This window comes from Tetrao urogallus, assembly GCF_951394365.1.
Source record: "Tetrao urogallus genome assembly, chromosome: 4".
Lineage (NCBI taxonomy): Eukaryota > Metazoa > Chordata > Aves > Galliformes > Phasianidae > Tetrao > Tetrao urogallus.
Genome location: NC_136817.1, coordinates 34,770,497 through 34,888,296, shown reverse-complemented (window position 1 = coordinate 34,888,296; position 117,800 = coordinate 34,770,497). Strand labels below are relative to the sequence as shown.

Sequence of the window (117,800 nt, the reverse complement as noted above, 5' to 3'; positions counted from 1 at the left end):
CTGAAGTAGTCCTTTATGTATTTAAAGAAAATTAGTGTTGCTGATTTCTCCCCTCGTTATTGTCATTTCAGGCCATCTTTTTAAGCTCTGAAGACAAAGTCCATGGTTTAAGCATTAATTTCTACATTAAACTTTATTCAGCAACCTTGACAAAGAGGGAGGGGTCTCATGGAGCGAGTCCTAAACTAACAGGAGTTCCTCCCAGATGTGCTTTTCCTGTCAGTTATCACTGTTTGCCTCTTCTCACTTGTGATTCCTCGGGCTCCCTCAGAAGACAGGCTAAGCAGCCAGCTCCAAACCTTTTCAACATGGGAACAGCAAGTATCTGGCTCCTGGATTTCCTGTTACAGCCTGTTGCTGCTCCCTCTCTGTCTCAATTTTCCATCCTTAGCAGTTCTTTTCATTGAGTATGAATCCTAAGGATGCTCTTCCAATCAGCCTCACAGCTCTGACAAGACAGGATCCTTCTGTTAAGAAGGAATCTCCACAGTGGCTGGTATTCATGAGTTACATGGTGTCTCCACGTTGGTATAAAACTGACAGCATAAGGAGCTGTTCTTCCCTGAGGTTGGATGGAATGTCAGTGGCAAAACAAACAGCTGCATTTTTAATCTCCCATAATTTACAAGTTAATTAGGATTACGAACATACTAAAATATGACTTCAGTTTTCTTATGTGTAAAAAGAATGATGCTATGTACACTTTAATCAGAGTTCCTTTGAGTTCTGTAGAAGTTTTTTTCTTCTTCTAATATTATAACTAATTTTGGTGGAGGTATTTTTATATTGAAATATCTCACAACCTTTTTCCTTCTTCTGCCTAGCTTGTCCTTGTGCAGATTTCAAACCTTCAATTTTTGCTTAGATGCTGCATTAAAAAATCTGTGAAGTATCGCTGTCTGCATGAAAGCTGAGGGAGTGGATTCTTGCTTTGTGGCTTTGTGGCTTTCTTCAGCTTGCTAGCTACAAGACACTAGAAAAAAGATAAGCATGACTTCGAAGTTTGATCTTTAAATGCAGTGGATGGAAATAAATGATTAACTTGTATTGCTGTACCAATCTCACTGTGCCAGTCTCTGATAATCTCACCAGGCTCAATTATGAAGATAATTATCAATGAGATTCCAAAGATCAGGGTGACAAAAATGCTTTTGCAGTGGGTTGCGTTCTTCAATCGCATTTATTGTTTTCTGGCTTGTTGTCAAGTTGCTCAGCCTAAAATGAGCTAGGACAGTAGAATTCAGCTTTACCATGCAGTGCTTCTTGTTTGGGGTCAGGATAAAAATAAGATACTTATATATTTTTATATTACAGTGTTATTAAACATGCTAGGAGAGATATGAATCTGTTCATACCTGTTTAAACTATGCACGTTACTTAGTTTCTGTGAGAAATTAATTTGGCTGTATTTGTACATGGTTTTTATTACATGAATCTTCTAAATTTCTAGGAAGGGATAGCAAAGCTAGCTGGGCATTTAAATCATTCTAGTGCATCTAGGTCCCTTGTCATAAAGCTTGACTAAGCATTTAAACCACAATACTCAATTTTATATGGCTATAGTAAATGGATAATGCTATGTCAGTAAAGCCACCCTTAGGATAATTATGGGCTAGCTATGTAGCCTAGGATGTAGGATAACTATGGGCTAACACTGTAGCCTAATACTTCAATAAATAATTTCAAAGTATGTACTGAAGTGGATGTTGTTTTGCAGCAGGCGTTGATCATAAAATCCAAAAATGCAACCTAGGATTAGTTAGCTAGGTTAGTGCAACTTGTCATAGTAGCAATGAAAATGACATGATTTTGAACAATTTCCAATCTAAACAACAGTATTCTTTTACACCAAAGTTCATGCAAACCTTTGAGTATTAGTGACTTTTGTCACTTGTCACATACAGATTGATTCAGTAGACACGTAGGGCTTATCTACTTGCTGAGGTATTTAAATGTGTGTCTTAATACTCTTCTCCTGTATTTTCCAAGTACGTAGTAGCAAGCAAATCTAGGGAAGTAGTTTATTTTTAGTTAGAATAAGAAGTTTGATGGAAGAAGGATATGAGTTATGGTGTAGTGAGCTAACATTTAGTTTTGACAGTCTGCATTTGCCTTCTGGACTTCTGCAAAATTTGAACTGGACTTTTAGTTTATTTTAGCACAGCTGTTAGCTGATTGTATATCTCTTATGGTGATTATCTGGATTAGTGACTTGAATCTAAGTCTGTAACATGGAGACTTCTCCTGAGTACATCAGGACAGCAAGGGAGCACTCTATATAGCCCTGATAATAAAGCACTTACATAGAATTGAATAATAGAACTGCTCAGGTTGGAAAAGACCGTAAAGATCGAGTCCAACCACAGCCTGACCATACTACCCTAACTCTAACAACCCTCTGCTAAATCATGTCCCTGAGCACCACATCCAAACAGGTTTTAAAAACATCCAGGATGGTGACTCAACCACCTCCCTGGGGAGCCTATTCCAGTGCTTAACAACCCTTTCTGATTTCCTGATTCCCAACCTAACCTTACCCTGGTGCAACTTGAGGCCATTTCCCCTCATCCTGTCACCAGTGAGAAGAGACCAACCCCGCTCTTGCTGTAAGCACTTTTCAGATATTGGAAGAGAGCAGTAAGGTCTCCCTCAGCCTCCTTTTCCCCAGACTAAGCAGCCAGTATATATATCCATTCATGTATCCAAAGGGAGAAGATGGCTTCAACATAGAACAGTGTTCTTTCTTTTATTCATGTCTTGTGTAAATGCGGAACTGGGACACAGACCTTAGTCCTATTCATTCTATTTCCAGCTCAGATGTTGACTTTCTGTGTGACCTTGATCAAATTAACCCCTCAACTTATCTATGAAATGACTTTTGCTTATGTTAAAAAAAAAGTAATGTCATAAAATAATATGCCAGTGACTTGATCAACTAAAAAAAAAAAGTTCAGAAGAAATGTTTGCATGTGATCTTAATCACATGTAACTTAATGGTAGGATTTAACCATTTATTTTACTCCTAGTGTATGTTAAAGATCTTCTATAATGTTAAAGAAAAACCTATGTAAAGTGCAGAGCTATTTATCAGTTGTTATAAAGTATTGAGAGTGTAGCAGTAGGCTATGGCTGAATTGATTAGCCTCATATTTCATCATATCAGGAAAGTGGATTTTATCATCTCTTGAAAGTAGAGGTTCAGAAAAGAAAATAATATAGCTTTTTGGAGAATAGTTTAATCTCTTAGAGGACGTAAAAATACACGTTGAATAAAATAAAGCATTGGAATACTGTGGAAAACCATGCAGCCAGGCATTACAAAAAATTGGAACTGCATGTACTGAAATTAAAAGTTACTGAAATAAAATTGTAACTCATGATGTTTTTCAGCTGAACTTGAAAGTCCTACGTCACAGTTCTGTAAATGCTGAGAAATGCTATTCTCCTCTGAAAGGCTGAAAAACAGAATGGCTGTTAGATGCCTTAAATCCAGAACCTAAAGCTTACTACTGCAAGAATTATTCTGTGAAAATCTCAAAAAGAGATTTCACGGCAACGATCGCTGCGTTTTAGCAATAGCTGGCACCTTTACTACAATATGTGGAAGAAGGGGCTATTTTCCATTCATCAAGAAGTCATAGTTACGCAAGATGTGAAAGTCCAAGTCTAAAATTGCTTTTCACTTCTTCAACAACATACTCTAGGCTAAAGGGATATTCTTTTCAGGAATGGGTAAGGAATGTATTCCAGTATATTCCAGTATTACCGTGTTGAAAACAGCATCGTGTCTCTGAAAGGAATTCAAACATTCAGGAGGCAACTGAACGCTGTGCAGGAACGTGATAATTCTAAGTTGGTGACTGGAGTGGAAAGATTGTAGTCCCAGAGCAAATGATTACCTGGTATATGTAGACATACATAGATAGTTGTTGAGTTGCACTCACACACTGAAGTTGGTTTGAGCAAATGGTGCTTGTGTTTTGTGCTGGACTAAATCTGGCCCTTCATAACTTTTGAATGAGACTACTGTTCGTCAGGGGTGTGCATACTTGTTGGTTTTGCCTAGAGCTAAAATAATAAATAAATAAATAAATAAACAACCCCCACCAACCCAGAACTGTTGCTGTGGAGAACCTAATAGTCAAAGAACTGGACATGCCAAGAAGCCCATTGGCCAAGATCTAAGTTTGCACACAATACAACTTTTGTTGCAAAAAATAAGTTTATCAGTTTTGCTGGAAGTTGGAAGGTTGGCTTTTTCATTTTCTCTTACATACTTCTCAGAAATTGACACCTGGGGGCAAACGATGAGGACAGATTTGTATATAACAGTTTTACTTGCTAGTTCTACTTACCAATATAAGGTTTCTGATAGCTCCTAGTAAATGTAGTTGCACTGCCCTCTAGTGGTTAGTAGTAGCAAATGAGTATTTGCTGTTGGAATCAGTCTCACATCAGTAGTGTGTGTGTTAGAAATATCCTGATATTAATAGTGAAATTCTTGTCTGAATTTCTAGAACCTAGGGAAATTATTGAAAATGCAGTATAACAAATATTTGCAGAAGCTGTATTTTTACTTGGGACAATAAGGTAGGTGTTGAAAATTTAACTTCAGTGATACTAGCTAACAAACAGTAAAATTGAATTGACATTGTCTTTTTTATTTTAAAATACATGAAATAATACAAAGAGAATAAAGAAGAAATGAAGAACTAAGCAGCAGTTTGACTTCAGAAAATAACCTGACTCTATATCCTCCATCAACTGCACAGAAAGTAGGAGAGGAGTAATATTTCTCTAAGTAATGTAATTCATTTTACTGAGTATCCATAGGACAGAAGCAAGTGAGAACCCATAACATTCAGAAGACTTTAATTCTCCTTAAAGGCAGAACATAAGATACAGAGTAACCCAGATAACCTGATACAAAAATACTGTGTACAGAAACTATGTTGAAATATTTTTAAGATAAAAGAACACAAACAGACAAACTTGGTGGCTAGTGATTTTGATTAGGATTTTTATTAAAGTATAATAGAAATGTATATTAAAACTATTTACAGTGCATTTCACACTACATTCTTCAAGAGACACATGCATGTGTCTGCCACGTGAATACACAGAAGGCTCAAATTCTAACCAGTTACATCTGTGAGGTACCTTGAGCATCAGCAGGAATAGCTGAATACAGTAAAGAACAGGTGAGGCAGGTGTTGCTGAGGATGAGTCTATAGCTAGAAAAGGTGAATTTGACCTATTCCTTCACTCCTATACAGCTCAATTGAACTCCCACTGAGGTAAACAGGAATCATGTAATTAACTTTAAATGGGAATCTGAGCGTACCTTAGGAACTAGCATGACAAGCTCACGCAGTGAAAGTTAGTGGAAAGTATTATCTAGCATTATCACATAAATATACATTTACACACAGTGGTACTTAGATATGAGTTTCTCTATGGAAACAGACTTCTCTGTGTGGAAAATAAAATTTCCTATGTAATTTTCGTATCTTGCAATGACAAAAATAAAAGATCTTGAAGTCGCAAGTTGTCATATTTAGAAAGAGTTAGCAGTTGCCAGGCCAGATTCTCTGATGTTTCTTGTTCCTATGAAAGTCCATATAGTCCAGCCCTCGCTATTTCTTATCCTCAGGGTAAACTTAGGTTTTTATTCAAGCTCCAGTGTTCGAGCTTCTCTCTCAAATTAGTGCAAGTCCATGAAGAGGCAGAGCAGAGGACTAAGAAATAAAGCTGAAACCTTGTAGAATGTAGACTGCATGTGATTTGGCATGAAGAACAACCTACAGCATTGCAGAGACAAGACTTTTAGCTAAAGCTAATGTAAAAAAAAATCACCTGAAAGGTTAGATCTCTAAAACCTTTAAACATTTCTGAATTTATTATGATTGAGGCACTTTTTCCATCAACACTCTATTTTCTCAGGCTTACCTGCAAGGGGCATCAACCAGATCATTCCGGGAGCATTCCCAAATTTTAATTGAGGGGCTAAGTCTGGCTTTTTGTACTTTTTCTCTCTGATGGATTGCACAATCAGTTACCCAGCAGTTTTGAAGCATCAGTTCACAGCACTACCAGATTAAAATGCATTGGACTGGAGTTTGAAAACTTACCTTTACATGCACCCAGCTGGCGGAAGATGATGCCTCTATCAGGCTTCAGCCCTCTCTTGTAAAGAGAGATCAGCTGGTCATTGATGGAATAGATTACTCACTTTTATCACTAGTCTGCTTGTGCTTGCATTCTGTGCACATCTGAGAATGATTTAAACTGCTACTAATTAAAAATCAATACAATTGCTAAAATCAAGATTACTTTTCTCTCCTTTCTTATTGAGATTAAAGAAAACCTACATACCTACATTCTACAGCTAATATTGGGTGTGTGGATAACTTCTTGGAAAAGTACTACCTACAGTGTAAGAGCCTCGTTTTTTATAGAAGAGCTAGGGTTAATGAGTAATTCTGTATACATTAACAAGCATGACAAGTTATTTTTTTCAGAAAGGGGACAAAACCAGAAAGAGAACTGTACTTAAAGCATTAAACTGTGCTATGAAGTGACTTCAAAAGAAAATGTCTATATCTGAGAACTAGTGTTAGATGTTTCTTTTGAGACAAGTACTAAAAACTAATGGAACAACTTTTGTACCTAGGAACTTAAATACCAAATTTCACATTGGCTTTAACAGACCTAAAACTGAATTGACAAAGTGATGCACTCAGTTTCTGCTTGCATCTTGCATCTTCCTCTTGATTTCCTTAGCTAGACAATTTAAGATAGAGCAGTAAATAGTTGAGACCTGACTAAAATTATTAGATACATGTAACTTAATAGCAACATGGCTGTGAAGTATGGAATGGCTGAGTATGAAAATGTTGAATTCTGGAAGGCAATGAATTTAAGTAAGAAACAGCCTGTTTTATTTTTTTTCTTTCTCATATTTTCATCTACCTACATTATGAAATAAAAGAAAAAATTTCTTCAAACAATACACACAGAGCTATGAAACAAAACTGGCACCCTTTGCCTTCACACGGATGTCTGATTTCTCATGAAACAACAGCAAAATATGCTTTTAAAATTCTTAAACCAGTAGTTTAATGGCTTCTTTTTTTTTTCTTGGTAGAAATATATACAGATACAGACATATTGTGACATTTAAATAGTTTAATCACTAGGAACTATATTTCTGTAGTTGAATCTTGGTAGTGGAAGAGATTTGGTATGATAAATGTGTACAAATATGTAATTACATGTACGCACATACTGTATAGCTTTGTTCATTTTAAGTGAACCTTTGAAGAATTGCAGATTGTCATGCATGTTTTTTCAAGTCCAAGGTAAGAATCCAGCATTCTTTTCCAATATTTATAAGTTAATGTCATAGTAAAGTTTTGTTGAACACACAATATAGCGGAGAAGTATACTTACTGGAATCTTAATGTAAATGACTGGTCACTACACTGTAATATCACCACAGTTGTGTTGTCTCCATGAATTGCTAGTCTCAACCATACCAACAAGAATACACCTTTATATACATACATTTTGTTCATATTTATATTAAATATGTACTTTATAGTTGACACATTTTAGTATCTCAGACATTCAAGGAAAAGAATATACGAGTGCTATGCAAATCATGAAGCAAAATTCCTATTTATCAAAAAGTACCTAAAAGCTTTGGTTTTTTTCCTTTTTTGAGCTGGAAGGTTGGGAAGGGCAGGCTGCTGTAGTTTTTGTGCAGAGCCATGATCTGCTGCACATATACATATGTGCCATGTATGCATATAAATATACATGTGTAGATACAAATTCAAAATAGCTCTAGAATCCTTAATTATTGTTGAATTCCATACTTTTTTTTTTTGTTGTTTCTGAAAACCTGGGGAAAAAAAAAAATACCTCATAGGAGAAATACTTTTATAGAAATAATACTTTCACATTCAGCTGCAATAAATTATTACTGGTAGTCATAAGAGAAATTTGAGATAGGATTTAATCAGTAACAAATGATAGATGTTGGCAGAAATGCTGCAAACTGTCAGATTCCTTAGTCTACATTAAAAAAAAAAAAAAAAGTGACTGTGAAAAACAGTTCTGTGGAACATTTTGAAACACTTTCTTCATTTTTTGTTAGCTTCTGATGTTGCTTATCTAAATGCAGAGACTGACAAAAAGAGCTCCTTTTCAGTGTCCTTCTGACTGGCTACTGCAGGTGGGATTGATAATCTCCTGGGAAGACTAAATGCATTGCAGTTTTCAACTAGAATTTTCTGGATTACTGCAATACAAACTAACTCCTGGATTTGAAAGTCTAATCCCAAATGTATTACTTTTATTAATTTTAACTACCACCTCATTACTAAAGATTTAAAAAAAAAAGAAAATCAACATTTTCTGTCTCTGTGTAACTGAAATTACTGCTCACCAGTCTAAGAATGCTGACATTAATTTTTTAATCCTGCTCAATGAAATTGTACTCTCCTTGTACTGCTTTATTTTTTTGACTGTTTTATGTGTATATTTTCGTGAATTGGCTCCCAGTGATGAGTTCAAAATCATTTGTATTAATCATCTTTGTTTGAATGAAATATCAATGCCTTCTTTTCCTAGTGCAAGATAATTGATTCTTAGTTTGCTGAATGTTGATCCTTATGTACAAACAGTAAATCCCTGTAGCATCCTGGGCTATTTTTGCTTTCGGTATTCTTTTTTCATATTCCTTTAAGACATAGTGATAGATAATTTTTAACGCTAACGAGTGCTAAAAATATTTTTAAAAATATGTTAACATAATACTTTCTTCAAAGTGGTCATAGCCATTTCATAACAACACTGGCCTATTGATGGTCATTAATAGCACCGGCCACTGATGGTTACTGGAAGCATGCCATTCCTGCATCATTCCGATTTGGATTTTCATCCCTTGCTCTTGCAGTCACATTTCTTCTCCTTTCCTGCCTGTGATTCAGTTTATTTGTTATGACAATGTTAAATTCAACTTCAAAATGAAGTTAAAATGAGCATACAGAAATATCTTGTTTAGTTTCAATTTCTCTGCTTCTTGCGGTCATTCTTCCAAGGCACACAGCCTGTCAGCTACGTTGTGATGTATTTCATCAGTCTTCAAGCAATTTCCATTATCTGTGGGTAATTATGACACCTGTACCACAAAACTCCTAAGCCCCCCATTGCCTCGTAACTCACAGGGTTTTTTTAAAATGTAACACATTGCTAAGACATTCTTATAATATGAAAAGGCTACTGGGTACAAAATTCTGGGGCTTCTCCACTTCAAAGCCCAGTTCTGTTTTCTGGAAGAGGTTGGTATAGTAGATGCTGGATCAGGCTTGCCAGCATTAGTCCCAGTTTTTCTTCTAAACCTCTGGGAAGATAACAGGCAAGACTGTGCATTTCTTTTACAGCCTAACACAGCAAGACTGAAAGAGGCAAAAAGGTGCGAAATGCAGTAGTCTTTAAGATACTGGCCACAACATAATCACTGAACAACTATATATACATCTATGAAGTAATTAGGCTCTCAGGGACACTCGAGTAAACTGCACTCATACCTTCTATGGAGTAGGTTAGTGTAAACTAACTGCAGATCTTTTTCCATCTCATTAGATGTAATAGAAGAATAATATGGTCTTGGCATATACACCGTCATGCTATATATTGAAATGTGGAAAAATAATACAGCAGTGGCAAAAACAGAATCCAAATCCATACAGTGTTTAGTAGAATGCAGTACTTCCCTATTACTACGTCTTCTATGTGAACTTAAGCTTGTGGTTTTTAAATCGGCATCTCAGTTCCGTTTGGCTTGATTGCTTTCTCCATTAATCAGATTCTTCTCTTGTTGTTCAGCTAAGGATTGCCATTTCTGCCTATTTTTTCTACAGCCATCCAGTAAAGGGTAGCAGGCCTCTGATACATGTGTTAGGGCCTGAAATAAATTGTAAAACATGTAAAACAGTTTATATGTAACAACAAAACAAGTGTTCTTAAAAAATGAATATTAAAGAGATGAAAATGACTGACATATGAGGTCTATCAATACTTGAAATTGAACTTATATTCTGATTTTAAGAAAGCTTCCTGTTGCACATCAGACGTGAATACATGGTCAATTAGACTGAACAGCAGTGTCCAGGTAATACACGATACATACATGCAAAAAAAAAAAAAGATGAATTTGCAACATAGATTTATGCACAAGTGACCTATCCAGGATTCCTAGTGAGGTAGTATGCATGGACTTTGTCTGTAAGCCAGTTCTTTATATATATGGCAGCACTGATCAAAAAGATGACCTTGGAAGGGTAATCAGCACTTATAGTAAATGTGACCCATTTGACAATGTCACAAGTGATTCAGAATTCTTCCAGAAATATTTGAATTCAAGATAACAAGCACCTGATAATTAAATTACATTTGACACTTGATGCCTCTTCAAGGACAGCTGTAACTGAAGTCTGTTTTTTCATGATGTGGCAGTGGTACTACAGCAGACTGAAATAAAACTGAATTGGAAATTAAACAGATCAATAAGCATCTTTGTATTTTTTTTTTCCTGATGGAAGTGATGTATATGTATCCTCACACAATAATGACAGAAACTTGCATTAAGGATTCTGTTGACATTTGGAATGAAGTCACTATTTAAGTCAATATTTAGAAGTGTTAAGTGGGAGTTTGATAGTTCAGACAGTGCTGGACAGCAAGATCCATGGGCAAGAGTGAGCCTACTGATTCTGGAACTACCATGACCAATTGCAAAGTACACAGAGAAAAGTCCTGGCCTCACTGCTGCTATTATATATATTTCAAAAGTCAGAATTTCACCTGGAACTTATGTCTTATTCAAATAACATGAGGTAGTGATATCTAACTCTTCTGTAACTTAGGAACAATTTTATATAGGTACTCTACTGAATTATCAGCTTGTATAAATCTTCATAATTCTTTTTTGCTTTCTAGGCAGCATCATTAGTTCTGATAGGCCTAACTGAATTATTCTTAATTTACACCTCTTTAGGAAGAGTGGGGCTGTCAAATATTGAGTATTCATGTTTTATTTATCTGAGCACATCTAAGTAGCATTAAAACTGCTAAATGTAACACTTTTTTCAATTAAAAATTGGAAGTAAAATACAATTATTTTTTTTTCTTTCAGATTTCTGAACTTAAAGATATTCAGATCACTCGGTTTAACTCTACTGGCTATCTCTCTAAAACAAGCCACACACCATCAGTTCACTGGGAATAGAACTATTCTGAATAACATGGTAAGTCACATACATGTAGTGCTTCACTGGGCACTCATCTCTGCATTGTCTGTTAAGTTCCTACTGGCTGGATCAGTGCTAAGGAATAGTGAAAAAGCTGTAGTTACAACGCTGCTTATTATTTGCTGTTTAGCATTAGAGCACTTAAGAGTGAAATGTGTGCTTGTTCTTCTTCAAAGTAACATAGTTTATATGTTTTACCATTGAAGAAAAGGACTTCGTGTAAGGGCCTGGTATCCCCTACCTGTACTAGACTTAGGTACATTGCATTAGGGCACACCATAGCCCCTTCCTTGTAATTATTAGTCACTAGTTTTGTTACTTTCTCATAGGCTTCCCGTTCTTTTCAATCCTCTCTGCCCATGTACATCAGTCTTGCTCACTTTTCTTTCAGGTTAGGACATGTGCTGGCATATTCTGAGTCTATATAAAAGTCCCAGACACTACTAGCTTGCTATGTGCCATTACAGGTCAAGTCAGATTGAGACAGAGTGAAAAATAGCAGTGATACTCTGAGAGATGTAAGAGGCAACATATTCTGAACAGAAAGATGCTGCTTATAGCCCCTCCTACAGGGACAGCATCTTCTTTCTTCCCTGGATAAAGAGAAGGGAGAAGACTCAAAAAAAAATGTAGGTGCACTTGGCTGCTAGCCAGGAATTGGTTTGTCTTCACTGAGCATAACTAAGCTGCAGTTACAAAACAGGAGCTAAATAGCTAGAAATTATTCACACACCTCATTTCCTTATGGGAACTGTAAAATGCTGTGTTCAGTTTGGACTACTGTTACATAAATGTAAGTTTTTGAAAGTTTTCTGGTCTTTTCATAAATGAGAAGGTAAAGCTGTCCCAGCAAATAAAGTACAGTTGTTCAGTCTCTGGAGCTGTGGACATTCAAACCTGTTTAGATTTTCTGTTCAGACAATTTTCTGTTTGTATACTCTATACGTTTTCCACAGCTACTCAGACTTCTTTCAGTGGCCTACCTTTTCAGCTTCTCAGCAAAGGCTGCCTTATTTTCCTGACAAAGTTTTTACAGTGCAGAGACATGCAAGTTTCAAGGGCAGCTAGTAGTTCCCTTCTTCCACTACCTTTGTTTTCTTCCAGCTGGTGGATGTGGATTCTTTTTAGAAGGATGTGAGATGGAAAAGAATAATCGATTTGTTTCTCCCATTGGAATACTAGGCTAAGAGTGAGGCTGTCTGTACTTCACCTTTTTCTCACCTTAGTTCCCATAAAATACTTCTACAGTCTCAGTGAACAGGCTTTCACCCTGGTGCTTTACCAGTTTAAAAAAGTCAGGAATTATTATATTTTGTTTCATACTTTATCTGACCAAGTATTTCTGTATGCATTTTGTGACCAGAAAGAAAAAAGTTTCAATGAATGCTCTCATGCACTGCTTTTAAGTGCCACAAGAGAGAAAAGAAAAGGAGGGGAAGTTTTAAACCCATGTAAATTTCCAATATGTAGCTTTATCACCTTTTGCATTTAGAATTCTGAATGCTATAGAACTTTCTTAAACATCACTCTTCATAATGCAATATGTGGATACCATTCTTTAAGTAGATAGCAAAGCATTATGTGTCTGTGACTTTCCCTAATGATCACAGCATCTCACTGGCAGAATCTAAAACATAACCCAGGGACCTAATACCCAGTGCACAGAACACAGCAATTACCACTGATTTTAAAAAATGGTATAACAAAATACATTGATCAGCCAAACATACAATTAATGCTAAAATAATCCTTTCTACAACTAAATGACAAACCATATAGAATATATGAAAAAAAAAATCTTTTAAAATAGGATACTAAAACCAAATTTTGTTCTAATTTTAAATTAGAAATTTAAAAATACTGAAAACTACACCGAACAGTTCTGGTTTTAGATATTTCCAGTTCTTTTCAGGCACCATACCTCATACAGCTGCAAGCAAACAGCATCAATGAATCCAACCTGCATGCTTGGAATTTTGTTTTTCTTCTCTCTGTTCATTAGATCCTGCAAATAAATAAATAAGCTCAATGTTTAAATGCATTTAAAGTTGAAACAAAAACAAAGGGGTCAGAATTAAAAGGCAGCACCTCAGAAAGCGCAGCAATCTCAACACAGCAGGGTATTGGTACATGTGTTATAATGCAGGTAATTTGTCTGCATGACTAGCAGACTTTAAAGGTTGTCTTTGGGCTTGATCGAATTAGGGGAATAGACAAGCTTACTTATTTAGCATAGGCTGCAATTATGCACCACTTTAGGAATACATTTCCTAGACAATTTAATAATACTGATTTAGAAGATATAATGCTGTCTTTTCTTCTGGCTCAAAACAGTGACAGTGTTGGTGTCTGGTAACCCCAAAAGAAAACTGACTGCTAGGAAGACAGGGAAGGAGTTGATCCAAGAATCTGATCACGGAAAGAAAAGCTGGCTTTTGAAAGGAATGTTTTAGATTCCATAAAGCTGTTTATGGAAGCCATTTTAAAAGAGATGATTCTGCATGATTCTTCTACTCACTGTTGGTTCTATGTTGAGTTCCTTCCGCTCTTTATCTCCCTGATCAAAGAACTCAGTAGCTACAAGCTCAGCAATCTGTAAGAGATTTCAGACATTGAGAGCTATAAAAGTTTGCTTGCTACCTACAATCAACACCATTTCCTGAAATTCCTGTGCCGCCTTAGGATATACCAGATTGGGATCAACATCCATAAGAATCTCCCATTTAAACTCTAGCTTTTAGATTCATTGACATATACATCTGTTCACAAAAGATACACCTGCATGTGCTGATATGTAGTCTGACAAAGCAAAGTGCCTTATCATTGGTAACAGCTAGAACGATCAAAACATAGAGAAAGGTCAGCTGATACTAGATAGTGTGCTGTATCAACTGACCAACTTGTAGTAACACAGAAATGCTGGGGAAAAAAAAAACAAACATGGAGATTCCTGATTTACTTACAGATAATTAATAACAGTCTGACATAGCTAAATGCATAGATCTTGCTGCAAAGACCTGAGAAAATCTTCAATCCACACTTAGCATTTTGAAGGACTGAGTTTGTATTTAAGAAATCTTAAAATTAAGGATATACCCGTTGCTGAACTGGCCATGGTTTGGTTATAGCTGATAAATCACAAGCAGTCATCAGCATTGCTCTATAGAAAATAAAAAAAAAAAAAAAAAGAAATCTATGAATTACTGTATTGTGAAATTTCTGTTGCCACCAAGCCAAGTAATTAGTAAATAGAATATCCAATTTCAAGCACAATCAAAGGCAGAAAAACAAGTGAAATTAAACCAAAGTTATAGAGACATCCAAGACTTGATTATGTAGACTTCCACCTTTTTGAAAAGAGCGCACAGAAATGAACAAATTTGGACCAGCTCCTTTGTTGGATTCACATAAAATGAGTCACTTAATTCTATTTGCTACTGGACAGATAGCACATTTATTTCTGGCAGTCAAAATGGCCAACAGTACCGTGGGGTACATCAGGAACAGCACTGCCAGCTGGGTGAGGGAAGGGATTGTCCCACTCTACTCTGTGCAGCCTCACCAGCAAGCACTGTGCGCAGATTTGAGTGCCACAATGTAAGAAGGACCTGAAACTATTAGAGAACATACAAAGGAGGGCCATGAAGATAGGGAAGGGTCTGGAGGGGAAGGTGTGAACAACAGCTGAGGTCACAGTTTTTGTTCAATGGAGACTGAGGGGTGGCCTCATGGCAGCCTGCAATTTCTTATGAAGGCAGCAGAGAGGTAGGCACTGATCTCTCCTCTTTGTTGACAGTGACAGGACCAGAGGGAACAGCATGGAGGTCTCTCAGGGGAGGGTCAGGTTGAGTGTTAGTAAAAGGTTCTTCACCAGAGGGCAGTGAGCATGGAACAGGCTCCCCAGGGTGGTGGGCATGGCCCCAGTCTCTCAGAGTTCAAGAAGCGTTTGTACCTCACTCTCAGACATAGGTTTTGATTTTTGGGTGGACCTGTATGGACCCAGGAGTTTGACTTGGTGATCCTCGTGGGTCCCTTCCAGCTTGGAATATTCTACAGTTCTATGATTCTGTCATTCCTTTCTGTCATTACAAGGACTGCCATTTTCATTGACAATACAAAGGTCAGTAACTGAAATTGGAAAAGGTGATTAAATGCAGTATGACTAAATGAGACAGGTTTTTAAAAACACTGAATTTAAAGTAGGGCAACTGTCCTTTCTTAGACAGTCTAGATGAATGTTTCTCTGTAGCTTTTTATAAAGTTTTTTCAGTTCTTAAATATTCTTTGGTTTTTTTGTTTTTTGTTTTTTTCTCCACTGCCAGTAAGAAATCTGCTTCAAAACAAAACGTCTGTCCTGAATCTTTACTTAGTGGTTTCAGCAATTAAATATTTAAATATAACAGCAAAATAGCATTGTATTTAGGAGTTCTATGGAATAGAAACGCTTTTGTAACTACACATACTATTTAACACAGTTTGTTGTAAAGGCTGCAAATTTAGTAATTCAATCCCTAGAAGTGACTTCTATCACCTGTACCAGTTTGTACAGGCCCCAGGCATGCAGATTGGTTGGTTTTAATGCAATTCCTGACAACGTGGCATGGGAAATTGGACATCTAATATTAATCAACTTTTTAATCATTCTGCATTTACTTACAAAAATAGCTCCTTCTGCATAGGATCTTCCCAATTAAACTGCTTTTTCCTTAGAAGTTCAAAAAATTCTCCTCTCCTCCTTTAAAACAAGTGAAAAGATTTTACAATGTGCTCACAATCCAAACATCAAGCTAGGACTACCAGTCAAACTTGTCTCTGACTCACTTTATGTATAGTGCTAGGTCTGTTGCAAGGATGGCTTGTTTTATCATTTTCAGTGTTGCCTTGTATTCTTCAATGGAAAGGCTGCTGAGAATCTGATTTCCCTTTACAAACAAACAAAAACAAACAAAACAACAGCAACAACAAAAAACAGTTAGCAGTAAATTGGGCAACACACCAATTTGCTTAAATCTCTTAGATGCTGAATCATTCTGAATTGCATACTGGTATGCACTGTCATCCTTTTGCCATGATTCTTTTTGGATTCTCCAGTTTAAAAATAAAAATTCCAATCTTCTTGAGTAATGGCATAAAGAAAGCTGTGCAGCAACGTCATCGTAGTAGACTTTTACAAAATCAAACTACAGGCAGAGCAACAGCAAAATCTTCAGTCCCTTTCACAGATAAAAATTGAATTCGCCATGACCTGTATTGGAGCATTTGTCCTTTAATTTCTTCTCTCACTTACGAACAGTAGCAGATACCAGTACTTACCTATACACCTCACACTGACTGAAATATTCTTCATTCACAAAGCTACATAAATAACAAGCTATTACATAGAAAGAAAAGATCAGCATCCCACTTTTAAACCAAAGCACTCTGAAGCTGGTGAGATGGTAACTTGACTCCGTGCTTTTCCATATTTTCCTCTCTGAGCTGAAGAGAATCACTGCAATACAAAGTACGTCAGAAGTACCACACCTGTGATACAAAGTGAACACTGGAGGTATGCTGCTTTGAAATGTTTGTGCAAGATGAATAACTGGTCTTAGAATTGGTTAATAATAGAAGAAAGTAGTTTAATTTGCATACTTATTTAGCTTAGTTTTGGCTTCACTTCGGAACATAAACGTTAGCAGTATTGGTTTGGTCTCATCAGGACTGCCTTGTGTGCGTATATGCTGGAATCTTTTTTGAAATGAAAGCAAGGACTTGGATTTGCTTGGTGGCTCATAAGAGGTCATGAAAATGGCAACAAAGCTTTTTTGTTTTCTTTGGTCAAAGAAAGCAGATACTCAGAAGGATGTTAGCAAGGCTTCCCTTATCAGGCAACACTTAGAAAGGTTTAGTGGTGCTCAGAAATGGAACTGTGATTTCAAAACTGCTGCAATTTGTTTTCCTTACCCAAAAAGGAATACAGATCACTTTAGGAATGTATAACAGTGGGAATCTATCCAAAAGCTAAAAATAAAAAGCAAAATAGAGAGAATGGTTCCCTTTCAGCATACACAAGAATGAGGCACTTACTGGACTATTCAGGATCATCAGGCATTGATCAAAATGGTGATGCTCCATGATGGAGTGGCAGTACAGTTGAGCCAGTGGATGTTCACTTCTGGGGACCAAAAAGACCCATCAGATGGAAAAATCAAATTAAACGTAATTCTCATCCAAAAATAATTTCCTTTATAATGTCCTTTTCTTCTTAACAGTTTGCCCCACCCACCAATGCTTGTTCTTAACCAGTTCCTTTCCCAGTTCCGTGCAACTCAGTGAATACATCTGAAAGTCTGCAGGGGGAGTACAGATAAAAGACAGCCCTGTTACTTTGTCAGAGCGCTGACCGCTCTAGTTTTCTGCCTTCTATTACCAGCTTCACAGAAAGAGTGAGAATGTAATACGAGGTCTGGTAAAGAGTGAGTTATTCCATGAAAAGGAAAAGCAACAAGAAAGTTTTTGGTTTTTTTTTTTCACAAACAGAATTTAAGTGACAGTTTTGTTTTGGGTTACATTTTGCGTACTTGCCTCATATATTTAATCAACTACATTGAGCTTGCAAGTAATAATGAGACCTAATCTAAAGCACAATGATATCACTGCAAAAGTTCCTGTTAACCTCAGTGAACTCTGGTGTAAGTCCCCACATGTTGATTTCCTGTTGTGCTGGTGACCAAACTACTGCAGTATCATTACCTTCCCTTCACCCAGGATGGAATCCGAAAGGGAAACAAGATGTCAGTTGTACTACAGGCAGTGGGAAATCAGCATAAAATCAAACGTGTAGAGATAAAATTTAAAGCTTACTATAGAAAAAAAATGCTGTTTGAGTAGTTTTAGACAAAATAGATAAAATTCCTCCTCTGAGGATCTCTAGTTTCCCTCTCATCCTCATTGCGTAATAATATTCTAAGCTTTTGCTACTGTATCTTTATTTTCAAGCCCATTATTTTCAAACATAAAACGATGTTCCCACATTGTTTATCTTATCTCTTTAACTAAATCAGGGTACTCTGAATTCTGTTCTGCTGCTGATCCTGAATCTATTACTATAGTTATGATTTGACCTACAAACATTCACTCAGTTGAGAAATTCTGACTTTCTGTATGGCTAAGGATCATGCACATTAATAAGTGGTTACAGCACTGGGTCCCTATGTAAAGTGAATGCACACAGAGACTTAAGTAAAAGCCATAAGAGGAGCCTCCGGGGATTTAAGAAGCACAGAAATGTCGAGAGAAAGATGGAAAGACAAACAAAAACACAGAAAGGGAGATTAGAGGATACAGGCCCTTGAGGTTTATGGGCTGGCTGCCCAGCACCTCCTCTGAGACCACTGCAAGGGGAACATACAGCAAATATGCTTGCATGCTTCTGTTAGAAAACAAGTTGTAGGACTGTGCCAATGCATGCTGAGTGAAATTCCCATTGAGTTAAATGGGATGCATACAATGCCCCTAAAGTTCATCCTGATCGAAGAGAGAAATATGTGAGAAAATTCTTAGGTTATCTTCCCAAACTAGAGCTTGCTCAGTACTTACAGACCCTGACTGTCTGGGAAGATACAAGTGCTAGAAATAAACTCAGGTTCTTATTTCTGTAGTACATAGTGTTTCTGTTAAACCACCACACTAGGACAAAGGACATCATTGCTTTCAGAACACAGAGGTTTGGTTATGCAGTTTTCATACTCTGTGCCTATCTATTTTACATGCAGGTTTGGATTTAAAAAAAAAAAAAAAAATAAAAAAGAAGAACAAAACCCTTGCATAAATATGAAATATTTTTAAACAGTTCATTTCCTGTAATTCCTACTACCAGGACAACTTTAATTTTTGAAACACCATTGCTTAAAAAAAAAGGAATCATATGCCAAGTGTCCACTTTCTTCACTTCCAAGAGATCAATTTCTAGAAAAATAACTTTTCATTTAATGTACATGAGGAATTTAAAAACAAAATTCACGTGATTGTCTTTATTGAAAAAGAATTATTAAGCTGTGATCATTTCTGCTTACAGCATGTATGAATGTTAAATTTTGCTGCCTATGACATTTTCCCAGGACATTGCTGAGAGGAGATGACGCTTCTCCAGATGTCTTCCAGGAAATTTATTTTTAAATAAATAAAGCAAAAAATAGCTGACCAGTTCTAATTGCTGCAAGGCTACAAGTTACTGTTGGATTCCCCTATTAGGGAACTAGAGAAAGATTAACATTCAATTTTGTGGCTTTTTTTTTCCCCTTTTGCTTTACACATCAGTCTTAGATTTATTCTGGACACGCATCCTAAAAGGAAAGTATTCTGCTTCAGCTTACTGCCTTTCAGTATTCTCTGCCTGGAACAAACTTTTCCTAACCTAGTATCATTTTAGCACAGCAAGAACAGCTGACCACTTCTTTCAAAGCTTCAAAAGCACTATATAGTTCTACCAGAAAAAAGTACAAGTAAATGTTCCTCAGTATCTTTTCCCCTTCTCTGGTCAGATCAGGATACTTTGCCATATCACAGTAATAACATTACACCATGTTTTAAGTCAAGCTATTTATTTAATCAAATAATGTTTACTGCTTGAACTTAATATTAAATTCACTGAAAAACACATTTTGTGCAGATCTGAAACTATTAATACATTTAAAAATATATATTGTTAGTTAAAAAATGAAAATATAGAGAAATTTTCAGAAGAGTTCAGGTGATTCATTTTGATAACTTCTGAGTGAAATATCTTTTTGGTAAAAATATTTTGTTTCAAGGTGTTAAAATACATTTAGACTTTTCTTTATGAAGCTTTTCCTGTAATTTTCGAATTGATCAAAATCAGAGTACAGGTAATCCAAAATAATGCTAAACAGTCATGAATTTGTAATCTGATTTTAAATGTATGTTTTATCCAAATCTACTTAAGAGTTCTGGAAAACCATGACTAAGTCACGTATTAAACAATCAGAGTTCACAATGATGTGGAATCATCAAGATGGTTGAAGATCTCAGCTCTGTGCTGGCCAGACTAGATGGAGAACAGCTGGATGAGCAGTGAGCAATTTGCAAAACTGCACGTTTTTGGCATGTTGTCACTTAGAAGCTGAGATCTTTTGCTGTCTCTGTGTGGGAAATGGGGGATAGGACATCTGCAAAAAGAGCAGGAAGACGCTGCCCCTGCACAGTCTACAAACAGTTCACTTCATCTGCCATTGTAGTTAGTTGGTTCTGTGAGGTTATGTGCAAGGTATTGCGTTTGGGTCAAGACAGTCCCAGATATGTGAACAGACTGGGAGAAGAACTCACTGAGAGCAGCCCAGTGCAGAAGGAGTTGAAATTCCAGTGGATGAAAAGCTGGACATGAGCCAGCAGTGCGTGCTTGCAGCTCGGAAGGCCAACGGCATCCCAGGCGGTGTTAAAAGACATGGAGCTGTTGGAGTGGGTCCAGAGGAGGGCCATGAAAATGATGAGAGGGCTTCAGCATCTCTCTTACAAAGAAAGGGAGCCAGACTTGTTCAGCTTGCAGAAAAGAAGGCTCCAGGGAGACCTCATTGTGCCCTTGAGGATAAGCAGGAGGAAGACTGACTTTTTACATGGGCAGAGAGTGATAGGACAAGGAGGAGGGTGGCTTTAAACTAAAAGAGGGGAGATACAGGTTAGATATTAGGAAGAAATTATATATGAAGAGGGTGGTGAGGCCCAAGCATAGGCTGCTCAAAAAAACTGTGTATGCCCCATCCCTGGAGATGTTTAAGGCCAAGTTGGATGGGGCCCTGAGTTGCCTGATCTGATGTTTGACAGCCTTGCCCATGACAGGGGGTTGGAACTAAGTGGGCTTTGAGCTTCCAACCGAAGGCAATCTATGATTCTTATGAGTCATGTCTTTGCTTTGGCCTCCTTAAATATCTCTGGCTTCTCCTGTGCTTAATGCTTAGCGAAGACCTTTTCTTTGCACAACATCACACTGTCAAATCAATTAAGTTGTACGTAATTTGGTTCTATGTACTTGTGTATTCATTTTTTTAATTTAAGTTCTCTCTGTATACTTCCTTACCTTTGTATGTAAGAATTGTTCACTCCCCTGTGATCCAAATCATGGCTTAGAGTTGCTATCAGCAAAGCCAGTGTTTCCAAGTCAGTCAGTTTGCTCTATATGTAAAGAGTAATACAAGAAGTGAGTTAGCTTTGCGATTTCTTTGCACAATATGTTTTATATCTGCTATCTTGTTTTTACCTATGTAGGTGATACAGCTTTATCTGTATCCAGAGAGGCCACAGACATTAAACTGTATAGTGAGAATAAGGGGTTATCTCTGAAGTTGTGGTCTTGGACAGTAATCATTCTCCATAGGTGTCAATGCAGTATTCAGAAAGAAATAGCATCCTCTATATTACTGATGAGGAAACTGGTGCAGCAGAAGACACAGTGACTTGTATGATATCATCTGATAGTGAAAAGGCAGCATCAGGACCCATAACGTCTAGTTCAGCTTCTATATAAACTCAAGGGAGTTAGGCTACATTCCCTAAATCGGTATAAAAGTACATATGTCCTTGGAATAATCAGAATGAAAAAATGACATGATCTTCACCAATCCAGTGTACTAATACATTAACAGAAGTTCAAAACCCATGGAAAACAAAATTAAGCAGTATCTGATTCATTATTATGAACTTATTCTAGAGCTTCGGCAAAAATTAGTGGACACGTTACTGTTTCTCTCTCATAGCTATTCCTCATCTTTAATATTATTTAACACAAATTGATAAAATATTTATTTAAACCTGACTAGTGACGAAGAGGGGCTGGACAAAGCTACAGCATTCTTGCAGCATATTTTTAGTGGGATAGGCATAGCAAGCACAAAATCAGGACAGGAATTTGAAAAACAGCACTGTACAGATGCTGAGGGGCTGAATTCTGTGTATGGCTGAATCCAGATTTTCTTCAAGCAGATAAAGCATCGGTGGATTCCATCTGTTTTCTAGATAATGCGGCTTGTTCTAGTCAGATCAGTTTAGAAATGACTGATTCTAAATTTCACTTAGGTGTCCTATTGCTTGTTTTTTCTCTCATATGAAATTGAGAAACTTATGTTCAATGCAGTTTCTGAATCAAGAATCTAGTATGTGAAAATGAGAGTGGTATCCAATGCAGTTAGGAAAAAAAAATATATATGTATATATATATATATATATATATATATATATATATATATGTGGAAATTGCAGTAGATATTGACAGGATTCCAAAAATAGCAAACTATCAGGATCACTTGAGATTGCTGTACTGTACACAGAGCAAGACTACCATGTTTCTTTTTACTGTAGAAGGAACGGGAATGCCTTTGCCTTTGCCTTTGCCTCTTCCAGTGCCCTTTGTCTTTTTTTAAGTGAGATAGCAGTGGCAGGGAATGCCTTGTCATTACTGGTACAGCTGTTTAGTCTACAGATAGGATTAATTTATTCTTTCAGAAGTGCTTATGGTAAAATAGGATAAATGAGCAAGTAACAGTTGTATCTAATCAAACTGAGAAACACGTTGATTCAGAATGGACAGGAACATTTTCTTTTCTTAAAAAAAAATAAAAAATAAAAAAAATAAAACAAAAAAAAAAGACCAAAAAACCCCTGCAAATTTATTTTGGAACAATCTTGAAAACAAGTTTTTCTTTCTGGGGGATCATCTGGTTATTCAGTATTTGTAATAAATAACAATTAGGCTTTTTGAATTTTTGAAATTATTGTTTTCTTTCCAAGTAGAAATTTGAAGTATTGTTTAAAAGCACTGAAATTATCATTTAAATTTTTCTTTCTAAAAATGGTCTATTGTTTGTCTACAACTGCAGACAACTCTGTATGAACTTAAAGAAATTCCTGCTGAATATTAGAAGGAAACATTTGGAAGTAGGATTGATCCCTTTCTTTTCTAGCTTTTAGACTTGCTCGTAGCATAAGCATTGTCTCAAAAAATGTATATATAATCAGGTATGTCACTTCTTTGAGATATTCCTATTGGGAGCATGTACTCCAAAGGATTTGACTGAAACTGAACACGTAACAACATGACAACAATTTCACAAACCAAGCATTTGAAGCCAGAAGTCTTCAGCAGAAAAACTTTGGTTTCATTTGTGATGCTGTTATGTTGAGCATCGTATTGACATGACAATCAGAACTATGTACCATTACAAAATTTATTCAGCCAGGTAGTTCTTAATGTAGTAACAGTAAAATGTACCTGAATTTTACCAGATTTTAAAGCAGCAAACATGCACTGTGCTGTATTAAAGGCATGTCTCCAATTGTGATAAGCAACGTTTTTCCGATAATTTTTCTTCACGCTTAAAATCCATCTGCAGAGAACCTTTAAGAAACAGCATCATATTAGTTAACATATCAGTTAACATATCAGTTAACTGTAAATATATTAAAAGTTTCTTTTTAGGAAAATGAATCCTTCTCAATTGAAAACTGTCATACAGAGCATTTTTCCTCTTACCTCAATTCAGTTCTAAAATAACATACTTGTATCTGTGAATATAGATAAGAAAATGCTTACAATCACTAGCTTCTCCTTGAGAATGTAATATTTGTGGTTTTATTTTATTTTTTATTTTATTCATATATATAATAATAATAATAAATAGATAATAGAATGAAGAATAATAAATAAATAATAGAATCACAGAATCACAGAATCACCAAGGTTAGAAAAGACCTACAAGATCATCCAGTCCAACTGTCTACTTATCACCAATAGTTCTCACTCAATCATGTCCGTCAACACAACATCTAAATATTCCTTGAATACCTTCAGAGATGGTGACTCCAACACCTCCTTGGGCAGCCCATTCCAGTGCCTGACCACTCTTTTGGAATAGTGGTATTTCCAAACATCCAGCCTGTGTTAGTATCTGCTGTGTTAGTTAGAAGCTGCTGTTAACTCAGAAACTGAATTATATTGAGCTAACTGTTAGGAAAAAAATGCTTGCTTGTAACAACGTATTTCATGGAGACGATTCATTTTTTAACTACAGAGCTTTCTTGAGAAAGGTTTTGATAACAAACATGTTTTTTCACTTATATCAGCTTGTCAAAAGACAAGAAGAATTGGACTAAGGAAAGCAAGCATGATAGAAAGTGATTACTATATTGCTGGGTTGCTTTTTTTTAGGAAGGAAGAAAGTATGTTCTGAATGTTTTACACAAATGTAATAAAAGTTGTGGGTTATACTTTTAAGAGAGCAAAAGGCTTGAATATGGTAATCACATGTGCACTACAACAGATCACTTAGTTTAAATGCATACTGCATACTGCCATCTGTTAAATGCAGACTGAGGACTTCAACCTTAGTTTGTTCAAGATGATTTTTAGAGCTCCTACTGAAAGGTGACAGTAATGAAAATCCATTATCGTTCATCCACATAAACAATTCTGCACAAGAACAGCAGTATTTTCTGTTTTTCCACTCTTAAATAAGCAGTATTTTGCTACTGCTAGTTTTCTTTAGTTCTAGAATGGAAAGACAGTGCTGTAGCTTCAAAGCTGTTAATGCTCTCTTATTTCTATTGAGATGTGTGCTTGTATCTATTGCCATGGTGCTATTTTGTTCTTGCAAATCTATGAGCTATTATATAATTACTCCATGGGCCTTAAATGCCACTCCTGTGCAACTAAAAAACAATGTTTGCTTTTTTTGCTACTGTGGAGCATAACTGACTTCTCACAGTTTCTGATAATATTAGCCTGGATATGTTTGTGTGTGTGTGTGTTAGTACTACCTATTCTCTCGTTTACTATCTCTAATTTATGCATCTGAGTACTTACACATTTAGTCTTGCTGTTTTTGAAATACTGCTATACTTTTTAAAACTCACTAGAATTTTAAGCACACTTCCAGTTCTCCAGGTTTTCTAAATGCATTTTCTAGTCCATCAACCAAGTTGTTAATTATCCAGTTGAACCAAACTAGAAAGAAACCCCAACACTTTAAATACCTTCATAATTTGCTATCTGCTTTTACATACAGATTTTCAAATGCATTTGCTGTAGGTTCCTTTCACTATTCTTCTGATTTTCCAGTTATTAATTTGTCTCTTTATGTGAAGCAGCATCTGACAGCATTCATACCTCATGTTTCATTTGGAAATTCTGCACCAAGTTGAGGTCTGTGAACATTCGAATTGTACACAGTGTTGTTTCAAAATCTGATAGCTCAAAATCACTGAAGTTGAAGTCAGTCAGGTTGAGAGATTGTGCAGATGGTACTACAGCAGCCTAGAGAAGAATAAGAGAACAAAATTGAACTAGAAAAGATAAAGCATAACATAAATGCTTTTTCAGCAGACAAGTAGTGAGATCCTACATTTTACTTTCACATTATTTTTAAATCTAATTATTACTTCCCATTTATCTTTCCTTAGCTCTTCCACTTTAACACTGCCTCATTCATTTCTTTGATTTAATGAACACTTTTCCACCAATCAAAAGAATAAGGAAAGTATTGCATGATCAGAAAATCTTACCTAAGTCACCCAAGAGAAACTATAACAAAAAGCATGTATGACATTGAGAGATTGTGAAAATGAGGCAGTGGTGGAATCCACATTCAACCACTGTGGAAGTTAGAACATGTCCACAAGCAGAACTTTCTTAGGGCTAAAAGTCTGAAAAATTAGGGTTCACCTCTCTTCGGATCATCTTTAAAAATCTTTGAATAATGCTTTTAATGTATCTTGAGTACAATCATAGAACTTTGATTTGAAATTTGAAATTATGAAGTAGATGCAAAAAACTCAGTACATTTTAAAATCTGTAACTTTTATTATATCTTTCATCATATCTCTGTATATTACAGCTGTTTTTTTCCAGTTAAAAAATTTAGAGTATAAGAATTGAATGCCCATCAAAGTATGGATGTTAAAGTTGTCAACAAAATAAGTGATAAGTCTTACGCTACACTATACATTAAAAATCACTTTCCCAGTATGAGGCTCCCATTTTTCTGGGCAATTGCAGAACAAGCTCAAAGTTAATATCCTGTTCTCCATAACTTGTTATGGAAGAAAAGGTAGCTTTTGGGAAGGTCTTTTCCACGTGTGTGCTTGTACTCTAAATTCCTTGTACTGTTCAGACAATACAAAATGGCTGATTCTATTCCTTTTCCAGGTTCCTGAGAAGGAAAGTTGGCTAGTACAGGGTCTGTTATTGATATCTTTTGTGACTTTGGGAAGATTTCAGGAGTGTTTTTTGTTTGAATCACTTCAATCTTCTGCAGATAACTATATATATCATCATGCATAAGCATGCTTAGGAAAGCTTTTCTATCTAGAATATAATTAGGAGAGTTTCTCATTGGTAAGCGGGAAGAATTACAACAGTCTTAAAATCATAGAACATCCTGAATTGGAAAGGATTCTCAAGGAACATTGAGTCCAACTCCCGGGACCATGCAGGACTACCCAAAAATCAAACCATATTTCTAAGAGCATTATCCAAATGTTCCTTGAACTCCAGGAGGGTTGGGGCCACGACTACTGCTCTAGGGAGCCTGTTCCAGTACCCAGTCATCTTCTGGTGAAGAATCTTTTCCAACCTGCCCCTCCCCTGATGCAGCTCCATGCTGTTTCTTTGGGTCCTGTTACTGTCACAAGACAGCAGAGGTCAGCACCCGTTCCTCTGCTCCATGTGAGCTGCAGCCACCATGAGGCCTGACCTCAGCCTCCTCTGCTCTGGGCTGAACAAACCAAGAGACCTCAGCTGCTTCTTGTATGTCTTGTCCTCTCTACTCTTTCCCATCTTCATTGCCCTTCTTTGGATGCTCTCTAATAGCTTCATGTCCTTATATTGTTGCTCTCAAAACTGATCCCAGTGCTCAAGATGAGGCTGCACTAGCACAGAGCAGAACAGGACAATCCCTTTCATCAACCAGCCTAGAAGTGTTGAGCATGATGCATTCCTGGCCCTTTTGGCTGCCAGAGTACACTGCTGATTCACATTCAACTTGCCATCAACTAGAATCCCCATATCCGTTTCCGTGAGTCTGCTCTTCAGCCACATATTCATCAGCCTGTACTGGGTTGACTCATCCCAGCTGTAGAATCTGACACTTGCTCTTTTGAAATTTCATGTGGTTGAAATTTCAAGCCCTCCAATTTGTCAAGATCTCTCTGCAAGGCCTCCCTGCCCTCAAAGGAGTCAATAGCTTTTCCCAATTCAGTGTTGTCCAGAAACGTACTTAATATATCTTCAAGTCCTGTGTCTGAGTCACAGATGAAAACACTGAAAAGTACTAGCCTTAAAATGGCTCCCTGTGGAAGCCTACTAGTGATGCCAGCTGCCATCCTCATATAACTCCATTTACTATAACCATTTGAAGTCCAGCTCATCAGCTAATTATTCACTCATCACGTTACGTTTTTTTTTCTACCTGTATGCTGGACATTTTGTCCAGAACATACTGTGATAAACAGTATGGAATGTTTTGCTGAAAACCAAAGTGTATGGGAACTGCTGAGTCACGGCCTGAACCTCTGATTGATCACCTGAGGCGAGCCATGAGTCAGCCAGAGGAGCACAGGTGAAGGCAATTCAACTGTGCTGCCGGAAGGGGTGGAGCCTGGCTGCACTTCTCCTAGACCTATTTAAGAGCTGGCTACTAGTAGGGAAGGATCTCATCTGGAGATCCCTCCTTCTGGTGTTTTGCGGGTGAGCCCAGTATAAGGGTAAGCCTTCCATTTATTCTCTTTTGTTATCATAATCTACTTTGCCTAACTCTTTTGTTTATTTTGTGATTGTAACATCTTCATATCCATTGATTATACACCAAAGTTACATCGGCTGGCTTTTCTTGGTCAACGAGGTGAGCAACCTTGTTATAAAAGGAGATAAAGTTTGTTAAACAGAACTTTCCCATTGTGAACCTGCGTTGGCTATGACTACTGACTGTGTTGTCTTTCAGGTGTTTTTCAATGACTTCCAGAATAATCTTCTCCATAATTTTGCCAGTAATGGGAGTGATACTGACAGATCTGTAATAACCAGGGTCATCTTTGTTGCTCTTGAAAACTGGGACAATGTTTGCCAGCTTTGAATTTACTATGACCTCTTTGGATTCCCAGGACTATTGAAAAATAATTGAGAGAGGTCTTGTGATGACAGCAGCCAACTCTAAGCACCCTGGGATGAATTCCATTGATTTACATATGCATCCAGCTGGAGCAACAAATCCCACACAAATACAAGGTTGAATGGAAAGTCCACTACAGGAAATAGAATGTCTGTAATATGTTGAACGCAATTTTAGGAAGTGTTTCTCTTGACTGTTTTTCCAATTTAGAAAGATTAGAGAATATGTGTTTTCCCTCTTAGAATATTCTAAGTCTCAGGCAGTTTTTTTTTTTCCTCAAAGTAGAGGTTCACTGGAAATAAAGGTCTGTTCTGTGAGATAGCAAGACTACAGAGATCTATGTTGGCTACTGATGGGAAAAGGATAAAGATTTACTGAACAAAACCCTCTCCATGACCAAGCATGCTCCAAAGAAGAAAAAAAGACAGGGTCCGTTCTCTGGTAATGAGGCCAAACACCACAAATTGACATGTTTACTCTAAGTAGTGTTTGGTGATTGGTTTGCACTGAGATTCATGTGCTGGCCTGAAGTCTTAAGATATCATTATTTTTAGTGCATATTTTCTTTTTTCAACTAATTATATGAAATAATTTTATGACTCTATAGTTTCATAGCATGAAAATTTTGGTATGTGTTTTATGCCTTGGGATGTAAAGTGAGGATATTTAGTTTACTTAAGGGCGTAAAACTTGCTGAAATAGTGCTGTTAGACAGTAAGATAGAGAAATCCAAATCTACTGCACTCATCCTCTCAGGCTGTTGAAGAAAGCATGTTCTGTGTGCTCTGGTACTGCCTTAAGAAGAGGTGTTTGAAAAGCACAAAAATTGTGGTAGGAGTCACACGAGCAGTTGAACGGTAGAGATGAATGCTGTTTCAGTGCTGCATTTTGTGTGGTTCTGTTTTGTTTAGCAGTATAGTTGCAACCACAGGGACTGCAACACAAGCCCTTAAAAGAAACCACTGCAGATGCATAGCATACTATTCTTGCCTGTGCCTTTTTATCAGAAAGCAACAGTGTGGTAGAACTGAGGTTCAAACTGTGCGTAACACTAACCATTCCAAAATTATCCAACCTGGTACATGATCCTCAGTCTTGTGCCTTCTTCTGTGGCACCCTTTGTCCAATCCAGTCCCGTGGTATGTGGTCCCCTTTTTTTACCTTCCTCTTCATCCCTCCACCATTTTCATCCTCTTCCTCACAGTAGAGGGGATGCAATTTGCCCAGAACATTGTGTTCCAATAGAACAGCAGAGACTAAGCACAAGATGTGCTTTGAACTATACTTGAAATCATGGCTGTAGTGACTCCTAAGGCAGTGGTTTGTAAACACAGAATTAAACATGAGTACAATGGGACACTGCACAGAAAAGTAAACATAAGAATAATTAAATGCTGAATTTCTGTCATAGGCCATAAACCTGCATCCATGCTTGGGAAGCTTGAAATATACCAAAGATATAGAATACACACAATTCATGCTCAACTGCTAGAAGAAGAGTTCACAAGATTTTGGTGTTTTTTTTTCTGCTTCCGCAATACTTAGTCATTATGAATTGACAGTATTATTGCATCAACTGCTGCTGTCAGTTAAACTCATAAGAGTGGCAGTCAGTATGTCAGTAACTTTATTTTTCTGGTGTTTGTTTGTTTCTGTAATTGCAACCCTCTGTACACTGTAATGTTAGGTTCATTGTAATTTTTACTTCTGAAAAGTGTGTGCTTCTGTGCGTGTAAGAATCACATCTGTGTAAAGGACCACCCTTCGTTGTTATATCAATGGAATATTTCAAAGTAATAGGAAAAAATTCAATTACCGCTGTTACCTGCAGCTCCCTTGTTTCCTCCTCAGCAGCAGAAGCATGGTATGAGAGAACCTAAAGAGAAAAGGAGCAGTTAGTACAAACAAAAGAGCAGTGTGATAAAACAGAGGTTTCAGCAAGCAGAGTTTTCATTGCATTACATTGCTCTTGCTGATGAAATGTAGTGTCTCTGCAGGGCCTGCGCTGCTTTTAAGTTCTGAAAGCATGTAGGGAGAGATCCGCAACAGCACAGAATCTTCTTGATATAATTAGGCCAAGAAAACGTAAATAGTTTCTATAAATGAGCAAAGAACTCTGATTTTCTCTTTGGAAAGTTTTCATGCCCCACTTTCAAAGACAAATAATTCATGAAAGAGCTATAATTATGTGCCTGACATTGTTGCCATAATAATCCTTTCAGGAGTTTATTCAGACATAAAAGAAAATTTTGCCTTAACTGAAATTTGGCAGAAAAGTCTGAAAGAAAATGTTTGTTTTAAATTAACAAAATAAGCTCATATTTTTCAGTTGTGAGAACTCAGAACATGAAAATGTTTCAGATTGTTTTAGCAACTAAAGTATAAATTATTTTATAAAGAAATCAATCTAGGTATTAACTTATAATCTTTTTCCATTATGGAACTTGGAGGTATGGACTTCATATATTGTGAAGTGTTACAGTAGGAAAAAGAATTGCTAATTTCCCACATAACCAAACAGCTTCTTTTTAAAGTAGTTACATTATTTTGACAATAATTTTACTACCTTTTTACTTAACATGATTTTATACAGGTTTGAGAGAGGTGATTTTTTTTCCTTTTTTTTAGAGCCTACAGGGTACATAATCCACAATTCAGAATCCTCCAAATACTCTATTTACATAAAGAGTGTTAGGAGATCCAAAGCCTACAAATTTTTCACGTTCAGTTTCAAGTTATCACCTCTGAGTAATTCAGCTTCTCTAACTAAAGCCCTCTTTAGCTATTAAACTTAACAGTAACCAATTCAATGGCTAAGACTTGATACGGTTTGATGGAGTTTAAGGAAATTGCTAAAAACCTACAATAATGCTGTTGTTGCTCCACAAACCAGTTTGTCTAAAGGACTGAGCCAAAATCATCGCAGAAAACCTCAGACAAGAAAAGGAAGCCCCTAATCCCCTAAACCATTTCCTCTTCCTACGCAACAGAACAAGCTATGTTGCCAATGGGTAGCCTTGTGTAAAGGAAAAGATGTGTTCAGTTCACTGCTAAATCTCATGAGTCAAGTTAAAATACAATACCAAACAAAATAGTCTGCTGGGAGACATGGAAACAAGCAGAAAAATTCCTGTGCAACTCTTCAGGCCAAATGCTCATGAAGGATTCTCATGAAGGAGAATAATTTCTGTTCATGTGAGTAGCTGCATTTATGTGTAGATCAACAAGGTTCGGAGAATATGAGTATCTGTTTTGTGCCGATTAAACATCACCTAGTTTTTGAGCTCACCTCTAATGTCACCATCTGTTTGGCCATTGCTCTTTCTACAGCTTCATACATCTGTGTATTCTGAATCCCCAAGCCACAAAAGATGACAAATGCTTCCAGAAACTGCTCATCATTTCTGTTGAAAGCCTTGATCTTGCCTGAGTTTTCTTCCATCTTATTCACAAGCTGGCAAACCCCTAAGTCGGGATAGAGAAATGTGAAGAAGGAAAAGATTGAATTGTCAAAATATCACCTATAGAATGGAAATCAAGAAAACTAAGTCTATTACCATTTAGCCTACAGTACAAATTACCAATATACATAAAAGTAACACACAGAAATGCTGTAGACTTTTTTTTTTCCCATAAAGCTTATTAGATGGGTTTCCTTGTATTAAAGCATAAATCTTAAAGCATAATATATTACTCAGTAGACCTAAAAAACACTTACTAGGATTTACAAAGCTAAAATGTAGGTGAAATTCTAGGATAGTTTTCATCCTGACTATTATTATTAATAGAATTCTAGATTGATATAATCCCTAAAGACAATTTGTCCTTTGGAGGCTAATTAAATTTTTGTAAGCATGCCAAAAGAACATTTATGAAAATCAGAACACTGGTACACAGAGTTTTTGCTTCCTTATTTGAGTCAGTACTGGAAATTTTTTAAAATAAATGAACTTAACAGATAATAACCAAGTTGAGGCTCAAAGTTCGCATATATTTGCTGACTGTATAAAGACGTGATTGAATTACAGCCTGCTTTAGAGATTACTGAAGTCATCAAAAATCTTATAGAAATCAGATCGTTAGCTTCAAAATGATTGGTAGTCACATCTGTTCATTTTCCATTTATTTCTGCTGATTAGTGCCAGACTTCTCTGTGCACTTGACATTGAGGGGTTTGAGACTTTTACCAAGCCTGCAGATTAAATTTTCAGTGCCATTTTAAGCAGGTGGGAATTTGCTTATACCTCAGTTTAGCTTTACCAAGTGCATGGCAGTTTTCGCTAAGAAAGTAGAATATGAATTAAAGCAGCTGCTTTGTAAGCATACATTGTCCAAAACAGCTGTGAGTGTGCTTATTGTCTTAAGGAGGTCCCGTATGTTTCCTTGCTCACAAGAGTGTAAGTACTAGCAGTTTTAAGGATAAAAGCTAACGTTTTCCTACTCAGTTTAAATAAGTGTCCCAGTGAAAAACTTAATTGCAAACCAAAAAATCTAAAAAAAAAAAAAGTAATTGTAGAAGTCTTATTTTGATATAAAATGTAATTGCTTACCCGTCTGTATACTTTCACATATTTTATAAAGAAAATTTTGCAGATGATTGAATTGATTAAATCTGTACTTTACCAGCAAAAAGGAAGGTAACTATTTAGTTTGATGTTTCTAAAACACTGTAACCAACTTGCAGGTTGTCTTGCTCTAGCAGACCTACTTGTAATTTAAATAGGCTATGTGAACAGAATCTGAATGCTTTACACTTTGCCACCATAAGGGCAAAGAAGATGGATTTGTTTTCTGCTTGTAGATATGGATGAAATTATAATACTATTTTACAGCAGTCCCAATATTGAATATTGTCAGCAGCGGCTCTAAGATCTTATCAGTGCTGCTGTTTTTTTGTTTGTTTGTTTTAATATAGAAGTATTTCTAACATTGCAATACTCTAAATTTACAGACTAAGAAACCTCGCTAAGGTTTTTAATTGAAAGAAACATACTGTCTGTGAGGGAGCAAATTTGTACCTGCCCTTTTACAGTAAACAGAAAAAAGGAGAAAAAGAACGTTATGCACGCATTTAAACTATGTTTTTAGAAGAACAGTGGCCTTGCACATTGAAGTTTTAATGTCTAATGGCAATATATGAACACTGACCTATTTTCAAATCATGTTCTCTTCAGGGAACTGTTATTTTAGTATCAGAGTTTTCCTCTAAAGAGATAAGAATATTACACCTGTAGTTGTGAACCATTGGGCAGGCATTGTGGTATCTGAATATTGCAAACAGTTTCTGACTTATTGGATTAGTAGATCCTTAGTTGGTAGTAAAAATATATAATTTTAGAGAATGAGGATTGACCAAAAACAAGATTATCTTTCCCTGGGAAAAAGAAGCAAACTTATAAAACTCAGGGAAAATCTCATGGAACTTACTTTCAGATCTCTGTTTAGTACTGTTTATGATTTTATAATTATTTCCATAGCAATGGTGATGTAACAAACACAACTGAGTAAGCCATAAAAGCAAATGAATTCTTAGAAGACAAAGAATTTGGATAAACATAAATGCCTTGGGGGGAAAAAAAAAAAAAAAAAAAAAACTACGGCAAGTAGTTACTCTTCAATATATTTCAGAAGATTCACTAAAGCATTCAGGCATCCATACATTAGAACTAAAGGAACTCAAAATTCTTTTATTGGGACATAGAAAACCAAAGAAAGATCCAATAAAGTTTTCACCACATACCTGAAAAGTGCACAAGTCAGGAGAATAAAAAGTTCACCTCTCTTCCAGTAAGATTTGCTTGGTTTTGCTGTGGAGAGCTTTTCCCACCCTCACCCCACACCTGCACATTCCACACCCCAAGTTCTGGTCATGGGTATGCTAATCTTAAAAAAAGAGAAGACTTAAAATAATCTTATATCATATATATATATATATATATATGCAAAAGGAACTTCTGGGTATTGTCTCTAGGAAAATTAAATCCTATTAAAGATCTGAACGTTATCTGTGCTGTCCTTAAAGGACTTTGAAGATTTCCCATAGCTCAGACCTGAAAAACCCGCCTAAAGGGGTACCCTGGCTGTAACAGTGCTTGAACTTCCACAGGAAAAAAAAAAAAAGATCTCCATATGACATGAGATGCAACTGTTTTATCAGCTGCTAACAGCATAGTGAAATGTCTCTAATAAAAGCTCAATAGTCCAATTTTTATCTTGGTCTTCTAGAGCCTGATAGAATATATACAACAAAGTAATAAAAGAACTCACTGAAGAAGCTGATAAAGAAATTTCAGGGAACTCAATTCAGAAAAGACTGGGCTTCTCTTTCTGTTTCAGGAAATTAGATCTGTCTTCATAGAAAAGAGATCTCATATTTAATATAGACATTCATTATGTAGTTCTGTCGTAACTCTCAACAACAATTACTTGAAGGTGATTAAAAATGCACTCTTGGAAAATTTTCTTGCCAAATTCTGTAACATTGAGGAAGTTAAATTCATGGCACTATCCGGAAGTCAGTATATTTTACGTTCTGTTTCATTGTGGTTCTTACTGTTACCAGCGTAGCACACTGACGTGCATTCCAATTCCCATGCTACAGGGAAGTCCTGGTAATTTCCAAAAGCATCATTACACCCTTATTTGATGTAAATCTGAAATTCACTGAAAGACTTAACAGACAATAAGCATATGCCCTGAAGTGCTGTTAGGATTAGATCCTCCAAACAATTCAGGTGTTTATCCATCTTTGAAGATCCACACCAGGGCTACCTAACTATTTTGAATCCATAAAAATGGTGAAGTATCACAACATTGTTGTAGATACTTGGTAAGTATCTTGCTTACTTGTAAGATAAGCAATTTACGGGCAGGTTTGCAATGGACTTGTTGGCTGGAAGCATCATAATTAAGAACTTTGCCCTGCATTTGTTGCTGAGATTGTACTGTGAACACAGAAATATTTCCATGAAGTATACAAAAATATTTTTTGTGAAAGTATTTTTTGTAAAGATACCTACCTATCACCTTATTCTTTTTCCCATTTTTTATTGGTGTACACAGCAAACTCTTTATATGTTGACTTACACTTTCTGCACTGTCAGTCTGTTAAACAAACAAAACAAAACAGTTAAAATTATAAAGGCCAGTGTTTAAGTACCTGAAGTGAAAATGCAGAGCTAGAGTTTGCATTATTGGCTTACACATGTTCCTTCAGAAAGCAACCGTGTCTTTGAAGAGTTTGCACATCTTTGGCTGGATGGTGTAATAAACGCTACATCTGTTACAAGCTTTGGTGAAAAATAATATAAGTAACAATGATAATCATTCAAACTTTCCAGGGACTTGCAACATCATGCTAAAAATGCGTTAATTTTATAATAGGTTCTTTCACTTCACTTTCATGACAACAATTTTGCACCAAGACAAAGTGTTTCTTTCACTCAGTGCAGCTGAAAAGAGACCAGCTGGGCTTTAGGACAACTTCCTACTCTTATCATTTAAAGAGCTGTGAAATTATCTGATCTCTTCCATTTCTAGCATCTCCCCTGTACTTGCAGTAGGGCCATACAAGTTATAAAAGAAGAGTTCACGACATTAAGCTGATTGTGTACTTTGTGACACTAAACTTTCTGTAAACCCTTTTGGTTTGTTTGAGATGACTTGATTAACCCACCAATGCAATGAAAGGTGCCTTGGTGAAGACCAAATTATGATCCAAAGAATGCCCAGTTTTCCAAGTAGGTCAACATTCTGCAGTCCTCCAAAGGCCTTTTATCATTGCTAGGTTGGGTATATTTTGCTGTCAGTTTGTTTCATGCTCCAAGGACACTTTATTTATTTATTTATTTCTGAGGTAAAAGTGTGGATGGGTAGAACAAAATGACACGGCATCTTTTTCAAATTTCTGGTGAGAAAGTGACCTAGTTTTGTTCTGTAGCTCTTAGTTCTAGAATAATGTGGCAGTTGCCGAGAAGTAAATTAGGGTCAATCTCTAATTGTATGTGGTACAAAAGATGTGCACACACCAATATTTCAGATCAAAGGGTTTGGGTGAATTATTTGTTTGTTTTTACTACTGTTGCTTTGCTATTTGGTGCTCTGCAAGAGATTGAAAGTTTCCTTTGCAAGCGAATGCACTCTATTGCCTGTAACTGGCAATAGGAAGTATGAGTATCTGAAGAAAACATTAAGGATTATGTCATGATGGATAATTTACATGACTATGGGAATTCAATATTTGGTAGCTCATTATCAAAGGATAGATGGAATAACTCAAGACTATGATTTACTGGTTTCTGTACTCTGGTCTAAAAAGATGTACATGTATAATCAGCTGTAAAAGGATAAGAGCCAGCATCTCTCCCTAGACCTCTTCAGCAGAGGCAACTGAGAAACATTAAATCAAGTTGGCATGAAAATTGGTTTAAGGCTACCCTAATAAGAACCTGCTGTTTTACGGTAAAGTTCAAATGCACTGAAACTCAAACTTGTATGGAGTGAGATAAAAACAGAGTTCACAGTGCTTAAAAAAAATACTTGACTCAGTATTAATGAAAAGGAAGGAGACTAAACAAGAACAGGCAAAAATGGCTTCCAGAGTGTTGTAGATATTTGAACTTTAACTCCACTACTCTAGCTTTGTTGGTTCAGGGGAAAACAAAGATGCATGGCTGCTGGTTTACTTACTGTCCTTGTATGTACTGAACCCGAGGCAGGCAATATCAGGGCTCTCCTGTGAAGGAACCTATACTGGTTTTCTGCCTCATGTCACTACGTTGGCAGCCAATTCATTTAGAAAGCACAAAGTCCTCTTTATAAAGTGAGGAAGTGAACTTTCCAAAGAAAGAGGCAAGTCAGCATTTTTAGTTTACTAGGTACACCTGGGATTTTCCTCATGCCATGGTTTGTCAGCTTTAAAAAGATTTTGCCTACAGTTCAGCCTTAAGGTTTCTCATCTGCGTAGAGATGCAGCCACTGTGGCTGTGTTAAAAAACATTATTTTCTTTAGGTTTCTTTCACATGCATAATGTGTAGATCAACTAGATTCCAGGGAAAATGTGTAAGAACTTAACTTCTCTGACAAATACAAAGTTTTGTTTAAGACAGTCATTCGGTATTCCCTTTAAGTATTTTAAAATGTCTTCAAAATAGTTGCTTATGTTTTAATGATCTCATGTAGTATATTCATGTGATTCTTTTTTTCCTTCCACTCCTGCAGTAAGATAACTTTGGGCCCTGTGCTATGGCGAGCACTCATTTTTTTTTTTTTTTTTTTTTTGCTCTGTCCTTCATAAAATCCCACTCCAGAACATCAGTGAAACCTTGCACAGAGAAAAAGGGAAGCAACATAGCTCCCCACCATGATGCTGCTCCTCCTATCCACTTACTGGTACAATCATAATCAACGTTGTACTTTCTGAACTCTTGGTTGTGTGATTCAGAACAAAGTGATCTATTGTAAGAAGAGTTTTTTTCAAGATTCTGCATTGAGAGGAAAACACAGAATTACAATTTTGCATCGTATTGACAACAGCTTTCAGCGCAGCCATGACTGTAATCTGAGTCTTGCCAACTGGCCTTCCCTACTGGCACTGGCAGTATGTATTCTGTAGTACATTATGGCATGAGCATATACCTGATGAAGTGTAAAGCAAAAGTTTCCAGAAAAAAAAGAAGTTGTTGCTTATCCAAAACAGCAAAGAACTCGCATGCATATCATTAATCCTTGCCAAGTAGGGAAGGGAGAGAGTAAAAGGGAAGGAACTTCTGAAAGCCTCCCAACAATCACAAGAAGCTGCAGAGGATTACTATGAAAATCTCCAACTGTTCTTCACTTAAATGCTTTCCAGAGAATGTATTGCCAGCTCTCCACATCATGATGTCTGTTTATTCACAAATGAATGCTGAGCTTTTTAAATAATGGCTGTACAGATACACTGCCCACTTTGTGAGTATTGTACTATTTCTGCACTGATGGTGAATTTTATAAAACAAAGGTTGCAAATCTCTTTGTTTGCAGCATTTTGTGACCATTAAATTAGAAGGAAAAAAAAACAAAAAACAATCAAACAAAAACAAACAGACCAAAAAAAAAAAAAAAAAAAAAAAACTAAGGGAAAAGCAAGAAAGATTTGAAAGGTGAACAGAAAAGAAAAATTCATTTCTGAATTACAAATTTAAGGTTATTTTACTTACTGTCCAGGGAAATCTTCTGTCTTTACAGACATCTGGGATGTTGAGAGGCTCCATTGTATTCTTCACATACTGAGCATACATATAATTGATTTTGTTTGTATCATAGTCCCTGAAAGATGCAATATTATTTTTATATGCTTAGTATGACATCAAATCATTTCATTATGCAAAGCAGGTAATTGTGAATATCCTTCACATATAGGGCCAAGAAACATATAACCAACAGCATAATAGTGGAACTGAGTTCCAATCCTGTACACTAATCCATCTGTCATTGCAAAATGACTGGGAGAATTAATTTATACACTGCACCATTTCTTCAATATTCCGAAATTTTATCACCAAACATCAAACTTAAGAAATAATACAGGACATGCAGATAAAGGACAAAGAATGAGCAACTGGGTTTATACTGAAATAAACAACTCTGAAAACAAGGTATTTGCAAATCTGGCACACCTGAAAAATCAATACTGTATGAGACATGCATATTCTTTAGACTGAGTGCAGTTGGTAATACTTGTGAAGTTTCTACGTCAAAGTTCATTTCAAATTTTTCTAACAGAACAATCGGTATGGGGATTCTGCTCTTGCCATAGAGATGTTTTTTTTCTAAATTGGGTCATAAAATACCTTCACAAGATCAATCATCTCCTGCTTTTGTAGACATTAAGTTTTTAATTAGAGGTGTTCAATCAGAACACATTGTCAGCATTAGAGAAGAGCATATACATCCTAGTAATGCGCATATTATCATCAAGCTCCTGTAGTTTACTCTGACATTTGACTTGACTTTAGTTATCCTTCTGGTGCAAGTGCACTTGCAAAAGATGTTCACGGTGCTAAAGGGAGAAAAATTACTCTTTCATTATTTCACCAACTTGATTATATAAGGCTGTATCTGTATAGTTCTGAATATTAGTCTGATTTGGGCTTGATTCAGGGTCCCTGATTATGTAGTAAGTCTGAAATTATATCTTGTAAAGTAACACTTCCCATCTAATCCATGTGATTGGATTTCTTCTGTTGCCTGATAATGTGACCTTAAAACAAAGCGCCACTTCTAACTCCAGTGGCTGACTCAGTCCATGACATGTAACTGTGCTGTTTCATGAACAAAATTCAGATATGCAGCTAAGGTTCTAGCATTCCCTCCTTATCAATCATGAGAAAAAAATTAGTGACGGTCCATGCAAGCAGTAAATTAAATTCTGAGTACATCAACTAGGACCCATAAAAAAGATAATAAAGAGGAAGGTGAATTCTGTGTCTTTACATAACAGTTATCCTTTGATCTTAGGGCCTTTTTGTACCTGTCATTTTATGTATTTTATGACTGTACATTGTCTAAAATCCCAACACAGTTTGAGGGTTATTTGCTTTAGCCACACACTTTGGAGTTCATTTTCAAATGCATATTATTAAAATTCATATCAGAAATGTTCACTAAAAAGAGATCAAAGGTATGGAAATTTTGATTTTCTCTCTGGACGTGACATCTGTAGTACTGTATTTTTGATAGGACTGTGTTTCATTCTTCTGACACTATTGGTATCAACTGCCTGTGATGACAGACAGGTTATGGAGGCAGTTAATTTTCAAAACTTAAATATAGAGAGATTCAGATTAAATTTTGCCAACTACGTAATCTGAATATTTGAATTCAATTATTTTTACATCTTTCTCTTCCTCCGAGCTTAAATCCCTAGTCATTTCTTGAAGATGACTGAAAGAACTTTACAATTTTTCTTTTGATTTTGTCAGTCATATTCCTTGAATTGTAGAAATGAACTTGAAAAAGTGAAGAGGCCAGGCCTTGTTCTCCTAGGCTTCTCGATGTGACAACTTGTCTATGTATGTTTCAGGATAAATCTGCTCCACAACAGATAGCAGAAATATGTGGTAGCCAGTGGGATGAAATGGTACACCGGTTCTTTATTACGAAAAATAACATTAAAAACATAATTTCTTCAACATTTTCCGGTGGTTAACAAAAGCTTAATTTCATTGCTTTACCTCTTCTGATTTTCTGCTGAATCTTCTAATTCCTCAGCTTCCATATGAAACACACTAGAAAATGAATCCTGAAAAAACAAGAGGATATTATAATTTATAGATGTGGATGTAATAACTTAGAGTAGTAGTAGAGTAATAACTAGAGTAGTATTCATGTGGAAAGCATTCATGTGCTATTATCAACATCTGCTCTGTAATAAATGTAGATATAAAACTGTTAAACTTCATTTCATATCAAGCAGCAACAGTATAGAATCCTATGACAAAAATACATAGTTTTTAATATCACTGAAGTATCTTGAATCTCTACTGATCACTCTGAGAAGAAATGCCAGTATATAAGCTGTACCATCTATCTCTGGAAGTTCCAAATTTGAACATTCATCCAAGTGAATGCACCAAGAGTGCATAATATCTGCTTTGCTTGTGGAGATGAGGACATCAGTGCCTTCTAAGCATTTCAACAAATCTGTATTGCTTTTCACGTAGTTTTTTTCCCTACAATTGAGAATCCTAATTGCAGGGAGAAATTAGATTGTCCCTGCACTAAAGATTCAAACTACAGACTGGAAAGTAAGTGCTGGAGTTTGGTTGACTTGCAGAGACAGTATGACTATGTGAATACATGCATTATGTAAATTCTTCTTCTGTACTGTTGTATTCAGGAGTGAATCTCTTAAATACACTGAGAGAGATTATTATTACAAAATAAAATCCTTCTCCTTTTCTGCAGCCTATGGGTTGTTCATATGTCCTCTAGGGAATAAGCTCTTCTGCCTTTAAATAAAAAAATCCTACTCACAGTGCAATCTTCGTCCACTATGAAAATGGTACACCTCTGCACCTGCATGAAGGATATTATAGTGGCAGCTATCTTCTTCAGAATTACTTCCAAAGACTGCTGTTCTTCAAAAATAAGGCTGGCAAGATCAAGAAGCACCTGGAAAACAGGTCTTTGTGAAAATTTGACTAGCTGTGATGAAAACAATAATTACAGTTACTACTCAGTATGATTCTTCCCCCTACTCCCTGAACCAAGGAAGTCAACACGTACATCTGTGACAAAGATTAAGCTTTGGCTCTTACACAGACTGCAAGGCAGCAGTAATTAAAAGCCAGTTTGACATGTTTGATGGAAGAAATTGATAGCATACTTAGCTGTCTGATGTTTTCAGTTGGAGAGACAGAGTAGATTTGGGCATTAACAGTTGATCAAATGAAATTTGAGAAGTCCAGACCACAAACTCTAATTTGCCCTTAGGAAACCTAATAAATTCCTACGGCTCATGTGTGCATTATAAGAACGTCAACAGTGATATTTAAATTACTTTAGACTTTCAAACACAATTATTCGTGGTAATTCAAACAAATCCTAATGAACTCATTTGGTAAAAACATCATTTAGACACAGGCTGTCATATTTCAAAGCTGTTGCTGAAGGACTTCTGCTCAGATGTCGGCAAATTATACTCCCTTTATCCCCACAGGAAGCATGGAACCAATTTGAAAAGATTATCCAAATTTGTACCAATTTACGAACACTGATATTCACTTGGAAACCCAGACCTACCAGAAAGTTATTAAAAGACCTGCTGCCTAGTTGTTTCTCCAAAACCTTTTCATACCATATTGGGTAGACATACTCCACCCGTAGAGACCATGGCATTAATAAACCATCAATTACATAGATGGCTACAGAGTAAAAAGAAAATTCTATTTCCTGTCTGATCATTATGGAAAATATTGTTAGTGACTATTTATAGTTGTAGGAGTCTAAAAGAGCAATCCGTATAATCTCTACAATTTTGTATGCATAATTTTACCTGAAATTTCTGGAGTATGGAAGCATCTGGTTGTGTAATATACACAGTGAGCCACAGGGTAACTTCAGGCAACATTTAGTATATTTACGTAATATTATGCATAGTATTCAATTAGAGAAATTAAAAATTGCCAAGGAACGGCTGCCACATGAGAAGGAAGCAGCAGAATGCACTGATTTCTAGCTAACTGTAATTTTTATATTTTTGGGACAAACCTGTTGATCATACCTGATTACGCCTGTTTTCAAGCAAAGATGTTTCATACAACTGAGCATTGTGAAGAACAATTCCACAAAATGCCAAATATGCAGCAAAATCCTGTAGAGAAATAAACATAAGCTTCTGATGAAGATAGTGTCTCTCAGCTTATTGGCTTTATTCAAAGTTCAACTGTTACATTTTTTCATCTTGAACTATTAATTGGTATTTAAAGATATTTCTGGCAATTCAGGTTTTTTTCAGCCACTCATACTTTTTTTTCCTCAAGAATCTCTTCTCCCTTTTTTAAAAGAATAGTCTTGCAAGTTTATCCTCGTGAAAGTAGGATCAGAATAAGAATCAAGTCATTTTGCAATAACACAGATATTACCTAGAAAAACAGTACAGACAATCAGCATCTGTTATTATGGGGAATTCAGTCTCTTCTGAAGTGGAACAATATTCTGTTAACATAGCAAAACCACAAATTTTTTTTCAGTTTCTGAATGCGATTAATTCTGATATCTTGCAGATACTCTGTATACATTTTGCTTTAAATGGGAAAGTTTTCAAAAGGAAACAGTAAATTCTGATTTTTTTTATTGACAGATATTGAATCATCTTCTTCAGCTTTTTTTGCTATACAAATTTAAAGTGAGTTCCAGAAATGTCTGGAAAACAACTACCGTGAGAGAACTGGGAGTCAAGTTGCCATCTCCTTTTCTGATGATCTCATATATTTATAATTTATCCGAGGCTTTTCTCTTCCTGCAATTGCTGTATTGGGAAGTGATGTAGTATTTAAAAAGTAATCACTAGACAAATTTTAATATCCAAAATACATATTGTTGGGAATGCCAGGAAAGTTAGTATCAGTTCATAAAAGATTATGTCTATTATAAGCTGTGAAGCTGTCCTACAGTGTATTTCAGTAGAGTAAGCCTGTGTTTCAGAGGCATATGAGAGGTATCTTTCTGATCAAGAAATTAAACTACATCCCATCTACTTTTCTCATGGCTTTACAAGCGAAAAAACTCTGCAATATAACAAGGAATTTTCCTGTTAGAGGTGTTTCATTTTTCATAACTTTAAAATGTCTGATCAGTGTGAAAAGCAGTAACATTTTCAACCCCTGCTCTCCTATGAAAACAGAGACGTAAATGTCCAGCTTCTGTACCTTTTCATCTTGTTCCGTGAAAGTCCCACCCGTTCCAGATTTCTTATTAATTGCTTGAGCCACACCAACAACCTAGTGTATTAAAAATGAAATAATTAGATCATTTTTGAGAAGTCTGTCATTGGACTGTGGTATTCCTAGACATACATGAAAATAAATGATTACTACATGTATTCCTTTGGTTGGCTTTTGCATTTAAACCTGTTTATTTCTAATTTATTTGTATTACAAATTTTTGAGCATGAGCCTGACTTATCAGAAAGAAAAACAGTGGCAAAATTCCTGGATGCTCTTATAAAGAATGTTTGGTTTGATCCAAGACTTGTTCTATAAAGTGAAGCAATCATCTCACACAAGGGCAGCAGTGGTTTATACTTCTGAAACTGTCATCTACTTTTATGTGTAGAACCTACCCTTCCTGCTAGCTCTGATGAAGTTTCCAAAACCTTCCCCTTCTTACTGTAGGCTTCTTACAAGATCTCTCTACTGTGATCTTTTTGCTTTCTGTTTATTTCTGGAACTGTTCAGTTAGAATTGAAAAACAGTATGCACATGTTGGGTACCTGCCAGAATCAAGTTTGTTGCTGTAAGTATTTACTTAAAGATAGGTTTTGAAAAAAATTGCTTTGAGATTGAAGTCATACAAGACCATTTCAAGTTGTTAATGACAGTAGTTTTTTCATCTTACTTTTTTAGGATAAACAATATCAGGAGAAAACTATGTTGTGTGTGTTTAAGAAGCTGTATTTATGTGTTACTCATGACATTTATAACTGCTAAACTGAAGGAGGTCATACAGTTATATTTCTGTAATGGAAAAGACAACAGTTTACTGTCTCTCACAGCAGCATTCCCAAAATACTGATGCTACAAGTAAGGTCATTGTTCTGCAGCATGAGTCACTGCCAACTGTGGGCTCAAAAATGTCTGTCTGAAATAAAGCTCAGCTGTCATGTCCATTCCATACAATGCAAGACTTCCCACAGTCAACTTCTCATTTACTTCAGTGATGACTTCTTATCTAGAGAGCATTCTCACTGTCATAACAATATACTTGCCATATTTATTTCTACAGCCAGCTTTGAATTGTAAGCAAATCCTTTAATAAATCTGTATGCTTTTACATTTACTTGCATGTGGAAAGACTAATGCTTAAGCCTTTTCTCCAACTGCTATCTTTTCTGGGTTTCTCATTTTTTTTCTTTTTCTTTTTCCAGCTTTGGTCCAGCATGAAGGAAGACAATTTTAATGAGTTAAGAGGCTCTTAAAGGTGAGTAATTTTGTCTTGTGTAAACATCTCCCTCACAATGAAAGGAAAGCTGGGCGTGCTTAAAACTAAAAGGAAACAGTAACAGGACCATATTAGTACCACAGAAAGACTACTTAGCCTCCCTTCATTAGCCTGCAGGTTTCTCATAAATTAAAAAAAGCATGTGTTCCAATGGAAATGGTCATTTTGTGTCTTTGTTAAGTCCATCCAATAAAAGCTTTTAATAGAAGGGGGAAAGAACACTGAGGAGAGTAAACCTATTAAAAGTTCATACTTGTCTTGATAATAGCAATTTCATGCAAAAGACAAACTGTATGAAGTACTTTTTTTTAGTAAAAAATATTGACAAAAAGAGTACATTTTCCAGTAACATTCTAAACTTTTAAAGAGAACCTTGTTTTATGAGCAATTTTTGCATATAAAATGACACATTATAAAATTAAACTGACTCAAATTCTGGCCTGAATTGTATTTATACCAGTACAAGTTTAAGTGGACTTCACTGAGATGTGTATTATTCAGGTTAGTTATTCAGAAAAATTTCTTCTTAGAAAAAGCGGTGAGGCATTGGAACAAGCTGCCCAGGGAGGTGGTGGAATCATGGTCCCCGGTGGTGTTCAAGAAATGTGTAGGTGTTGCACTGAGTGATGTGATATAGTGCTATGGTGGTGATGGGTTGATAGCTGGACTACATGATCATAGTGGTCTTTCCAATCTTAATGATACCATGATTGGGGTATGAGAGAGGGTAATGAGGAGAAGATGTAAAAAACCCAGGGAGATTTGTTCCTTTTACTGAAATGATTACGTAATTAGGACAAAAGTGATAGCATTTTAGGCTGTGTCAAACATAGGCCTGCATTTTAAAGAATTCTAAGCACAGTATGAAAACCAAATCTTCATTTTTCAAACTTAATATAAATAAATCTGAAACAACATAGGTCTGGTCTCTCCAGATGGGTGTTATGTTGAATATATGTTGAATAAAAGGTTGACAGTAGCTACTATGAGCTAAGCTGTACAGAAATGTTACTCAGATAAAAGTGTGATATATTTGTGGCAATAAACAAGATATATCTGTATATATGAGATAAAGATAATTCTCTGGAAAGCCTGAAGAACACTGTAAAAAAAGTGACAGCCCACTTGAACATTCACTGATGTATGTACTGTTCCAGTCTAACAAAAATATGTTTGTTTTTTTTTTTTAAATCACCTACTGTTTCATCTTTCTTCCTTAACAAGCAAACACTAAATGAACCTTCTTAAAAGCTGTAGCACTAAATCAAAGATAGTTACTTTTTGTCACTGTCTCGCTATGCCTACAGAATTATCCTGTGTATCTGTTGTTCAACCAAGGAAAAACTAGTAGGAAACAGAGGCTTAAACAGCCATAAAAGGGGATGATGACTACTAGAAAATCATTAGGAAGTGCTGTGGAAAAAAGAAAGCCAAGAATAAGGGAGAGTAAACATTAAAGTAATTACTATTTGCTTGTACTCAGATATCTGTAATCTTGTGCCCTAATCCCTAAAGTAACTAGTGATCTGTTGAGTGCTAAAAATGCTTTTTCATGAGCTTTTAGGTAGGGTGTCACACCATAGCAGTCATGGAGCTCCTAGCAAGACCCTCTATCCAGGTTTGCTGTATTTGAAGCGCAAAAGGGGTGGGCAGAAAATAATAAGCTGTACACAAAGGAGCTTACTCCTTTGTCCAGCCTTCTTTCAATAGATCAGTAAATCAATAGAAAAAAAAGTCCTCTTGGATCAGATACCAAATACTTTGTAATTTGATATTCAGATGCCATAAGGCAAACATGTATTGTGAACACAAAAGCAATTTTGATGATGGAATAGTTCTCTTCTTGTCAGTCTCAGAAAAGGAAATAAAAAACAAACACCTAACAGTTACTGGGTTGATAGCCATACCTGTTTTTCCAGATCAGAACACAGCTCTCCTAATTGTATTCTTGCTGGCAACACGAGCAATCTTCCAGTGCTGCCACTTGTTCTGTAACCTTTCTTCTTTAGCTGTAACACTTAACCCATTCAATAAACTGTGATCCACGTTAGAAGGAGAGATTTCTTTTAATTATCAGAGGGCATTACTTTTACTAACTCTTCTCTTCCAGTAGTTGTCTCCTGCCTCTAGAAGTAGCAGGCTAGCTGGAATGTTTCTTATCTGATGATAACTAATGACTTCAGTCCTGGTAACTGATCTGAATTTTATCTGAATGTGCTGCAGTTCTCTGTACATTAAGACTGCAGGCCTAATTCTGTGAAAGTTTTTCCAGCTCTACAGGGATTCAGTGCCCTTTTTAGTTTGTTCTTACTTCAGCTGATTTTAAAAAGACTGTTTTGCATCCTCAGAATAAAAAATGCATGTATTTTTTTCCTGGCACCTTAAAAAAAAGTGGGCAAAGCCAAAAAATGGTAACAGGAAGAGGAAAACTCAACTTTTATCTCTTTGTAAAGGTGGGACATATTCACATGAGAGGACAAATTAAGTGGTTTTAAGCTTTCTTTGCTCTCCTGTTCTTGTAGAACTTTGATCAGGCTTACAAAATTATCCTGTAGGGACAGACTTGTGTTTACAGGCTTTCATTTTTAATCAACAAACTTTCACATCCTCTATCATTGTTGCCAGCAGTAGCCTGCATGACTCCTAGCAGTCTAGATGCTACAAAATATCTCAGCATAAGATAAAAATCCATCCAAGAAGCAAATGACTGTTTTCCATAATCCTGCAGCAAGCCTGTTGCTAGAAACCAGAGTCAGTTTGTTTCAAGTGAAGTTGGGTATTTCTACACTGCACCACGTTAACATGGTTATATTTTATAAAGTTCATCAGGATACTTAAAAAGGCTGGTGTAAACACAATATGCCCCTGATGTATTTGGAAAAGCTTCATGGTGACAGGAGATAGAAAAAATTAAAACAACACCAACAACTGAACAATTGAACTGTGTATTCCCAGAAAAAAAAGAGTTGCCTTGCCAATTAGTAGGAAGTTCAGCCTCATGTACTTGAGGCCTAGAGTCTGAATGACAAGTCTCACTCAATACAACTGAAAGTCCCCAAATGAGAAAATGCTACAGATTTTAATAGAAATTAAATCAAAATAGGATATTATGGAAATTTCTTTGCACAACTGAAAGAAAAATAATGTAGAAATAGCAGAAACTGATGTCATTTCTGTACACATTCTACACCAGTTGTGATGACTCTCCCAGTCAGGAAACATCCACTCTACAGATATCCCAAACCAGAGAGCTGTACTGACCCTTGTATCAGTTCTGGATAACTCTACAAATTGGTTTAACCTAATGACTCCCATTCAAGGCCTTTCTACCTCATTCACATTCCTCATTCAGGTTGGGTATTAGAGAATTTCTTCTCAAAAAGAGTGATAATGCATTGGAACAGGCTGCCCAGGGAAGTAAGTGGTGGAGTCAATGTCCCTGGAAGTGTTTAAGGAAAGGGTGGATGTAGCACTTAGCCAGATAGTTCAGTGGGCAACATAAGCGCAGTTGGATTGGATGATCTTAGAAGTCTTTTCCAACCTATGGTTCTATGGCTTTTCAGAGGTAAAAAAAAATAGCAAATGATATAGCCTTGTCTGTCCCCAAGCATCATGTGGCAATTCTTTTGGCATATGATGAGATGGACAGGGTTTCCATTTAATTATTAGACAGTCATTCCACAGTACTGATTTACGGGTATCAGGACTTTGATCAAAGCCCTTGAAGTTGAAACAAAGCTTGGTCATTTTGTATTTGCAGTGTTTTATGAGCAAATGAGAACTCTTTACAAACTAGCACTACACAAGCATCTGTGATCTGATCACAGGATGTAATATAATGTTTTGTGGCATTTCTGTCAGCAAGAGTAGATTGAGCAGGAGAATGAAAAACATTAAATGTTCTACTATCACATCAATGTATTTCCATTCTTCAGTGCGTCTGTGCAGACAGACTTATACTTTACTACTTTTCTCTTGGCAAGATTAATACTAGTTGCTGGGTCCTTTTTGTGAGCACTACTGTGAGTCAAACTGTTTTCTTCTTTTCATCTATGGAATTTCTTATTAGTAGTTATTTTTAAGTAAGACGTTGGTTTCTCACAGGCCTCATGGAAATAAAGGAAATGTGAAAAACATCTACTGGAAAAATCTTCATACTTCAGCAGGCCCAGAGCATTTTATAATCAACATGAGATTTTCTTCCTGAATTAACGACTCCTTTGTTTTAAAAAAGAATACCAATACTAAACAAACAAACAAAAAAGACCCATTTGCTTCTCATTCTCAGTGTTTATTTTTGGAAGTCTTCCAGAATTATCTTTTAACTGTGGCTGCTGATGTGGGTTAAGGAAGCATTCACTAGCTTCAGTATTTCTAGAGGGGCCTTGGGAATTTATTTACTTATTTAGTTTGTTTTTACAGGGAGGAGACACTATTCTTTTTTTTTCTTCTTTTTTCTTCAAAAAGCGGATGGCAAGTTGAAGACTGTTTCACTGACTCCGACATCTGTCCAGAAGGATATCAGCAAACTGTTACAGTGAGAGGGACAAAAACCTTCTGGTAGAGACTTTAAAATCAGAAGGGAAAGAAAAAGTGTTATCCTTTCCTAGCAGAAATCTCCTGGCTTAGCTCCTTCAAATTATTGCATATAAGAGTCAGTGTAACTCTCTCCACAAAATTCATGTTGGCTGAAGCTTTCAAAATAAATACGTATCTGCTTCATTTCCATTTGCTGATGCACTTAAGAGGAGAAACCTAACAGAAGATACGGCCAATTGCCGTTTATTCAGCCTGTAAGTCATGGCATATTTCACCAACAAACACAAGTCCTATTCTGTCCTCCATTCACCATGAGGACTCAATAAGAAGTTAGCACTTTCATGCCCTCTGGCTTGCAAGGCCTTGTAATTAATTTCTAATTGCAATTACAGGAGAACACAGACTTTTTTCCATTTGAGAACAAAGAAAATGGGATGGCATGGGTGAAATTTAAAACCTTACATCAGTTTGACATGGAGCACTGCTCTCTGTATGCCCTCCACACAACATCTGATTTGCTTGTCAGCTGGCTTAGGGCCAGCAGTGGCTGCTGCAGACTGGAACAGGGGAGGCTTTTCAGTGGGCATGAGAGCAGGAGAGCAAGACTACAAGTGTTGTCCATGAGGCACTATCAACTCAAGCCAGTTTCAAGCTTTCTCCTTGAAAGTACTGAAATAATATTTTAAACCAAAGTTTATGGTAGGTAAAGAAGGGAAATTCTGGTTGATCGTCTGGGTTAGCTAGAGTAAGGTTCAACAGATCAGCTAAATTCAAGAGCTTAATCAGTTTATTTAATAATGTGACAGTCAGGGTGACATACTTCGTAAGAGGATTTGAAAAAAATGGAAGAGCAAGGAAAAAGGTGGTTTAGTATCTTCAAAATAATCTTTGCAGAATTTTTTTCTTGGAGTTTGAGGACTTTCAACTATCTGGAAACGATAAATAGTCTGCAAAAACAAAGGAAATACGGGAGAGAAAATCTCCATCTTAAATCCCGGGTGCACTCTGTGAAGAGCCTTACACTATGCAAGCATTCTAAGAACTGGTGATGTGGCTGAAGGCTATTACTTTCAGGATCAAATACCAAACAAAACAAAAAACAAACAGCAAAGAAATACAAACTATCTCCCCAGATAAGAACATGGATCTTGCCTTTTTTTCAATTCCAGTTTTATGCTTTCTTTACTGAATTCATTCTTGAATATCTCAGCATAAGAAGACATTACAAGAATTTCATAATAAGAATTCTCCCTACTGTGATAGCATCATATTCAAAGGGAGAACTTCTGTGATAATTAGCATCGATGGAAAATGCATGCAAGAGATCAACAAACAGAGACATTTTATTTTATAGTGATTTCACTTTAAGTTAGATGAACATTGTGTTTAACCCAATAGGCAGCTAAGCACCATGCAGACATTTGCTCACTCCCCCCACAGTAGAGAGAATTGGAGAAAAACTAAAACTCATGGGTTGAGATAACAACAGGTTAATAGGATGGAAAAGGAAGGGAAACTATATATAAACATAGAAAAATATAAGAAAATATATAAAACCAGTGATGCACAGTGTAATTGCTCCCCACCCGCTGAGCAATGCCCAGCCAGTCCCTGAACAGCAGCAACTCCTGCTGGCCAACTCCCCCAAGTTTAACTGTCCAGCATGACGCCGTATGGTACGAGGCATCCTTTTGGCTGGTTTGGGTCAGCTGCCCTGGTTCTTTTACCTCCCAGCTCCTTGTGACCCAAAATCTTTTCTGGCAGCGCTGTGCAAGAAGCTGAAAAGACCTTGACTTAGTGTAAGCACTGCTCTGCCACAACTAAAATATCAGTGTGTTATCAACATTACTGTCATCCTAAATCCAAAACACAGACCCATAGCAGCTACTAGGAAGGAAATTAACTCTATCTCCCCCAAACCAGGACAATAACTTAACAGAGATTTTTCTGAATTATATAAACACCACATGTTTTCAGCGCCTGGTCTTAAGCACTATGGTTCTGAATTTATTGTTAATGACCAGAGTTAACAGAATCTAAAAAATGTTTTAGACAATGATAAAAACAATTATTGTCCTGTGATGAACATAATCTAGATACAATCCAAGTTGAAGCGCACTAACTCTTAACTGCAATCTGAGAGTGTGCTGATAAAGACCAATAAATATGCAGAGAATTTCAATGCTGACAGGAACAATGAATGGCACATCTAAAATTAAATATGTATATTCTACTTCTGCCTCTTGACAATTCCATTTGTCTTATATTACTGAGCTAGATAAGAAAAAACTGAAGTCCAGGCAATCATAAGCACAAAGTCTTTTTTAAAAAGAGATAGTTTCATGCTGTAAGATAATGATTGACAGTTAAGAAAAGTTTAAAGAATTGGCATAGCAAGAAACTGTATTACAGAAAGTGATCCCAATTCTGCAACTTACCTCTTCCCTATGATTCTTTATTGGCATACAGAGAATACTCTGAGTCTTATACCCTGTGATCTGGTCAACTTCTGCATTGAATCTTGGATCCTGATACAAGAGAAAAATATGATTATTTGAATACATGCCTTTTTAAAAGGTTGAAAAAGTCTGACATCTGAATTAACTGTTATATAGGATAGCAAAGGTTCCATTACTACTTAATAATCAAAGTTGTTATTAACTGTGTGTTCAAAGGAAAAAAAAAAGTGCATCATGAGTGCCAGTGGATAAATAGTTGCCAGACAGAGCAAAAAAAAAAAAAAAAACCAAACAAAAAAAAACTGTCAGAAGAAGCCTTTCTTCAGTCTAGACCATCATTATAATTAATTTATGCATGTATCTCCAATGAAGCTTTTATCATCAAGCAGAAATTTCAGAAACATTCAGAAAGACATGTGGCCACAGGAAAGCAAAGTTTCATGAAGATGGCTGGTCTTTTTGTCTTACTCTGTTGCATCTTTTTTTTTTTTTCAGCTGAATGTTGTTATAAAGCCTTGATTTTTTTAAACCTCACTATCCATTTCTAAAGGCTGCTGTCTTTTCTCTGGCAATTTATTTCAAATTGAGCACAGTGATCCAAGTCAAGGAGAAACTTTTAAAATACAAGGATAAGTAAAGACCCACTGTAATAATGTAATTAACAAATGTTTTTTGAGTTTCTTGAAAATTAAAACAACATATGCAATCATTCTGCACTCCTTGTAGCTTCTGAAAAATACTACTTGGTAATGGTGCCCAATTCTATAACCATGCTCACAGTAACCAAGACACGATTGATCAGAAGTGCACTGTGCATTTTTATCTCTGTATATCTGACTCAATCAATTAATTTAATACATTTCCATCACCCCTAAATTCAAAGCACAAAGTAAACATATCCAAAGATTCTGGAAATAAGTGATGTTAAGATGAGGTGTAAGAGAAGTCTTGTCTCACTGCTGGATTCCCTTCCTTTTTTTTCATCTAGCCGTGTATTAAATTAGACAAATTATAGTCTAATTTTATTTGGAAGACTGCTATACAGTTCAAACCCTCATCCTGGTCTTATTTCTTCCGCTCTTGCTCTTTATGCCTCAGATACAATCAAATCCTCAGAACTGTTTTCTGTTGTAAGACTGTAGTTTTGCAGACAATTACACTCATAATTTCATTCATTTTGGTACAGAAACCTAAACATTTTCTTGTTCAAAGCTAGAAGTGCAAACAGTAATGTGCACATAAATGGTTAAGGCTGAAAATCAGACTGCTAATGACAAAGTTAAATAATTTATTTGGAAGTTATCATTCCAGTTGCATTAGTCATAGCTCCAAGTTTCTGTGTCTGTGTGTAATACATGTATTATAATTGGAAGTTTACTGTCTGCTTTCTATCTTTACTGGTGTATGTCAGTGTAGCTCCAAACACATATACTAAAATGACAATATTACATCAGCTGACAATATGGCTGTTTCTAGTTTCACAATAGTTCATGACAGGTCTTCTTGGTTTACCTCATATGCATTCTTGATGTTCAAAGGCTGGCCTGTAGCAGCTACGTGGCCCACGATGCCCTTGTTCCACTCCAGGCGAATGCAGTTATTTGAAGCTTCTTCCAGGGTGGAACCTTCAGCCACATCAAACAGCCTGCTTACAAGAAACTTCTCGTTAGAGCTATCCTCACAGACCAAGAACAAGGAATAGCGATCAGCAGCTATAAGCTCATGGATATGTAGGAAAATTTTATGGCAAAGTGCTGTGACATCCAAATGACTAGAAATGTCTTTCACAAGTTCTAAAAGCCTTGAGCACCGATCCCCTGCATTGGTCCCAGTCCTTGGAGATTGCAGAGGCATCTGTTCCTTCTTTTCAGAGCCAGAGAGGAAGCTTACTGCTCCTACCGAGTCCTTGACAAAAATTGGCCTCAAGGGTCTGTCAAATTCTGAAGCAGAGATTTTCCTTGCTGGTGTTCCAGAGTTGGTGGTCTCAGGGCAGGCAGGCTGGTGACAAGCACAGGATTCACTCTGAGACTTGGTCCCCTCCTTGCAGACAGGGATGGTATGAACTCTCTCAGCAAACCATGCATTAACCATTTCTCTGTAAAACAACAATAAAATATAGTAAACAGTGAAAGTTAAAAATCTTCAGGAACTAATATATTTGAAGAAGACACTGCAAAGAGGATAACTTTGAACATTTTCATATAGTGAACATGAGTGCACCTTTAGAGCTCCTCTCTATCAATATTCTTCTATTTTAAGCAGTGCTTAGCCTATGTTAAGTCATACTGTTTTATCCTCCATAACAAGAAAACTCTTTCTCCTTGAAGGAAATACCTGAAAAGGCAGAGGAAGACTGCTTATTATGTGGCTTTCAGAATATAGAAGATCAAAAGTTTACACTAATTTTGTGCTTGAAATTTATAATTTCAATTATTTATAAATGAAACTGAAAAATTTATACATTGATTTATAAAATGTATGAATGAATGAAGACGAAACTTCTTGTTTTAATTCTACCTTTCTATCTTGATTTATCTGTATATCATCAATAACATAGTATGCTTTTTCTTATCAGTGTAGTATGTACTCTAATATATTTCTTGTCCAAAATTTATTGGTTCCTTTTAATATGGGGCTTTTTATTTAATTCTCTCTGTAACAAGGCTTTCTCACAGCTCATGATCTGCTCACAGTAGAAGTAATTTTTTTCTGAATTACATAATGTTTGGTCCTGTGAACAGCAAATATCTTATTAAAAAGTCTGATCTCTTGGAAATCTTTCATGGTGGTCATGTTTTAAATTTGGGATATTTTTTATTTGCTCAGCAGACCACAAGAATTTCAAGAGTGAAGCTGAATGAAACCATGGAAATTAATCAGGTTAGTCAGCTGCTGATAGGTTACAGGCATCAGCATGTGTTAAATATGTGGAGCATAGCACATGACCTTTCTTTTATTAATCTATATTGTAGAATGCAACACCATAAATTAGTTGCTAATTGCTAATTCAGAGAAACGTAGCTGATTAAAACCTAAAATCCACCAATCCTATATCTATTAGCAAGGAATCCACAATAGAAAACTTATCTGTCTTAACACTGAGTAGGTTTGAAAGAATTTCTCAGATTTTACAATTGTATACAACTCATAGGGCTCAGCTGCAGGCAAACATGCTATGACAAAATAAAATGGCTTTGGAAATTGTGTGACATAGGAGCATGGGAGACAAAACTCTTTCCTGTACAAACTGTAGCTGAGTGGGAGAATTCTAGTTGTCCTGACTCAAAATGTAACAGCAGGCAGTGCCTTCCTTCTTACTTCAGCAGCAGGAATGAACCTCATTTTTTCCAGTTTGCTGTTTTCCAATGATCTCTTAGAAGAGATAAATTGGCAACACTCTTCACTTTCAGTCTCTGATGTATGTTCACATATCAAATGACTTAATTGTCAGTACATGGAGTAATGATAATTAAAAATCAGGAATCAGTGCTCTAGTTTAGAAGGCAAGTGAAAAGTGAAATGTAGCCTATGACTAAGTCAAGCCCACATAGGGATAGTGGACTTTCTGGGCAAATTCAGTTAGGTCAAAATGACTGCATGCAAACTGGTATAGAATCAGAGAATCAGAGAATGGCCTGGGTTGAAAAGGACCACAATGATCACCTAGTTTCAACCCCCTGCTATGTGCATGCTCGATAACCGGCAGACCAGGCTGCCCAGAGCCACATCCAGCCTGGCCCTGAATGCCTCCAGGGATGGGGCATCCACAGCCTCCTTGGGCAACCTGTTCCAGTGCATCACCACCCTCTGTGTGAAAAAATTGCTCCTAATATCTAACCTAAACCTCCCCTGTCTCAATTTAAAACCATTCCCCCTTGTCCTATCACTATCCACCCTCATAAACAACCGTTCCCTCTCCTGTTTATAAGCTCCTTTCAAGTACTGGAAGGCCACAGTGAGGTCTCCTGGAGCCTTCTGTTATCCAAGATAAACAAGCTCAGTTCCCTCAACCTTTCCTCATAGGAGAGGTGCTCCAGCCCTCTGATCATCTTAGTAGCCCTCCTCTGGACCCACTCCAAGAGCTCCATGTCCTTCCTGTACTGGGAGCCCCAGACCTGGATGCAGTACTCTAGATGGGGCGTCACAAGAGCCGAGTACAGGGGGACAGTCACCTCCCTCTCCCTGCTGGCCACCTCTTTTTTAATGCAGCCCGGAACACAGTTGGGCATCCAGGCTGCAAGCGCACACTGCTGGCTCATGTCCAGCTTCTCGTCCTCCAGGACCCCCAAGTCCTTCTCCGCAGGGCTGCTCTCAAGGAGATCTTACCCCAGTTTGTATAAATACCTGGAATTGCCCCAGCCTGAGTGCAACACCTTGCACTTTGTCCTGTTGAACCTTATTCAGGACCTTGTGTCCTGACAATAACCTGTCCACAAGGGCCCGCTTCTCCAGCCTGCCCAGGTCCCTCTGGATGGCTTCCCTTCCCTCCAGTGTGTCAACTGTACTGCTCAGCTTGGTGTCATCTGCAAACTTGCTGAGGGTGCACTCGATTTCATCATCTGTGTCACTGATGAAAATGCTGAAGAACACTGGTCCCAAGAAAAACCCTTGGGGACACCAGTTCTGACCAGCCTCCACCCAGACATAGAACCATTGATCATAGCCCTTTGGCTGAGACCAGCCAGCCAACTCCTAATCCATTGAACAGTCCATCTTTCAAATCCATACCTCGCCAATTTAGAGAGAAGGATGTGGTATGAGACCATGTCAGAGGCTTTGCAGAAGGCTAGGTAGATGACAACCGTACCTTAAAGGCTGAATGTCCATTGTGGTCACATAAGACATTTGTGAATTTTCTGAAGATGAGAGCATTGAGTTTCACAGAATTATAGAACTGTTTGAGTTGGAAGGTACCTTAAAAGGTCATCTAGTCCAGCTCCCAACTCTTTAGTTGTAAGGGTGTTTGTCCAAAGCCACTAAATGAAATATTGGATAGCATTAAGGCAGTGAGAGATTTGCCTCTGAGTTCCACAAGTCTAGGATTTCATTCCTTGTTTTTCCATTTTCCATAAAGCTCCTGAAAAAGTGCTTGCTATAGCAGTAATACACCTCAATCAACAGCTATTATAACTTTCCCAGCAATCTAAAGCTAATCCAATTATTGGAAACATTATGCCAATGAATACTATGAAATTCCGTTGTTATTCTGAGTGAATTTTGGTTCATTGCTTAGTTACTTAGTATTCAAGGACATAAACTATGTTTTTTTAAGTATATTAATAAAAACTACTGATCTTTTTTAATTAAAGCAGTAATCACCTCAAATATTTCTTTAAATGAAGAAACATAAGGAACATTTGATGTATTAATTAAGACTTCAATTTTAACAAGTTTACTTTATAGTACTTTACACAGCATAAATACTAAATGTAGGAGTTGTGACTATTTATTGCTGAAATACATAATATACATAAGGCAATATCACATTTGCAAAACCTATTTCAATGAGAATCAAAATAATGTAGCATTCATTCATTTTATAACATTTGAAATCTTCATTTTTAAATTGAATGAAAAAGCAGAATGAAAATCAGCAATGGCAATGACTAAAAATATCCTTAAGAAAGATAAAAACATAAATGGAAAAAATGTGTAAGTAAACCCAGTACAACTTCTAATTATAAGTACTAATAACTTTTTATCATACATACTATGTTATATTTCCAGTTGGTTGGTTTTCTGGTTTTTTTGTTGTTGTTGTTTGTTTGTTTATATGTTTTATTTTAATATTAATCTCCTCAAAAGAAGCAATTACTTCAAAATTGCTTTTGCATTCAAAATGGCTTCTTCTTACCAAAATTTAGCATATAGCACTAAGGCTTCAAGTAAGAATCTAAAAATATGAGCTGAGTACATTTAAAACACATTCAAACACAGGCAGATAAGTAGAGAATAATCAATAGTTTGAAAAGAAGTCTTGTGAGTTGAGCCAATTTCATGTTTGTGTGTGCTGACTTGATTTTTGGACACTGAGGACTGCCACTGGTGTAAAATAAGATTTATATTTGACTGTTTTAACTTAGTATGAGATGGAGAGAGCTTTCTTAAACTAGCCAGTGATTAGATATAGGAAGCTGTATGCTTTGTCTGTGTGTGTTTTATTAATGGATTGGCATGAATCCATCTATTGTACTGAGTGACAGCATTTTTTAGAGGAATCTGATTAACCACTTACTTATATATGAGAAAGTAGAGTATAAAATGCTATTATTTTGTTTAGCTCTCATTTACATTGAATCTACGCAGGTGCGCGTCTTGATATAAGGCAAAAAGCAGAGAAAGATTCAGGTATACCCTGTATGGAAAAGCAAAAACTAAAGCGGAATTTTGGTCTGTCTTGAAACTTGTCCTTTCATTTATTTTTGAGTGTTGTGTAATGATGTCCTCTGGCTTTAATAATGTAGTATGAATAATAAGTAAAACCAATTCCAAAAAAAAAAACATTCTGAATTCTAATACCTTCTTTGGCTTTTTGCTCTGTAAAATAAGCGCTCTAATGTTTCTCTGTCTTCTGGAGGTTATTGAGGGATGTGGAACATAACTGTAAAACCTTTCTAGTGAAAGTAATTGCATTTCTTTAATAAGATCTGGTTACTTGTTAGCCATCTGCAGTACTTAGAAGTGCTTTGACATTGAACAGAACTGTATGTGGAGCTTCATAATTATGAGTAACATATTCCTCTACCCCTTAATGTCTCTTAGATGACATTCCAATAGATGGCCAACACAGCATGCAGTTGTCAAAGAGCTCTGTAGGTTAACAGCAACAACAAAATCTTTGCCTATACTTTTTAAACTTCAAAACTTTTTGAACTTCATACCATTTAGGCATTTTAGTTTAGGCAACAAGAAAGCTGTTCAAATTCAGATCGAATAAGAACGGTGTTTGCTGACCTTTTACTGAACACTGTTAACAAGGAAACTATTTAGCCCTTTTACACACAGTTATGGGTGGAAGAACAGATTTTCACATCAACCAATCTATTCTAGTTCTGTGTGTGGAATCTATGAGATGAAGTATTGAGAAGTGTTGACAATCTGTCCTATTTAAAAATGCATGACAAAAAAATTTCTACAAATAACTATTTTCTCAGCAAAGAGCATAAGAGATCCAATACTAGACACATACTGAACCACAAGTGCTGTGACTGAACCGGAAATGAGTAACCAGTGTTACGTATGACCAAGATGTTATTTTGAAAGGACAACGTGAAGAAAAAACCACCCTTGACTATTCTATTCACAGGAGCAGCCTTCAGTTAGCACTGTCATTGTTAAGAGCTGATAGTAAGGATAGTGGTGAAAGTAAGCTTAGCAGTTACAGCACATTAGTCAGAAGGAGATACTGAATTTTAGTGATCTATGCAGATAGTTAAAAGCATGCAGTGTTTCCATCACAGCAAAGCTTCAATCACTACAGACTGGGGAGTTAAGGATCTGCACTCCTCCATATGTGCAGCATACATCCTTTTATGCACTACAATCCTTGAGCTTCCACTTGAGAAAGCTATGGTTTACCCTAGAATTTATAAGCAGGAATAGTTTACTATGAAAAAAATAAATCCTTTAGTCACTTAAACCAGACAAACCTGGTCTTTCCTCTACAAAATATAAATTCAAAGGACCATGATAATACCAACTGCTGAATTTGGCAGGTGACCTCATTGAACAGATGATAAATCTTGAGATACGTTTTTGAGAGAGGTAAAAAGCAAATGAAAGTACAGAGAAGATGAAATATTTGAAGAAAAAAAAAGACTGTTGCGAGATTTGTGTGATTCTTCTCCCTATCATCACTTGTATCCAACTACATGTGTAAAATCTGTATTACATTATCCCTTGAGAACTTCAGAAACTTCAGAATACTTCAGACTCTCTGGCCCTGGTGTGTTCAACTGTACAGAAAGTGGAACTGTCCTCAAAAGCAAGAGATTTTTAAGAGAAATAAACAAAACAAAAGAAAGAAAAAAAAAGAAAAATGAAAATCAGAAGTTGAGAAAACAGAGACAGCTTGGTCATGCAGAAGAGAACACAAACCTGAAAAGAACCTCAGCTGGCTTTATTTTCTGTGCCTTATCAATCAAACCATGCTGATCTAATTACTACTCTACTCACAGTCTAGGAATATTAAGTAATTTCTTCTACCCTTCTTTGCATCACTGTGCTTGTCTTCAGAATACTCAGTGTACTTCTCAAAACACCCACAACAACCAACAACAACAAAAAGAACCTGCTAAAGAAGTTCAAAGAGTAACAGCCAAATGATAATTGCCTTGCACACTTGTAACCATATTTAAGGCCATACAAACGTGACCATTAGGCAAGCATTAAGTATGTTTGGAGAAAAAGTGAAAAAACAGCACAAAAGTAATACTAAGAATCAACTATGATAGTATACTGCATCCTACCCACCTGGCACAAAAATGCATAATAATTACTGTACCACAAAAGGAATAAGTGCTGAGTGGATTTTAGTGAAATAACAAATAACAAATACATTTTCTCTGTTGCTCATAAATCTTCCAGATATACAACGTGATTTTTCAGGTGTGTTGAATGTTTTGCCAGTGTTGCATTCATAGAATCATAGAATCACCAAGGTTGGAAAAGACCTAAAAGATCATCCAGTCCAACTGTTCACCTATTCCCAATAGCTCCCACTAAACTATGTCCCTCAACACAACATCCAGCCTTTCCTTGAAAGACTCAAACCAGCAGTTACTGATAACCTGCCTATCTTCGTTTCAGCTGGGACAGATTTTCTTCACAGTGTCTGGTATGATACTGCGCTTTGGTTTTAAAAGAAAAACAATGTTGATAATACACTGATGTTTCTAGTTGTTGCTGAGCAGTGCTGCACGGAGGCCGTTTCAGTTTTATGTTTCTCCTGCCATACTACCAATGACAGGGGGCCCAAGGAGCTGGGAGGAGACAGAATCAGGAGAGCTCATACAGACTGGCCAAAAGAATATTCCATACCATATGACATCATGAGGAAGGAAAGTTTGAAAAGGGGTGGGAGTTCAGCTCTCTCACTTCCGTTGCTTGGGGGCTATCTGGATATTGGTCAGCATCTGGGTAGCAATTGCTTGTGCATCACTTGTATATGCTTGTGTACATATATATATATAGTATAGATATACTTGTCTGTCCTATAATCTTGTTCCTTTTCTCTATTTCAGTAAATGGTTTTATCTCAACCTGTGAGTCCTATCTACTTTGGTAGATTATTTTTTATTATCTCCCCCATCCCACTGGGAAAGGGCAGAGTGAGCAAACAACTGTGTGGTGCTGAGCCACCTGCCAGGTTAAACCTTAACACTGCTTCAGGAAGGAACTGAATTCAAACTTGCCTACTATACATAGATCTCTCTGAAAGTAACGCCTCCTATTTATTCCCATACAACTACAAAGAACACAATAACATTACTTCTTAGAGCAAATTCTCAGCCACAAAACACTACCTTTCAACACAGTCACCACCATTAGCTGTGCATTTTTGCCAATGATGAACAAGAGCCTGCATGCTGTGTTTTTAAAAATCTGCATGGCTGTCTGGAATGTGGCATGTCTTTCATGTCAAAGTTTCCACTGCTGAAATGCACTACCCACTATCTCACTGTGCTCACATCTACTGTTTCATCTCCTTAAACATTCAGCAAGCACTGATGAATATCTGTGGTTGCTATTTTTTTCACATAGTTCTACACCTTTGCTTCATGTGCACTTCCACATCTGATGCCACTTTGTTGGACTCGTTTTGCGCTGCCATCTGGCACATGGAACAAAATGTAACAGAACATTCAGCCTCTACTGCCACACTACCAACATCTGCCTCTGATGTCATGGGCCAACATCATAAAATAGGACATATTACTTTCAGAATGCCAGCTTTTAGTTATCTTAATTCCTGTGGTCTAATCCTGCAAATGTTGAAGTCAACAATATTTCACAGCAAGCTTGTCAATTTTCTCAGTGGCTTTCCTGAAAATAACCACAAGATGTCTTCAAATTTCTTTCCTATGTCTTGACATAATTTAGACACAGAAATCATTTAAGGGGTTAACAACTTGAAATCTATTCAACATTAAAAAATAAGTTTGAAAATTACCACAAGTCACTTGGGAATTAAACTCGCCTTCCCATTTTCTTTCCAGTGTGTCCTATTTCACCATCATGTTTGATGTGTTTTTGTCTCCTTTCTAGCTCTGGAAAGACTTAAATAAACTGTACAAGGCCTCATTAGATGGAAGCATTAGAAGTGACTGTGAAAAAAGGTGTTTTCCCATTTACTGAAAATGTAAATTGCCAAGGACAATAATTGTTTTTCCTCAAACCCTTTCCAGTTGTGGTTACTAAAGATGCCATTTCTAACAGTGGTAGGCAAACAGCTTTTGAAGACAAAGTATAACTTGAAGTTGATGTCAATTTTTTTGGCACAACTTGTTCAAATATATAGCTTTAAAATTTAATGTTAAACATGTAAGTGGTCCAACTGATTTCTGTTTGAATACAGATCTAAATGAAGAACTCTGAATCATGATTCAAGCCACACTCATGTAAGAGAAATAACCACTTTCTGGAAAAATGAAATAGTATAAATCTTGTCTGATGCTCCCGTAATTTTTAAAGTAGGAGACAGAAGTTGATTTATTACTTCAAGCATAAATATTAGAAATGGGAAACTCATTAGCAGCCAATTCTTATATATTTTCAAGTATTTTTTAAAGGACTGCAAGCTTAGTGTTTCACAAGAATAGCTATCTTATATATGGACTTCCTAATCACAGTATAAAGACAGAGAAAATCCTCAGAGGTTGAAGGTCAAATGCTAAAATGTGACCCTTAATTTCCCCTCCAAATGTTTACTTCTCATTCCAGGCTCAAAAATTTTAAAAATATCTATGGAGCCACTTATTTAGTTCTGGAAAGCAATAGCACAATACCAATGACGAAAAGTTAAGTTCACACCTGCCCAGCAAATTTCCATAAGTTTCCACCACTTCCCTTCCACTTAAAATCCCAAAATAGGGGTTTAAGTAAGACTTAAGTGGAGCACAGACTTTGGGCTGGCCCTCTGTTCTGGGGCGAGTTCACCATAATGCACAAATAAATGGGAAAATATATATATTTCACTAAGCAAATATATTTTGTGGCTATATTTTCAGTGCCAGACCTAATGTGAAATTACAACTTCACAAGGGCCATTTGAGAAGGGCTTCTTTTCTGGCACTTTGTAAATAGTTCCTTTTGTATTTAATGCCTTTTTTTTTTTTTTTTTAAGTAAATCATATAAGTCAAGAAACATTCCATATAAATTTATCTATGCTTCTTTGCCAGAGAAAGACTTGTATTCTGTGATTTTATTCATTATATTTGTTCATTTAATCATGACAAAAGCAAAATGCTTCCTCTTTTCTACTGAAAATGAAAATAAGTTGTAGCATATTAATTCAAGTCTAGAATGTGCTGTCTACACTGGCCTTGCTTTTATTTTGAATCTGGATCACATATTCCCACACAATTCATCTTTAATCTAGCATTCAAATAAGCATAAATGTAGTTTTTAATATTTAAATATGCTTCCTTTGATCTGATGATAGCATAGGTTGTGTGTCATGATTTTAATACTTGTTTGTTAGCTAGCACAATTTCTATACCATACGGATAAAAGCATTTAACTACTTTGTCTCCCAGAAAGGCAACGTATACCTCAACTCAGTGTTTCTTCCTAGTTGCCATAAATTTAGACCCCATTTTCTAAATTTATCCTATTAACAGCAGTAAGAATAGAAAAGAGTTTCATACGCCCACTCATGTTATCACAAATACTGTAAGTTATCCTGAAACAAAAGAAAGCAGAAAGATGTAAACTAAAAGTTGTTAACCACATTTTATTTCTACCTGGTCTCTAAGGCTTACCAATTGTATTTTAATTAATGTGTTGTGATTGCCTGTTCATTTATCATCTAGGGCAAAAAATAAGTAGTAAAAGCATATTCTCCTTGCAGATGCTTCATACTATCTGCTGGTTAGTTTATCTGTGTGGGATTTGAGATTGTAGCTTTAGAGGGATTAAAGTTATAAATTGCTAGTAAGTGATTTCTAACTGTTTCTCAAATGATGTTTTCCTCAGTCTACAGAATTTGCTGCTTTAGACATTGTTTCCAAAATACTCAGGCACAGACCTAACTTTACTTCCAAGAATAAATGCCAAAAATACTTAATCACATTTACGACTTCATTAATGTGGATAACATTCCTAATGCTTCCTGAATGCTTTTTGAGTCAGGAGGTTAAAATATTTTGGGATGATCTTAATACTTGCAGTTATCAAGAAAGACAAAAGGATTTGAAGAGAAGACTATTTATAATTGAGACAACTATGGAGATCCTTAAACTTACAAGAAAGCTTTCCAAGTTTTCATAGAAATGAATTTTTTTCTGCACATCTTTCTCAGAAAAGCTCTGTAAGCATGTAATAGAAGTAAGTGGGAGAAAATATTCTGATCCCTGTATTAACACCTCTGCTTCCTGTGGCTTTCAAGCCATGGTCCACAGAATCAGTGGGTCTGCAGTCCTCTTGTAAATGCTTCAGATCAAATTACTTAGAAAAGCAAGTCTGCTTTCAGCATACCTGAACAATTTGTATAGGATTCTGCGCCTCTACGGGAAAACTGTAAAGGGTCCTTCAATCAGAGAGCTTTAGAAACCATTGCCTATTTTCCATGGTCACAGTAGGTTTAAGAATGGCTCATACTTGTATGTTCTTAGAAAAAATCTACTGACATATGAAAGAATACTAATCCTAAGAAATAGGCCAAAACACATTTCAGTGCAGAAAATTTTATATAGCTCTATCTGTGATAATCTGAATTGTCATATAGTTGCTCTAAAAATTCATTTCTTTTCAATTAAAAAAATTAAGCAATTTACCAAAGTAATAGCATAATGACAGATAATCTTTATGAGATTAAGCATCAGATATCCAGCTCAAGAGGGAAGACATTTCTGAGATGCCCTCTAGACAGAGCGATTAGAAGGCAAACATACCTGCCTGCCAGGCAGCATACCACAAACTGTCCACCAACTATCAAGAAGAAAAAAACCAAAACTGTACTTACTTTTAAAGTAATAAATGTAACTGATATATTCAAATTGTGCAATCTCTGAATTCCAGCAAAGTGCAGGTTCCCAGCAGATACCACTTCTGGAAGTGCCATGCTGTTAAGGACGTTTATTTTTCCAAAAAACAACTCCAGCTTAATTCATTTGTAAGTATTTTCTAACCCTGCTTAATAAACCAAGATGTATTTATAACAAAATAACCTATTTCCAGTGAAAAGCATACTTGGTTTAATAATTTATATCCACATACCACGCATTTCGGAAGCCTGATAAAAACTGTCTGGAACAATGCCTCTAACCAAGAGAAGAATTTTTACACTGGTTGTTTTGGCAGTCCGCTGTTTGGGATCGCTAAGAGAACTGAAAGAGAATCACTCTTGTATTTGTAAGAGAAGGGACAAATATAAGTCATAAATGCAGAAGTATTCCACAGAGAGATGGAATACATATCAAGCATGACAATGCATGGATCGTTTTTCAAGGGAATGTAAAATGATAAATCTTAGGAAGATGAAAAGGGCAATGGATTCGGCCATAAAAGCCATTCAGTTTTCTGACAATAACATCTAATTATACTTAATAGCTTCCAAGTGCTACAGAGAGCTTTTAACAACAGTGTGGGGAAACACAAGGCAGTCTAAAAGTAGTTTTACTTGAAAACTTTTCTGCTTTCTAGTAAGCGAACATGTGCTATGCAATTCTAGAGCTTTGAAAGGAAAATATAGCAAAAAAGGAAGGAATAAAATAAATTGCTTAAATGTAGTAGCACCCAGGCATTTAGGAAGTCTTGAACCCTAGGTGTGCAGTAAGACACTCTCTGTCCAGCAGGTTTGCCAGCCAGAAGACTGAGTCCCTAAGTGAACCAAATTCGTGTCTGATTAAACTTCTCTGAGAATGCTGATGACATACTTCCCCTTTGCTGATCTGCACTTTGATCACACTGTAACACTTTGTGGATAATAGCTATTTATGTCATCTCTATATATCACTTATCTCCCTGGTGCAAAATAAAGTAATAAATAGGTGATTCTGTAGCTTCCTACTCGTGGGATCAGAGTTTGTTCACATACTGGAAGCAGGGATAAATGTAAAGCTATTAAGCTGTACCACATATTTGTGAGATTGGAACCTTGTGCTGCACAGGTGAAAGCTGATCATCATAGCTTTAGAACAGAATTTGTCAAAGCATGAATATACTGGCTTATGCAACTCCCATACTTAAAAAATAAAATCAGCAGCGTAAAATTACTCTTTATTTTATCTGATTCAAAGCCAATTATTGTCATTAGAAAGGTCTTGTGTAATAAATGGTTGAGCTGGTGATCTGTGTACAAATACTTGAAAAACAGATACAGAAAGTTTTGTCAGAAGCAATCATGCCTAACAATGTGAAGTGGAATGCACCTCTGTGCTCTGTGAGAGACCAAGCTAACTAACATCTAGCTCTGCTGCTTTCAGGACCTGTGAGGAATTTGCATATTATGAAGCAAAACAAAACAAAAAGACAAGTAAATTAAGATTGGAAAACAGTCAAATTAGGCTCAATGAACGTTTTTTGGCTTGACAGAATAAGCCACTTTACTGCTAAGTAACCAAAGCACTCACAGCACAGCCAGTTCCTGTTGTCGTACAGATTCAACTAACACAAAGCATAACATTAAACATCAGGGTGTTTCTTTTCAAGTTCTAACACATCACAACAATATAGAACGTTAAACCTTTTTATCAAAAGAAATCAATTCTATCAGACTGCTCAGGTGTACAGGATAGCAGTTAGCGAATAAAATCTGGACCACCATGCAGTTGGGTAACTCATAACTTGTCTCATCAAATCCAAGCTGTTTTATGAAAGAGGTATTCCTTATTAAATATTTATAGCTTGCTACTTAGACAGTAAGTAAAAGACAAAAAGCAAACCAAAACATTCCATGCAAAGCAACAGAGAAGACAGTTTTGAAACTAAAGCAATGTTTCCATCACAGTAAAACATCACTGAATTATCGCCAAGCAAGATCTCCAAGTCAACAGCTTTTCTGCAAAACCTTCTCTAAATGCAGAGGCATTGCTGTCACCAAGACATGCCTGAATGGTATTCTGCAAACTACTGCCTGTTTCAGACTCACACAAACACAAAGCTGTGCTTCAGCAGAAAAAAACCAAAAGGACTAACCAAACCTCTCCGTGGGGAAAACAAATCTGACACAGCGGTTACTATTAATTAACATTCTTATTTGTTCAATACTACTTCCAGTTTCCAAAGGAAGTGTGACATGCTGAACTAATAAAATGCTACTTCTCAAAGCTGCTAACCTCCTATTTCCTGGGCAAACAAGCTACCCTTCGGTTCCATACCATGCACTAGTGTTCAGCAGAGCAGCAAAGTTAACTGCATCCATCAGTTACAGCTATGCACAGCCTTTTGAAAAAAATTCAATACCTTAAAGACCTTTTTAAAGGCGTTTTCATTACTTTTCTGCAAAATGAACCTAAGGAAGAAGCAGCAGCAGAAAAAAGGGACTGTGTGACAGATGGTCACCAGAAAGCAGGCGACCCCTGAAGCTTTCTAGCTTGCTGTGAGTCAATTATTAATGGGGATTTCTCTTCTTACCGCCCCATCCCATGCAGAGAGGAGCGGCAGCAAAGCCTTCCTCAGAACGCATCCATCCCCGCTAAGTGACTTGCGAAAGAAGCAAATCGGCAGCGGTGAGCAGATGGTGCAAAGCTCAGGAACAGGAGAGGAGACGAGAGGAGAAGTAAGCCCGGGGAGATGGCGTGTCCGAGGCACGGAGCGCAGGACTTACTGACCCGAGCTCTCCACTGGGATGTACCGTGGGAGCTGCAGATCGCCTGTGCTCTGCATCCCCACCGCTTTGTTTATCGGAAAATATTCAAAATGGAAACCTGACTCCACTTCTAAAAATAGCTGAATTTACTGAGTTTCAACTTGAAGTCCCACTGCTGAAGTGTGACAACGGTACGTAAATACCTCCTCTTATCTCCAAAAGGCAGCATGTCAAGCCACTGGGGGAAAGCCTAGACGAGCTCTTCGGGTCTTTACATTAGCTCTTCGAAAAAGTAAAGCAAAACCCAATAAAAATAAAGAGGACAGAGCAGGGCAGGGAAGAGCAACCAGCGCGAGCGCTCAGCCGCGGGGAACTCGCCGCTCTGCCCGCCCCGGGCCGCAGCCCCGCTCCGCTCTGCCCCCTGCCGGGCTGCGCGGCGCCGCTCCCTCCCCCGCTCCGCCGGCCGCCCCGGCCCGGCCGGACTCGGCGCTGCGGGGCCGCGGAACCCGCCGCAGGAGCCTCGGATGCCCGTCCGCGGCTCTCGGCTCCCGCGCCGCTTAGCCCCGCGCTCTCCGTCGGGACGTCAGAAAAACTGAGGAGCTCGCGGGTCGAGCAGCACTTTGTTTTGGGAGGACCGAGTCGTGGCACGCCCTCCCCCCACCCGCTCCGAGAAGACGTTATTGTGAGGTTCCCGCGTATTTCTGTCCAATTCGCAGGGCAAGGAGAAGTGTATCGCCCACCGCTCTCGAGAAGTTGAGCGAACCCGTTTGGGAACAGCCCCAGCAACGCGCGACTAAAGCAGGGCTGCGGGCAGAGCCCGGCGCTGGGACAGCTCCTTGTGCCGGAGGGTACCGCCGCTCCGCACGGCCCCGTACGGCCGTAGGCGGCCGGGAAAGCGGGAGGAACCGGAGCCGGAGGCGGGCAGCGCCCGCCCGGGAACGGCGGTGGCAGCGAGACGGAGCCGCTCCTGCCTGGCTTCAGCTTGGGCTCCTTCGAGGGTGGGGGTGGGGGAACGGCTTTTTCGTTTTCTTCGGAAGCAGCGAAGGGAAACCGAACAGCGACCTTTTGCCGGCAGGGAAGGATCTGTCCCTCTCCGCCGCCTCCCAGCCTTACCTTGTGGCTTTCCTGACAAAGTAGGAGTGGGTGAAGTCGCAGTGATCGTCCAGCCACGCTTCCACCGCTTCCTGCTCAGGCGAGGGGTGGCAGCTGCGCTCCATGCTCCGCTCCGCGGCCGCTCTGCCTCCTCTCCCGGCCGCCGCCGCCGCCGCCGCTTCCCCTGTGAGCGGGGCCGGGGGCGAGGGGCTCCCCCCCCCCCTTCCTCCCTTCCTTTCCCTGCCGCCGGGGCTCCCGGCCTGCCGGAGCCGGTTCCCAGGTGCTCGCCCGGCTCGGGCGGCAGGAAGCCCGCGTTCGGCCCCGGCCCCGGCCCCGCCGCCGCACCTCAGCGCATCCCCGGCCGTGGCAGGCAGCCGGCTCCACCTCCCGCAGCGCCCCGGGGGGCTGCCGCGCCCCCGCCCCGCCCGGCTCTGCTCGGAACGGCCGCAGAGCACCGGCGGCAGCCCCCCGGCTCGGGCTGGCGATGCCCGGTGCTGGGGAGGGCGAAGGAGGCGTTTGTGTGCGCCGGGAGTGCTGCGGGACGGATGGGCCGGGCGGTCCGGGCGGGCAAGGGAAAAGCGCAAAGAGATGTGAAAGTAAGTCGTTCTCTGTGAGTCTGGCAAAGGGACCCCCCTTCAGTTTTTCTCCTTTCAAGATATGGCCTGCTTAAGCCTGCTTGAAAAAGTGGGAAAATAGAAGCCGCCTCGCAGTGTTTCACGGTTGGGTGTCAGCGTGAATACGAGTAGGAAAGCCCTGGCTTTTCGATCTTTCATCCAAAAACCCTACAGTGAGGCTTTTAAATCTGTTTGAGACCTTGAATGAACGCAGCCTAGCTCTGAAGATGCTCCAGACTCACGACTGCTTTTTTTTTTTTTTTCTCTACTATTGGAAAGCAGCATTGAAAACCTGGGTTAATGCCAAGCATCACTTTTATGTCTCATAGTTCCACTCTGTGCTAAACATGTGCTCACATAGTAATTTACCAACTGCATTCACAGAAGAGTGTACGCAAAATATATATTGTTTCCTGTGTCATCTATGTACATAAAGTGTCTCTGAAAGCAAGACATCAATAATGAATAGCAGCATGTTTCTGTGGAAAAGAATCTTTGGGGTCTTTAAAATGATTGTCTGATACAATAAACTGAGAAAGGCTGTGAGTTTGTGTGCCCCTCTTAAAGCCTCTCAGTGTACTTCAGATGGAGGTGCACTTCAGATGGAGTACACAGCCCCACACACCTCCGTAATACTCTGCAGTGCTTCGAGAGCCTTGTCTCCAGCTCCTGGCAGAAGAAGTGGAATTCTGCAGTGTGAGCAGAGGCTGCAGCAGGAACTTCACAGCAAAGCGACTGAAAACCTGTCTGTGAGCTTGGGGCAAACTGTTTTCTTCTTTGTCTTTGTGTAACATCTGTCTTCTGGCTGTAATTTGTGTAATATGAGGCACACTGAAAGGGAAGGTTTACATCAACCTTATATCCTTATAATTCAACTTGGAAAACAAATCTCAGAAGCGCACATGGTGACCAAAGTGTGAAGATAAAGTATAAACTGGTTAAGACATGCTGCAAAAGTCAAGCCACTATTCAAAGCAAAGAGGAATCTTTCAATGGGGAAATTCAGAATGCAGTAAACCACAGAAGCAGACAACATGGCAATAAAGGAGCGTGGTGTTTAGTGTAAAAACATGAAAAGTATTATCTGTTAGAAAAAAAATAAACTTGTCATGTAACTCATAGATTACGTATTTAACTGTTTCATTCAGAAAAGGGGCTTGAGGATACATTAGACATGGCAATATATTTTTTTCTGAGCTGGGCAAAGCTTTCAGAGAACAACATTATGTTAGAATGCTTAAGAAATACAAGAAAAATATAAAATATACAGTTATCAAATACAGACTTCATAAATATCAGAAAGCCTTTCCCTGAATGATCTCGTATAGGATACTGATCACACTCCTGCACATCCTGTCCCCAAAAACTATTGCAGAATTATCACAGTTGATCTAGAGGGGAAATCCAGAACTGACCAAACAGATGGAAATCTCTTTTCTATAAAGAGAGAAAAAGAGATTTTTAATGAAAGGATGAATGCAAATATATAATTTCATTCCTGGTATTTAAAATACAATAGGATTTGCTCTGTGTCTCACTGGAGAATAACAAGATAATAGTCAACAAAATTATGTCGGCTGCAATACGTACCATCTCATTTCATATAATTACAGGTAAATACGCATTTATACTGTAGCAAGATTCAGTAAACACCAGACAAGAATAAATAAGCATTGTGCTGAGCTCTGTAAACAGTAGTGTTAAAGTCTAGGCTTAATAATGATAATCGTAGAACGGGTTGGTTGAAAGGCACCTTAAAGTTCACCTAGTTCCAACAATAGTATTAAAGTCCAGGCTTGCTGAGAAGTGAGAGTACAGCACCCCTGCTCATGCCGCGAGGTACTGGGACCCTGGGCAAAGCTTCTTGGAATGTGGACAGCTGCCCAGAATGGGAGAATGTGCATTTGACTTTGTACCAAAGGAGGGGAAGTTGGGCAGGGCTGCAGTGCACTTTGCTCCAGGCTGACAGCCACTCAGACAGCCATCCTACAGATATGAATCAGTGAAGCTAATGCATCCTGTGAATTCAATGGTAAAACATCAGTTCAAATACTGCTACCCAAGCAAAGAATTGTGTAGTCTCTCCCAAAATAAATCATAAAACTGGAGATGTTGGGGGAAAATTGGTACTTTCTCCATATCCAATGGATTTCCATGAATAAAAATGAACATGCTGTTTTCATTTTTAAGGTGACAGGAGGGGGGTGAAGGCCAAGCATAACAGGGAAGTGAATGTTAAAGGTGGAAAAAGTCTTTCATAGTTTTGGCTTCTGAAGTCCTATGAAAAAGCTCCATGCATCTTAGCTCACACCCAGCTTTCCAGTTTGCTTCCAGAATTTGGATGACAGAACTGTAGCAGCTGTAATGTTGAAAAGGGTCTGTGGTAATGACAAGTATATTCGTTTCAAGTTCAAAAACTACTTGTAGCAAAGCAGGGTGCTTGAGAGCTTCATACAGAAACCAGAATGCTTGTCCTGTGGAGGACCATTCTGCAGTGGAAGTGGTTGAAAGAAAAGCTTTTAAGGTGAAATTTTTGTATATTTTGCAAATACTGTAACATAAGTAGATGAGAAAAGTATTTTGTGCGGGCTTGTTTGTTTGTTTGTTTGTTTGTTTGTTATTTGCAAGGCACTTGAACCAGAGATGCTGCTAACTCATGGTCAGATGTAAGAATATGACTATAGAACAAATGCATAATCAGAGAAATATTTATGTGATATTTATGCTCAAAGAACCCTTTATTTATTTAAACTTCCTAGCAGCTCATTTATTTCTATAACATTCCCATTCAAAAGGAAAGAAAATAAGGTTTCAAATGTCACCACAGTTGACTTATTTGTCTGACTTACTCATTAGATGAATTGGAGCAGCATTTAGCATTGCTAAGAAGTGGGAATTGGCTGTCTTTCTGTCTTTCTACCATCCCTTAAATCTGGAAAACAGTTGATCCATTTTGGCTCCTAAAACAAATTTAGGACTGTATCATATTGCCAATGAGACCATAATACGATAAGGCAGAGGAAACTATTCTGCTTCCTTATTAGCCAGCACTTTTACACACATGCAAATATGTACACAGTGGAAGAACTTTAGTATTAGTAAAGCAAGTATCCATTTCCTTGCCACTATTTAAGATGTACAAAGAGGATGAAATAGCAACCAAAATGCAGAGCTGCTCATTCATTGCATAATCTGCCTTCTCCTCTGGGATAACATTACATATGTCCTACAGGAAGCCATGTAAAATAGTAGCTTCCTCCTGTTTTGATTTGAATGTCATCGAGCATTTGCATCAGTCAGAGTACCATGCAAAATTATTATTAACCCCTGGAAGGCAGCAGTTTCTCTAAGTAGTTTGTAGTACACAGACATTTGTCTGGAAAATACTGTCTAACTTTATCTCCTGAAAAATGTAATTCCGAATTTGTGTTTTAACATATTAGCATTTAAAATCTCAGGATAAAGAAACTGTTTAAAGACCGTTGCTGAGTTTTTCTCTTTTTCTCAGCCTTCTCTGGCTTAAGATAAGTAGTGCTAGTTATTTCAGTTCTTCCTTGAATGTCATGTTTTCTAGCCCTCTGATCATTCTTTCTTAATGTGGCCCACATGGTCTCTGCCATTACTGTGGTGTCTCATTGAGTTAGGATCAAGTTATCTAGTTGAACACATATCAGTAACAAATAAAGTGGAAGAGATATTCTGTTTACCCTTGTATGGGAACTGCTGAATCATGGCCAGAACCTCTGATTGATCACTGAGGCAAGCAGTGAGTCAGCCATGGGAGCACAGGTGAAGGCAATTCACCTGTGTTGCTGGAAGGGGTGGAGCCTGGCTGCACCTCTCCTAGACCTAGATGAGTGTGAAGAGGATGAGTGTGAAGAAGAGAAAGACCTGGGGGTGTTGGTTGTTGCTTGGCTAACATGAGCTGACAGTGTGCCCAGGTGGCCAAGAGGGCCACCAGCCTCCTGGCCTGTATTAGAAATAGTCTGGCCAGCAGGAGCAGGGAGGTGATCATCCCCCTCTACTTAGCTTTGGTGAGGCTGCATCTCGAGTACTGTGTTCAGTTTTGGGCTCCTCACTACAGGGAAGATGTTGAGGTCCTGGAGCGTGTCCAGAGAAGGGCAACGAAACTGGTGAGGGGTCTGGAGCACAAGTCTTATGAGGAGCGGCTGAGGGAGCTGGGATTGTTCAGTCTGGTGAAGAGGAGGCTCAGGGGAGACCTCATTGCACTCTACAACTTCTCGAAGGGAGGTTGTGGTGAAGAGGGATTTGGCCTCTTCTCCCAGGCAATGAGCAGGACATGGGGTAATGGCTGCAAGTTGTATCAGAGGAGGTTTAGGTTGGACATAAGGAAGAACTTTTTCTCTCAGAGAGTGGTCAGGCGCTGGAATGGCTGCCCAGGGAGGTGGTGGAGTTGCCGTCCCTGGCAGTGTTCAAGAGGCAACTGGATGACGTGCTGCGTGATATGGTTTAGTGCTTGTGATGGCAATGATGATGAGGAGATGGTTGGACTAGATGATCTTATAGGTCGTTTCCAACCTTGTGATTCTATGACTCTATGACCATTTGAGAGCTGACTACCAGTGGGAAAGAATCTCTTCTGGCGATCCCTTCCTCTGGAGTTTTGTGGTGAGCCCAAGACACAGGTAAGCCTTCTATCTATTCCCTTTTTGTTATTATAATCTGCTTTGCCAAACTCTCTTGTTTGTTTCATAATTATAACATCTTTATATTCATTGGCTATACAGCCCTGCAGGCTCACACAGTCCCCTATGGGTATGTGATCTTGGCAACAGCCTGATCATGGTGACCCGCTGTATTCTCTATTCCCTTTTCTTAATGACTTGCTATGTAGGCAGGTATTCCCTGTGCAGCTGCTTCCTTTTGCCTAAGAGTACTTCCTTCTCTTTAAACTTGTGAATTTCATCTTTTGGTAACTACCCATTTCTGCATTTTATCATTATTTTGAATCCTATATCTGCTCTCCAGTGTATTCTTGGCCTTGCCAAACTAAGTGCAAATTTGCTGAAGGACATGGATCTAGGCAATGACTGGGATGGCTAAATTGTGAAGGGGATTCTCAGCATTATTTCTGGTTCATTTAACCAGAGTTTCTGTTCCTTACATGTCAGAGCCACATCTTCATTGAATGTACTGACATAGTCCTAATCAAAGTAGGGAGGCTATGTAATGGTTATACTGTGGAATAAAAGCAAGCACAACGCATTGACTGGTTAAAGTGGGGAGGCTACAACAATCTGTGGATGTGTGCTCACACAGTCAATTTCCAGTTACACTCAGCAGATGCTTCTAGGCTTCTGATGTGTTTGAAATTGAAGCTTTAATAATCCCTCTTTTTTTTTTTTTTTATGTATGCATTCAGTTCAAAGTTTAAATAGGAAGCATTAAGAAAGTAGGAAATTGTGTAAACCAGATTTGAGGCCCTTCTCAGTGTATAAGGAACAGTTTTTCTTTATTCTTTTTTTTTAATTGATGCGATACATTGTTAATTTTGAGCCAGCTTTTTAGCATCTACTGGCTAACTGGTTATTTTCAATAAGCAAGTGTTCTTTTTGGCATTTTTATTAGTATCTGTGATTTTGAATTTAAGTATTAGTTTTGTACATAGCCTTAGAAATAATTATGAAGGTAAATTATAAGGGGCTTTTTTGTTTTGTTTTGTTTTCCATATGGGAGAAGGTGACATCAGCATGAAAAAGAAAGGAAAAAAAGTGATGGACTAAATAAAGCAAAGATTAGTTGGATGTTTCTTGAATATGTATCCTTTCAATTGGGACCATGCTGCTTTAGGATTATGTGGGTTGCTTAAGTTTGTGTAAGGAGGAAAATCAAAGCAGTGGAATGCTTTAAACCAATGTCAGTGGATCCAGAGTTGAATTTTGTTTGCAGCTTCCATCTCTCTATGTTCTCAGTTGACAATTATAAAGAATTGGCCAAGTGTATGACTAAAGGCATTTTCCCCACCAGTATGAAATTCTATGCTATTTCTCTCTTTCATGTTTTCTAAACATAATGCTACTTCACTCAAGGCTTTGCAGCAGATAAACTCTGTATCTGCATAAGAGAGCAGGATAGTTATCAATCTGTTGAGGATCTGATCAACCCTGGCACAGCAGTTTGTACAGCTAGGTGTTTTCTGCTGTGAATATTTGTGTAGCATAGCATGATTAAATTGGAACATAGGGGAATAATCTCAAAGAAAGCAAGAAGTACCTCCAATGTAGTGTTAAATGTGTTAATCTGACAGTGATCTCAAGTTTTCCTCATAATAGGTCACAGAATCTCACAATTTGGCATTAATGCAAGGTTTTAGGAAGTCTGTTTTTATACAGGGTCTTGAATCCAGCACATCCCCAAGTACATTGTTAACACAGTTAATTTTCCTTGCCAATTGATATTTCTGTCATTTTGCATTGCATTTATGTCTTCAGTATCATGTACGAATCCTACTGTTTTGTGTGCTGTTTTCTTCCAGTAGATTAGAAAGTCATCTGCTGTACCATTTATACATTCACAGACCATAATTCTCTGTTAAGCTTCTCACAAAGAGTTTCTATGCTCTCCCTGTCTGCACACAATATTAGCAGAGTTTAGTTCAGCACAAGTCCTTGCTTTTCTGGTTATGTTGTCTTTGGCATATTTTTAAAGTAATGATCTCTCTGAAATCATAGGCAGGTTTAATAGCACCAGCAACTCCTACCAGCCATTTCCTATCACATCCAATAAGAGTAACTTAAGAGTAACAATAAGAGTAACCCATTGCCTACACTTTGCTTTGAGAATATGTGTCTACTTGGGTCTGCTATTAGTGTTTATTTCTTTTCAGAGTCCCTGCTCTTCAAAATATCTTTTTCTTACTTGGATATGAGAATTCAGTTCCTTGTAGTTTGATTAACAGCTTTGTCTCCTGTGTGTTAAAATATAGTCCAGACTAAGAGAATTTATTTCGACTATATTAAACTACCTGCCCTTCCCATTTTTTTATCACTCTATAACTTTTTGTCATTTGCCACTTTTTCCAGCAATACTTTTCTATTTTTACTTAGATCATTTAGTATGGTTTGGGTTCACTTAGTATGGACCACACTGATGGTATACATCATTTTGGTTTGGTTTTTGTTTTGCTTTTTTTTTTTTTTTTTTTTTACCAGATTTTTTTGTAAAATTGTCAGCCAAAGTCCTGCAGAAATCTGCAGATGTTTATCAAATGTACAATCTCATGGGAAAAGAGGAAGGGTTTCCTTCTGACAAAATCTATTTTCTCTCTGACTATGCTGACTGGCGTTAATTGTACTATCATCCTTTAATTGTACACTGATTGTTTCCTGTACCAGTCTTTCCATCAGTTTTCCTGACATTGATGTCAGACAAAATGATCTACAATTTCCTTATTAAATAATGGAACAATGCTTGCTTCTCTTCTGTCTTTGGGAACTCGCCTGGAATTTCAAGACATGTTTTTCATAGTTTAGATCATTTAAGTTTTATCTTACTGAGGTTTTAGGCTTGTTAAACAGGTACAATTTTAATTCCTAGTATTTTGGAATCTTAGTAATGAACATCTGAATTTCTGCATCAATAGATCATGTGAAGAATATTTTACTGACACAGAGCTGATCAGCCTTTCTACTTATTACTATCAATACGAAATCTTCATAGTCCAGAACGTACAGAGTAAAAAAAGGTGTTTGTATTGCTGCCTTCATGGCTTTATCCTCCCATTAAGAGGGAAAATGCAGTTAGTCAGAAATTATGAAGTATCTGGTATATCCTATGGTGCCCAGAAAATCTATATCCCAATGAAATTTCAGTACAAATAGGAATAAGTAATAAATTTGGCTAGTGCCAAAGTTTTAAAGCATGTGATGAATCTAAAATTCTTTCAATTACATTATTTATTTAGAGTAAGAGCAGACTTGATCTAGTCCAGATCCCAAAGCAATTAACTGTTTAACATTTCCTAGTGATCTATGTGGAGGAGATTTTTGAAAGATGAGGTGTTCCTTTGACCAAACTTTACTTAACTGAATAAATTAACTCTTTTTAGCCCACTGAGTAAACATACTATGAGTAGAACAGTGGTCTGATTTTGTGATGAGAACAAACTTCATTGGTATTCTGTATGCATCACTGATTCTAGAAAAATATTTATGAATAGAAGTCATTGCTACACTTTTTAAAGAACACAATTGAAGTAAAACTTCTTTGTACTGGAAGCTGTACAACAAATATATCTTTTGCTTGGGTGGGTACATCAGCAAATAGTCACTTTTTTAATGGAAGGGTGAGGGGAATAGAAATTTGGACCCAGTCAGCTATTGAGCCTACAAGTAAGCGCAGTATATATTACTGCAGAATTATGCAGTGGGCATAAAAATTGTTTTTAGGGCATTTTAGGAATGTGTAGACAAATTCTGGTAATTAAATAGCGTTAATCTGTGGTTGTGGAAGTTCAGCAAAAGTTAAACAGTAAACAAGATGAATTAAAAGATTACTTACACAGAACATCAAAATTATAACCTAAAGGTACAACCACAAAGCATTCAGTGTTCTGAACAAGTGAGGGAACGTGTAAGGGAGAAGGGTGTTTTTTTTTTTTTTTTTTTTATTTCTTGGATGGATATGGCGTAGTAGGGATCCTTATAGTTTTCTGCTTCAGCTTTCATGCCTATCCCTGAAGGCATCTGTGTAGACACTTGTTCAGCCAAAGGAATTTGAATGAATCTGTTCAAATGTACCATTGCTAAATTTAAATCACCTGCTATCTGATAAAGAGGTGTTCCCCCAGTTGCTGCTCATGCTGCCTCATCTTTTTTTTTTTTTTTTTTTTTTTTTTTTTTTTTTTTTTTTTTTAAGCTATGGCTGTCATGAGTATCTGGAACCTTCAAAACCATTTAATGCCAAGTTACTGGTTTCTGTATAGTAAGTAGAAGAAAACAATTGTAGATCAAGACAGTAACATAGATTTTCAGATTCTCCCATTGGATACCTTGGGGTCATCACCACCATCCCCTTCCTGAAGAAATGATTATTTCTCAGGAAAACAGCAAGTGATCTATGAGCAACAGGGTCCACATTGTCATGGCTACACACCTTCTCATGTGCGATGCAGTTTCTCCAATTGCTGCTTTACATTTCATCACCATCAGATTGCACACTGTTTCTGAGACAGAGGCTGTCTCTAGCCTCATGGTTCTGCAGCATTTAGAATAGCCATTCCTTCATGTGTTGCTGTAAAAACAACACAAATGACTGAATAAAATCTTTTTTTGTTGTTGTTGTTGGAACCCAAATACAATTTGCATCTATTGAAAGCTTTTCTATTAATCAGTGTCCTCCCATTACATCCATGAAGACAGACAGTTGTCACTACTCGTGTACTACAGATGACTATGACTTAGTGGAAAGATTATGTACAGAGGAAATCTTTGTCGTATCTAAAATCATGTAGAATGAGTCACTTTCTTTTAGTATGGTGTTTATCCTTCTAGACCACTGGGGAGCTGATTTTTAATCTCTTCCTTACAGCCGAGGGTTACCTGGCTGCCTCTGAGAGCCTCTATCACCTCCTATGAGCAGGGAAGAACCACATCAACAGTGTCCTTTGGGAGAAGTGGCAGACTTGACTTTGTCTCACTTCAAAAATTTCAAACAGCCTGCATTTGCTTTGGTGGCATATGCAGATGTGAGCTGTGGCATTCATCTCTGGAAGACAAGTAAGTCTCCTTTCCAATAGAGGAGGTGCCTTTGGGGCCTCCTTTAGGCCTTTGGTGTAGATTTTAGACAAGGGAATTGTATTGTGTGAGCCAGAAAAAAGCTAGGAAGATGGAGACAGTAATACAGAAATAAGCACCCAATTCTGCTGAGCTGCTTGTTTCAGGCAGGAACGTTAAGGAGGCTCTTCATGATCTGAAACCTTCTGCCAGCTGCAGGCGAGCCATAGGCTGTGCCTGACTAGCCTTCTGTCTGCCTGCGCAGTCTGGTCTCTTTTCAGAGACCTGGAGGGGGAGAAAAAAAAAAAAAAAAAAAAAAAAAAAAAAAAAAAATTAATTTTTATTTGCACTGATTTAATTTATTTTGGGTTTATTCATTTCCCAAGTAAAATGGTGATGTGGAAGCAGAAGTACCTGTGGTGTTCTCACTGCACCAGTCACCTCAAAGAGCTGAAATGCAGCACAGCCCATGACAGCCTGGGAGGAAAGGCTGCAGCCCTGCCCCATCACCTCACCGTGCAATGAACGCATTTTTCACCTTTCCACTGTGCTGTTTTTCTCCTTTCCATGGGAGGCCAGAGAACAGAGGTACAAGATGGACTGAAAGATAGAATGTGTGTGCGGTAGGTATGTGGTCTGTATCTGTCATGTTTTTCTTTCTTAATTATCTAGAAGAGTGCTTTCTGTGTGTTGACAGCTGACTTTACAGGTCTCGTAAGGAAACAGCTCTGCTGATTAGATTAATATTGACAGGAGCGAGGTCTGTATTTACGGGGAAAAAAAACTACAGTAGGCCCAAAGGAACTATATCTCTTCCTCTGGTCTTTAATTTCCTGAAGTCCCAGGATAAGTCAAAAGTTTGCCACTGCGTGTTTTTTTTTTTTGTTTTGTTTTGTTTTTCAGTATAATGGGAATTAAATGTTATTAATAAATGACCAGAACACTTCTTTTGGTCGATTTGTCTTCTATCAATCTGCTATTTAAATGTCTTTTAGAAATTAATTAATTTTTCCTCCTATCACTTCTGTCTTGGGCAAGATCTTTTTGTTAGTTTGTAGGACGTAGATCACTGCTATTCCCTTTACTTCATGTCTGACTTAAATTTTCTGATCTCAGTCTGTCTGTGAATAAAAATACCTTCCTATTTTTCTACTTAAAAGCAGTTTTGGTGAGATAAGAGAATTCAGAGTTATGTGAAAGGAGGGGGGGGGAAAAAAAAAAAACAACCCACCACAAATCAGTTTTCCTGATTATTTGGAATTTTATTGAGGTTGAAAGATGTTCATTTTATATGGACTGATTCTCTGTTTAACTGTCATCTGCAGTTTAATATTACTCTAAGGTAAAACAAATTTAATCACTGCTATAATCTTGTATCTCTATTGATTGCTACAGTTCAAGCGATTTAGAATGGAAAATGTGTGAACATTATCTATAAATATATATGCATATATAAATGTCGGCAAACAAACCAGGAATTGGAATCCTATAATGCCTATTGCTCCTTTTCAGGGGAGAAAAATAAGAAATTAAAGTTGATCTTAAACTATTCAGTAAAGTACAAAGCAAAGGCTACAATGCCCCCAAGTGCTCTTCAGCCATAAAAGCTTTGTAGACTGTAGATTTTAAAGACAGATACAATCCCACTGAGCATTGATCTGAAACATGCGTAGTACTATTTTTTTTCACTTATTAAGGCTCCTTACTTACTGTGCTCATCCCTGAAGGATTATGCTGCTTCTTATTCAAAGTGGCTTGGAGCATTAAGAAAGCTGAATGGGAAACAAATGCCCTCATTCAAAAGTAGAGTTTCTTTCCTTTTTTTTTTTTTTTTTTTGTTTTCATTACAGTGTTTCTGAAGCTTACGAACAGTAACATTAAATTATTTCTGAAATTCATGCTACAATTGAATAAAGGAGAAAATAGTTTATCAGTTTGTGACACAGAAGCGTCTGTCTTTAACTTCACAATCCTTCACATCCACCAGCACCCGACAAAGCTGATGGAAGGATAAATGTTCATGACCAGCTCAAAAAATAAGTGTGCAATTGAAGAGATGTGCTGTTAATGTCTCAGGAGACAACAGCACTTGCACAGTAGAGAGCTTCACAAAGTGCCCATGTTGGAGCTTCATCTGGAGGTCTGTACCATCTCAGACAATATTTGTACAGCAAGGGCTTTCCTGTGCAGGATTTTTGCTGTCTGGAACATTAGCATAATTCAGTTTTAAATCACTTGGTCACAAAAACAAAACAACAACAAAAAAAAAAACAACAAAAAGAACAAAAAGGAAACAACTGCATTTGTTCTGATGCTCTCAGAAGAAACTATGCTCCCACTTTAGACTGGAATCTACCTGTTCTCTTGCTTCTTTGCCTCATCTATGCTTGAGTGTAAACATTTCTTCCCCACTACTTCAAAAACAGTAACAGATATTTAACTTCTGTTCTCCTTCCCATTTTTAGCTTTTTTCATGGAAGAAATTGAAGAAGTGCACCTCTGTCTATTGCCTTTCCAACTTACAGATCAAGACTAAGAATACTGTAGTGTCTCTGGTGTTTTTATTGCATTTTGTTTGTGTTCTTATCATTGCTTGAAAATATCTTAAGCTTCAGTGCAAAAGTACAATATCTTCTCTTATTCCAGTCTCCCTCAGAAAACACTTATTCCCTAGCATTTAGAAATACAAGTTAATAGCAATAGTGAGCCATCATTGTCTGAACATGCACGCTAGTGGTTCTGTTTTATTGCTGTCGTTTTGATCTCACTTGTATACTGCTTACAGAGCTGTGCTTCTTTGTAAAGGTCCTTGGGATATGGACTGAGCCTTTGTGTTTTGTACATAGTGTTGTTTCTGTTCTCTGTCTGAATGTCTTGACCTTTAAAAAGCAACTCTGAGCCTGCCAAAATGTGTTTTATTTAATCAAGAATCTAATTCAGAGATAGCAAATCTCTTACAGGCCTGAAATTCACTCTGCGTACTGTTAATGCCAACCCAATTTTGTCCACGCAAATGCTCATTAAGCTCAAGCGAAAAGAGCTGTAAACACAGATAAAACTGCCTTCAAAGTGATGAGAAAAGCTTTTCTTAATATTTACTTTATTTCCCACTGACAAAAAGGGTAACTAGAGTTCAGGTTAATCTGTTTTTTTTTCTTCCAGAAATGAGAAAAAAAAATATAACTGATATTTTATTCCTCACTAGTGCTAATTTATCGCCAAGCTGAGCACAAACAATGGAGAGAAATAATGTAAAGAAAACCATTAAAGGTAAAAACATTTGTTTAATTAACAGCAATGTTCCGTCCAGTACAGAACATTACTGACCACTAGAAAGCTGATTGATACACTGCAAGCTTTGTTGATTTCCACTGACTACAAAGTGGAATAGGAACTTTCTACATAAACCCTGGGGTGTGACTACAGGGACGCAGCTGCATGATCAGAGCTGTCTGACCCTGGCACTGCATCAGACTTCCAACTCATTGTCTAAAGAAATCATTAAAAAATTGGTGCTGGGAGAAGCGCTTACTGTTTTATTAATGTTCATCAGATTAAAGAAGTAAAATAACTGAAGCAGTGTGAGCAGTACATAAAAGCAGAGGAAGTTTGAAGTGCACCACAGCCTCTCTGAGAAAGCCTCTCATCGATCTCCCTTGCTGTTCACCCTGTCAAACGGCTGGCATGGCATGTGCTCTGCAGACAGGCAAGCAGCAGCATTCAGACAGCTGTGCTATGTGGAGCACAGATGCTTTCACTTGCATTTGGTAGTTTCTAGCAGCAGAATTATTCACAGATGTTAGCACACAGATGATACAGAAATTCATTGAAAAGGGATATGAAATTAATACCTGGACTTTTCTTGATGTTCTTACTGTTATCAGACTCTAAGGTCCATCTTGATGGATCCAAAGGGAAATTATTTACATATGTTGAATTGAAATTCCTTCTCGAAGTTACTTTTACCAGAAATTAAGGAAAGAACTCTTTCCTACTTTTATACATAACGGCTTTGGAGTGTTTGTGGAAGGTAGTGCTCTGTCACTGGGAGGTCCGCATCCACAGAGCATGCTGCATGTCTTGCTCTTCAGAGAGCACTGTTAGTGTGAGCAAACAACATCATAGACTTCTGTGTCCAAGAAGTCTTTCAGTCTGTTCACGTTGCTGGTTCCCTTAGGACGCTACACTTTTGCCAATAATGAAAGTAGTAATGAGTTTCTTATGTTAACACAGTCTACTGGAAAGCGATTGGAAAAAGAAATCTCACTTACTGTACACTGTTAAACAGCCTCCAGATGAATGGTGGGCTTTGTTCCTGCTATCTAGAAAGTTTCCTTGAAAGAAAAATGCTTGAGGTTGCACTTTGAACTCTACTTGTGTACTCTCCTAATATCTGTGACTTAATTTGTGAATGATGCTTGGGTGTTTTGCAGCATCTGATTCTTTCACACGTTGCTGCTGCTGGCCACAGCAAATTGGGGCGTGAGGCTGGAATAGCATTCTTCAGGTCTAAGTACCATGCATTTACTGTAATTGACTATGCCTCCATATTAAGCATTTTTCCCTTTAGAGCAGTTGCACAGAACTACATGCCCAGCATTTACTAGGATTGGTAGGAAAACTACTGGGATTAATGTTAGTACAGATTTTAGACCAATGACTTTTACCATTATTCTTAAGGACCAGACCCATTCCTTTGGATGTCAGTGGAAGCTCAGAGGGTGCTAGGTGCACATTTATAGGAAAAAGATAGAAAAAAAACCCAACCAAAAACAAACAAAAAAAAACAACCCTTAACAACAAATGGACTAGTGACAGCAAGTGTTTTAATAAGATCTTTTTTTCATTTTCCTTTTCACTGTATGTTATGCAATATACGGTGAGCACTATATTTGCTGGCAAAGGAGAGAAGTCTGGGAAACCTATTCATTTTACTCCACATTTAAACAAACAGTTTCTCAAAACCATGACCAAGAAAGGAAGCAAAAGTACTTAGCAAACCTATATTAAGTGTTCTAACTCAATGTTTATATTTTGTTGCTGAAAAATATACTGACTGTATTGATAGCTTAGTAGCATTCAGCTCCTGCAGTCTGATGTGGGAGAAGGCTTAGAGAATATTTTTAACCTTGTATGGAAACTTAATTTTGTTTTCAAAATACCTGCAGCTCAGTACAGCCTGAGCCATTCTAAAGCAAAAATTGTGGTCTACAAAGGAAGTTCATATGACTCCCACAGGGTAATAGTGTCTGGGAGAAAAATGCTTGTAGTACTGTGAAATATCCAGCCCTTCCTCTAACCTTCTAGTACTTTCATAACACACTTTTAAGATAGAAGCCTTCCAAACACCAAGGGCGTTCTTATAGAAAGATGACTTCTTTCACTCAGAAAGTATTGTATTACTTCCCAGTCTGTTTTACTTCCAGATTGCAGAGTAATGCCATGAGCAACTAAGATTTGCATTTGATGAATAAAACTGATGAATAAAAATAAAAAAAACGTGATGAATAAAATAAAAAATTCAGTTACTGATCTGGAATTTTTTGAAGATAAATGCTGATATTTATGAAATTGTACTGTATTCCTATAAGTATGTATTTTCAGGTACTTTGCCAGAAGTTCTTACCACAGGAAATGTAAATCAGATTTTAAATATGTGTCTTGAGAAGCAAAAATATTTAAATTTTGTTTACTTTATATTGTCATCCCACTCATTTTGAACATTTCACATGACAGTTCCCTTGTCTCTGAGTAACCTACTTTTCCTACTTAAGGAAAAGCTGCAGCTTTCAAGTGCAATTTCCTAATTAAAAAGAAGGATAACGAAGAACTACTGCTGCATTTTAAGAATGCACCTGAAATATTTGGATATAAGGCTTGGATTTGTTTCCAGAACTTATAATCCTGACTGCCACAACAATGTTCCTCCTCCCACAAAAAGGATAAATTGTAAAAAACATTGCATAGCAGATCTTATATTTTTAATGAATGATGTTATCATTGTAGAGCTGTCTCCATATTATATTATTCTGTGATTCTGTGATTTTGCAGAGTAGGAGAAAAATATTTTCATTTTACTGTTGGTTGCCCTGAAATATATTTCATTAGTTGTAACAAAGATAAGAGAATAAACTGTGAAATACAGGTATCCTATAGAGAATGGAGCACAAGTCTTATGAGGATCAGCTGAGGGAACTGAGATTGTTTAGGTTGGAGGGAGGATCAAGAGAGACCTTAATTGCTCTCTACAACTGCCTGAAAGTAGGTTGTGGCAAAGTGAGAGTCGGCCTCTTCTCCCATGTAACTAGTGATAGGACTGGAGGGAGTGGCCTCAAGTTGCACCAGAGGAGGTTCAGGTTAGACATTAGGAAAAATTTCCTCCCTGAAAGAGTGATGATGCAGTGGCACAGGCTGCCCAGGGAGGTGGTAGAATCATGAAGGTGATCAAGAAAGGTTTAGATATTGTACGGTGGAACATGGTTCAGTGGAGAAATATTGGTGGTAGGTGGATAGTTGGACTGGATGATCTTGGAGGTCTTTTCCATTCTTGATAATTCTATGATTCTATAGGAAAGAGTGGCTTATATTGTTCCAGAGCTGGAGCACTGGTAGCTTTGGGACAGCGTTTGGCTTCACAAGGCCATTTTGAATCTTGTTCAAAATGACATTTTGTCCTCTTTGGGACATTTGCACCCGAAGTGGTATTTCTACTAAAACCATAGGGAAACACCAAATCTGGGCAATGATAAAGTATTTCACCTTGCTAGTTTTGCTTTAATAGTTGCTGCTATTTTTCTTTAGCAGCATTTTCCAAAATAAAATTTTTGATGCTTGTTTACCGTGATAGTTTAGAGAAGTGGTCTTGGCTCTGCTTCCAGCTCTGTCATGGAAATTCTTAGTACTGTCCATAACTCTGGATATGTCTCAGTGAATAACACACTGGGTGAGCCATAGCAGCCATGCGAACCTTTGCTACCCTGAAGTGGCATTCACTAAGAACTTAGTGTAGATGTAGGTCCTCTACATAATAAAATTAAAGAAATGCTTTCTGGATCAAAGAATACTTGTTCTTTAAGGACCTAATTTTCTATAGCTCTATGAGCTTGATTCAGATGTACATTGGGAAGAGAGGAGATTCAGGCCATTTTTGCTCAGGAATAACACGTATAAGGAAAGAAAACAGTAAAGGGTCTTGACAATTATTTCTTGGCAAGTTTCAGCTTTCCATGAGCAGCAAACCCACGTGCTTTTTAAAAAATGACGCAGATGTCTCTGTGTGTCCATAGCTTGGAAAGACACAGATGGACTCATGTTTTGAGAAAAAACAACAGGCAGTCAGTTTGGAGAGGAAAAACAGTCTAGGATATTTTGTGGCTGTTACTTTTTGATATAGGCATGCAAGCACAGTCAGCCCTGCTGTAACAGAGGGACAGCTGGGTCATACCACCACAGCGCTTCACCCTGAATGCCTAATTTTACATCAGCCAGTGTTCATCTTAGGGCATAAGCATGCTTTGCCAGGCACACATGGAATGAAATGAGAGAACAGTGATGAGACCTGGACCTGGTGCTCTGGTCTGTCCCGACAGCACGAGGCAGTGTTTGGGCACAGCCAGATGTGTATGAGGCGGGGGGCTCAGCTCCTGCTCGGCTGGCTTTGCTGTTTGAATTGGCTTGCTCTAAGGAAAGGAGTTTCCAGCTCACAAATTAATCTATGGCTGTGGTGTGGAGACCAGAAATAAAATACCTATGAGAGATGGATGGGAATTCTGAGCTGTGAATCAGAGAAAGACACTGAGTGTCTTAGTGACTCAAGTTCTCAGTTTCATGAACAGGGCTGACAGCAGCATAATTTCTTGCCGCGTACAAGCAGGGCTTTAGTTGTGCTTCCATCTGTTTTTTGCAATTTTGGTCTAATTGACTTTTCATAGTGGCTTCTTATAGCAGAGAGTCAAAATTCCTCCTCTCCATTTTACCTCTGTTTCAATCCAGGATTATTTTTTTCCATTCCTTGCTATTATAACTGATTATTGTTACAACTGATTATTTGTTAAAAGTAATAATTTCTTCCTTTCTTTAAATTTAAAAAAATAATTCATAATTTAGCAGCTAGCATGGGCAAAGATTTACTTTCATTAGTTCTCTTTGCTATAGCTGGAAAACAGGTATAAAATATTTGCTTTTTAAAACATTATGAGTTATTGTCCCTTAACATTTATAAACCAATTCAAATAAGTTTTGCAATCCCATGTTAAAGTACTAATGAACAGAGGAGAGAGATGTTAATTCACAATATATATTCAGAAATCCAGATGGAGAAGTGCAATGAAGAGAGGCTTGACATACTCCCCTATGAAGAAAGGTTGAGGGAACTGAGCTTGTTTAGCTTGGATAACAGAAGGCTCCAGGAGACCTCACTGTGGCCTTCCAGTACTTGAAAGGAGCTTATAAACAGGAGAGGGAACGGTTGTTTATGAGGGTGGATAGTGATAGGACAAGGGGGAATGGTTTTAAATTGAGACGGGGAGGTTTAGGTTAGATATTAGGAGCAATTTTTTCACACAGAGGGTGGTGATGCACTGGAACAGGTTGCCCAAGGAGGCTGTGGATGCCCCATCCCTGGAGGCATTCAAGGCCAGGCTGGATGTGGCTCTGGGCAGCCTGGTCTGGTGGTTGGTGACCCTGCACATAGCAGTGGGTTGAATCTTGATGATCGTTGTGGTCCTTTTCAACTCAGACCATTCTTTGATTCTCTGATTCTCTGATTCTATACCAGCTTGCATGCAGTCATTTTGACCTAATTGAATTTGCCCAGAAAGTCCACTATCCCTCTGTGGGCTTGACTTAGTCATAGGCTACATTTCACTTGCCTTCTAAACTAGAGCACTGATTCCTGATTTTTAATTATCATTACTCCATGTACTGACAGTTAAGTCATTTGGTACGTGAACATACGTCAGGGACTGAAAGTGAAGAATGTTGCCAATTTATCTCTTCTAAGAGATCATTGGAAAACAGCAAACTGGAAAAAATGAGGTTCATTCCTGCTGCTGAAGTAAGAAGGAAGGCACTGCCTGCTGTTACATTTTGAGTCAGGACAACTAGAATTCTCCCACTCAGCTACAGTTTGTACAGGAAAGAGTTTTGTCTCCTATGCTAATTTCCTGTGTTATAGGTGACACTACACAACACTCTGAGCTGATTACTGTAAATCAGTGCAGGAGAGATCAGAGAGAGAGAGAAAAGGTTTGGGTTGGTTTGGGCTATAAACCACAGGAGAACAGAGGCTGCTCTTTCCTCCATAGAGGCTTTACCTGCGACTGCGAGGAGATGCTGTTGCATATGATCCTTCAAACACTGCTTATATCTTTTATCCAACCAGACTAGAAATACTCATATATATATATAGCTAGTCTTCACGCACTACCATGAAGTACATTGAGGAAACCTCAGCTTCTTCTTACCACTGCAAGAATTAAAATGTCACAATGGAATTTGTCTTCTATTACAAGTTAAAAAAAAGCAAAATCAACCAATAATTATTTCTGGAAACATCAGAAAAAGAGTTTTCAAGTAATTTTTTCTTGTTTTCTCACGGGAGAAAAAGCACGCTCTTAGTTCAGTGCAGCCCAGATGCAGGCTATGGTATGCAGCAGTTAGTGTGCAGCAGTGGGAAGTCCTGGGGAGTGCTCACTATGTGATGCTTGGCAAGGCACAGCAGTCACTGCTTCTCTTTGTTGTGTCACTCCAGCCAATAAAATAGTTGCTGATACTTAATAATCTTAATCCATGATTAAGATTATGGGAAGTTGCTGAGAAATAATAGTGGTCAGACTTTTGCCAAAGTGATAATCTTTTAGGACAAACTGGTCACTTGGTATCTCAAATACATTTCTGTTCTTATAAAGGGAAGGTGGCAAGCTCTACTAACATTACATCAGAAAACAAAATGGATCAGATTACATTATTACTCCTTCCTTCAGTGTCTTAAAGACTCTCCATAGTATGGCATATTGTGTTCCTGCTGGAAAAGACTTGTTCTGCCTTTGCCTGTTGCGTGGTTTGCCTTGTCCTGAACATTTACTTTAGATTAAATTTTCCCTGAAAAATTGGTAGCTAATTCATAACAGAAAGTGGTGGATTGAACTGAAGCATTTAATACCAGCGAAATGGTTAATAAACCTTATTACAAGCAGTGTTGTAGATAAGGCTCTCTCCTGGCTTCTTTCATGTCCCAGATAAAGAATCATTCATGAAATTTGTGCAAACATAATTCAGTGAAAAAACAAAACAAAACCCTCGACCCACTATTAGTAAGTCTTAAACTAAGATTTACTTAGAAATATCTGTTACATAAGGAGGACTACCTGTGAAATTATGTCAAATTTAAGGAAATGTTAATCTAGAAGTGTGATCATAATGGAAACCTTTTCATCCGATGAATCTGCCTATGTCTTCTTTTCCACGGCCTCATGGTAGTCTGTGTTTGAGAAATAAGGTTTCTCTGAAACCACAAATAGCCTGAAAAGAAAGGAACTATTATTTAATTTACAATTTAACATTCATAATTGAATGCTGAAAAAGCATTTAGAGAAGCTGGTAGTAGAGAACCATGGCTAAGGAAGAGTGATAAGCTTGCACTGATGCCAGCACTAACAGGGATTCTGCTTTCAGCAGCTGAGGTGGTGTGGTTGCAATTAGCTCAGTTATGTCTGTGCTGTACCACACAGTGCACAGAGTAGATAAAACCAGGAAAACCTTGCAGTGTCTGTGTTTGAAGGCTAGGTCTCTTGGCAGAAAAGTATTTGAGACTTTATTCCAAGTGTGCCTAAGGAGAATTTTTGCACATCCTTATTTTGCATTACCAAAGAGACAAAAATCTTTGTTTTAGTGACAGTAGAGAGCTTTAAAGGATGACACTTCAAAAGTAGTTATAGTTTATATGATGTTTTAAGAGTCAGCACATTCTGTTGTGTAATACCCTGAATTGAAAATCAATAGAAATGATCTCTTAACATTTCTTCTCTGTGAGCTTATTCCTTCTCTGCCTTTAGTCTGTCCCCTAGGAGCTAATTTACAAGGCAGCCTCCTGTCGCAGATATTGCACAGTTCCCAATATAAAGGAAGCATGTCATTTGGGTCCTCAGATGCTACTGTAAGACATGTAAGAATATTAAGCATTACCTCGGGAGGTCACTGCTTAGTTTTATGGTTAGAATAGAGAGACAAGTGTGGATTTAACATTTGGGGCTTTAGAATTGCTGGGCATTTTAAAGCTGCAACTTTATCTGTGAATGTGTAGGCCTTTCAAAGATGTTTTGTTCATTGACATTATCTATGAAAGCGTATGTGCATGGTTGGAATTGGTCAAAGAAGTACAAAAAGCTACCTACAAAACTTTTCTTTGTACATTTTTAGTGAAACAGATTTTTTTACAAATTATAATAAGATGTATATAGAAAAGGATGAGCATTTTAAAATACCAACTGTAGATATAAATTGCTTCTGAATTCCAAGATTCCAAACAAACGTATTTTTGTCTCCATCAGTTTATGTATGCTGTTACAGTTATTCACTAATTTCCTCTTAGTTCTCAGAGCTGTGTTTATATTTGCTTCATTTGGCCTACTTCAGCATCCTTTTCTACCACGAATTCCCAAGTTGGATTTTTCAAGCTGGGTATTCTTTTGGGGGCACACAGCAATCAGACAGATCACATCAATCTCTTCAGGGCTAAATTTGGAAAGCATAGCATCAATTGCTGTGGTTAACTGCCTTTAGAATACATGGTAGCTAACCGATGAATTTCCCAAAGCTTTCTAAAGAACCATTTCCTACTTTAGACTGGGTCAAGTATTCTCCTATCTATTTATACCTGAGACAGAAGAAACATTCTTAATTAGAAGTCAGAAGAAAAATTATCTAGTCAGGTAATTTGAAGATCTTTAAAAATTGTATTCATAGTGTAGTGGAAGTATAATTTTATTTTCCTTCAGACGTTAAAAATATTAATAAGAAGACACAATGAATTATGAGCAGTATGAAGTGTTCAAATCAACTCAGCTGAATTTCTTTTAGCGAAGTTCCAGAGATTTAGTTCACTCTGACAGGAAAGATTTTTGGCCTGATACTGTGCTGATATTGCAGCTCATTTGTTTTACTACCAGCAAAGAAAAGCAGAAGGCTGGACCAACCATTCTTCTTTGGGACAGAAGCTGAAAAGATTAAGAAGAGCACTTGCTATTATCTTTAAAAAAAAAAAAAATAGGCTATTGGCTAGGGTCAGGATTAATGCAAAGCAAAGTACTTCATGATGAATTTGGATATATTCAATTAACTGGTTAGAGAAAAATGATATAATTCTGAAAGGATAGCTGAGATAACAAAAATAGCAAATTATTCTTATGAAAACTTTTGTAGGCAAATTCTTTTATTATAGTTGTTCAAAATGTGAAAAAGGACAAAGTAACAAGTGTAAATGTGTATATATACTTTTTTTTTCTTTGAACTAGTGCCCAGTGTCACTTGAGCTTCATTTGTTCAAGTCTGTAGGAATACAGTGATACAAACCCAGATGGTGTTTGCTGTTATTGGTGACAGATGTTATCTTATTCTTGAGATTCTGCAGTTAAGTGCAATGCATTTATAGCCGAGTTATGCAAAATACAAAGCACCCTCAGCTCCCATTACAGCAAGGGCAGCTGTAGGGTCTCCATACCTCCTAGGAGGATTAGCTGAACTCTTCAACTTAGCAGTTCTTTTTGAGATGTCCTGCTCATCAGGTCCACTGAAATCTGTGTTCAGCATCTTTGTGATCACCCTCCAGACCTTCTTTAGGACTGAGATCAAATATCTTACTATCTTTTCAGGAAATTGATCGAATGCCAAGGAGTTATATGTCCAAAATAGTCACTTGATTGATGCAATTATGTGACTGCAGTAATATGACTAAATGATAATCTTATTTAAACACACGTGTATGCATCATACAGAGGTAATGAAGAGAGATAAGGTAATCTTAGTGCTGCAGTAAAAGATGATCAGTAAAAATGAAACAATTCCAGATGGTGGGCAAGCTCCCCCTGAACCTAATGCATCTGCAGTAGCAAAATTTTGGTCAAGTGCTCTAAGCAGCCTGGATTCTAACATTGAGCATGGCTATTCTGGAGTTATCAAAGAGAATATTGTTCTCCTTTAAAGGATAATGGCATCCAGTATCTATGAACTCATTAATATGAACCCTAGGCAAGTGTGGCATGTGTGTAAGAGTGAAAGAAAGATTTGAGAGCCACCATATAAGTTGACAAAAGCAAAATACCAACAGAGTGTGTGTATAAATACAATCTTTCTACAAAATGCCCAAATAAGTATAATTTGCAACATGAGGTTCTGGTGATCAGTGTTTAACACACGTACTGTAGACTGAGATCACATTGTAAGAAAGGTCTGCTAATGCTTTCAGATCTTGTGATCTCAGTTTGAGGTGAGTGGTCTCTAATTTTCATAATTTGGTTCTGTTTTTGTTGTATTGGTGTATTAAAGAACAATAGCACATTCCAGAGATATGGAACAATACAGTGTGGTGTTTTTTGTTTGGTTGGTTGTTTTTGTTGTTGTTCTGTGCTGTTTTGTTGTTGTTGCTGTTGTTTTTAGCTAGCAATCTAATGCGCTAAATATAGGTTTGAACCAAAGTGTATGAAATGTAACCTGGGAGCAAGGGAATATTGAATTTATTCTTGATAAATTGAATGAAAAGATAGTAATAAATGAGGTAGGAAGCCCACAAAATTATCATGTGGTGGTATCTAGTACCTATTTAATTTAGTTACATAGTGGGATCTAGTAATGTATTTAGGTTAGTCAAGACTAAAGAAAATGGACAGGGGATATCAGAGACATCTGAGCAAACTCAGTAAGTGACTGATGCAATAGAAAACATTAATTTTTTAGTTAGTGTATTGCCTTCAAATGTCTGGAAGTCAACTTTCAACATACACATTATTTATATTAATCAGGAAATGAATAGGGAGCTTTTTACCTGGAGCTTAGTATGCAGAGCTTTGATGTTGTGGCAATGGGATTCTGGAGTTCTCTGTGTGTACTCCGTAGTCTTTACTAACCCAAATGAATTACTAGAGAGAAAACTTTATTAGCAACCATTAGGAGGAGTTTTTTAGGAGGCGTTTTCTCCATGGTCTAATACTTGGTATCAATTTTAAATCAGTGAGAAACCAAACTCTGTTATTTTGGGGCTAATTTTACAGTCCAAATTACAATTACAAATTACCTGAACATGAGCCGACAGTGTGCCCAGGTGGCCAAGATGGCCAACAGCCTCCTGGCCTGCACTAGAAATAGTGTGGCCAGCAGGAGCAGGGAGGTAAGCGTCCCCCTGAGCCCAGCACTGGTAAGGCTGCACCTTGAGTACTGTGTTCAGTTTTGGGTGCCTCACTACAGGAAAGACATTGAGGCCCTGGAGCGTGTCCAGAGAAGGGCAAAGAAACTGGTGAGGGGTCTGGAGCACAAGTCTTATGAGGAGCGGCTGAGGGAGCTGGGATTGTTCAGTCTGGAGAAGAGGAGGCTCAGGGGAGAACCTCATTGCGCTCTACAACTTCCCAAAGGGAGGTTGTGGTGAAGAGGGCTTTGGCCTCTTCTCCCAGGCAACAAACAGGACCCGGGGAAATGGCTGCAAGTTGTATCAGAGGAGGTAAAGGTTGGACATAAGAAGAACTTTTTCTCTCAGAGAGTGGTTAGGCACTGGAATGGCTGCCCAGGGAGGTGGTGGAGTCGCTATCCCTGGCAGTGTTCAAGAGGCATCTGGATGAGGAGCTACGAGATATGGTTTAGTGCTTATGGTAGCAATGCTAATGGGAGGGTGGTTGGACTAGATGATCTTATAGGTCGTTTCCAACCTTGTGATTCTATGATTCTATGGTTACTCATTCTTTTCTTCTGGTTATTATGGGGTACTCTGAATGGGTGTAGATACAGAATAACTCTAAGATTATTTAAGAAGACATGTATGGGGTTCATTTGGCCTTACTTTAAAAGTTTCTAGATTCCTGCTGAACCTGAGCTTTGGCTTTCTGTGAACAGAAAGAGGAGATAGTGAATTGAAAAATTAATACATTTTCATATAAAATTATACATTTGTTTTCATTTGAGTGTCCTCTACATTTTGAAAAGCAGATTTTTCTCTGTAGCCTATGAAATATTATTATTTTTAAAAAATTTAATCACCGAGGAATTCCTGCATTAGAAAAAAAGTGAATGTCTCATACCAGCTCACTCTATTTTTTTCTCTTTTCTAAACAATGCTGTATTTTTATGTAAGCAATAAGCATGCCAGACACTTGCATGAAAAATATGATGTGTACAATGCACTTCATTTATTTCTTGACATAACAGGAGAAGTTGAAGAAACACAGAGGTTTGTAGGAATTAAGTTATGACATAAAACAGACTTCTTATGTCAAGAGAAGGAGACAATTTGCAATTAAAAAGAGAGAACTGAGGACTGGCTCCATAGTTCATGCAAATCTTATGTGAATTGTATAAAAATATGAGAGCAAATCACTATGTTAGTATGACAAAGTGCAGAGCATTGTCATTCCAGGACAGAGTACAACAACAGAATGGAGCTGTCTTTCAGTAAGGAAGGACCTAGATACTAAATCTCATCATCAAAAAAATCTTGCTTCTGGAAGACCTGGATCACCTCCTGTGACCCCGTAAAGATCTAGGACAGCACTCCTTGCAGCATGGTGTTCCTTGCCTACAGTCTGGAAAAGGAGGAAATCAGTTACTTCTGACCTCAGCAAGCACTGGTAGAAGTTATAGCATGATGTTAAACAAAGCACATAGTCTGTCTGAAATTACAACATAAAATCAGAAGTGCTAGGCCAGCATGAAATAAATATTTGAGGTTCAGTCCACTTCAGGCAATTTGCCCAAAATAATAGATGATAGTTAAAGATTATACATGGTTTCCAAAATCCCATCCAAATGTATTCCCCTTGGCAGCTTGACAAAATAGTTAGTTTTTACAATTTCATGCCATTAAAATTGAAGGTTGCATAAAGTGTAACTACTCAAACACTAGGTTAATTATTACTACCCTGTGTCGGTAAAGGGCTTTTTTCCATGTCAAGAATTTGACATTTTAGCATAAGTACAATAACTTTCTTCCTTTAGCGTCTCCATCTTCCTCCACACCAACCCACACACAGTGGCATTTAAATAAGGCTCTTCACGCTAAGTCATAAATATTAATGACATGAAACTCAGGCTTGGCATTTAGCATTAATGGCTCTCTTCATCACTGTTTCAAACCTAGATTGCAGTCAACCCCTATGTAACTGGCTGACATAATTTCTTTTTTTTTTTAAACAATGTTAATGCTGATGTGAGATAATTTTCCCCACATCGCTAGCAAACTGTCTTTCTGCGCTGCATGTTTAGGGTATCAATGGGGATGACTTTTTTTGAACACTGTCCATGGTGGCTTGGCATGATTGGGCTTGTAATTACAATTTGTGCCTTTCAGCTAGTTCCTCCAATACTTCCAAACCAGCTGTGAATAGATATTTCCTTAAAAAAAACCTTGGTCTGCTTTTGAAAAAATAAATACTGGGTTTTTTTTCATACAATCAAACATTTCATGTTGGCTCAGAAAAAAAAAAAAAAAAAAAAAAGGATTAATACCATTGTTGGTAATAAAAGAAAATTTCTTTATTAATTCCTGTGGTTACGTGCATCAGTTCTGTCCTCTCAGTTTGAGCTGTACCCGTTGTTTGAAGTTGTAAATGGAATGAGGTTTTGAAGATATTTGTGGCAGCATTGAAGATTTAATTTTCTGTTTTCTTTCTGTGAGAGAGATGCATCCAGATCAGCCTTGTGAACACAGCCACGGTCCTGGGCAGCCAGCTCTATGTCTCCCTGCTTGAACAATGGGGGTGACCGAATGACCTCCAAAGGTCCCTTCCAATCTTAATCCTTCTGTGTGATTCTGTGATTCTGTGTTGTCTCTACCCCACAAGATAATGAACCTTCTGAACAATCTGTCAGATATTATCATAATTCCTTAAACAGTAAGCACGTGCTTGGCTCTTCCTGCCCTTCACTGCTTATCTGAATAAGGACCAGAATATTCTTATTAAAAAAGTTTGAAACTTGAGTTTTCTGGACTGTTACCAAGAAGCTGATATTGCAGTAAAACATTTGGTTTGAAAGAGAGCAACAATAATTAGAATTTCCCCTTTATTAGAAAATGAAAGTAGAAAGAAGAGAAGCAGAAACATGTACTGGGCTCTACGATATACATATCTTAGAATATGGTATATGTTGTTACCTTAAGGAGGAAAAAGAGGAAGCCTAAAGTACAGGATCATAGAGCTACATACAAGGAACATGAAGTCATACAGTCCAAGTGTAGCGGAAATGCTAAGTCACAGCGTGAGCCTGTGATTGAGCACCTGGTGGGAAGACAGGGCTAACCCAGGGGAGCTCAGGTGCTTGCAATGAACCTGAGTGACTGGAAGGATTGGAGTCAGGTAAGCATGTTCTTTGCTTTGTTTTTGTGCCCATGGTTGTTGCGTTTGAGCATGCTCTCACCTGCTGCAGCTCAGGACTTTGCTACTATGCTGTTATTGCTGTGCTTTCCATTGTGTTATGGCATCATAACAGGGCAAAAACAACAACCTTTTAGTCATTCATGACAGATACTTGTCAGCCTGCCTTGAAGTCTTCAGTGTGGATGCAAGAAATCTTCAAACACTTCTGCTGTTTGTGTTCCTTTCATAATATTTTTCTGAACACATAATCTGAATTGTTTTGCATGGACTGCTATTTCTGTAGTTAGATGAAGTAGCTTCCTATGTGTCTGAAAGACCATTAACAAACCTTCCTTCAGCCTCTTATGCTAAAAATGCCACTTTAAATATTTCATAATAATTCATATTTTATAGATTTTTTTATCATTTTTACTGCTATCTTTAGGACTGTCTTTGACCAGCTCATAAATTTCTTGAAGTGTGGTCCCTGACCTAGGCACAATAATCCAGATAAAGCCTTATCAGCACTTAGGAAAGCAAAGTGTTGCTTCACAAACTTGTGTGCTATCTGCATTCCAGAACATTTCTGTGTCTGCAGCAATATGTTGCTAACTCATGCCTGTTCTAATTTCTATACCCATTCCAATCTGCATTTCTCCCTCTCTGTGTTACCTATCTTCTGTGTACCTTTTTTTGCTGAGCTTAGCACTTGCACAAGCTGAAAAATATATTTCCATTTATCATTCTTATCTCCAGTTCATTGTGACCATTTTGAATCCTGTTCTTGTCCTCCAAAGTAGTTACAATGTACTAGACTACATCTGCCTCTAAGTTTAATGAGCCTGTTCTCTAATCTGCCATTTGGGTCAGTAGTAAAAATATTAAATCCCACTGGACCCAGGACAGATCTCAGTGGAAAATCCATTTGGTACATCCTTCCTCTGATATGTGAACTTTGGTAACATATTCAGCTTTGCATTCATATTTGAGATTTTTTCCCCTGGCTGGTTTATGAGGAGTGAGGTGGTTGTTTGAGACAATATTGCAGAGATAACACTAATGAATTCTAAATACTTAAGACTCATATTGTTTCTCCACCTCCCAGGATCAAGGAAAATCTAGAGGTAAGCATTCAAATCTGTTCTGATTTATTTTTTCTAAAGCTTTTTTTAAATGGGCTGGTGCCACTGTAATGTCAGTAGAGGTTATGTATCTCCTCAAGCATTATTTGTCAGGAATACAATTTTGATTAATTTAGCTTGACAAGCTGTTAACAGACCAGCCCTCTAAATTACAAATAAAAGAAGTTGCATATTTTGTATTACTTTACTTCTTCAAAATACAGAATTTAAATATCAAGAAGTGTTTTTTTTTGTCTGAGTACTCTTGATGTATGATAAGACTGCACATGTAAATGTTTGCATAACTTATGCTGTATTTGGTACACATGCATTAAATCATCTCTACTGCACAGTGATAATAAGTTCATGATATACTTCAAATTCAGATAAGCGTTCAAACTTTAAAGAATTTGAGCATTTGGTAACTGAAATTCATCCTCTACTCTGAAGATTCCAGCTGCTCAGTAAGTTCAAAATCAATGTGACAATACTTGGATGCAGGATGAAAGTTGTGTAAAGATCTTAAAGTTCTGAAAACCTACAGGTGTTTGCATTTGTAATTTTAGTTTACCCCGTGTTACTTACATCTTTGCTGTATTAGGCAGAGGTTTTTTTTGTTTGTTTGTTTGTTTTAAGTATCATTAAGCAAGGTTGTTTATCTCATGTATAGACGACTGTATATGAAACTTTAATGGACCCGTCTGAAAAAGATTGTGGAATAGACAGTGGAGTCCTGCTGTTGTTCAGGGGCTTGAAATATTTTGGAAATGCATGCTTGTAATTTATGCTTGCACTCAGAGATATGAAACACATTTATTCTTACTTTAGAACCTTCATACCACATAGATCACCCAGGAGTTTACGATTATGAATGGCTGTTTCCTCTCATTGCTGTCACCTTTAGTATTTTCTATACAACAGTAGCCAGAGTGTTAGGTGTAAAACTCAGTGCTCTGTAGTTTGAAAGAAAAACTATTACTTCACTCACTTTTTCTAAGTAGAGGTAGCAGAGAATTGTCTAGCTGAAATAAGAAGTGCAAAGAGAATTATGGTATTTGTATTCATAATATAATGGAGTAACAGTGAAACAAAATGTGACTTGTAAGGAAGTTGCCACTTTTGGATCGTAATGATAATTGTTGTCTGAAAATGTTAAATAACTGTGGAAAACAACTATGTAGAGAACAAGATGTTCATAAGGGTGCAGGACACTTCAAGATGCTAAGGCTACTTCTCAAATACCTGTCAAATGCAAATACTCAGCTATAAGTTGGTTCCCAGCACCTTTCATTGCCATATCATTTAGTTTCCTGAAACCTTAAACACTTGTTAAGTGTTAATTAGTTCACTTCATAATGCTCCCTGTAGGGGAAAATACTGCCTTCAAACTTTTTTTGCAGAAGTTGAAACTGTCTCTGGAGGATTAAGTTGCTTACCTCAATTCCAAGTAGAAACACCGATTTGAGCTACAGGTTGCCTTGTGTATGAATAACAGATTTAATCCTACAAGTTGGCAAGCACTTGCAAAGGCCAAGAAGTGAAGGAGCCTCAGTCGTTGTACAAGTATTGCTTGTTACCCTTTTACAAGTAATACTTGTTTTTTTCATCTGCAGAGAGATCTTGAAGTGGTACCAGCTGACTTGGACTGTATACCTGTTGAAATCCTGTAGAACTTGATGTACTGTCTCTACAACTGACACATTTTCTTGCTGCACACTTGGGAAAATGCTTATGCAAATGCATACATTAATAATACTGTTGACATTGTGCAGGCCTCACTAGCTGAACTGGCAGACACTGACAGTTTTTATGTCTCTATCCTTCTGATGCCCCTGCAAGGAAGAACTGCTTTAATCTAGACTTTTTCCAAAATTGTTCCTAAACAACTTAAAAACTACTCTGGAATAAACGTTTGGAATAAATAGTGAGAATTTTTGAATGAAAGAGTCAGAGTGGCATATCAGCAGATTGACCCTACTGCCTTTCACTTTTGTCATTCTTGTTTAAGTTTACCAGCACTGTACTTCATTGTTCCCTTAATACTAAATAGTTTTACAGAACAAGATATGACCTAGCTATAAAGAGCAAAGAACATGTCTTTGGCATGATTTTCATCCAGTGTTTTCTATATGTAGTTCTATCTGTGGAAGTATCCTGTTTTCTCACTTTTATGTAAGAAGCTCGAGCAAGCAATGTTAATGTTGCATATTCCCTTGGTCTGTCTTGCAAAAATCATTAGGGCCTGACTTTTCCACAGAAAGGAATGCAGAATGCTGTCTTCTTGTAAGTTTGTGATTCATGCCTCCTGTCAAGGCTACCAAACCAGTAAAAACACTGGAATGTAAAAAAAATAAGCATGATTATGTATTTCAGGAAAACAATTTTCTCAAGAATGTTTCTGGAACAGATCTTCAATGTTAGCTATTTCTAGTTCATATATCAGTGATGGAGTGCCTACTGGCACCAACTTGTGCTTTGCAATTGTCTCAAAGGACAATGCTTTAGTTTGCTTAAGGTGTCTTTTTTTGGATTCTTGTAGCAGCAAATCCTTTAGCAGCTCGTTACTTAATGGAAACTAAACAAAGCTTCTTCCAGGAAAGAAACTGTTGATCTCTGTCACCCCACAGTGAACTTCTTTTCTCAAAAACATAACACATTCTTTTGGAAAAATACCTCCAGTTTAATCAAGACACTGTGTATTCTAAAGACAAGAATGTGTCCTTGTTCATCTGCCTTCCACAGCTTGAAACTCAAAAGTTTCTGGGGAATAGAAATGGTAGAAGATAACTTCTGAGTATAGAAGTCTATGTGTATGACATATTCATTCTTTGGTCTGTCATACCTTTAAAAACAACAACTTTTACCATTGAAGAGGCCTTGTGTTGGTTCTTATAAATAGTCCTGCTTAGGGCCCTGGCAGGACTCCTTTATTATCTACTAGTATTTCTTCAGATGTTTTTCAACTTGTTATCGAAACTTAGCTTGGTTTTTATTGTCAAGACAGCTCTGTGTTCAGTTCCCTCCATACATTGACTATATTACTGTATCTGCCATAGGAGCCTTTCCACAGCTCTTCATTTCCACTAGAGATGCCACTGAAGCACTAATATTGATGGTGTAAAAAAATAGCACTGTGTGTCAGCCATTGTCAGCTTGGACTTTAGCAGCTGGTAGCTTGATCAGAGGTTTTGAAGAACAAAATGTGCTGATCTGTGAAAAAGAGAATCATATACTTTATGTACAGTTGGAAATAATTCAGAGCAACTATGGATTGGAAAGAATGATCTGTTTCAAATTATACTGCTGCTGTCACTTCCAAAGATGCAGTGAACTGCTTTAATGGATCCATGCTGGAGGAGTACATCCACTTTTGCAAAAACATCACCATTCTATCTGCAGAAAAATGCTTCTGCACAGAGTTGAATTAATGTTGAAGCATGAGCCTGGAGTCTTGAGAAAGCGAGTAAGAAAGAAAGAAAGTGAGTAAAGGAAAATGACAAGCTATTTTGCAGGTGTTATTTTGGAAACACACATTATTTCATCTTTTCAAAATATGAAATCATATCTAAAATACACTTGATATCTAGTGTTCTATCTGTTCTGACTTCCTGCTGTAAGAATACATTGTGCTCCATTGTTCTCACTGTATCATAGAGTTATCAATGGAAAAGTCTTCAATATGGAAAACTATTCCTGAAATCAGTGCTCAATGTTTAGCTGCCAAACCTAGTTAATTGCTCCTGTTTTTCCTAAGATTTAAACCATAGTTCATGAAAGTAATGTAGTTCCTAGATATACATTTAGAAAAAACAAAATTAACAATAGGTCACTTCCCTTTTCAGAGTAAATGTTATTGCATACTTTTTTTTTTATAAAACAGCTACTATGTAAGAGCAAAATATTGTTTAGTCCTTATATCAGCTTTATATTTCTGACCTTTTTTTTACTTCAGGAACTTGTGATTGATCCAATGTTATAATAAAACAGCACTCAACATTGTCTCCTACAAAGAGCGTATGGTTTGAAATAAGTGACTAAATCAAACAGTTGAATATTCAAGTTTGCTGTATTTAGTTCTGAATTTCTGCACTAGTTCTTGGATTAAGTTCAGATAACCCGAAGATAATGTTCTCCGTACATCTTGCAATGGTTTATTTTTTTTAGGAGAAACATTTTTTTAAAACATTAGTGCCATATAAGCACAAGGTTTTTCTGGTGTCTATCTAAATAATTGATGCTATTTTTGATAACGCTTCTTTCATTGCCTTAACACTGATGGGATTTGAGTTTATTTAATTTAAACAACTTTTAGATGGATACTGTTTATTTGTAACGTGTGAGATGGACAAAAATAAACTAATGCTCATCTTGATTATATGGAATAAGTTTTCATGAATATATAGAAGTCATAGTGATCATATAGGATGACAAACATTCAGCACAGAAGGACAAAGCCATAAAATATCCCCTCAAACTTGAAAGAATCTGATCTTTCCCATAATTTGTCTGCAACATTGTTCATGAAGGTTGTCTTTCTTCTTATGCCATATTGTCATCGAAAAATCCCATGAGCAAGGGGCTAGAAATAAACTATTTAAGATGAACAGTTCTACATAAAAATGTAAGCACAGCTCTTATATGTAATGTCCCCTTCTTTTCTTCCCTTGCTTTCTTATCCCTCCATTGGTTCTTTGGCCCCCCTTGCCAAGTTTCTTCACCAAAACATGTTTCTACATGTTACGCTTTTGCCAGTTGAATTATGTGTAGTGTACCATTGCAAGATCTCTTATTTCTTTCTTAAAGGACACATTTGCATCAAATAAAAAAGAAAGCTCTTTCAGTGTGCTGGAAATTCCTATTAAAAAGGATATTTACACAGAAAATACTAACTTTTGTGGCAAAGTCAAGCTTATAGCCATCTGTTAAGAGTGCAAGAACTGAGAATCCAGTTTGTATATGTAATCTGCCAGAAAGTAACTTAAAAGTAATTGATTATTACATAACTTTTAATAACAACAGTTTTAACATTGAAAATTATACTATATTGGGTGCAATTCAAAGAGATTTCCTGCCTGGTGCATTATTTCATGCTTATTCCTATGGCCTTGGGCACATACTTAAGGCACTAAAACTGTTATGTTCACAATGTCAGTTTTGGTTTAAGATGTTTGTAGCTGTTATGTACCAGGCTTGCTGGAAACCCCAGGCTCATTCCAAAACATATGATGAAAGATTATCATAATTGGGTTGTAGGCTTTTTTGCATTATGATCGACAGTTTGGGGTTATTTTTGAATACTGGGTTTGGGACTTCAAATGCGAACTAGGAACAAGTTGTGTTGCTTAATTTTGCCTTTGTTCTATAAATGAGTGTGATTCCACAAATTTCAGGTAAATAATTTCAGTACAGAGATGTTATGAAAAGAAAAAGCCAGAGATAGTCCTGACAAAATAACTGTTTGAAAGCCATTTTCCGTGGATCTTTCAGTAGTTTTCCAGATGTCTGTGATGCCTTCGTATATTTTCTGATATTTGCTTTAAATAAAAATATCAGTGATCAAACTCCATGACAAACATAAGTTAACAAAATTTGGAGCATAGGCTGCTTTCCACTACCATGAATAGATTTCAGTAACAGTAAAGTTACATTGCTGAACATTCAGAACCTCATATATGGTTCTGAAGGTCAAACAGATAGGAATGTGTGCCAAGAGGATTTAAGGAAGTGAACTTGATGAGGGATGTAGAAAATAACAGTAGATTTCATGGGTATGGTGGTCAGAAGAGAAAGGCCAAAGAGAATGAACTCCCTCTGTTAAATGAGAAGCAAGAAAATGTAACAGCAGGCATGGAGAAGGCTGAGGTACTCAAGTTTTCTGCCCCAGTCTTCACTGGCAGTTAGGCTTCCCCCACTTCTCATGGCCCCGAACCTCTAGGCAGGGGTTATGGAGCAAAATGTCTCCCCTTTGTAAACAAAGAGTCAGTTCAAGACAAACAAATGAGACTGACTGTGTACAAGTCTATCTAGCGGCATTCATTCCAGGGTCCTGAAGGAACTAGCTGATGTAGTTGTCAAGCCATTCTCCATCATATTCAGAAAGTTGTGGCTGTCAGGTTAAGTCCCCAGTGGCTGGATCATGCCTAACTGGTCTGGTAGCCTTTTTTGATGGAACAGAATCAGTAGACAAAGCAAGAGCAACTGATGTCATCTATCTGAACTTCTGCAAGACATTTTATATGATCCCACAACACATCCGTCTCCCCGAATTGAAAATATATGGATTTGAAGGGTAGGCTAGTGGATAAGAATTGGCTGGATGGTCATAGCCAGAGAGTTGTTGTCAACCACTCTAAGTTCTGGTGGTGGCCAGTCACAAGTAATGTCCCCCAGGAGTCTGGTTTGGGATTTGTGCCCTTCAATGTCTTTATCAATGAAATAGACATAGGGATTGAGTGTAACCTCAGCAAATTTGCTGATGATGCTGAACTGAGTGGTGCAGCTGGTATGATACATAGTTGACACCATTGAGGAGGACCTGAACGTGATTGAAAAGTGAGCCCGCAGGAGGGGCTGCGGAAACTCAGGTGATTACTCCATGGTCTGTCACACTTCCTGGCAACAGTCAGAATTGGAGAAGTTTAATTTAATCTCTGGAATGCCAGGTGAAAATTACTAAAAAACAGGTTACTACTATGTAATTGTGTTTATCTTTTTCAGGTTTTTGCCAGACCTTAAAACTAGGGATCACTTAGGTGCAGTGGAAGAAAAGGTAGAGAAACTACAGCAAGATGAAGGAGAATACGGTTTACTTCAGAAAGCCTGGACAATAGGTAGGAAGCAAGCTTTCTTATAGTGTTCAGTTGCTAAGGGAGGGCCAAGCATCTGGCCTCATGACTCCTTCCACTTTCTGCACGCAGCCATAGATACTAAAATCAAGACTTACAGTTTAACTTTCAGCTCACTAGTGTTTCCTTCTCATATTCTGATATAAAGAAATAAAGTAAAAGGGGGAGAGAAAAGCAGAAAAAGAGCTGGGGCTGTTAAAAGGAGAAAAATACTGTTATGTAAGCTATTTTTCTCTGAGAACTTGCTTGCTTTGAACCTTGGTCCTGAAAGTATCTTCAGGAACCCAAGAATCATAAAAACCCTAGTTGTGGTTAGTGTATGAATATTTCTATTCTCACATTCCCTGATTTTTAAAGTTCATGGTTTACGAAGGACATTGCAACATATCAAAATTCATTTCTACATAAATAATGCATTTACCCAGAGAGTGGTGAGGTGCTGGAACAGGCTGCCCAGAGAGGTTGTGGATGCCCCGTCCTTGGAGGTGTTCAAGGCCAGGTTGGATGGGGCCCTGGGCAGCCTGGTTTAGCATTAAACGTGGAGGTTGGTGGCCCTGCATGTGGCAGGGGGGTTGGAGATTCATGATCCTTGAGGTCCCTTCCAACCCTGGCCATTCTGTGATTCTGGAATGCATAGAGTGGGCTGGCTGGCTGTGACTGGTTATGTCAAGCTTTTTTAGAAAAAACAAGGGAGAAACAAAGTATCAGACCCTTTTTCTCACCTTGTTTAGCCATGTCATTTACTCACTTCAGTAATAAATACATTTAGGGTCAGTTCATGAAAATGACACTGTATAAACAGCAAAAATTTTGATTCCAGTTATTTGCAATTTTCTGTTTGCTGTAAAAGTAAGCCACCTTTAACAAACAACCAAAGCAGTAACTAATCCTCTATCCAAATTTAAATTTTATTGCAGAGTTCTGTAGTTTGTGCTAGTTATAATATTGTATTTCCTACTCAACTTCTTTACACAGGCTAGGCCAAATGTTCAGCTGGTGTAAATTAACATTGCTCTGTTGATCTTACTAGAGACAGGAAGATTTCTATCAAGCTGTGGTCAGTTCCTGTATGACTAAACATATATTATGTCATGCATTGGGGTATAACGCTGTTGAATCAAGATTCCTTTTCAAGTACTCTGCACTTTATTTGCCCTGTATGTTATAATGATTACAGAAGGTGTGAAGCAGTCGAGCCTGTGTAACTTTAGTGAAACATCTCCAGTGGGAATCTCCAGTGGGAATCATTGGGGAAAAAAAACAGTGTGGGTGACTGTCATGGACTGGTCTGATCAGTTGGGGAAATCAGCATGGAAAGCAGGTTGGAAAGGCTAGGTTGCTAAGGAGTTGGGGGACCTGTTATTTATCATTTATGATGAGAGGTAGTGAGTATTTAGTGAAAATACTGAGCAGCTGGTAAACATACATACAAAAAGCTGTTTTTCAGACAGCTGTGATTGCCACTGGATTTTGCTGAATTAAAAAATAGAAATGGGCTTATAAAACACTAAGACATAATGAGAATAGGACCTTCAGTGGGTACAAAGTCTGAGGTGGATGCAAAGTATTCCTTGAGAGGTCTCCAGCTCACTAATTGCTCTCAGTGAACCTGAACCTCTGCTAGAGGAAGCTCGTGTGATACATCTGCAATATCTTATGCTCCTCTCCCAGTTTCCTGTGACTGGATGGGATTTTGGATATGCTATTGGGCCGATTGTAGTGGAGCACTGCACAATTGTTTTCAAGCTGTTTTTATGTCATTTCTAATACATGTTGTATTTGTAGATATGTGTATATAGATGGGTGCAAATACATCATAATATGACCCAGTGGAGCAGATCTTTGGCTGATGTTAGTGTAATTGCATTGGTTTCAACAGAGCTGTGCTGGCGAGTAACAGCTGGGGAACTGGCTCATGAGAAGCCTGTCTGTTCCAGGCATTAGCCTCCAATGTGCTATTTAGTTACATGCTGGTGCAGTACTGTGAAAATTAATGCAATTATAGAAATTTAATATGGGAACAATGAAGTCATAAATGGCAAACATTATGGATTTTGCTTTGTTTTTTACTGTATACTCAACTAAAATATGCCTTACTTAGCTGTTCTGTTATTAATGCTATTGGAGCATGAAAAGTAAAATGAAACTAAAAAGATTGTGTGAAAGAGAGAGAATTATGATTTAAGCTGGAAGAAGTCATAACTAATGAAAAATACAAAATGTTTTCTCCCTTCTGTAAAACTTCTGGAGTAAGCATTTACTATAAATGTCTAGTATACACCAAACATTGTAGAATGAAATATCTGATGCCACATAACTGAATACAGGATTATACACTGGAAACTTAGTTCTATGTATCCTAAATAACAGTACATTCATTCAGGTATATTAATGCAATGCTACTCACAAAAGAGATTATGGTATGGTTTGTCCCTGTGGAAATTTGTGTTTCTTTTTGAATGTCTGATGCAAAAAAGAAAAATGTCAAATAGTGAGTATTGTTGTATTGAGGTCAATAGCTTTCCAATGTTATTTTTCATTATTTGTGCGTATTCCCTTTTAGTTTAAGTTTTTTAATATGCTACTGTCAATATATGTGATAATCCTGCAGTCAAAAAAAACAGAGATAAAATTGGGAATGCAATAATTAGTGATTAGACTTGAGGACTGTGCATAGAAATTAGGTCTAATAAATTCATTATCCTGTTTGTGTTCTATGACTGCTGACTTGGGTTCTATGGACAATTCAAATGCAGATGCTGTGCTTTAAGAGTATATAATTTCATATGTAATGTCCTTTTAAGATGATGTAATTTTCATAGTTTTGTCAGTGCAAGAGTGCAGAATTTCTTGATCATTAAGCCTGTGAAGTGGGGAAATATCCAAATTATCAAATGATTTAATGGACATTTCACATTTTTGTTCTTTATGTATATATATTCATATAAAATGACTGTGACGTTTCTGCTAGCAGCCCTTGCATGATGCACTACAAAAAGTATGAAGGAAATAAGCTTCCAATAACTAACAGGAGATAATACACACATCTTTTTTCTCCTTTCTTTGTCGGCAGTAGGACTAAATGTTTCCCTATCCAAAGCAACAAATTGCAACATGCAGGTGCGAGACTCTGGGAGAAACAATGGCTTTGCCAAGGGCAGATCTTGTCTGATCAATCTGTTGGCCTTCTATGACGGAATGATGGCATTGCTGGACAGGGGAAGGGTGACAGATGTAATCCAACTGGACTTCTGCAGAGCCTTTGACATGGCCACTCACCAAATAGTGAGAGCGATTGTCCCCCTCTACTCAGCTCTTCTGAGGCCCCATCTGGGGTACAGTGTCTAGGCCTGGGGCCCCCAGCAGAAGAAAGTCACAGGGCTCTTGGAATGGGAGGAGGAGGCCCAGAGAATGGATGATCAGAGGGCTGGAGCACCTCTCCTATGAAGAAAGATTGAAGGAACTGGGCTTGTTTAGCTTGGAAAAGAGAAGGCTTTGGGGAGACCTCATTGTGGCCTTCCTGTATTTGAAGGCAGCATATAAACAGAAGGGAGAATGACTGTTTAGATGGGTTGATAGTGATAGGACAAGGGGGAATGGTTTTAAACTAAGACGGGAGATTTAGGTTAGATATTAGGAGGAAGTTTTTCACTGAGAGAGTGGTGAAACATTGGAAGCACTGGTTGCCCAGAGAGGTTGTGGATGCGTCATCCCTGGAGGCATTCAAGGCCGGGCTGGATGTGGCTCTGGGCAGCCTGGTCTGGTGGTTGGTGACCCTGCACATGGCAGGGGGGTTGAAGCTAGATAGTCTTTAAGGTCCTTTTCAACCCAGGCTCTTTTGTGATTCCCCTCATGAGAAACTGTAGGCTGTCATGAGGGCCCCCCTCAATCTCATTCTCTTGTGTGGGCTGAACAAACCAAGGGGTATCAGCCACTCTTCATACATTTCATACATACAGCTTTTTTACATACATCCTCCAGACCTTTCCCATCTTCATAGCCCTCCTTTGGACGCTCTTTAATAAGGACACCTCGTGTCCTTGTTTTGTTGCACCATACGATCTGTTTAGTGGATATGAATTGGCAGTCTGTATGAGACCTTGACTCTATGACTGTTAGTGATTATCAGGAGCAGTGATTTCAATCCACAGCAAACAGAAAAAAGTTTTGTTTAGGATTTAGTTCAGAAGGATTTTCATTGCACCTTGGCAATGGAGATTACTGTAAAAGATGGCTCAACTGTACATACAAATTTATCACATTGTTGAGATGTATTTATGACAGATTCTGCAGTGCAAAGTTTAACCAGTCTCTGTATTTTGAAGAAAACATTATGGAAGATCTATAGTCTACACTTTTCCAGTGATTTCACATATGTAGCATGAGGCTTCTGATGTCTTTTCAGAGTTCCATTTAAACCTTTTTGTAAGAAATCTCTGGCAATAGTTCTGATCTAAACTTATCCTCTGAAATAATTAAATATAGTTTTAATATGTAAGTATCGTACCACTCTTTTAAAATACTTTAGAAAATGTTTTCTCTTCCTTTTTTTATGCTTAATGATTTTCCAAACTTTGACTTAATCTTTTCATGCTTCTCATTAAACAGTATCTGCTTATGCTTCCTTTCTTTTTTTCTGCACATGACTGCTGCCATCACAAATTAAGGGTTCTCCTAGCAACGGGAAAACACACTTTCCCTTAGAGCTATATCTCTACACTGAAATCATGACCTTCAGCTACAACTTGTTCCTAGTTTAATTAAAAGCGTTTAAAAATAATAATCACAAAGTTTAGCATATTATTTGATCCGCAGAAAAGTGAACCAAACACTTATATTTTAATCATTCCATGGGGGCTAGATCTTGATCTTTTTATTCCCAGATTAGCAATAAAATAGTAGTATCCCACGTTTATATAATACACATTAAAGTGGAATTCGAGCTTTGTTTTGTACTTTATACTCAGCTTTGTTAAATGATGTCTTTACTGAGATCAACGCTACGTGGATACAAGAAAGTATCAATTACAATCAAATCTGTTTATTCAGTTTTGTATTTATTCTTTGTCATAATATGTCAGCTCTTCCAGAGTTATTACACCCTCCATAAACAGAAGGATGCATGTATGCACACACCTCAATTTTCTAAAGTTCACTCAAGACCACTAAATGAAAATATGACAAAGAAAATAACTTAACATTCAAGATGTTTAGCTTGCTGAATATCCTTTCCAGCGACAGAGCTTGAATACCTGTGCTAAATGCTTTCTTGGGACATTTATCTCTTTCTGCCGTAATGGAATAAATTTCCTTAGAAAAATAACTCATCAGATTGAGTTTACTTTAAGGGATTAAAACCTCAATGAGAGCGCAAATAGGGAAATGTATTTTTCTTCATTATTACAAATTCCTGTGAAGTTCCTTTTCAAAATATTTTCAACCCAAAAATAAAATTCCATAGTTTTGAAAGAAGAATTCTTAACAGAACTCCACTATATTTATGCTGGTCTGCAATGGGACTTTGTCATGGTCTTTCATTGTCTTTCATCTGCCCCCTTCTTCTTTCTTCAGACATATGACATTATTTATTTACAATATTCTGTACTTATCTTTGTCTTTCATTACTTTTGACCCATTAAAACTTAAGTAACAGATCTGGCAAACTTCTTTAGACCAAATTTCAATCCTCTGATTTCACCATGGGGTCTGAAACCCAATAGCTTCAAATAATAAGCAATAGTTGTAAAACTTTCCAGGACAGAGAAAGACACATGGAAGATAACTAAGAACTGCTCTCTCCTTTTTTGTCCTCTTTGGTCTTGTCTTATCTTACTAGGCATTAAGTATTCAAAGCTCTGGGTATAAGTATTCTCTGATTTACTCCCATAATAAGACTTAGATTTGTGATGACCTCATTGAGGTGGATAAAGGTAGCTGGAAGATAAGTTTTCGTACAAAACAAGTGTAAAAACATGGTTAAATTCTACCTTTGCTTCCTTCCTTCCTACAGGTAAGCCAAGTACGTTCGCAAAGCCACCTGATGAGACTCCTAAACTTATGCAGAGCTTTTTCAAACTTGGCAGGCTTGGTTGTAGAACAGCATTCTTATTTATGAATCTTTGAATAACAAGATGGTTATTTGCAAGCTTGCAAATTGAAAGCAAAAGAACTCTGGATTCCAGTTCGACTAGATACACAGGAAGGTTATCTGCAAAAGCAATGCTTTCATCTTTTGATGGAAATGCTGTTTTATTTACACAATAGATGAATGGAACAGACTTAGATCTGCTGCTGAAAAGTCTGTGAATAAACTATGGAAATCTTTTCTGTGGGAATGCTCAGTCCTTTCAGTCAGGAAAGAAATAAGATATATAACTGAGAAATGCAACTGAGAAAATTTAAAAAATTAAGTTCTGTGAGTAACTGTTGAACTATTGTAAATATCAACAAATAAATATAACCAACTACTGAAAACTGTAAGTGATAAGTAGATCTTATCTTTCCAGTAGTATTTAGCCAGAAAATAGTCCTTGTGTTTCTGCAAGTTAGGATTTAATTTTAGCATAAAAAATTGCAACACCAAATAGAGAATTTTTTTCTTATGGGCGGTAGAAAACATTTGGTTTTGTTTTAGCTTTCTGTAACAGGTTTGGGTTTTTTTTTTTCTACCAACTTGAACATAACAGACTGAATTTAGAGAAAATTTGGAATAAATCTCTGTGAGAACTTTGGAACATAGATGTAGGATCAGAGAAGTCATTAGAAATAACTGAAATATCTACTTATCTATGACAAATATTAAATCTGAAATCTACTTTGATTTGATATGGATATTTCCCTGAACACTTTATGGTAAAAAGCCTGAAGCATTCTATCCTTTCCTAGTGAAAGCAAATCTATAAATTTATAACATAGAGACTGAATAAATCTTAGAGTTTGTAGCTAGTGTTAATCAAATGTAATCTGTGAACTTGATCCAAGGTCCACCAAAGGAAGTGAAAAACCCCTACCAACCTGTGATTTTTGGCACAGTTCCTATCATGAAGTTGATTAGAATCCTTTCACCTGGGAGATGCATAATGCCTATTTTGTTTTGTGAGACAGGCTCTCTGTATTTTCTTCTGATTATCCTATTCTGGATGGGAAAGCACAGTTCTGTCCCTTTTTCCCTTCCAAAATATGGGCAGTGCTTTAGGTGTGCAAAGTAACTTTTATGTAGGAGCAACCTGGCCATTCACATTTAGCTCAGCTCACTTCCAACTTCTCACCTTCATTAGTACTGTTTTTGTATATGTAGAGCTCATTATGTCTATTTCGTTATTTAGCTAATACTAATCTATTACTAATCTATACAAGTGATGGATTTTTGGCTCTAAAAATTAGATCTATTTTTGTTCTTTGACACTTCAGCCATTTATGATTCCTGAATCTGATGATGCTTTAAAATATTATGCGACTACTGAAGCAGGTTCATTTCATCTCTAGAAGAATAAACTGAGGTGGAACATAATCCAAGAAAGTTTCCAAGAGAGGAAGCAAAAAACTTGTTGTTTATTCATAGAGATATGTATTAATCTGCTTCTGTCTGTTTACATTGGTCCTGGCTTAGCTTTCTCCTTGTTTGTGGTTAACAAGTATGATTAATATTACAACATGCTATATCCCAACTGTTCATGTAAATAATTATAAGGAAATGAGAGGTAGGTGAAGTCACAAACTGACTTTGTACTTGAGCAGACATTCTGAAATTTCATACCTAGATAAAGCATGGCATAGTGCTTAATATGTGTCATTGCTTTAATTCATACTGCTAAACTTCTAGTATGTGTAACAGGGGATTTCTCCAAACAGTAATCAGCTGGAAATGGGAGATTGTATCCTATTTACCCATATGAGTGAAAGAACGGTTTAGAAAGAAGATGAAATTCCAGTTGGTCACTGTGAAAAGGAGTGAAAGGCCAAATCATACTGCAGTTCATAGTTGAAAAAACAAATATTTTTCTTAATGAATTAAGAGAGAATGTCAAGCTTTCAATTAGGAGCTCTGAAAGGTACCTGAGAGATGAAAGTCCAAGCAACATTGAATTTTACACATGAACAGACTGTTTATTTTCCTATAATATTCTGGATAGAGGTAGCTCCAATCAGAACTTAAATGCCTTTCAATTACAGCCACATTACACTACAGTGACTTTCAGTGGGGCTAAAGGTAGCAATAAACCCTGAACACACCTGTGAATTTGTGCAGGCAGCTGCTACAAACCCCCTTTTTTCATACCTGAGTACCAGAGAAGTATTTGGGTTCATTTTGCAGAGGAGAAATCTGAGTAGAGCAGGAGTTACTGAAGAGTATAATTTCCTCTGAATAGAAAAAAGGCTCATGAGGCATATCGTGAGAATCTTTCACTGCAGGGTAGGTGAGTAATGTTAAACAGAGTGTATCTTGTAACTCATCAGGTAAAGAAAATATTGATTTTTAAAGCCTGCATATAGTAGCTCAAGTATATTTGAATAACTGAGATAAAATATCTTTATACAGAAGAAGGAATCAAACTATCCCTAGTGCATATCAAGGCTTCATTTACTATGCCTCCAAACAAAACTTCAGCTCTGTGCATGCCATGTAGCTGCACAAATTCATGATAGTCATGTCATCAATCTTTCTCAGAGCGATCTCTATCTCTCAGCTTTTATAAACTCAGCAACTGGGTCAAATTTGACCTGGAAAGTTTTCCTTGAATACAATCATTTCCAAAGTCCTAGTTTAAAAAATTCCACATATTATCAGAACTGATGCATTTTATCAAATAACTGCCAGCAGCTCTTGCCTGAAAAAGTTCATTTGCAAAGCTTTTGCCACTGGACTGTGGAAACCAACCATCAGTCAAAGGCTTGTTTTGCTATTTTTTATAGCAATAGCAAATGAACTGCAGATGGAGCGCTGTTTATACTTTCCCATCATCTCCAGAGTGCTGGGAACCGTTGCTGTGGTGTCATTACATTTAAGCTGTATACGGAGAGAGCAGCAACACTGGAAATATTTATTGACTGGGTAGGGTCAGTTTGACTTGTATTATAGGAGGGATATCAGGGTGCTTGAAATGGAAGTATGCACGAGCTCATTTTTTGCCTTAGACTTGTAAAGGGAAATACTGCATGGTTAAAACTGAAGTTCAGTAACCCTGGAGATCTAACAGAAAATAAGAAGAATCTGTTCTTAAATTGCATGTAGCAGCATGTCAGAAGGGACTTTTGTTTGGTTTGAGTCCATATCAGAAATCTGTCATTAAAATATTGGCCTTTTTGGCAGTGACATTTGAATTCTGTTGGATTAAGGCACATGGTCTGTTGTGTTCCTGTTCTCAGATGCCTACCTGACCTGCCTGCAGAACTTATGTTGCAAGAGTTACAAAAATAAGTAATTGCAGTTAAATTTGCCAAACTGCAAACTACAGAATCTTCAGGTTTGCACGGATTTGCGGGTTATCACCTCTGGCCAAGAGGGGAGTGGGTGGCTGAGAGTAGAAAAGCCTTAACACATTATGGCTAAATCTATCAGTGTATCCATCACAGCTTTTAGAGACAGGGATAGCAGATGTGGATTCAAACCTATGAACTTATATTATTCTTACAACTTAGAAGTCCAGATATCCAACAAACTGTTACGATTGGCACTAAGGAGAAAATTGGCCAGTACAGGGGAGTAGGCAGTGAAGAGAAAGCAGAAGTAAGGATGCTGGGGCAGCAAATCAAATTGTCCAGCTAGCCAGGAGCAACGGCCTCCTTCGGGTCATTGTGTCTGTTGGCATCAAGGCAGAAAAAAACTTAAAACAGAGAACCTGAAGTTCTCCAGAAGGCAGTGTAGTGGGCTTTGGAGAGATTGATTTTTAGTATTGCATTGAAAAGCATAATTAGTTTTATGACTTGTCATAAAGTTTGATTCTAAATGCTGCACACGTATTAGAATGGTTTTGTCTTCCTCATGGTGTTGCAGCATCTCCACTTCCCTGTGGGTTCTCTAGGACTGTATAGTAAGAGCAGAGAAGGCATTTTGGACACATAGTTAATTGAATTGCACATATGATGTAGTAGTCCTTTGTTTGAGAATGCTGTGATATGCTCACATTGTATTTGTAACTTTACAATTAGCAGTACAAAACACTTCCTGAACAGTGAGGAAGTAACACTGTAAAGAAAATCTGTCTTCTGGCAAAGCAGACAGAAGTTCCTTTAGTAATACAGTAGCATTGATTTTTTTTTTTTTTTTTTAAATTTATCATTGCTCTCCAACTGTAATCATGACTTTACCATGGCTGTTTCAGTCACCAATATGATTTGGGGAGTTTCTATTACAAATACAGATTAACAGATAAAGTCTGGGATAGAAAGTGAACAAGACTATGATTAATTTTCTGACTTAGTGCTGCTTTGCTTCATACGCGGCAAATACCTTTTGGTTTAAAATGCTATTTCCAAATCCGCAAAGAGGGAGACTGCAGATCCAAGACAGGCAGTTCCATACAAACCAGCTTAGAACCCTAATTTAAAGAACTACAACACAGCTCTAGACTGAGAGCTGCCTAATGGATAAGTACTGGCTGTGAAGATGTCTTCCAGGTGTATGTAATTTAGATTAACTATAAAGCTGATTTCTTTCTACCCCCAGAATTAGTGAGCCTACAATGAGCCAGCTAGGCTGTTTGTGTAGTTCCTAGGGTGTGGTGTCTGAATTACAGTCTCTAACTCACTATACCTACATAAGGTATGCTGGTTTCTTTGCCCCTGAGCTGCTGTAGCCAGTCCTTTACATCATACACTGGTCTGTGAAAGCAATAAGCATTGTGGAAAGATATGGTCCTAGGTAAGAAATTAGGCCTGGTCTAGGAACCACTGGTAATAACTACCAAAGCTGAGGTAGATTTTCTTCTCTCTAACAACATTAAAGAAACTTTATGTCTAGTCTTGGTTTTCAAAATAAAAAGTTCCTAGCAGATTAAATTAAAGCAATTTACAGAAGAAAGTTGTGAATGAGTTTTTCACATGGCAACATGTCTCTAATGTTGTAGACAGCAGTCCTTTATTTTTTACATTTGAATAACTGTCAAGACATCTATGCAAAGTTAATTCGTTCTGAGTGTAGGGTTCAGAACTCAGTTTCATTGCTGGCTGTAGTAAGGTGTGTTATTACATTTTTAATGGTCACTTACGGCTCACTTAAAGGTTTTATTACAGCATACAACTTAATCGTGCTCTGTGTATTCCTGGAGAGGTTTTGTTCCTCTATCCTTGTTCAACTCAGGTTTATTAAAAAAAAAAAAAAGTAAAAAAAAAAAAAGTGAAATCTTAAAGATGTTGGTAAAATCTTTGAATGTTTATGTTGGAAGGGATTTCAGGAAGTTGCAGAGTCCAAGACAGGCTGTTGTCGGCATTACAGCAGGATGCTCATGTCCTCTTGCAGTCAGTCACGTCCTCATGCTGGAGGCTGGAAGTCTCACAGCCTGCTCAGTGTCTCCTGGCTGGAGCCAGCAAGAGATGTGTTCAGCACAGCCCCTAGCTCCTGGGCTACCCTGGAGAATGCTTTCAAGAGACATTGCTGCAGTAATCAGTGATAGTGTCAGTCTGTTTTTGCAAATCTTTTTTAGCTTGCTTGGCTTTCCTGCATTGAAATCATGCTTTGAGCCAAAGGAAAGTAAATGTTCATTCTGGCTCTGTGGGGAGGAAGAACAGCGTGGGATATAATTTACTAGAGGTCAGGAGAGAGAGATATGGGAAGATATTTTGGCAGCCAAATCCACTCATGAACTTGTTTTCTGTTGACTTGATCTAGTTTCTTCTGTTCCTGCCTTGTTCTCCACCTTTTTTGTCACTCAGTCTTTCCTTCCCTGAATAGTTTGATTCGCATTAGGTCCCCTGACCTGAAAAAATATGTCTTTCAGAACAGTGAACAGTGAAACGTACACAACTTCTGTTTGCTTCTCTCAGTTTCTTTCTTTTTTTTTTTTTTTTTCTTCAGAATTAACCAATTAGCTTTCCTTGGACTTGACAAAACTGTAGGTTATCCTGCCTAGTGAGTTTCTCTGATTTTGCCAAGCTGTAGTTGCCCTTAATTAGAAGAGAATACAGATAAATGCTAACATATGAGAAGGCTGGGAGAAATGTTCCCTTCACAAAGTGAAGTCCCATGATTAACTATGACCCTGAGAATCTTGTCTACACTGTGTTTGGAAGGGATCGGTGACAAGCTTCAAATCATAGGAGCTGGTTATAAAAGGAGAAAAAAGTCACTGTGGTGCAGCTACAAACTTGCAGAGGGGACCATTAGCCTGGGTAATCTGTGTTTACCCTTGGGCTAGGCTTTAATTTCGGTTCTCATGGAGCAAATTAGGCATGACTTTACTGACATCAAAGGCTCTGTTCAAGATGATCTAACTCTTAGCTTGTGAAGCTGAGGTCAAAACCACCAATTCTTTTAGGCAAATTCCTTTAAAAATGAGTGGGTGAAGTAGGGTTCAGGCCTATGATTTTATTCTTTCCAATGAGCACTTGCGCAACTCTGTGCTCACAGCTGTCTTAAAGTGCCACTTCTTGGCACCTGAACTGGCAATTGCCTGGCTGCAGCTGTCCAACCACCCCATCACAATGGGTTGGGAGCAGGCAACTTTGGAACATAAAAATGTGAGGGAGTATGAAACAATCTTAT

The 117,800-nt window shown here is 37.5% G+C and overlaps 1 protein-coding gene across 3 annotated transcripts; it reads right to left on the bottom strand.

Moving 5' to 3' along the window:
* Positions 1-9,835: 9,835 nt before the first annotated feature.
* PDE5A (phosphodiesterase 5A) lies at positions 9,836-69,359 on the bottom strand (the record flags this gene model as incomplete). 3 transcript variants are annotated; one of them, XM_079534469.1, is made up of 21 exons in its annotated part: positions 9,836-9,973; positions 13,240-13,323; positions 13,837-13,911; positions 14,415-14,478; positions 15,976-16,053; positions 16,140-16,240; positions 17,388-17,475; positions 21,394-21,488; positions 23,581-23,706; positions 25,474-25,620; positions 30,288-30,347; positions 31,761-31,936; positions 35,491-35,575; positions 38,669-38,777; positions 40,685-40,752; positions 41,487-41,624; positions 42,736-42,825; positions 43,883-43,954; positions 52,151-52,240; positions 53,684-54,266; positions 69,256-69,359. In XM_079534469.1, the coding sequence occupies 21 exons, from the start codon at positions 69,357-69,359 to the stop codon at positions 9,836-9,838; spliced, it is 2,571 nt and encodes an 856-aa protein (XP_079390595.1). The 3 variants fall into 3 exon arrangements, with proteins under 3 accessions (XP_079390595.1, XP_079390596.1, XP_079390597.1); XM_079534470.1 differs by having other exon boundaries at positions 30,297-30,347; XM_079534471.1 differs by lacking the exon at positions 69,256-69,359 and adding an exon at positions 68,346-68,412.
* Positions 69,360-117,800: the final 48,441 nt, after the last annotated feature.